The sequence below is a fragment of the Hippocampus bargibanti genome, linkage group LG08 (genome assembly GCF_051943395.1).
Source record: "Hippocampus bargibanti isolate YZ-2025 linkage group LG08, ASM5194339v1, whole genome shotgun sequence".
In the NCBI taxonomy this organism is placed as follows: domain Eukaryota; kingdom Metazoa; phylum Chordata; class Actinopteri; order Syngnathiformes; family Syngnathidae; genus Hippocampus; species Hippocampus bargibanti.
The window spans coordinates 5,518,475-5,662,363 of NC_142741.1; the positions used below are offsets into that span (position 1 = coordinate 5,518,475).

The following is a 143,889-nucleotide window of genomic DNA, read 5'->3' on the forward strand; positions in this document are numbered from 1 at the left end:
AACCTTTCGCACTCTGATAGTTAAGAAACAATTCTTCATTAATGTGATAACAAAATAATAATACATAAATAAATAAGCAACACTGAGTTTTCACAAAGTCGCCGTAAAATGTTTTGGCTAGCTAGCTAGCTAGCTTTTGTATCTGTTTGAATTACATCCGGGTTGAGTGAACACTGGCTCGTGTGGCTGCCGCTGCTCACCCGCAGAAAAACTTTTCCTGTGACTATAAAGTGACCTTGAGAGTTTTGAAAGAAATGAAATTTATTATTATTATTATTTATTATTATTATTATTATTATTTTATTATTATTATTGAATTAAATAAAACAAACGTCCAGACGTATGCAATGTAACGAAACAAGCAAGTAATACTGTACAAGGAGATGGGACAGTTCATCCTGCGTCCACTGGAGGGCAGCATAACTTCAGGTACATGTTTAAACTAAAAATAATGTCACCCTGCGAAGAATTTCGACGGAAATCCCAGAAGTGAACACTATGTTTGTATCTGTGTGTACACGAAAATCCCGGAAGTTAATATTTTGATTGTGTGCGTGTAGGTGTGTGCGTGTGTAGGTGTGTGCGTGTGTAGGTGTGTGAGTGTGTAGGTGTGTAAGTGTGTAGGTGGGTGTGTGTGTGCGTGTGTCTAGGTGTGTGTGTAGGTGTGTGTGTGTGTAAGTGTGTGCGTGTGTAGGTTGGCGTGTGTGTATAGGTAGGCGTGTGTGTGTGTGCGTGCGTGCGTGTGTGTGGAGTTGTGTGTGTAGGCTTAGGCTTTTGTGTGTGTGTGTGTAGGGGAAGGTTTTTGTGTGTGTATGTGTGTGTGTTGGTGTTTGTGCGTGTAGAGGTTTTTGTGTGTGTGTGTGTGTGTGTGCGCAATTGAGGTTGCGCGTGTCATTTTGGTGGGTGTGAAAAACAAGTGTGATTGTTAAAAATTGGACGTGTGTTTAAAAGTGGAGCAAACACGCCATTACTCCCCAGCTGGATCGGCATCCAGATGGGGGCCACATTTTCTCGTCACCATTTTGACGTTGGGCGGCAGATGAGCCCCCGACCCAGAAAGAAATCCCTTGTCGGTTCCAACATTCTTTCCATCCCTTGTGCAACGGTATCTAACAATGAGGCGCTTTTCAACATCGGTGAAACAAATTCCTGACATCAGGATGAAGTCCAACTATAATAATAATAATAATAATAATAATAATAATATCAGGATGGATTGATTGGATGTACCTTTATTCGCCTCGCAGTGGAGAAATTGACATTTCACAGCAGCAAAGTAATGAAAGAAAGAGGAAAGGAAAGAAAGAAGTAGAAAAACAAAATACAGGAGCTGCTGGAAAGGCAGCCACACTTACGTCGCTATGTTGAAGTCAAAAATACAAAAAAACTAAATAACAAATAATATGACAACACAAAGACACAGAGTCATTCATTCTTCAGCGCTTGCTGTACCCTGTTTGTGACATGAAGCAGTTCTAAATGATAATAATAATAATCATAATAATAATCATGATAATAATCATAATCATCATAATAATAATCACAGGATGGATGGATTATATGTACCTTTATTTGTCTCGCAGTGGAGAAATTGACATTTCACAGCAGCAAAGTAACGAAAGAAAGAGGAAAGGAAAGAAAGAAGTAGAAAAATAAAATAGAGGGGCTGCTGGAAAGGCAGCCACTCTTGTGGCGCCATCTTCAAGTCAAAAATGCAAAAAAAAAAACTAAATAAATAATATGACAGCACAAAGACACAGAGTCATTCATTCTTCAGCACATGCTGTACCCTGTTTGTGACATGAAGCAGTTCTAGATGATAATAATAATAATCATCATAATCATAATAATAATCACAGGATGGATGGATTAGATGTACCTTTATTCATCTCGCAGTGGATACATTGACATTTCACAGCAGCAAAGTGATGAAAAGAAGAGGAAAGGAAAGAAAGAAGTAGAAAAACAAAATAGAGGAGCTGCTGGAAAGGCAGCCACTCTTGCGGCGCCATCTTGAAGTCAAAAATACCAAAAAACTAAATAACAAATAATATGACAACACAAAGACTCGGAGTCATTCATTCTTCAGTGCTTGCTGTACCCTCTTTGTGACAAGAAGCAGTTCTAGATGAAAGAGAAGAGTATCAAAGCATCCTTTTCAGCAGTGTATCAGGGACGCCATGGTGGAATGTGCACATCTACTACCAGTGTAGACGCGAACAAGCGAACAAGCTAACAAGCTAACATGCGTCTTCAACTCCCGTTTGCTTTGTTCTTTTGCGGCCAGCAAGTCCTTACATGGACGCCTACAGTCACAGGATACGTTTTTCTGTGGGTGAGCCACGGCAGCCACACGCGCCCGCGTTCACTCAACCCGAACGTAACTCAAATATATAGAAAACTAAATACCCGGTCCTTCTTCAGATAGGATATCTAGCCGGATAGCTAGCCAGCTAGCTAGGCAGCTAATAGATACCTGATAGCTATCCAGCTACCCAGCAAGATAGCTAATAGATAGCGAGCTACCCAGCTAGATAGCTGGACAGCCAATAGATAGCCAGCTAGATAGCCAGCCATCCAGCTATATTTCTTAGCTAAATAGCTGGCTTTCTGTCTATTTCAGTTACTTCCGGGTTGAGTAAACGCTGGCGCGTGTGGCTGCCGCTGCTCACCCACAAAGAAAAACTTATCCTGAGACTGTAAAGTGACCTTGAGAATTTTGAAAGGCGCTTATAAATCAAATTTATTATTATTATTATTATTATCTAGCTAATAGATAACGAATAGAAAGCCAGCTAGATAGCTAGCTAGCCAACCAGAAAGATATACAGCTCGCCAGCTACATAGCTGTCTGCTTTGTGTTTTTTTTTTGTATTGAGCAATGTGGATTTGAACAACCTTTCCTGAAATAATTGTACGTTTTTGCTATTTGGCAGCTAGTCCTCAACTCCATTCCAGTTAGGGAGTTTAGGATTGATGCTAAGCCGCTCCCCCCCTACATCGCCCCGAGGCCTTACTCTCTCCTCCCTAGCCCCAAACGCAGGAAGTCTGCCCACGTGCAGAGGCGACTGGAATACGCCAGGGTTATTATCGCAACTGCAAACACCCCAACCAGTGACGCGGTGCGTTTACAGCACAGTTCCAAGACAAAATCAAGACCAAATCTGGCCCGCCACATCATTTTATTCGGTCCGCGAAAGCAAATCAGATTTCAAAAATTCCATGTTCATCTATCGAGCTAATAATAGTAATACATGTAATTTACAAGCACTCAAGGACACTTATAATAATAATAATAATAATAATAATAATAATAATAATAATAATAATAATAATAATAATAATAATAATAATAATAATAATAATATACATAATACAATAATACTAAAATAGCTGAATTAAACTAGACCATGACTGCTAAGAAGCTAGCGAGCTCGCTAGCGATCGTGCTAGCTAGCGAGCGAGCTAGCTCGCTCTCTTTCTATTCAGCGAGCTGGCTAATCCCTTACATCACAGGTGACAAAATCAAGGCACGCGGGCCAAATCTGGTCCTCACATCATTTTATTTGGCCCATGAAAGGTTATCAAACTTGGGAAATTCCATCCTCATCTATCAAGCTAGCAAGCTATCGAGTTAGCAAGCTATCAAGCCAGCAAACGATCAAGCTAGCTAGCGATCAAGCTAGCTAGCGATTGAGCTAGCAAGCGATCAAACTAGCAAGCGATCATGCTAGCAAGCGATCAATCTAGCAAGTGATAAGCTGGCTAGCATTCAAGCTAGCAAGCGATCGAGCTAGCAAGCGATTAAGCTAGCAAGCAATCAAGCTAGCTAGCGATCAAGCTAGCAAACAATTGAGCTAGCTGGCTAGTCATTGCGCTAGATAGCTAGCGATTGAGCTAGATAGCTAGCTGTCTACTTCCTAATATCACAGGTGTCAAAGTCGAGGCCCGGGGGCCAACTCTGGGCCGCGAAAATAAATCAAACCAAACATGTCAAGTGCCACAATGCTTGCTAAAGTCTGAAGCAAAATTTCAAATTGTCTCATGTAAACCACAATCACAATCATTATTCTAGTATTCAGATTTGAAAACTAGTTATTTATGTGTTTGTTGTGCGTTCCGTATGAAATCTGTGGAGGGAGTTAAACATTCTAATGGCTTCCCCAAATTCCTAACGGCTCCTGAGAGGAAGTCGTCACTACAATGTCGCCCGTGGCTAACAAAAATGACTTTGACACCTCTTGGTTTACATGAAAGGCACAGGCCGTGCAGACATTAGCGCAAATCTCCGACTTGGTCTGTAAGACGAGACGGCGTTATTACTAAAGCTTCAGGAGGCCTGCCTGGACTTTTTCTGCCTCCGTTAGCAGAAAAGGCTTCCAAGCTTGTGGTTAAAAGAGCTCGCATGACTTCTGCCTTCTCGACTTTGCCATTTTTGACTAATTGGGCCGGTGGGTTGCGCCCGAGTGTCTCGTTTCAGAAGCTGTTGGAGTGATTGGGAAAGGGGAGTTGGGGGGCTTGAATTTGAAAAGTCAAAGTACAGTGATACCTCGGTTTACAAACCCCTTGGCTGCCCCGCCCCCAGTCTTTGGTTAAAGCCAAGTGATTGGTCAAGAACGCAGCAAAAGGAGGTGGTTTAAACATTAAAGAGACAGGCAGACGACGTAGAGAGCGAGTGAGAAAATTGAGAGAAAACAATGAAATTTGGACTTTTTTCCACTTTGATAGTTCAAAGACTGTGTAGACTGTAAGGTTAAAATTCCCATTATTGATAAGCTAACTAAACTACACAAAATAAACCTTATTTTATGTATAATAAATGTGCTATGGTATTATAATTAAAGAAATAAACTGTGCTATATAATAAAGTCGCTATATTTACCTTTGTGATGGTCGCTCCACAATTAACCCGCAAGAGCCATCTATACACACGATGCAAAAACCTATCAACCCAGCTAAACAGAACACAATTGATGAGGAACAAGGTAAAATGATCACAGAGAAAGCACCCACAAGGGATCATTCCTCAAGATGGTGAAAGAAGGTTACATCCAGTGTTTAATGCTGATAAAACCGGCCACTCCGTTCCATCAAGCCATTAACGACCATCACAAAGGTAAATATTGCGACTTTATTATATAGCACAGTTTATTTCTTTAATTATAATACCATAGCACATCTATTATACATAAAATAAGGTTTATTTTGTGTAGTTTAGTTAGCTTAGAAAATTATGTTTTATGGGGACCTGGGAACGGATTATTCTACTTTTAATGGTTTCCTATGGGAAATATTTTTTGGGATACACACTTTTCGCCTTACACACTCTGTCTAACCAATTAAGTTCATAAGCCAAGGTATCACTGTATCAGAAAGCTCGATACAAAACGTTCTCGTTCTCGGACGGCTTCCGACACAAGGACGGTGTTCATGTGTTCCGCATCAAAACCTCCAACCAAGTCAAGATTTGAGCTGCGAGTGCTCAAACCCGCCATGTTGCCGTCCCAAAGCCACCCATCATCCTACCCCAGGGTGACGCCATGCCACCAGAGTCACTTTGTTTCTTCTATTCCCATGCCTCCCAAGTCTTCTGTCTGAAAAGTAAACAAGTCCATCTCGCCAAGGCAAGACTCCCGGCCCCTCCCGCTACCCCCCCCCCCTCAAAAGATAGCTGTCCGATGACTCATGTTCTGCGGCCACAGTGCGCCTCACATTTTCCACAAGGTGAAAATCATTTCCTCTCCGCCACGTAAAGCCAAACCGGCACGTGATTCTGCATTTGTCAAACCGTGAGACCATTATCGTACGGTTGGTCCCTGACTAGTTGTGCTACCTGCCCCAGTTCTTCTTGGTTCCTCCAAACCAGAAGCAAATCTGTTCCAATGTGGCTTGGAGTATCTTCGCAAGTCCGCGAACAATAACTGCAGTCTTACGACAGGATTTGCTTGATGGTTCGTCACCCGGCATTCCTATTTGTTGCCGTGAGTCTGAAGTATGCTGGGACTTGTTCGGTTTACGTTCTCTCTGTTCGAGACAAAGCTCCGAGCATTGGGAATGGGAAAGAGGCCAAGAAAACAGAGCTGCATGCAGATATCATTTTAGGGGAGTTGACTAAAATTAGTTTGAGAGCGGGAGAAGGCCTCGTGGCTCCTCTGAGCTGCGTTTCAAGGAAAACCGGACGCTAAGACTTTAACCCAGAGAAACTGACAGGAAGTGCATCGCCTTGAGCGACAATTAGATGAATTTAGTGCTTCCGGTGGACTGAGGGGATCTTCCCCCAGAGACCTGAACCAAAGTACACCGGAAGCAAAACACTTGCTCGCTGAACCAAGAACCGGAAGTCGCAGGTTAGAACTTGCTCGGAAGTGCGATCTCCCGGATGTGGAACACCAAGGTTCTATGGTCTGATGAGACAAACCTTGGACAATAGAATCACGAGGAAGTTCACTGCGTTGAGCCAGAAAAGGATTCTGCTGATGATGCCAAGCTCATCTGAAGATCATGCCTTAGGCACCAAGTGAATCTCTGGGCTACAAGCATGCCTCCTACCAGCTCAAGAGGGTACTGAAGGGACTCAGCGACCAAAAATTGTCAATGGAATCGGATCTGAAATCCGAATCCCATGTCTTTCGCGCAAATCCACGGCAATGCTCTTTGTTGAGCTTCCGACATTTTCCCTGATCGCTCCGAATGTAAACGTTCCCTCACTTGGTGTCAAAGCTTCGGCCCGCAAGTGGAAACATGTCGGATTGGCGTTGCGCATTCCAACTCAATGTTCGCACCCCCCCCCCCCCCAACGTGTGTTTTGTGACTGTCTCGATTTTTATGGGCCTCGGATGTCTTGTTGAGGGAAGATGGCGAATTCGAGTGAGATGACTAGACCAGATGAGCGAAAGGAACTTCCGAAATCCCATCCCTTGGCAGTCGGACTTGCGTGTAGTATGTAAATTGGAGGGAGGGGACCGCACCGGTGGAAAAGAGCGCACACACGGCAAAGAGTTCTCCAGGAGGAAGTCGCAGCTTACATGTCGGCGTGCCTTTGACCAGATTCGACACTCATTTGGTCTTGGCCGCTGGAATCGTGACTGTCCACCATAACCGGTTGTGAAACACAATCCAGGTAACTGACGGTGTGATCTGGCCCACAGATGCTTGAAGCAAACAGATAGTCAACAGAACCCCTAATCCTCACCCCTTTTGGTAGGATTTCAGTACTAGATTGGAGCAGAGCTTTTGCCAATCGCATTCAGTTTTAGGGGGTTCCAGTTCCTGATCTCTGGGGTGTCCTGAGGCTAACTCGGGCTCCCTGAGAGATTGATAATGACTTTTGTGCTGCCCCCCAGAGCATAAACGCGTCATTTGAGACCCAAACGACTGCCCGGAGGCTTGACGTCGGTCGCAAATGTTTTGCAAAAGAAGCTTTGGGCGCAATCACTGAAACTGGGTCACAGCCTTTCCTGCTGATTGCATCTTTTTTTTGGACGAAAACAGACATTGATTAAAGGCATACCGTCCCCAAGCCCCCATTTGGGGAATCCTGCACGGCTCCCTTTGGGTTTTCAACCAAAGTTCTGTTTCTGTCTGTCTTTCAACAGCATCTTTAGCATTTTCCGGTTCTCTCGGCTTCCTTCTTGCCCCATTTATCTTCTCAGAGGGTACACAGATTCGACACTGCTTTAGACAAGTTGAAGCTTATCCGAGTTACAGTCGTCTTGACAAGAGGTGAGGGGACACTGGACCAGGGTAGGGCGGAGGATCGAGGGGTGGAGTCAGTTGACTCCGTTACGTTATTTATGCGGAAATGCGACGTTGACCATGATGACGAAGACACTTGACACCAGGGTGAGGAGGGACACCGTCCCGTCTGTAGATTGGGATGCAGATTTGGTCCCCGGGCCTTGACTTTGACACCTCTGATGTAAGTTATTAGCCAGCTAGCTGAATAGAAAAAGAGCCAGCTAGGTAGCTCGCTGGCTAGGTAACTAGCTAGCTTGATACATGATGATTGAAATTTTTATTTGCTTTCAGGGCTGACTAAAATGATGTGGCGGGCCAGATTTGTCCCCCGGGCCTTGACTTTGATACCTGTGATGGATGGTATTAGCCAGATAGCTGAATAGAAAGAGAGCCAGGTAGCTTGCTAGGTAGCTCAATCGCTCGCTAGCTAGGTAGCTTGTTAGATGAACATTGAATTTCACAAGTTTGATTTGCTTTCACGGGCCGAATAAAATGATGTGGCGGGCCAGATCTTGCCCCCGGACCTTGACTTTGACACGGTGATGTTAGGGATTAGCCAGCTAGCTGATTAGAAAAAGAGCCAGCTCGGTAGCTCGCTAACTAGCTAACTAGCTTGAGAGTTTTGAAAGGCGCTTATAAATTAAATGTATTATTATTATTAGCTTGATAGATCAGCATTGAATTTCACAAGTTTGATTTGCTTTTGCGGGCCGAATAAAGTGATGTGGCAGGCCAGATTTGGCCCCCGGACCTTGATTTTGACACATTAAATTAAGGGATTAGCCAGCTCGCTCAATAGAAAGACAGCCAGGTAGCTCTCTAGCTAGCTTGATCGCTCACTAGCTAGCTCGATAGATGAGCATGGAGTATCACAAGTTTGATTTGCTTTCGCGGGCTGAATAAAATGATGTGGCGGGCCAGATTTGGCCCCCGGGCCTTGACTTGGACACCTGTTGATTTAAACCTTCGCAGTTACTAACACGCGTCCTTTGTGTCTTCCATATTTGATAGATGACATATTTTGTCATAAAATGGATTCCTCATTGATCAAAAGGGTCCAATTTGTGCCGAGAGAGGGTTGCGCGTGTTCATACAGGAAAATAAAAAAAGAGTCGCGAACATGGGTGTAGTTTTCGCAGGCGCTGTGAGAGGGATGGGAGAGGGCTGACAAAAAAAGGGGGGGGGGGGAGGAAAATGAGGCTGGCCAGCATTCTTCTCATTTAAAGCTGTAACTACACCCAAAAAAAAAGGGGAAGAAGAGAAACAGTCGGGCAGTCTGGGTTGGGTCTGCTTGCCGCTTACAAGGAGAAGCTCGTAGCTCGTTTCTATTCATGCAGTGATAACTTCAACTTTTTGCCTCCCTCACCCCCCAGTCTCATGTCTTTCTTGTAGACATGATGGACTTTGCGCATTTAAGGATTTTAATTTTTTTCCTGGTCGCTCAGGTTTTGCTTGTGACATGCCAGGATGATGGTAAGTGGACACCCCCACAACTCCGCAACCCCCCCTTTGCTCTTTTTTTAATGGCATGCTGCGTGACTGAAAAAAAAAGCTCTTTGAACCTGTTTCTGAATGGAACATCTCAATCGCAAGGGGTTTTTACCCCACCCCACCCCCGCCCGATTTACTCCCTATCATGTTGGACAGGAGAAACTGTCAAAAGTCCCACTTTGGTGCATGTGAGGAGATGCGGATGTCCATCTGTCAGTCATTTCCAGGGATGTCAATCTCAGGCATTGACAATGAATGCAAATAAATGTCAAGGTGTGTGTGGGGGGCACGTTAGCGCGTTTCGTGCAATCTTGTAGTCTTGCGCTAAGTTTTTGTACATCTGCAAAGATAATTTGGTTGTGCTACGGAGGGACTGGCTGCTATGTTAATTTAGGGCAGATGTGAAGGGGAGGGGGGGCAAGCCTGCCTGATGGACTCTCTGAGTCACGGGAAGGCCCGGGAGGATTCGGGGGTTGAGGGGGGAAAGGGGAAGGGGGTGGGGGGGTATCTGGTAAAGTCTTCAGCTGGTACATCTGAGTGGTCTTGTTTTAGTTGACCTCGACTTCCCCGATGTTTTTTTTCTGTCAGTGGGAGAATTTGATCCCCCTGACGTCAGCCCGTTGATGATGTCACCGCTCTGGTTTTTTGATGGCTTCTACTGTTCTGCTTTTCATTTAGCTGATGAGGTGATTTCAGCAAAGTTGTTGGATAGATAGAGCGCCACCTATTTGTGGATGTGGAATAATGAGATTGTGTCACCATTCAATTAACCCTCCGATTATGTTCACTGAAACACATTTTTTTTCTTGTTTTTCTTTGACGGAAAAGCTAAAAAAAATCTGTTTTCATATTTGTATGGCAGAGTGACGACTTTCTACCTTCATTGGGAAATAATAAGAAACACCAAAGTCTATTTGTGTTGAGACTTGACATTTTAGGGCACAGGTGTCCATGTCAAGGGCCTGGGGCCAAATCACTTAATTCAGCCCGCCAAAGCAAATCAAACTTGTAATATTCCATGCTCATCTATTAAGCTAGCTAGCGAGCAGACTAGCTCTCTTTCCATACTGTTAGCTGGCTAATCCCTTACTTCACAGGTGTCAAAGTCAAGGCCTGGGGCGCCGCCCAAATGTGTCCCACAACATCATTTTATTCGCCCCGCAAAAGCAAATAAAACTTGTGAAATTCCATGCTAATCTATCCAGCTAGCTAGCGAGCAAGCTATCTCTCTTTCTATTCAGTTAGCTGGCTAATCCTGTACTTCACAGGTATCAAAGTCAAGGCCCAGGGGGGCAAATGTGGCCCACAACATCATTTTAGTCCTCCCGTAAAAGCTAAGACTTGTGAAATTCCATATTGTCTATCGAGCTTGCGAGCTCGTGAGGTAGCTAGGCAACGAGCTAGCTAGCAATCGAGCTAACTAATGATCAAGCTAGCTAGTGAGCTTGATAGCTCGCTCTCTTTCTATTCAGTTTGCTGGCTAATAATACCTTACTTCAAAGGTGTTAAAGTCAAGCCACGGGGGGCCAAATGTGGCCCACAACATCATTATATTTGGCCCGCGAAAGCAAATGAAGTTCCATAATGCTTGCTAAAGTCCGAACCAAAATTTCAAATTGTCCCATCTCAATCAAAATAATAGTCATTATTTTTTATTTCAATTTTGAAAAGTAGTTATTCATTAATTTCTTGTGCGCTCTATATGTAATATGTGGAGGAGATGAAACATTCTAATGGCTTCCCCAAATTGATAACGACTCCCGAGAGGAAACCGAAAGTACAATGTGGCAAAAAAATGACTTGGACATTCTAGTTTTCGGGAATTGAAGATGGCCGACGTGATGTTCGCATCGTTTTTTTCCAACATTGGAGCACAAGAGCCTCTTGTCAAGGTCGCACAGAAATTTGCTTTGTAGCTTGGAAATCTCCCTCTTTGTTTTTTTGTCTCTCAAGGAAAAAGGAAAATATGTTTCATTCAAAGGATCCGCAGTCAAGGCTCTTCTCAATAGTGGACGCTTCTTCACAGAATGGTGATTCAAGTTGTTGCATCTCTGTACCAATCACTTTGGGAAAAAAAGTATGCAAAAAATACAAAAATTAACAAAATAAAAGTAAAGTTGTCTGGAGCGGAGTGGAATGGTTCTCTGGAAAGATTTGCGAAGGAGCTGGTGGTGGAATTTGAGGCCCAAATCGCATCTGCGAACGAGGCGCTGGATGAAAGTCAGATGTGTCCACACACGTGTGGATATTTGACTTGCACGTGAGCCATTTGTTATTGTTGTAGATTTTCTTTTTTTTCCCTCTTGCGGCCAGGCATGTGGAGAAGTGGCACGAAGCGCTGATGGAAATAAACCACTCTTTCTTTTTTTTTTTTTTTTTTTTTACAATTTCAAACATTTTCTAGGCATCAAAATTAAATTTGAGTTTAATTTGTACTTTATTGTAATTTAATTTTTATGTCTTTTATTTTTTATATTGTATTTTATATTTTATTTGACATTTAATTTGATATTTTATTTCATTTTATATTTCATTGTATATTGTATTTTATTTTATGTTATTTTGTTATGTTATGTTTTATGTTATTTTTATTGACTTTTTTATTGTATTGTATTTTATTTTCTATTTTTTTTTTATTTTATATATTTTTATGTTTTAATTTATATTTTATTTTCTATCTTATTTTATATTTTATTTATTTTATGTTATTTTATGTTATTTAATTGTATATTTTATGTTATATTATTTCATATTTTATATTTTATATTATTATTTTTTTTTTTCAATTTTTAATTCATTTTTTATTTTGTTTTATTTTATTTTTCATGGGAGTGGTCCTATCCCGTTTGAGTAGATATAAACATGCCCAAAACACAACTGGTCTTATATTGAGCTTTTTCTAGCATGATGCCTGTCCAATTCAGTTTTTGCCAGAGGCCACGTTGTAGTTCCGATTTCCTCTCGGGGGATGTTTTGAATTTGGGGAACTAATGGATGAATAACTACGTTTCAAATCTGAAGTGGAAAAAAGACTATAATTGTGGTTAAATGGGACAATTTAAAATTTTGGTTTACACTTTAGCATCATGTAAGTTTGATTTGCTTTCGCGACCCAAATAAAATCATCTGAAGGCCAGATTTGGCCCCCGAGCCTTGACTTTGACACCTGTGATGTAAGCGATTAGCCAGTTTTCTGAATACAAAGAGAGCTAGTTCACTAACTTGCTAGGTCAATCGATGAGCATGGAATTTATTTCGCAGGGCCATATAAAGTGACCTGGCGGGCCAGATTTGGACCCCGGGCCTTGACTTTGACACCAGCGAGCTAGGCGAAATGAAATATTTATCCGTTGTTGCTTGCTGACTGACACACACAACATGGCTGCATGTGGGGAGGCTCTCGTCTTGAAATTAGCAACTTTTCAGAGTTGTAGCGCAGGATGAGCGGAATAATTTTCACATCCGACAGGAAGGGAGCCGAATCGAAGACAATCAACCAGTCAATGACGTCAAATGTTGCTAAAGACGTGAGCTAACTACAGGTAACATCCGACTTAAGACCGGCTCGACTTCCGAACACCCGTACTTACGACCACGACCTCCAAACCCTATTTTTAAAATGTTAATTCTACACCTGGCACCGCAATGCGCTACGACAATTTTGTCCAGCCAGCGTCTCACTCTCGCACAGCAATCGACCGTGTGATGGTACCAGAGGGGAGGGAGCTGGCGCTGCTGTGGGAGTGGTCACGGCAAACTGTACTCTTAGCCAATCAAAGTGGCTTTTTTCATTTAGGTGCCTCCCCTCAAGACTGTGCCACCTATTTTAGAAAAAAAGACCCCCTCTTGACATATCTACGAACCGCCTACGGTTTACGTGATGTCCGCCCCCTTCTTAGATTCCGCCTCCCTGTAATCCGATCGAATTGACCCCAATTGCTTTTTCATTAGCGTGTCACAGCATCACCTGCTGTCTGAAAACAACTGCTTTTCCAAAGCGACCAACTGCGCATGAGCTGACGCGAACTTGCAGCTGGTTTCCAGTTGTTTTCGACACATCGACATGGCAAACAAACGGCCTTTTTTTTCATCGGCTGTCACGTCCAAGCTCAGAACTCAAAACGGTTTCCATTAGAACCACATGCTGCATTTTTCAGCCATGACTACATTTCATGCATCTCATCGGGGGTCTCGGTGCATCACGTTCAGGTCGGGGTCTTTCAAACGTTCTCCGTCTTAAAGACGCCACGTCGCTCGGCGATAGATCGAGGCGAGCGGCGGCCGTGATTAGCGCGACTTCATGGGAACCGCGAAGGAATGAAAAGGATTGCAGTCAGCAAATGGAGGCCCGGGGTAGTGGAGGAGGGATTGGGGGTTGGAGTAGGGGTACGGGATGGAGGGGGGCGGCGTTAGCGATGCTTTCCAGATGTTGTAACTCATCGCTTTGGCCCTGGTTGGAAAATATTGCGGAATGGGCCCCCAGTTGACGGGCTGATATGTAGAAGAATGACTCGAAATGGACAATTTTAGCGCATGGAGTCGGTGACTGGCTGACCAAGCAGAAGTTGAGCTAAAAACCTGTAGGATGTTGTTTCTTGGTCATCTTTTAATGTCTGTTGATCGTTTAGTTTGGTCTGAACTGGTACAGGTCAAAAATTCGGACACAAAATACACCATACAAATACCGCGTCATCGCTACTTTGGTCAAAACCATTTCCTAATGAGTACGCTTGCAAACGTTCCCATTTGTCGGGCTCATTTCCATCGAAGGCCGTTGAATCAATTGCTATAAGAACTTTCCGGCACAGTCCCAACCGAGCCTCGTCTCTCGAATGGATAAAACCTGCTCAGATGAGACGTGAGACGTCGGGATGCCGAACGCAAGTGTCGATCGTCTCAAAATCTCAAAAATCGTCACCGTCACCTCATCTCTGCGGAACTAACAAAACAAGCTAGTTGTGACAAATGTCTGTTGAGACAGCTGTCCGTGCTAGACCAGGTCAGGTCACAGACTTTGCCCTCTGCAGTTTTTCCTCCATAGGTCCTGTAATCCTACACTCCCTCCAGCGCACGTTCGCCCCCCCAAAGGGTCGATGATTCCAAATGCTGCTCTAATTGCTCCGAGCTTTCCATCTAATGTTCCACCTAGGGGACGTCTTCCTGGTGCTAATCACTTGCTGGAACAGTTGAGCGGTTTTGTGATGTCGTTGCAAAAGAATCCTGATCTGACAATCAGATCTAAAGGCCCCTTGAAGGTACTTGTGGCAAATCCAACGTCGGTCACTGAAGACGCCGCAAAATGGTGAACGGCGGCCGTAATTGCAGGTTGCGGCCAAAGTTAAATGCTAGGTTGTAGGGAGGCCGCTGCAGAGGCTGAACCAGAGCGTCGGGTCGGTGTGTCGGCGGTTGGTGTCCGGTCAGGGTTTGCAAGGCGACTCGTGTCTTTGCGGCTTCTAGGACAAACAATTGACATGAGTGAAGAGGTGTGCTATTGGAAAAGGGGTCGTTTATAGAACTGAATTGGAATTTTTTTGGGTCGGTGTTGCTGCTTGACAGAAATGGACCAGGTTTTTCAGTACAGTGATACCTCAGTTTTTACGAACCCCTTGGTTTACGAACTTTTCGGTTTACGAACGTTAAATTTATGAAGATTTTACATTGGCATATGAAATATTTTTCGGGATACACACGGAGCTGCCACAATGAGTGATGTGTCGTTCGCGAACGAGCCCGTCCTCCTCACAAGAATATGGCAGCCGGCATGTTTTGGTCCTCTATTCTCCGCCCCCAACGGTTAAAGCCACGTGATTGGTCAAGAACGCAGCAGTGAGGGGAGGTGGTTTAAACATTAAAGAGACAGGCAGACGACAGAGAGAGAGTGACAAAATGGATAGAAAACAGTGACATTTGGACTCGTTTCAACTTCGGTAACAAGGTTAAAATTCCCTTCAATTAGGCTCCACAAATAACCCGCACAAGCCATCTGTGCACTTGATGCAAAAAGCTATCAACCCAGCTAAACAAAACACAATTGATGAGGAACTCGGTAAAATTATTGCAGAGAAAGCACCTACAAGGGATCATTCCTCAAGATGGTGAAAGAAGAAGGCAACGTTCCTCATCAAGTGTTTAATGCTGATGAAACAGGCCACTCCATTCCATCAAGCCATCAATGACCATCACAAAGCTAAATAAAACGACTTTATTATACAGTACAGTATATTTCTTTAATTATAATACCATAGCACATTTGTTCTACATAAAATAGGGTATATTTTGTGTAGTTTTAAGGCTTAGAAAATTAAAAAGTAGAAAATTGTGTTTTATGGGGACCTGGGAACGGATTATTCTCATTTTAATGGTTTCCTATGGGAAATTAATTTTTGGGATTCACACTTTTCACCTGACACACTCTGTCTGGGAACCAATTAAGTTCGTAAGCCAAGGTATCACTGTAGTTTGTTTCTGAGAACCCATAAAACATGCGCCCTTCCCACGTTTCCCTTTCTGTCACCGTGCCGCCGTCAGATTGCACATGTTCCAGTGCGTCCAACCAACACGTGCAAAAGCCATTGGGGCCACGTTCAAACGGGAAGGATTTCCCCGTTTCCTGCCGACGTCTTCGCAGGACGACCGTCCCAAAAAGTAGACGGATTGAAAACATTCACCTCCAAGGGTTGCGCCAGTTGGAACACGAACGGCGTGCCGAAACCAGAATGTTCGCCATCATTGGTCACTTGTATTTTGTAAAAGGGATTTGGATATCTTGGAGGCTTTCGTAGTTAAATAGCTTCGGACTGTACTTGATTTCAGTTTGTGGCTTCGATGATTGGTCGCTTGGTCCGTTTGCTACTTGCTTATTTTTGTGGTCGATTACTCAGTGGCTGAACGGTTGGTTGTTAGTCAGATGGAACATGACGGTCAAAGTCGAACGAACGGCCCATTCGTGTCGTCGGTTGGAGATCTGGAAGCGAACTGCGCTTCCTGTTACTGTCTGACATTGGCTTGGGGAGCTCAACTGATGAAATTATTTTGAAGGTCACGCAACTCCTCAAATCCATTCCCGAGCTTCTCTTCTGGACCATCTTTGGTCACCTTTGTCAGAATTTACTCTGGTAGCTTCAGCCCTGATTATTCTTTGGCAGTACCTGATCGCCGACGTCCTTCGTACCCCCCGACGAGACCGTAGATAATGGCGATTTATCAGTCAATGGACCATACTCTGATTCTAGTTGCCGGTGCACGCTCGCTCACGTGTGGATGGCATGTTGTGTCAAGTATGGGTGTGTTTGCAAGAGAGGGGAGGGGTTTTCCTGTGAGTTCCTATGGATCACTAGAAACTAAAAACACTTGAACACCAAAAATCGCTTTGAAATGACAGGTGGAAGATTGCCTGCCCTGCTCGTTAGCAGTGAAATTAACGAGTGACGCAACCCGAAGAGAACCTTGGGACACCTGAGGCGTTTTTTTGACTCCCGAAAAACGGCCAGCAGAGGCTTGGCTTGGGATCTAGAGATAATTCCAAGTACTTTCGGTTTTTGTTTTAATTTCTTATAGTTCAGTTGTTGGACTCCAAGGAAATTTACGATGAATACCCGCAAAACGTCAAACCTGATCGAATTCTCGTTGAGCGTTTCCATTTCAGGGATGATCCCGCCGACTCGAGCCAAAGCATCCACTCGCTGTTTTCGTTCACGGAAACGGAATCCCTTGAAGCACGCCAGCTTTTGTTGATCGCCAGGCCGTGTTTAGGAGATCTTTCAAATTCAAGTCAAAGATGAGCCGCGGTAATTGTCTAAACATTGTCGGATCATCGGAGGCTTCAGATAAATATACTGAGCGAGACTTTCTAAGGAGATGGACTCTCATTTATTTAGGTCCCCGCTTTGCAGTTTTTGTGAATGTGTGTGAAGTATCGTCTAATGCTAATTGTTGCATTACGACGGTACGAATGAAGTGATCAAATACTTGTTAAAAAGCCAAATGGTAATCTCTCACTTCCTAACGACAGATCCTCACGGACAACATTCCTGGCCTTTTATATACGACGCGGCGCATAGTAGCACTAAATCCCAGTGACTGCATTTCTCAGAAACTGTAAGCATGACAAAATGGAGACTGAAAGAGTCAGGAAAAAAGGGAGCGGGGAAAGGGATTCTTAAAGCGAGGGGGGGTTTGAACATGTGAGTTGGAACACTGAATGTTCTGGAAGATTGATGGCGGTATAAACGAAAACCAAAATGTAGCAGTGAGGTCAGACGGAATGCGCAGGCCTCGGGGATCATCTTCCCTCCTCGTAAAAAAAGGACTCGGAATCCTGAAAGCTGACGCTAGCTAAACATGTCACCTGTCGGAGTTCCAAATTGGAAGCTGAAGGCCCTCCTGGATGAACCCGCGGTTCCAGGCGGAACCTGTTGGGCAGCTTCATCACAGGACGGACTTACAGCAAATTTTTGAAAGCAAATAACGACAACAATGATTGCTTTTGCCGCAAGAGGGATCCGTCTTGGAACTAAAAACGGGGAAGTCGGCCATTTCACTTTTTAGAATTTGTGTGAAAAGGTACAACAAAATTGCCATCAAATAGAGGATATGTCGAGAAAAACACTTTTTTTCTTCGCACGCACGTAATTGTCATTGACAATTCAATTGCTCAATTGCTGCTGTGGACTGCAAATTTCCCCATTGCGGGACGAATAAAGGTATTCTGATTCTGATTCTGACATGATTTGACTATTACACGTTCATGTTTTTATATCTACAAATGTTCATACTATATTATGCGTCGTCGTTGGCGGCCATTTTAGAAGAAGGATGCTGCGCCTTGAACTGCCAGGCAGGAGACCGAAAGGAAGACCTGAGAAGAGGTTTAGGGATGTTGTCAAAGAGGACATGAAGGTCGCTGGTGTGAGACTAGAGGATGCTCAAAACCGGCTTAGATGGAGGACACTGATTGGCTGTGGCGACCCCTCAATCGAAAAGCCCAGAGGTTGACGGCCATTTTATTGAAAACGGTTTCAACGAAGGACCATTGTAACGTCCAGATCCGTTATGATCCTCGAGGTATGTTGTCACGGGTACGACTTTCCTGGATCTTTAAACCGGGAGCCTTTGTTTGGGTAAAAAAAGGTCAGGGACACTCGGCGTCTCTTTGCTTTTAAGCCTCATCAACACACGGTAATGCGGCAAATCCCGAGCGCCTTATCAACCTCAACAGACGGCGGCTTTTCTTGCTTCAAATCAAAGCCGCGAGGTCAGCAAATGTCAGCAACCGGCTGACTTTACAAGATGCTTTTGACCCTTAGAGACTTCGCCCCGGGCTAAACGTCCTTTGAGGGAAGTCAGCCAGCCTTCGGCTGAAGGAATCTTTACCCGGCCAGAGGAAAGATTTATCTGTGACCCTGACACATCGGGTCTGCTAAGAGCAGGAAGGAGCAGCTGGTACAAAGCCACCCGGCAGCAGCTGTAAGTCATCGGAGTCACACTGTGAGTCCTGCGATTTTCCGTCGTGTTCGTCAGTGGAAACTTGGTCTCGCCGCACAGAAGAATCTGGACTGCGGTTGATGATGTTTCTGAAACATTTGGGGGTTTTCGAACTGATTTTGAAATATCCGAATCCGAATCATCTTTATTGGCGAAGTATGTAGAACATACAAGCGGTTTGTCTCCGGGAGAACATACAATATGATTGCAAAAGTGGAATCAATCGAAACTGGAACGTGAAGTACGCTCTCGGCAACCAACTGCGGCGCTTTGTAGACTCGATCTGCAACACCCATCCATATTTCGAGACGCTTTATCCTGATGCGGGTGGGTGGCATACCAAAGTCTATCTCTATCAGGCAGTCGGCGCAGTAAAACCTGGACGAAATCATGACGAAAGCGTTTGAGAAAATTGCTGCGTTCGGAATGGAGTCGGAAAGCGTAACAGCCGGAGAAAACCGGCACAGGCATGGTCAGAAAATGCTAAGCCCACACTACTGTTTTATTTTTCCCGAAATTCCCGATGACGTGCATCAGAAGTGGCGTCTCAACAGTCACAGGAAGTCGCGAGACGCCACGTCACACCAGTCGCCATGTTTGGAAAGGAAAATGGCTTCTCTGTCTGCGGAAAATCCGCCTAATGCCGACGACGCATGGGAAGGAGGATGGCTTTTGCTCTTTGTCATTAGCGAGCTGCGCTTCCATCGTTTACGGAAAAGTGAGACGGAGGAAGGGATGGGGGGGTAACGTCTCACCCCTCCATACTTGCGGTTGGGGTTTTTGAGACCCCCACCAAAAAGTGTGCAATTCTTCCATGAAAACTCAACGGCGATGGAATACCCGGAATGGCTCAGCATACAAAAGGAAACAAAAAAAATATATTTTTCCAACTGTGTGCTGAGACTTATAATCATGGATAAATAAATGAATATATGGATACATGAATGAATGAATGAATGAATGAATGAATGAATAGATACGTAATATAACTAAATAAATAGATAAAACGGATAGATAAATAAATGCATAAAGAAACAAATGAATGAATAACTAAACAAATAAATACATAAATAACTAAACAAAAAAATAAATACAGAAACAAATAAATGGATGAATGAATGAATGAATGAATGAATGAATGAATAGATAAATATATACTTAATATAGCAAAATAAATAGATACATAGATAAACAAAGAAAGAAAGTAGATGAATGAATGGCTGCATGGATGGATAAATAGACAAATGAATAAAGAAGCAAATACAGTGAGACCTCAACTTACAAACACCTTAACTTACAAACTTTTCGTCTTACAAACGTCAAATTTATGTAAATTAAACCTTATAATAAGCACTATTTTCATAATACACACCCACCACGGCTGGCGGAGTGATCTTCGGTGGAAGCACACGACCGGACAGCACCAACAGTCCTTATGGAAGGGGACTCTCCTTCCATAAGCCATCAACGACCAATAAAAAAGGTAAATAAAACTTTATTTTACAGCACAGTTTATTTCTTTAATTACAGTCCTCATGATATTCCCTTTGACCTTTGACCTCCAACGCCATTCCATCAAGCCATAAATGACCATCACAAATGTAAATAAAGTGACTTTATGATACAATGCAGTGTATTTCTTTCATTGCAATACAATAGCACATTTATTATACATAGAATAAGGTATGTTGTGTGTAGTTTTAAGGCTTATTTAGTTGAAAAGTATATTTTATGGAAACCAGGGAATGAATTATTCCCATTTTAATGGTTTCTTATGGGATTTTTTTTTTTTTGAGATACACACTTTTTGCCTCACACACTCTGTCTGGGAACCAATTAAGTTCGTAAGTTGAGGTCTCACTGTAAATACATGCTGTAAATACATAAATAGAAAATTAAAATTTATATATGAAATACCCATTCTCTGATGTCTACTTTTATATCATTCCAGCTCACGTTGTTATATACTTCTATAAATGCAACCTGGTCATCCAGGAAGGAGGGTTCTGATTCGGATTCTGAATCTTGGGGTTGGAGTCATGATGTCGTGAATAGTTATCATCTGCGGGCCCGTGAAGCGGCTTGGGACAGTTTGTGACGAAAGCAATTGACCTGACTTTGTTTTGTTTTTTCGCTGCTTTCCTTGGAAATGTCGTTCACGTGCGTGTTTGCGACCGCTTGTCGCTTTGTTTACACCAAGCGTACGTCGCCTCGTGTCGGAAATGTTGCATTTTGTCAATTGACAGGCCTGATGCGGCATATCGATGGGAATTTCTCACGCGGATTAAATCCTGAACGACCACAACAAACACGTTAAGTGGGATTGATTTAGCAAAGTTTATCTGGTTTTGGGGGATTAGAAAAATCCAAATAAAAAAAACAAATAAAAAACATTTGCATTCCTCAGGGAGCTTTTTCTTCTTTTTAATGTCAATACACGGCAAAGCCAAGTGGCCTGGATCATCATTTCTGGGAAACAACAACCATGCTCTCTGGGTCGTTTTGACCCCGTGATCCAAAAGTGTCTCTACAAATACACAAAATCCCAATCTCATCAACACTATGTCTTCTTATTATTTTCTCATTATTGACAATTCGACCGTTTCTCCCTCCCATCAGGTGGAAACCCTGTGTGTCATTCTTGACAGCACACTATCTTTCCACTCCAATATAAATAACTTAACCCGGTCTGCATACTTTCACCGACGCAATATCAATCGTCTTCGCCCGTCTCTCACTCCTCAAACCACTGCTATCCTCGTTAATAGTCTGGTCACCTCCCGGATTGACTATATTGCAATTCACTTCTTTTTGGTGTCCCTCAGAAACTTCTCCACAAACTTCAACTCATCCAGAATTCTTCAGCTCGGATCATCACCAGAACCTCATTCTTTCACCACATCACCCCAGTCCTCCAAGTGCTCCACTGGCTCCCGCTCAAATATAGAATCAACTTTAAAATTCTTCTTTATACATTTAAAGCTATCCATAACCTTGCTCCCCCATATCTATCTGACCTTCTTCAAATTTCTATTCCCTCTCGTTCCTTCAGATCCTCTTCCTCCCTCCTGCCTCCCTGGCCCCCTGCCCGTCTCAGCACGATGGGTGACAGAGCCTTCAGCTGCTCTGCCCCCAAACTTTGGAACTCACTTCCTCCCAACATTCGTAACATCGATTCTCTTCCCACCTTCAAGTCCCATCTCAAAACCCACCTATTTAAAATTGTATTTTCTGTGTAGCTATTCTCTCTTGTTTCTATTTATAATTGTATTTTATTTATTTTATTGTATTTGTGATTATATTTTATTTATTATAGTACCTATGCTTGTCCGTGACTGTAAAGTGTCCTTCAGAGCTTTGAAAGGCGCTTAAAATGTAATTTATTATTATTATTATTATTATTATTATTATTATTATTATTATTATTATTATGAATTATGATCGTCGGCCATTTTAAACGCCCAAATTGTCATCTATGCTGAAATGAGCCACGTGCTGGGCCAATGTGTGAGAGTAGCTTCTGTTACCATGGGGACGAGAGGCAAAGCGTCAACGGATGTCTTCCACATTCCCCAATGTCACTTCTGACTACATAAACTGAAAAAAAAATGTCCGAGCTCCATCTGGATTTTCAACCATTTGTACTCGAGCGCTTCAAAAAAAGCCAAGAAATAGCTTGTCTACGTCCTCCTGAAGGGAAAAATCATGTGGAAGCTTGTTCACAGATGAACAACCAGCAACACGCCTGCTTCTCTCTTGTGAGAAGCCCGTCAGAAAATGGATGGATGGAAGAATGGATGGAGGAAGTGATGGATGGATGGATGGCAGATGGATGGATGGGTGGTTGGATGGATGGATGGATGGATGGATGGATGAAGTGATGGATGAATGGAGTGATGGATGGATGGATGGATGGATGGATGGATGGATGGATGAAGTGATGGATGAATGGAGTGATGGATGGATGGATGGATGGATGGATGGATGGATGGAGTGATAGATGGGTGGATGAAGTGATTGTTGGATGGATGGAAGGAGTGATGGATGGGTGGATGGATGAATGGAATAATGATGAGTGGATGGATGCAAGGAGTGATAAATGATGGGTGGTTGGACAGATGGGTGGATGGATGGATGGATGGATGGATGGATGGACGAAGAGAAGGATGGATGGATGATGGGTGAATGGATGGATGGATGTAGTGATGGATGGAGTAATGGAGTGATGGATGGATGCTTTCTTTTGAGCATTCATTGTTTAATTCTCTCCATAGCTCTTTTTCTTCATTCATCAACAACAGTGAGTTTTTGCTGTCAGATTGCCTTTGATTTTGCACCCCGGGCCACTTCACGCACAGTAGACTCTGGAGGTCGGACCTGAACTACCTTCACTAAAGGCCCTGAGCCGCCCCCTGCAGTTTAGTTTTTCCATCATAAGTATGATAAAAAATGTCTATTTTTGATGACAACATTGATGTCAAATTTTGAATTTGCGGATGCCTCAGCCACTCTCTCGTGTGCTTCAATCAATCCGGTTTGGAGACGAAACTTTGGGGAGCAAATGATGTCATGTCTACCCACCGGAGACTTTGCCGAAACAAAGTATCACATTTTCCACAACCTTTTTTTCTGTCATGTTTGTGGCTTTGCAGACTGCAGCCAGGTTCAGTCTGGTTTATCGGAGCTGAGCACAAGTGGACAAATTTGTTGTTTAATTTGTTTGGTCTTTGATCGAAAACCAGAACAAATCGTCATCGCTATCATCAGCTGTGATCGGTTTGCAGTCGTAAAACATTTATGAGCAAACTTGCATTATTCCAGACTTGATAAATCAGAAGTCCTGACTTGAAGTCATGGGCAGAAACTCTTGAAGTGACTCTAACTTTGGTCTTGCATACAGTGATGACTCACCTTACGAACTTAATTGGTTCCCAGAAAGTGTGTGTATGGAGAAATGTTCATCTTCCAAACATTTATTTCCCATAAGAAACCATTCAAATGAGAATAATCCGTTCCTCGGTCTCCATAAAACATAATTTTCTACTAAATAAGCCTTAAAGGACAACCGACGTCACTTTTTTGTTTCTTAACTAACATCAGAAAAAACGTTTTATATCATCTAAAATACCCAAAACACACAGTATGATATTTTTATTCAAATGCAAAACACCAATAAAAATGACTTAAAGCGTCCAAAATCTGCAAAAAATTGAGCTGCAAACTGGGCATTTTCAGAATGTCCCGCCCCCAGTTTGTGACGTCACGCCAAGACGTCTTGCATTGCTTGAGAATCAAAATAATGGCTTCAGATTCGGAGAATATGCTTTCTTGTTACACCTCCAGTTATGAATGTAATTCAAATAGTTCTGAAGAGGAAAGCATACATGTTTGCATTCGATTAAAGAATTTATTCCATGCCATTTTGGGGCAACATTGGAGAGAAACGATCACTAGAAAAGAGGGACAAAATGGCGACCTCCTGTGGCCACCTCCGTTTCCACATGCTGATAAATTTCTTATATGGAGCTTGGATGCCCTCTTCTGGCCTCCTGGCGGCTTTTGAGTGCAACACGAGGTCCCCAGACCAAACAGGTACAGCAAAATACATTGACGTGATGGAAGGACCGCTACAATGCGTCTTTTTTTACGGTAAAGGGCGGTCCTTTAGTGATGTCACGTACGGACTCGTCACCAACTCAAAAACAAGACTTCCTGAATATTCAGCGCGAGTCTTAAAACGTAAAATATAGCTATATGCGGTGGAATCTTTTTAAAATACGCTCAGTGGAAGTCATTTGAAGCCATTTTACAAATTATGGACACAACTTGTCCGGAGACGTCGGTTGTCCTTTAAAACTATGCAAAATATACTGTATTTTATGTATAATAAATGCGCTATTGTATTGTAAGTCAAGGAATAAAATGTATTGCATAATAAAGTCGTTTGATTGACATTTGTGATGGTCATTTATGTAGTTGCCTCTTGATGATATACGAGTGAAGTTGCCGTGCTTTCTCTCCGATAATACCCTCACTCACAATGTCCCCTGCTAGCGACTTTTCATTAATCCAAATCAACTGAAGTTTTTCAACCACTTCTATTTCCTGAGACCGTTGCTTATACAACACAGAAACACCCTTAATAGCTTCCTTGTTCTTAAGGATGGTAGCATTGGTGGACTTAGCATACTGGTACTGGGACGCTAAGTCACACAAACGCACACCTCGTTGGTGTTTTTCGATGATCTACTTCTTCTGCATCGACCGCCATTTTCTTTTGTGTCCTCTTCGGCTTAACACTAGCCTGTAGTGCGCATAATAGCAAAAGTACTCCACGCGATAACAAACCATGTCCGCACTCAAAGGAAGGGGGTGACGAAAACTAGTCCGCCAGCCACTATGGCGCTGTTCGACCATGTGGTTTGGTGCTTCTCCGCCGAAAACTAGTCCGCCAGACACCGTGGCACCCAGTGGTTTGGTTTGTCCGCCGAAAACTAGTTCGTCAGCCAAGACTATATGCTCGGGAATGTAATGTTCGTGAGGCGAAAAGTTCGTGAGCTATAGCGTTCGTAAGCTGAGGTATCACTGTCCTCCGTTGTGAAGTCAAAATGAGACACAAGTTGACACAAGAGGCAAATACTTTGCGGTGGATTAATTTCCCGTGTAAACTGGAAGTAATGCACCAAAACACCCCGACTCTCTCCGCTACCGACTGATAACCAATGACTTTCCTCCACTTTTTTAGGAGGCGATGGCAGCTGCAAGGCAGACGGCCAAGTGTACCCCAACAGGGACATCTGGAAGCCCTCACCGTGCCGACTGTGCGTGTGCGACAACGGTCAGGTTCTCTGCGACAACATCCAGTGTGAAGAACTGAGCAACTGCGAGAAGGTGGTGGTCCCCGAGGGGGAGTGCTGCCCCATTTGTCAGAGCGAAACCTCCACCGGAGGCGGAGGCGGAGGTGGCGGCGGCGGCGGAGGTTCTTACGGTGAGTGTTTCTATCAACAATCCCCCAAGAAGCCAGAAGAAAACACCAAAAATTGTCTTGTCTACTGGGGACATGGCCATTGGTGTGAACGAAATGTGTTAACTGCAAAATGATGAAAAATCGATGAAAAGGTTTCTTCAGCCGTCGTCTGGACTTCTTTGAAGGTGTTGGACGTTTCGCTCCTCAATCCGAAAAGCTTCGCCAGCTAACTAAAATTGTGCTGGTAGCTCTGGTTATATATGTATATATATATATATATATATATATATATATATATATATATATATATATATATATATATATATATATATATATATATATATATCTAATGGAAAGAGACAAAGGTTTGTTTAGTCTGATTATGTTATATAACTGGCCCTGATTGCCCCATTCGCTCTGGTATCAGATACCATCTGCTCACCCGAACCTTAGATCAGGGACCTATCAGAGCAGAGGTCTGGCACTGCTATCTCTGGATATTAGGGATCTATAGAAGGTGAGAGCTACCAGCACAATTTTAGGTCACTGTTATCTGGTATCTGATACCAGAGCGAATGAGACAACCAGGGTCAGTCGTAGAACATAGTAAGACAAAACAAACCTCCACCTCTGTCCATTAGGGATATATACTGTATAGGTCCAGAGCTACCAGCACAATTTTAGTTCACTGGTATCTACTATCTGATACCAGAGCGAATGGGGCAATCAGGGCCAGTCGTAGAACATTTTAAGACACAACAAACCTCCACCTCTGTCCATTAGAGATATATACTGTATACTTTCCAAGCTACCAGCACAATTTTAGTTCACTGGTGTCTGGTATCTGATTCCAGAGCGAATGGGGCAATCAGGGCCAGTCAAAGTACATAATCAGACAAAACAAACCTCCACTTCTTTCCATTAGTGATATATACTTGTATTACGTTCATCCTGTCTACTTGATATCTAATTTAAAACAGATTCTTTTCTTACAGACAGTGTATTTTAGGTGTTCAGTTACCTGACGTGTTTCGGCGTATACTTCCGCCTTCGTCAGAGTGTCACGGATGTTGTTGTGACGCGCCTTTTTCAGGTAGGTCAGACTCTCAGTAACACCAGCTGAAAAAGTATACACCGAAACATGTCAGGTAATTGAACACCTAAAATACACTGTTTGTAAGAAAAGAATCTGTTTTAAATTAGGGATATATACTGTATAGAGCTACCAGCACAAGTACAGATGATGGCTGGAGAAACCTTTTCATCGATTACTTAACGTGCGAATTTGTCATTTTGCTGCAGATTTTACCCAGATTATGCAAATTAACATGCATGATTTTTTTCTGGGAGCCACCTAAACTGATGTGTTGCGCCGATCTTTCACCTTGTTTCTTTCTTTGTAGGTGGCGGCAGAATTTACCGGGTAGGTGACCGCCTTGAAACAAGCATAGCACAATTTTAATTTGCTAGATGTGTCTCATCCACTTGTCTGTGACTGCAGGGCCAGAAGGGAGAGCCCGGCGAAGTCCCGATTGTGAGTACGGTTTTTGCTTCAGAACTCCTGAAAGCGGAAACACAATAACGAAATCCATAATCTAACTGCCTGTGTCTACAGGTGACCGGCATTCGAGGCCGTCCTGGACCCATGGTGAGCATCTCGATGACCCCTCGACAGATTGCGTTTATACACACAATACGCATCATCATCATCATCTGGTCTTTGATGTTGATGTTTTATAGGGACCTCCTGGTTCCCCAGGTGGAAGAGGACCCAGAGGGAACAAAGGAAGGCCCGTAAGTTGCACCCACTTCATTTCATCCCTCATCTACTGACATCTAGCGACTGACAATCAATCATAGGCCAGCGTATCAGAGCGATCAATAGCGATTAAGATGTGTAAAACAGGGACTGGTCAAGTTCCCATCCATTGACGTATGGTTGACGCCGCTTATCCGTTAAGGTTTGGACCCCATTTCAGATCACAGTCCTCTTTATTGGCCAAGTTGTTCGTCCATCGCCATTGGCGACTTTGTCCTGAAAACTCCGAGTAATGTTGCCTGTGGGCCAGGTGTTGGGGATGAGGGGCATGGGGGTGTTGCACCCTGGACCGGTCATTGGAAAGCACAGACCCTTTGTACACCAAATGACTCCATTCCATAAAAAGAGTGGAGCGCCTGGTCAAGAGGGCCAGTTCTGTCTTGGGCTGCTCTGATTTTGATTTCAAACTGTAAACATTGTCTTTCATTCGCTCCCAGGGACAGCGAGGCTCCCCGGGTTATGATGGAGAGCCAGGAATTCCGGGTCAACCCGGTGAACCTGGACCCCCGGGACACCCAACCCATCCAGGAGTAAGTGATGATGCCGCCAATGAGCTGTAGTCTCCTCTTGTTCTTGGCAACCTCAAACATGTTGCTCCCTTCAATCACAGGGTCTTGGGGCGCAGATGGCCGGAGTGTTGGAAGGGAAAAACGCACCTCAAAGCATGCTAAGCGGCACCAGGGTAAGGTGTCGGCTTGTTTTGAAAATGTCAACTATCTCCCCCGAAACCGAAGGATCGCTTTCACACTCTCTTTCGTGAAGTTCAGATTATTGTACTGTTGGTTCTAGGGTGAATCTGGAGCAAGAGGACCACCTGGGCCCATCGGTTCCCCTGTAAGTCCAATAAATGGTTCCAATTGTTTTGAATGCATCCTGGTCACGTAGTTTAGCTATTCTAAGGGTCTCAAACACAACACACCTAAAACTCATGGCCATGCCTTGGAAGTTTTCAAAGTTAAAAGATGAGAACCACGAGCTGGCAACAAGTATGGTAAAGACCGAGGTTTGGAAAACCAGAATGAAAACCAGAAGTTTAGCCACTTTATTCTCAAATTCCAAGTTTCGCATTTTCGGCGGTGAACCAAACATTGAGCCTCATGTGGTCTCGTAGACATAAAGACAATGGTAACCTGTGACAAAGTCACTTGACATGATGAGCATCGTCCGGGATTTCCTGTGAAAAATGAGACGCCTGCGCCTGTACATTGGTTGCTTGCGGCTTTTGTGAAACTTTGTTTGTCTTGCTCCTAAAAGGGTCAGTCTGGACCACAAGGACCTCCCGGAGACGTGGGCGATCCAGGGCATATGGTACAACGCCGTCTGCATTTTGTATGAGCGGCTATGAAGTAGTCCAAATGTTTAAAACAACATTGTTCATTTTAAGGGTCCGTCTGGGCAAAGAGGACCTGAAGGCCCCATAGGGAAACCAGGAGAAGACGTATGTGAACCATGGGCCGAGGCTGTCCAATATCTCACTGCAAAGTGCAGCCGGTAACTATTGAACATGATGTCCTCATATAGGGTGAAGCGGGCAAGCCAGGAAATACTGGAGAAGTTGGATTCCCAGGTTCCCAAGTAAGATCATTTGTCTGATGGCGTGGTGTTGTTGAAGGATCCTTTCTAACTGCAACGAATTTGCTATTTAAGGGAGCAAGAGGGTTTCCTGGTACGCCGGGACCTCCTGGGCTGAAAGGACACAGGGTGAGCACTTGATTCAATACAAAGTAAACATTTTGCCATTGATGTGCTTCTGCAGGTTTCTCAAGTAAGACAATGCATCACCTTTTGTATTTAGGGACATGGAGGACCTCTGGGACAAAAAGGAGAACACGGAGCCGTTGGATCCAAGGTAAAATGAGGCTGGTGGTGGTCTGGGTTTGAAATGGAAAGCCTAAACTGTCATTTCCAGTTTTTAAAGTGTCACTTCCAGTTCTAATACTACAACAACATTTGGTTCTCTCTTCCCCAGGGCGCCACAGGCCCACCAGGTCAAATGGGAGGACCAGGTCCAATGGTCAGTATTTTCTCAAAATTGTTTGATATACTCTTGACACTCTGGAGAGACAAATAATTTCACTTTGACACAGTTTGCTAATGCTAATTGCTAATACCGTCCTCAAATGTGAAATTTACGAAAGAGAATACCTTGACAGATGGTCTATGAATCTTCACATTCATCCAGGTCACTGTGTTCTCGCGTCAAATCTGTCAGTGAATCGATCACGGTTGGACAACTCCGGTTGTCTGGTCTTGGGAGACAAGCGCAACGGTCCAGTTACACTTGATAAAATTTTCGGAGAACTTCAAGCAATTGATATTTCTAGCTCGAATAAAAACTGTACAGTGATACTGCAGCTTACAAACTTAATTGGTTCCCAGAAAGTGTGTGTGTAAGGCGAAAAGTTCGTCTTCCAAACAAGTACGTATGTCCAATAAGAAACCATTCAAATGAGAATAATCCATTCCCAGGTCCCCATAAAACATAATTTTCTACGAAATAAGCCTTAAAACTACACAAAATATACCTTATTTTAGGTATAATAAATGTGATATTGTATTGTAATTAAAGAAATAAACTATACTAAATAATAAAGCCGTTTTATTTACCTTTGTGATGGTGGTTGTCAACGGATGACGAACTTCCAGGTTGCCTCTTGATATCTGAGTGAAGTTGCCGTGCTTTCTCGGCGATAATACCCTCAATCACAGTTTTACTTGCTGGTTGCCTTTCATTAATCCAAATCAACGGACATTTTTCAACTTCTTCTATTGCCTGAGACAGTTTCTTAGACGAAAAAGAAACACCCTTAGCCACACGTAGCAATGGTCGACTTAGCATACTGGTAGTGGGACGCTAAGTAACACAAACGCACACCTCGTTCGTGTTTCTCTATGATGTCCTTCTTCTGCTCGACCGCCATTTTCTTTTGTGTCTTCTTCGGCTTAACACTAGCCTATGGTGGGGTCTTTTTCGGTCCCATAATAGCAAAAGTATCCTCGATAACAAATCACGTCCTTACTCAAAGAAGGGGGTGATGAATACTAGTCCGTCAGCCTGTCCGACCATGTGGTTTGGTGTTCTTCCCTCGAAAACTAGTTTGTCAGCCAAGACTATATGCTCGCGAATTTAATGTTCGTGAGGCAGAAAGTTCGTGAGCTAAAGCGTTCGTAAGATGAGGTATCACTGTACTTCTGTTGACATGAATCAGTGAATGCACCGATCATATGAGTTGGTGATGACTCCTGCACATATTTTGAGCAATTAATTTTCCCCGCCCAATTTGAAAGTGTGCGTACAATTTGAATAACATGATCACCAAACGCATGATGTGTTTACAGGGACCTGCCGGGATGCCTGGGGAAAGGGGCCGATCTGGGCCTGGAGGTGCAGCGGTATGTCACAAATCATTCCTGGGAAACGTCAGAGCACTCTGCCTCACTGACTGTGAGGCCAAAAGCATTTGATTATTCTAAGAGGTTTTGTTTGTACTGTTGTTCTTTGTTCTTAGGGTAAACGTGGTCTACCCGGTAACATTGGAAAGCCAGGTGCAATTGTAAGGCACTAGTTACCTGTTTGAATATACATATCACTAAGATGAACATTTGAGAATATAGTGAGGAAGCTTGTAACAAAGACAAGATTTTTATTGGTTTCAGGGTCCCTTGGGTCTCAGTGGCCCTCCTGGATATCCGGGAACACCAGGAATGAAGGTGAGTATTGCTCAAATGTCTCTCAAATAACATACTTGAGGTGCATTTTTTTTGTTTCAAAAAACAACACATATTCCATCTGTGCTTGGGTATCATAGGGACAACAAGGACCCACAGGTGTTCGGGGTCCGGAGGGTCCTCAGGGGCAAAGAGGCGAAACTGGTCATCTAGGGAGACCTGGCCCAGTTGGCCTAAGGGTAATATTTTCTGTCGTGGTAAACACTTGCATGGACAATACCGTTATGTCATCATTTTCTCCATTCAAAGGGACCCACGGGTACAGACGGTGGCCTCGGAGCCAAAGGACCAGTGGTATGTTAAATAATACAGTTGACATAAAAAGTGGCAATACACTTGGCTTATAAGGTTGAATGACAACAGGGAAACCTTGGCCCACAAGGCCCGGGTGGGCATCTTGGACCCGCCGGACCTCCAGGACCTCAGGGAAGCACTGGCCAGCCTGGTATCAAAGGGCAACTGGTAACTTGGTTCCATCAGTTTGGATTTTGTCAGTTCAGCTGTTCTTGCCAGTCCCAGCTGATGATTCATATTAATTATTTATTTATTTATGAAAGGGGGAGGTTGGTGTCCCGGGATTCAAGGGAGAAGCAGGACCCAAAGGAGAAGTTGTAAGATGAAAACATTATGAGCATTGTTTTGACGAGAAATTTTCTGTCATTCATTTCTTCTCATGTCACATTCTAAGGGTCCCCCAGGATCCCAGGGAGTGATTGGACCTCAGGGTGAAGAAGGAAAGCGGGGACCACGAGGAGACCCTGGAACTGTTGGCCCACTCGGTGCCGTTGGTGAGAGAGTGAGTCACCGTTCCACCTCACGCAAAAAAATGACATTTCAAATTCTGTATGTAGAGGATTAACCCTGATGGGCTGGTCAGCTTCCTGTTTGTTTTACATAAGTCATCCATCACTGATTATTTGACTCATTGGAGGAGGGAAATATCTGAAACCTCGAATCCATTTGAGGAGCAAAAGTCATGTGAGTTTTGCTATGTTTACAGGGATCACCAGGAAACCGAGGATTCCCCGGTGCTGATGGTCTGCCTGGACCAAAGGTAGAGTTAGGTAGAGCAATCGGATGCTTTACTCAGACAGTTGGATAAGAGTCTCTGCGGTGTATTTTCCAAGTATAAGTTCCCATCCAAATTGTGTTCATCCCTCAAGGGTTCTCAAGGAGATCGTGGAATATCAGGGCCATCAGGACCAAAAGGTTCACTGGGTGACCCGGGACGTACAGGAGAACCTGGTCTACCAGGTGCAAGGGTAACACTGACATGTTTGGCATTTAACTCTTGAACATTCCAATTTCTACGAGCCCATGTACTGCGGTCTCAAATCCGTCTCTCGCTAACGTTTGAATCTGTTCTCCAAAGGGTCTTACTGGTACTCCTGGAGTGCAGGGGGCTGAGGGAAAGCCAGGGCCACTGGTATGTCAAAGTCCTTTACCCATTTTGACATAAAATATGTGAATAGGCTGAAGCCAATGTTTGACTTTGCGTGTCGTTCAGGGTGCGCCCGGTGAAGATGGTCGCCCAGGCCCCGGAGGCTCCATTGGCAACCGGGGGCCTGCAGGAACAATGGGAATACCTGGCCCCAAGGGATTTAATGTAAGTTCCATTTTGTAACGACCCGCTCGCCACCCACACGTTGGTGTTTAATTCCAAATGTATCTTGCAATAAAAAGGGTGATCCAGGAAAGACAGGGGAACAAGGTTCTGCAGGAGTACCTGGTCAAAGGGTGAGTAACCGGGAATGATTGGGTCACACTTTGCTGGAAACCAGATTCAGTCATCAATTAAGATTTTTGCAGGACTGATATGATCTGCCTTTTTGTACGCTAGGGACCTCCTGGAAAAGATGGAGAGGTTGGGCCTGCTGGCCCACCTGGCCCACCCGTAAGAGCCATCAACTTTAATATGCACAAATATTTGATTTCTCCATTGACATTACTGACTAAACTCAATCAACAGGGCGTTGCAGGTGACAGAGGAGAACAGGGACCTCCAGGTGTTAATGGTTTCCAGGTGTGTCATTGCATAGGGCCAAATACCACATCTATCTACAGAAGACATCATGATTCTGAATAGATATTGGGGTCTTCAATTTTGATTCATCTATTGTTTTATCAGGGTTTACCAGGAAATCAAGGTCCTCCTGGAGAATCCGGGAAACCGGGTGACCTTGTGAGTATAATATCAGTTAGAAACTAATGTACCCCCTTTCGTTATCTTATTAGTAGTTCTGACAATAAAATGTGTTTAGCTTTGTTGAGCGAGCATGTGGTGTTTTTCTTTCAGGGCATCCCTGGAGAGCTCGGTGCAGTTGGACAAATTGGACCTCGGGTGAGTGGAGTGCACTTTTCCGAATGATGTCGATCTTGACTATGAATATTAGAGCTTATTGGATTTCGTCCGCAGGGTGAGCGTGGAATTCCAGGGGAAAGAGGTGAACTGGGTCCAAACGGTCTGCAGGGACCCAAAGGAATCCCTGGAGCTCCTGGACCAGATGGGCCGAAGGTAACATACATTATTAGAATGGTCCAAAAGCAATGTCACGTTGCTGAAAGGGGGATTCGTCAAGTTAGTCGGGCCGAAAACATCCTTTTCACAGTAATCGGGTTTCCCATCGCCATTTTCGTAAATGGGGAGAATTGTACGAACAGTTTTAGAACGTACATTTGAGCAAGAGTCATTGGGATTGGATATGGCCCTCCCTTAAACTTAAACCCACACATTTGTCCCTGAAGGGTAGTCCTGGTCCTCCTGGTGCCCTTGGTGATGTGGGCCCTCCAGGTCTTCAGGGGATGCCAGGAGAAAGGGGCATCTCTGGTCCATCTGGACCAAAAGGTGACAGGGTAAGATTTTTAATTTTAATTAATTTGTTTGTTTGTCCTTTTCCAATGTGATTTATCGCATGAGATTGAAACAAGCAATCCATTTTGTGAGTGTAGAATGAAACATTGTGACTCCCTACCTTGTGGTGTCTTTTGCGCAGGGATCCATTGGCGAGAAAGGATCAGAAGGTACACCTGGAAATGACGGCGCAAGGGTAAGTAGTTGGCCCACGCAACACTGATTCACTCCTTTATCACTTTACAAGTAGTTTTGCGACAATCAATTTGGTTGAATCATAGTTTAAATTGGCAGACGGAATAATTTTGTGGACTTCAGAGTTCATTTTTCTGCTTCTTTAAATGGATCCCTTGCAAGTCCATCCCTAAGAAACCATGCAAGCACAAGGCATGATCTTATAACCACTTAGCTTCACCACCAAATAATTAAACCTAAAGGTCTGTGTGATTTCCGTGTTTCCAGGGTGCACCTGGACCTGTTGGCCCATTAGGACCCGCGGGACCCAGTGGTGAAAAGGTAAGTTTTTTTTTGCAACCTCAAGACTGCTTTTACAAGAACAACGTATCAAGAGTAATCAAGAGTATGTGACATATTTCAGGGAGAACCAGGACCGAAAGGACCCTCTGGACCTCCAGGTTCAAGAGGAGTACATGTGAGTATATAAGACCGGTTGAATTGAAATGTCCCGGATTGTCCTCGTTATTGTGGACAATCGTGACTGACTATTTGATCATCCTCTGCAGGGAGCAAGAGGTGACCCTGGTCCCATAGGTTCCGTTGGTTTTGCTGGACCACCTGTAAGTCCTCATCAATAACACAGGGACATAACCACATGAAAAATCTTTGAAAACTTTGCAGTGTTTTCAAATATTTGTGGCACATTTTCTATTATTCCATTGCAGGGCCCTGATGGCCAACCTGGAGTAAAAGGAGAGACCGGAGAACCTGGCCAGAAAGGAGATGCCGGATCCCCTGGACCTCAAGGCTTAGCTGGAGCTCACGGTCCTCATGTATGTTGTAATAAGGAATAGTTTGCAGATAAAATGTCTTACAAAAGTGCTTCTTAATGTCAATTAAAGCATTTCTGGAGACGGGAAAACTTATGTTATTTTTCCTTGTAGGGGCCTATTGGTGTTGCTGGACTCAAAGGCGGAAGAGGAACACAGGGTGCACCGGTATGGGAATGTCATAAGTACAGACATTTTTTTATGATATGACTATTGAGAGATCCATCAAGCCATCGGTGAGCAATTTATTGATGAGTTAACACTGGGGCCGCTCAGAGTGCAGAAGTGCATAGTTTGATTCAGACTCCAGCTTTCTTGTGTGTAGTTTGCATGTTGTCACTGTACCTGCGTGTGTTTTCTCCAAGCACTCCGGTTTCCTCCAGCATTCCAATAGCATGCGTGGCTAGCTAACGGCTCTTAGAAAATAAATGTTTTGTTGACAGGGGCCCACCGGTTTCCCTGGATCTGCGGGAAGAGTTGGTCCACCAGGTCCAACTGTAAGTATCATCATCAATTTTCCATATTTTAAGACGGCTCGTCTTTAGCCGTCTGAAGGGACAGCCATTTTCCACTTTCCCTGTGTCAGCTGGCAAAATGCCCGTCTCCTGATATGGACTTGCATCCAACTTTTTGTTTTAATTGTGGACGTTAAATTGACATTGATTTAAGAGATAGAGAGTCCCACTCTGACGATGCAATCTTGAAAATGTTCTCCTTCATGACTGAAATTGTTTCACTCAGGGTCCAATTGGTGAACCTGGACCACTAGGGGCCCCTGGAAAAGAGGGTCCTCCTGGTCTTCGCGGTGACCACGGAGCAAATGGAAGACAGGGAGAACGAGGGCCACCCGGACCTCCAGGAAGCCCAGGAGACAAGGGAGATTCTGGAGAGGACGGCCCAACGGTTGTAGTGACTCTGTTGTTGATAAATTGCTTCTGATTGATTTCCACAGAGATGGACAAATTAGCTTCAAGGGTTTTCTTTTAAATATTTATGCCATCCAGGATTTGAGCAAAGGTTGGAGTTCCACAGTATTAAATATCGGTTTTGTCGACTTTGGTTTAGGGCCCTGATGGTCCTCCGGGCCCAGCAGGAACTACAGGCCAGAGAGGAATTGTTGGACTTCCAGGTCTGCGAGGTGAACGTGGAATGCCAGGTCTCCCAGGGCCGGCGGTCAGTATCCTCTTAAGTTTCAGCTCTTCCATGCATTGACCTTACACATCGAACGGGTCCACCGTATTCCACCCTTTTGTAAGCCCCTTATTTGCTCTTAGGGACCACCAGGAAAACAAGGATCTCCTGGATCAACTGGAGACAAAGGGCCCCCGGGACCAGTCGGGGTTCCAGGTGCCAATGGACCACGTGGTGATCCCGGTCCTGACGTTAGTCCTTTTTAAATCTGCGTCTGTTCTTATTCGTCCCTTTAACGCAGAGCGTCTTTCTAGTGCATGAATGCATGTGGTTGTTTCACAGGGCCCTGCCGGCTCTGATGGTCCGCCAGGGAAAGAAGGTGTTCTTGGACAACGGGTAAGGATGGAGTGTCTACAAGGCTATAAATGTGGCACAACACCAATTTTCGATACCATTCTAGGGAGATCGAGGGGATCACGGTCCAGAGGGTTTGGCTGGTCCTCAGGGACTTCCTGGGCCCCCGGGTCCTGTTGGTGTCGCCGGAGAAGCTGGGAAACGAGGACATGCTGTAAGCTGGCCTTTCATATATTCAGTTTGCAGTGCCTGTCGGTTATAATTTTTTCTTTTCCTGATGGAATGTGCGATAGAAATGTGTTTAATGTTATGGGCCTGACAACATTTTCATCAAAATGATGACTTTCTGAGGACATGTTTGAGCCTGAAGAAACTTAACTCCACACGCTTAAAGAGCTCAGCGACTAAATATGGCAGTGGAAGCGTTCGTTGGCAGACACATTCTATCCCTTAGGGGCTTTTTCTTTCTTTTGCAGGGCTCCAGAGGACCGGTTGGTCCACCTGGATCAGCTGGAAAGAGAGGACTAGTGGTAAGTTCTTCCCTGACGTTGAATAGGCGTTGGACGACACCTCTGAGGATCCCTACCGTTGCAGATTTCAAGCAGCCATAACTATTTGCCCTTTTATTACAGGGACCCCAAGGACCACGGGGAGATAAGGGTGATTTGGGTGACCATGGAGAGAGAGGGCAGAAGGGTCATCGAGGATTTACTGGTTTGCAGGGTCTTCCTGGACCTCCTGTAAGTCACAGCTCCTTGCAGTCCTCAGACTCAATCTGTTGATTAACCGTTTTACCAAATGTTTGAAGTCAACTGATTACACACATTTGGATTGTGTTCATTTGAGCTCTGTATCTAGAAGAAAAAAAATCAAGGCCAGAAAACATCATGCTTTCCCAATTTCAGGGTACGACAGGTGAACAGGGAGCTTCTGGAATCATTGGACCAAACGGTGCACGGGTAAATGTCACACTTTTTCTTAAATTCTTTGCAAGCGTTATGCTGTTGTCTTAATCTGTGTTTGATATAAGCATTCTTGAATAATATTTCAGGGGCCACCTGGCCCAATCGGGCCCTCTGGCAAAGAAGGATACATTGGACAGCCTGGACCTATGGGACCCCCTGGAACACGTGGAATCTCAGGAGAAATTGGACCAGAGGTATTGTCTGATTTGAAAGTCAAAAAAGGAGTTTGCCTCGGTAACATTTGGTTCTGGGACCGACTTGTATAATCAGGAACTCAAGACATTCAATAACTGAACATCTTTTGGACAGATGTTTTCGAGGGCGAGGGGTGTATCTTATACTTATTCAAAAACTAGAAAAAAAAGAAATAGAAATACCATGAGGCTCTCTTGATACCCAGGGTCCACCAGGAGAACCCGGACCACCAGGCCTTCCTGGACCACCGGGACCTCCCGTGGCAGCTATGGACGATCTGTTTGGAGGCCCTCACGATTATGAAGATGCCCCCCCTCCTCCGCCAGAGTTCAGTGAGGACGAGGCTCTACCCAACACCAACTCCTCCACACTTGCACCGGTGGACCCTGGCGTGCAGGCTACCCTGAAAGCACTCAGCAGCCAGATTGAGAGCATGAAAAGCCCAGACGGCAGCCGCAAGCACCCCGCCAGGACCTGCGATGACCTCAAGAGATGCTACCCTGACAAAAAGAGCGGTGAGTTGGACTGACGACAAAGTGAAATGAAGTTGGAGAACCAGAACCAACTCTCTTATGGCTCTCCACAGCTTAAGGGGTCAAATATGCACAGCGTTAAAATATTTTTAAAATGAGGTAGTGCCTATCTGGATTCTTTTGTTGGCTTCAAAACAATTCCGTCAAAATTCAAGAAGCAGTGACATGCGCAAAGACTGCCGGGATAAACTCCGGCACTTTCCGCGACCCTTGTGAGGAGAACATTCTTGAAATCCCACTGACCGCATGTCACCGTTGGTGTCCCTCGGCGATGCAGGAGAATTCTGGGTGGACCCCAACCAAGGAAGTGCCGAGGATGCCATCAAAGTCTACTGCAACCTGGAGACCGGGGAGACTTGCATCTCCGCCAACCCGGCCAGTCTACCTCGCAAAAACTGGTGGAGTTCTTCCAAGAACAAGCCTGTGTGGTTTGGAGCTGATATCAACAGAGGAACACAAGTGAGTGCTTACGTTTTCAAGGTAGCATATCTTGGATCGCCTTTGTCAAAGTTTCCCAAGGAATTTGTGTTGTGGACAAGAGTCCATTTTGACGGGGAGGCCCTGTATCTTCATTTCCTTAAGCCTTCAGTTAAAGGACAACCGACACATTTTTTTGTTTCCTAACTGACATCAGAAAAATCTTTTATAGCATCTAAAATACCCAAACTACGCAGACTGATATTTGATACACAAAATACACAGACTGAAGTGTCCCAAAACTGCCACAAATGAGCTTGAAACTAGGGAGAGTCAGAAAGTCCCGCCCACTTGTTCGTCACGTCAGGAAACTCCTTCACAAACTGCCTTGCTCCAGAATCAAAACAATGGCTTCAGAGAGTTCAGATTCGGAGAAGATGCTTTCTTGTTACTCACCCAGTTATGAATATGGTTCAAAATAGTTCTGAAGAGGAAAGCATAAATGTTTGCAATCGATTAAAGAAGTCTTTCCGTAACAATTCGAGCCGTCTACAAGCTATGAAACTGGTGAAGATCTGGACTCCGATGTAGCGCCCAGAAAATGCACAAGATGGCACACAAGCTGCGTTTCATGCAGTATATAAAACCATATATCAGAGCCGTAAAGCCGCCCATGATTGGTTAAAATCCGTGGTAGAAGACAGAGGGATGGGCTTTACGCACACACACAAAGGAGACCGTCACACGAACATCAGATGTTGAGATGAGCGAGAGCTCGTCTCTCGACAGCACTCCAGAGTAAAAAATGACACTATGGAAAGTGGATGTTTGTCCGATCGGTTTGCTCCACTAATATTGCTCTCTTTCACCAGGCGAGCTCACAGTTAGCATGCAGTGTGACTAAATGAGTAAACATACATCAAACATCCGCGATCCAAGCGCCGAATCGCTAACTCTGATTAGCTTCCTCGTTCGCCTCCGCTGGTGCTCGACTGCTCTGCTCCGTTGGAAATGGCTGTTTGTCGTGTCGTGTGTGTCGATTTCTCAGTGTGTCGATTTCTCAGTCAGGGGCGTTCCTGACGTGACATCACGACAGGAATCGTCACCAACTCGAAAACAAGACTTCCTGAATATTCAGCGCGAGTCTTCAAACGTCAAATAGCTATATGCGGTGGAATCTTTGTAAAATGCGCTCAGAATCAGAATCAGAATCAGAATCATCTTTATTGCCAAGTATGTAGAACACACAAGGAATTTGTTTCCGATAGAACACGCTGCACTAGTATCGTCGTCAAAAAAAAAAAACTGCTAAGTGGCACTATAGTAGAAGTCATTTTACAAATTATGGACGCAACTTGTCCGCAGGTGTCGCTTGTCCTTTAAAAGGCCCTGAAGGCCCGCATCAAATTCTTTCTTCTGTGACGAATGTTTCCAGTTCACCTACGGCAACAAAGACCAGGCGGCAAACGCCCTGAGAGTCCAGATGACCTTCATTCGCCTGTTGTCCAAAGAAGCGTCTCAGTCCATCACCTACCACTGCAAGAACACTGTAGGCTACAAGGACCAGAAAGCGGGCAACCTGAAGAAGGCCGTCATCCTCAAAGCCTCTAACGACCTGGAGCTCAAGGCCGAGGGAAACAACCGCTTCAGATACACCGTGGTGGAGGACTCCTGCACTGTAAGTGGTCCTCGTCGGATTAAAATTCTAGTCTCTCATTTTTATGTGTGGTGTATTCGTGTTACAGTTATACCTTGGCTTACGAACTTAATTGATTCCCAGACAGAGTGTCTAAGGCGAAAAGTGTGTATCCCAAAAACTAATTTCCCATAGGAAACCATTAAAATGAGAATAATCCGTTCCCATAATTTTCTACTTTCTAATTTTCTAAACCTTAAAACTACACAAAATATACCTTATTTTATGTATAATAAATGTGTTATGGTATTATAATTAAAGACATAAACTGTACTGTATAATTAAGTTGTTTTATTTACCTTTGTGATGGTCGTTGATGGCTTGATGGAATGGTGTGGCCGGTTTCATCAGCATTAAACACTTGATGAGTAACGTAACCTTCTTCTTTCACCATCTTGAGGAATGATCCCTTGTAGGTGCTTCCTCTGTGATAATTTTATCTAGTTCCTCATCAATTGTGTTTTGTTTAGCTGGGTTGATAGCTTTTTGCATCAAGTGTGCAGATGGTTTGTGCGGGTTGTTTGTGGAGCCTGATTGATGGGACATTTTAACCTTGCAGTCTACACTCTGCCTTTGAACTATCAAAGTTGAAACTCTCTCACTGTCGTCTGCCTGTCTCTTTAATGTTTAAACCACTCCCCCTCACTGCTGCGTTCTTGACCAATCGCGGGGCTTTAACCAAAGACTGGGGGCGGGGAATAGAGGACAAAAACAGTCAGCTGCCATTTTATTGTTAGAAGAACGGGCTCGTTCGCGAACGACACATCACTCATTGAGGCAGCTTCGTGTACGAAAAAAGCTTGTATGCCAAGGTAAAATGTTCATAAATGTAACGTTCGTAAAGTGAAAAGTTCGTAAGCCAAGGGGTTCGTGAACCGAGGTATCACTGTACTTCAAAACACAAAACTGGAGTACCCATGGAGTAGATCTGTGACTCTTTTTCTTATGTTTTTACAGCAAGCAAACGGCAACTGGGGCAAGACAGTGTTTGAGTACAGGACACAGAAAACTGCGCGACTTCCCATTGTGGATCTCGCCCCTGTGGACATTGGCGGCCCCAATCAAGAGTTTGGCATCGATATCGGGCCGGTGTGCTTCTTATAAAACCACCAAAGAATGAAATCCAAAAGGTCAGAGGGCAAACGCACATCCCGAGACTTTTTGAACTGACAGCTGACCGTGATCAGCCTCCTTGTACAGAATCGGTACTGAGGACTTTTCTGGCCCTGTGGCGAAATATTTATTGTGCCTTTCAACTCACACCCCAGCCAAACATTTCCAAGTGACACGTCAACCATTTGAAATTGGACTTGATTTAAAACGCCAGTCATTTTTTGTTTGGTTTTGTTTGTTTTTACGATCTCTGTCTCGACTTTCTGCCTCGCTGAGGTCCGTTTTTCCTCCACTAAAACGTAAAAATCAAAATAAAGATTTACCCATTTTAAATGTTTACCTTGTTTTTCACAACATGCATCTAAGATCTGTAGTTGCCGGGTTTCCTCAAAATACTAGCTAACGTCTCACAAGTTAGCCTGTTTTGAAGGGGCGGTCCAGGATCGTGGTTTATCGAACGTCTCGTTTCTCCTCCAGTTTGATTTTCGACCAAACATTTTGGGTTTTTTATGCCTCGGTTTACGGTTTAATTGGTTGTGGACCAAACTGAGCGCACCTGAATGCACCGATGGACTTCCCGACGCTTCCTTTTACGCCACTTCCTGGTTTTGCATCTCATTGTGAGCGATGCATTAGCAGACATTGATGACATTGATTATAATGGGAAATACGTCTGTGTAAGCTCTCAGTCGTACAGGAGTGGTCCATCGATGGAAAGGTTTTGTCAGCCGTCATCTGTACTTCTTTGAAGGTGTCGGACGTTTCGCTTCTTATCCAAGATGTTTCGTCAGTGAACTAAAGTCTTTTGCTGGTAGTTTCGGCCCTATAGATGTCCCGACACGTCCCATTTTTATCCCCCAATACCTAAAAACAATGAGATCTGCCCTCGTCGTGGACGAAACGTTTAGCTACCTCGTCATCGAGACCGACATCCACGAGGCGCCGTGTACCAGGTTCTTTCTTTCACATGTCGGTGCTGTTTTTGCTAACGTCGTAGCGTGACGCTAACTTCCTCAAACTCTTGCAACTCAGGCAATCCTGAATGGGAGAGATGATGAAAATGATGTCGGTGCTATGTCATGTTTTTCTTTGTCTGTTTACACCTCATATTTTTGGTTTTGCAATATCGAAACGGTAAAAGGTAGCACAGATTATTCTTTTTTTTTAAATGCATGTCAGTTCTCCCCTTTCAGTATCCTGGGTTCATATATTACCTTGAAATCATTTATTTTCTTTTGTTTTGTTTGTTTTTTATAGACAGAGGTGGCTGTTTGCTTTTGTATCTCCTGCTATTGCAACAAATTAAACCAAACGCTTGTTCATCCCGCCCCGAAGCTCTCGTCATGTTAATTTAGGAAGAGAAAGTTGGTCGCGGAAATGTTTCCTTTTGTTGGATTGCACATCCAATTGACAAACGATGTTGGTAAGCCATTTGTATTGCGCACAATAGTTTGACTTTTTTTGTAACTCGAGCTGCTGAAATTGCCCTGAAAGTCATTCCATTGTCATCATCTGGTGCTCATTCCCATATATATATATATATAGACAGGTGACATCCAATTTACGACCAGTTCGACTTACGACCACCCGTACTTACGACCACTACCTCGAGACCCTATTTTTAAAGTTTGAATTTTACGCCTGGCACCGCAACGCGCTAGCAGGCCGGCAACGCGTACGACAATTTTGGCCAGCCAGCATCTCACTCTCGCACAGTAATCGATTGTGTGATGGCACTAGAGGGGGGGGGTGGGAGTTTGCGAGTCATTTAGCCTCTGAGTCTCTATTCAACATTTTGAATGGGTTTCAACTTACGACCATTTTGACTTACGACCGTTTGGTCGGAACGGAACTCGGTCGTAAGTCGGATGTTACCTGCATATCAGAATCAGAATCATCTTTATTATATATATATATATATATATATTTATTAAAGTTTATTTGATTTTTTTTTAACATGGTCAGGCTTGACTGCCTGATGGATCCTAAAGGCAGTGAAGGCGAAAGGAGGACCAAACCCCCAAAACCCCACACTGGATGCATTTTGAATTTTCATCCTTTGAAATAAACAGTGCGACTCATTCACTCTCCCTGTTGTTGTTTGGGCGAGCAAAAAAAAGGACCACAATTACCACCACTCGACTCCCCTCCGCTTCCTTTTACGTAACTTCCTCTTGTAGCATTCCATGTTAAGCAGGCGTGTTTGTATCGTTCAATCAATTCAATAGCAAATTTCCCAATTGTGGGACTATTAAAGGCTTTCTGATTGCGATCATGATTAAAAAATAAAAAAACAGACATTGATTACATTTAGCTATCCAGCTACCTATCGTATCTATTTGCTATCTATTAGCTAGCTAGCTGCCAAGCTTTTACCTATATAACTATCGAGCAATTTAGCTAACTATATACTCTATTCGCTATCAAATGGCTAGCTAGCTAGCTTTCTATGAATTTGAGTTACTTCCGGGTTGGGTGAACGCTGGCGCGTGCAGCTGCCCACCCACAGAGAAACTTTCTGTGACTGTAAAGTGACCTTGAGAGTTTTGAAAGGCGCTTATAAATGAAATGTATTATTATTATTATTATTATTATTATTATTTTTTTTTTTTTATTAAAATACAGTTGCGTATTAGGTCCAAGTGTTCTTAAAAAAACAAAACAGGCATAATTTTTGTCATGAAAAAGTATATTTAATCTCCCTTTTTTTGCCACTGTGACATGATGCACAGTTAGAATGCACTTAAATATAGGAAAATAATGACTGTGTTAAATAACGATTCAAAATGTATTGCACAAAAAAAAAAAAACCTACAGATTGTACCGGAATAAATGTTTGAAAATAAACAGTTGTAAATACAGTGATACAACGGTTTCAACTTTGATAGTACAAAGGCAGAGTGTTGACTGCAAGGTTAAAATATCCCATCAATCAGGCTCCACAAATAACCCGCGCAAGCCATCTGTACACCTGATGCAAAAAGCTATCAACCCAGCTAAACAGAAGGTGAGGAACTAGGTACAATTATCACAGAGAAAGCACCTACAAGGGATCATTCGTCAAGATGGTGAAAAAAGAAGGCTACGTTCCTCATCAAGTGTTTAAGGCTGATGAAACCGGCCACTCCATTCCATCAAGCATCAACGACGATCACAAAGGTAAATAAAATGACTTTATTATATAGTACAGTTTATTTCTTTAATTATAATACCATAGCACATTTATTATAAATAAAATACTGTATATTTTGTGTATTTTTAAGGCTTAGAAAATTAGAAAGTAGAACATTATGTTTTATGGGTACCTGGGAACGGATTATTCTCATTTTAATGGTTTCCTATGGGAAATTAATTTTTGGGATACACACTTTTCTCCTTACACACTCTGTCTTGGAACCAATTAAGTTCGTAAGCCAAGGTATTACTGCAATCAAATGCAAAATTATTGTTAAGAAACGTTGAATGCAACTGACATATACAAATCTCGTCAACACGTTAAAAAATAACATCAAATAAAAAAAAATAAATGTGATACAATTTGACATAAGAGGAATGTTTTTACAGTAACATTTAATTTATAACAAGCAGAACAAAGAGCTTAAAAGTTAAAAATAATGGTCATTTGAATGCGTATTGATTGATATGACAGCAAGTCCCTCCTCTCCCGTCCTAACAGTGCCTCGAGGTGCAAAGAAAGACAATGTTACACAGCAACAAACAAAATAGCACATTTCTGCGGAATTGGAATGAAGAAAAAAAAAGAAAAGATGTGCGACATTGCTGCATTTTAGCAATATGTGTACTTTGATGAAAGTGACTTTACAATACACATTTTTCATTGGCCCCCTTTCATTTGATAAACGCAATTAAAATGACACTCCATTTCAAAAGTCGGCGTACCGTGTGACATCATGACCCCTACACTACCCCCCCCCCCCCCACGAGCTGTACAGAAGCAAATGACGGCAAAATGATCACTTCCAGTTCCTAGAAAAATGTATTTCCCTTGCCGCAAATGCTTCCAATGTGAAATTTGGGACTTTAACAAAACAATCTAAATGCAAATGCGGATAGAAATGTCAAAATGGTGGGGCTCGGGGGCAGTTGAATTTGGAGTGGATTCTGGCCCCCCAAAAAATCGTACAAACGAGTTCAAATAAGAAGATGACTTCCGGGGTCATCAGCATCGGCCATCGAGTGGATCCGGAGGGAAGATGGCGCCCTCTAACGTCAGTCCCATTTTGAACCCCTCCTGGAATCATAAGTAATAAATATAAATAAATGCTCATGATTATGTGTCGCTGGATGGAAAGAATGTTTGCGCTCATGCAAATGGAATACTGTACTGTAAAATTAAAATGACTGACGAATAAATACATAAATAAACAAAATAAAAATAAATATATAAACATGTCAACTATACGACAACTATACATGCATTCAAATCGAAAATCAAAATCGAAAAAAATTGAAGCAAGCAAGTGAAAAAGGAAATCAATGCCTTTCATATGTTTATTTTTCAGAAATTGCATCGTAAACTTGATTATTATTATAAATGGATCAATCTGACGACAACAACACTGCCCCCTTTTGGTTTTGAGTTAATGGTGCACCCATACTGTCGGGGACCCGGATGTAATATTGGATTGGATTTGCCTTTATTAGTCTCGCAGTGGATAAATTTACATTTCACAGCAGCAAAGTGATGAAAGGAATGAAAGTAGAAAAACAAAATACAGGTGATGTTCCGGTTTTGAGGGGGCATTACTGTCTGAGTTTCCACGAAGGGGAACACCGTAAAAGATCGGGATAGACTAGTGATGGGAATTCCTGCTTTTTTAGAGAGCCGTTTTTTTTGGCTCAGCTCACCAAAAAAAGAACCTGCTCATCGGCTCCCAAATGGCTCCCAAATGACATAATTTACTATTCAAATTAAGGTAAAATGATGCGTAAAATGAATTACTAATGTAAAAAACATACAATATCCTCAGTTTTTCTTTTTATTGTTGCTTAAATTAATTTACTATAAAAATATACAATACAGTATATCATTTTTAAAATTGACGTGACTTTATTCATATTTCTTTGTGTGCGCGCGCACGTCTGTGTGTCTTCTACCACGGATATTACCAATCACGTGCGACTTTAACACAAGTGGTTGTGGAATCGGCACCCTATTAAGAGCCGGCTCCAGTCGTTCACTTCAACGAGACTGCTTTAAAAGCCGATTAGTTCGCGAACGACACATCACTAGTCTAGAGCAGTGATTTTCAACTAGAGATCAACTATCCAATGCCCCTTTTTCAAATTTAAACTTTTACAAACATTTATTAATCATTTTCTGCCAATATTTTGTCATTGTCCGGTGTCCGTGTTGAAAAGCCTGGGAGTGCAATTTAATATTCGTCCGTGTGGCAACACGTCACAATTGCCATGTCCCTGCTCGCGGAATAATTCCAATGTAAAAAAACGTGCCTGGGTTCAAAAAAAGGTCTAGAGTCCTGTCCCAACAAGTTACTTCACAACCTGTAACATGTGTTACAAAGCGAAGATATTCAGCACACAATACAAGTTATTGTATTGTTATTATTATTATTTATAGGGTGGGAAATCCGGCCGGTAGGTAAAGGCTCAATAGCACCGGTGGTGGTCATTGATCACCTGGGAAAGGTGGGCCGGAGGACAAGCGGTAGTGTTTGAGAGAAGAAATGTTTGTTCGACACAAGTTTCTAACTAACTTCGTACACTCCTCGTTTGACCGAACGAAGTTGAAAATGGCGTTTGGTCACTTCGGACTAGCGTTATATAAGATGGACTCATCGATCGATCGATTAGATGGGTGAAGACCGCGCGGCCATTTGGAAGTGGCTTTTGGCCAAGAGACTGGAGAGCGTCGTGAGGTGAGTACACGACTCCACGGGGGTTGACCAGTGACATTTGCGCCTTAAACAAGCCTGATTTACGCAAGAGACCCAAACCCTTCTGTACCGAGGGGGTAATTGTGCCAAAAGTGCTGAATATTGTTTTTGTTTGATTGGGTATGTCCGCACTGTATTGTAGTGGTGTGTCGTTCGCGAACGAAACGTGTCTTAGAGCCGGATCTCTGAAGTGAACGAAGAGAGCCGGTTCCTAACAAGGAGCCGACTTTTTTTGTCCTGTATTCCCCGCCCCCAGTATTTGGTTAAAGCCGCACGTGATTGGTCGATATCCGGGGTAGAGGAGGGAGGGGAGAATTACAGACACATGCAGCAGTGAGGAAAATGGGGGAGGGGGACGTTAAGGTAGACAGGTGGACTAATGTTATCACATTATGCTGTTATTATTATTCAATTATTATATTTTTTTACTAGTTGGTATGATAGCATTATTAATATGAAAAGCAAATTAGTGACAGCTGGTCATCAGCCCAGAGTAACCACAAATCGGCTTCTAATAGGGAGCAGACCCCTCCTTTTCGATTGGAGCCGCTTTTGATTGGTCAAAATCCGTGGTAGAAGACAGAGCTGAGGGTTTTACACACACGCACGTGCGCGCACACACATACACATGCATGAACAATGCAGTGAGGAGACACAACCGAGCACCTTTTTACATTAGTAAGGAGTTTTACAGATAATTTTATATTCTTTTTGTCTAAATTAATTTAAGCACCAAGAAATGAGGAGCCATTTGGGAGCCAAAAAAACTGGCTTTTTATAATGATAATGATAATGATGATGCCGATAATGATGCCGATAATGATGCCGATAATGATGCCGATAATAATAATAATAATAATAATAATAATAATAATAGTAATATGTTTCATTTATAAGCACCTTTCAAAACTCTAAAGGACACTACAGTGAGCTGAGCCAAAAGAGCCGGAAAAGAGATGCCCATTTCAAGGTAAGATCAGAAGCATTGACATCAAATGGTGAGTAGTTTTACTTTATTTGAATCTTATTGTGCCGAAGACTATTTTATATTCAAGTTAGTGGTGTGAGTGTGTGTTACTGAGTGAATGCTGGCACGTCTGCCTGCCACTGCTCACCCGCAGAAAAACCTATCCTGTAAAGCAGGGGTGTCAAAGTCATGTTTTTGCCGCGAGCCTCATTGTAGTTATGGTTTCCTCTCGAGGACTGTTATGAATTTGGGGAAGCCATTATAATGTTTAATCCCCTCCACATATTACATATAGAGCGCACAACAAATTCATGAATAACTCGTTTTCAAAGCTGAAGTCAAGAATAATGACTGATATTGTGGTTTACATCCAAAAATATTAAATTTTGGTTATGATTTTAGCAAGCATCATGGAATTTCACGTTTGATTTGCTTTTGCGGGCCGAAAGAAATGGTGTGGTGGGCCGGATTTGACCCTCAGGCCTTGAATATGACACCTGTGCTGTAAAATGTCCTTGAGAGTTTTATTATTTTATCTTTTTTTCCTTGAGAGTTTTGAAAGCCTCTTACAAATAAAATGTATGATGGCTCACCTGCACAAAAACTTAACTTGGGACTGCAAAGTACCCTTGGGAGTTTTGAAAGGTTTTAAAGTATGGATGGATATTATTAATTCCCATCACTAATGTATTGTAAATATCGTAGTACTGCGTGATTCCACTAGGGGGTGCAATTGCCTTACGACTGCCTGTTAAATAGTTAAATAAAGCAGACGTCGCTCCTGGTTATTTTTCAGCGTACAGTGATACCTTGGCTTACGAACTTAATTGGTTCCCAGAAAAAAATGTGTAAGGCGAAAAGTGTGTATCCCAAAATGAATTTCCCATAGGAAACCATTAAAATGAGGATAATCAGTTCCCAGGTACCCATAATCCAGTGACTGTACAGTGACCTTGAGAGTTTTGAAAGGCGCTTACAAATGAAATGTATTATTATTATTATTATCATTATTATATAAAACAGAATTTTCTACTTTCTAATTTTCTAGGCCTTAAAACTACACAAAATATATCTTATTTTATGTATAATAAATGTGCTATGGTATTATAATTAAAGAAATAAACTGTACTGTATAATACATTTGTTTTATTTACCTTTGTGATGGTCGGTGATGGATTGATGAAATGGAGTGGCCGGTTTTATCAGCATTAAACACTTGATGAGGAATGTAGCCTTCTTCTTTCACCATCTTGAAGTATGATGCCTTGTAGGTGCTGTCTGCAATAATTTTACCTAGTTTCTCATCAATTGTGTTCTGTTTAGCTGGGTTGATATCATTTTGCATCAATCACATAATCACAATCGCATCACAACCCCTCACTGCTGCGTTCTTGACCAATCACGTGACTTTCCCCGAAGGCTTGGGGCGGGGAATGGAGGACCAAAAAATATGTTGGCAGCCATTTTCTCCATTTTGGAGAATGGCTTCACTCTCTTTCTTTGTCTGTAAACCCCCGCCCCCCTCACTGCTGCGTTCTTGACCAATCACGTGGCTTTAACCGCCGACTGTGGGTGGGAAATAGGGGACCAAAACAAGCTGGCTGCCATTTTCTTGTTCGGAGAACGGGCTTGTTTGCGAATGACACATCACTCATTGTGGCAGCTCCGTGTGTATCCCAAAAAATAGTTTGTATGCCAAGGTAAAATGTTCACAAATTTAACGTTCGTAAACCTAAAAGTTTGTAAGCCAAGGAATTCGTTAACCGAGGTATAACTGTACTTATTTCCCGTCACGTACATACATCTCCTATACTTTAAGATGATTTCCCAGGGAGTAGAGTCGAAGCAGGTTCAATTCTAGATTTAGACGCCTCAGAACAGGCGTTGCACAAGGCCAACCAATGATTTTATAATATTAAATCAAGTACCAAAAAAAGAACACAGATGACGCGAAGGCAAAGAGAGAAGGGTACAAACCATTTTTGACACTGCAAGCAGAGAAGACAAAGACAAATGTTGAAACGTTGTAAAAACGGTTAAATACGAAAATACGAAAAATTCTGAGGAAAGGCTGCCTTGCTGGGGGGAAAAAAAAGATAAATGTCGCCATCTTGTGGAAATTGTCAGAATGAAAGCAAAAGAGGGCGCTTTTTCGTGCTTGGAGGCTGCTTGTTTTGGGCCTGTCAGTCATGAAATTAGATTTCAGGCTTGCTGATAGCGAATCGCCGAAGTTAAGCTAGCAAAAGAGGGCTTATTTATATATTTCCAGCTGATAAGTCACATATTGGGGACATAAACACGAGTGAAAATGTTATTGAGCTTCGGGAGTGAGTAACTGGAGTTCAATATGAATGATTCAGATGCGAAAGAAATCTCAACCGACGACAATTTTGGCATCTCCTCCTCAAATCCATTTTTTTTAGCTCAGCACAATCCTATGACCTCAAATCCTGTTCTGAAAGGCATGACACACTCTCACTGGATTCTCATTTCAACAAAGAAAAGAAACCTGTGTCAAGATTGGCGCTTACCTGCATTTCATCCAGTTTGGATTGAATATCCGGAGGGAAGTCAGCAGACCCACAGGTGAAGGGATCAAACGGTTCCGCCCCAAACAGGTCTTTCCCTTCAAGACAACACAGCTACTTACTTGACACACGTCGAGAGGACGTCGAGAGTGCGTCGAGAGTGCGTCGAGAGTGCGTCGAGAGTGCGTCGAGAGTGCGTCGAGAGTGCGTCGAGAGTACGTCGAGAGTACGTCGAGAGTACGCCGAGAGTACGCAGAGAGTACGCCGTGACTAAAAAATAAAGCATTTAGGTTACCTATGTTTGGCGGCAGTGCGGTTGGAGGTAGCGGGCAGCCGTTGCTAGCTTGCGTGGGCGCTAGCACGGTCCCTGGGAAGAAGGGGACCATGTCGAAAACGTCTGTCGACTGCGCTTGGGCCGAGACACTCCCCGTCTATGGAAATTGGCGGAGAAAAGCATCAACGGAGATCCCGATCCAAGGCGGAGACGGCAAAAGTACGAGAACAGCGAGGAAGGCTTTACGCAAGGTCGCGCAACGCAGCATCCCTCAGGCGCTTTAGGAAGAAGGAAAGTGCATTTGGCAGGCGGTGGGGTTAGTAGGCCGGCAGATAGGTTGGACTCCGGCGAGCTCATAGGCGTGAGGGTGACAGAGGAGATCTCCAGAGAGGAGTTGACGTCGTGACGCCAGAAGAGAGAAGAAGGTCTCCGCAGCATGTTAGCTTCGTTGAGATAAAACAACTGGGAGACAAGACGAAAGACGGTTGGGTGAGTCGGGGGATGCAGGACTCATGTGAGCTTTGCTTTCTTCAACCGGAGTCCAGTGGGGGAGATTTGTCATTACCGGGGGCCCGTGTGCCATCATCTGCTGCTGTTCGAGATCTTGGAGCTGCTGCTTTAACTCTGAATTTTCCGTTTCCAGGTCTTGAATCTGCATGGAAAACGCAAAATACATCAAGAGGCGGGAAATCGGGGGTGGGGGGGGGGGGGGTATAGTCTAAGTTTAATGTTATCATTTTCTCCTGCATTTTCATAGTATACTTCAAACGATGTGGCTGGAAAACCGTTTCAGACCAAAAAGAGATCCGGGTTCGTCACGAACAATTTGGTTCGTGAAGAATTTTTCAGAAAGTGCTATTTTCCATTTATGAACAATCTGGGCATCTTGAGCACCAAGCAAGCTACAGCTATGCCAACGGTGGATTCTTACGCTTGACAAACCAATTAATCTGTAGAGGAGTTAAAAAAGAACGACAACCTTCATCTATCCACAGATGACGGCTGAGCCGCCTGACAAGCTAACGCGCTAGCTGAGTCGCCACGCAGGGTCGGCTTGCGTGTCAAAGTCAATCAAGCTCATTCGAAACGGCAAAGGATCCGAAAGAACGGCGACGCAAGACACACTCTCTTCTGCAGACTTCCAATCTGCTTCCTGGTGTCCACGTCTTTGCCCCCCGACTCCAGGAACTTCTTGTAGGCCAAGTCGAACGCCTGGCCGATGGTGAGCGTGATCTCCTCGGCCTGCAATGCCGCACAGCGATATTCAACGTGATGTCACCGTCGACCAAAAGCGACAGACGGGCAATCGGAGTCCGTTCGGCAACTTACACACTTTTCGCTGTCGAACACGAAGCACAGGTGTTTGTTGGATTCTGAGTCCTTGCAGATAAAAGTGAAGATCCGTTTGTCGGTTTTGTCATCTGCGCAGAAGGAGATTCTGTGCAACTGGCAGTTGTGCTGCACGTCCTAGAAAAAAAACAGAAAGTTAAGCGTTAGGGGTCAGTCGGCAAAGGGTGACCAAGTCTCTTGATCAAGAACTACTTTTGAGGAATTAGAATTTCGTCAACCTCAACCGATGCCAAAGGGTCTTCAGGCAAAGCCTTAACACCGAAACGGGACGAAAAGTCAATGACCAACCAATTCAAAGTCCAGGTTGAAGCACTTACTTTTGTCTTGGGATCGAGAATCTTCACACCGTATATGGAGATCTGCAACTCGACTTTTGGTGTTTTCTGTCCCTCTGACTTCTTGATGTGCCTCTGAAACTTCAAAAAGCAGAATGACCAGCGTTAGCGCATCGGCTACAACTAACGACGGTGGAAATTGGCTAGTCAAATTGGTTGCCGTGGCCCTCCGGACCGCCGGTTCAGACCTTCCTTCCCGTTAGACCCTCATGACCGTGTCCTTTAAATGATGTTCACTGCGGAACTGGTCTCGGCAGTGATTGCAGAAGGCATCTTTTGTCCCAAGCAAGCTACGGCTAGGCTAGCGGTCGATTCTTCACGACCATCCGGATGAAAGCAAGCTGTTGGATCGGTGGCCAGGTCACTGTACTTTTTAAAATCACTCTGGGATTCAAGTTGAAGATGTGGAAACCGTTTGACGGTCGAGAAATAATGGCTTTAATCCAGCCAGCGACTGACGGGCTAATATTTATCACAGCGAAGCTTCTGGTCCAAGTTTGTAATCGTGATCTTAGCATTCACCACAGATACTTGTCTTCTGGACAAAGAGACTCTGGAATCGAGCTTTTACCTTGAGCTTTCTCACGGCATCCTTGACAACCTCCGTTCCTTTCGGGGCCTCCACTTCAGTGTTACCAAGAAACTGGAAGACAACACACGTCGCGTTAACCTTGACTTTGACACCTGCGGACTCAGAGATGGATTTAAACCGGCTACCTCATAAACCCTCATCGGGAACATGTTCCCGCAAAGACGTTTCTTCCACGGAAACCCGGCACGATGCACAAATCAAGATAAGAAACGTCATGAATGGGGATAAGGAAGCTATGACAAATGTTTCGGACGCACCGTCTGACAAATGCCCAGAATAGAAAAGCAGAAGGGGGTGGTTGTCAGTGGCTGAGGCCAGTTCAGGGGACAGGGCCGGCAAAACTTCAACTCGTCCAGAATTCTTCAGCCCTGTCCTCCAAGAGCTCCACTCACTGGCTCCCGGTCAAATATAGAATCAACTTTAAAACTTTTCTTTATACATTTAAAGCTATCCATAACCTTGCCCCCCCATACCTATCTGACCTTCAAATTTCTATTCCCTCTCGTCCCCTCAGATCCTCTTTCTCCCTCCACCTCTGTGTGCCCCCCCACCCGTCTCAGCACGATGGGGGACAACTTTCAGCTACCCAAACTCTGGAACTCACTTCCTCCCAACATTCGTAACATCAATTCTCTTCCCACCTTCAAATCCCATCTCAAAACCCACCTATTTAAAATTGCATTTTCTGTGTAGCTCTCTCTCTTGTTTCTATTTATTATTGTATTATTTTTTTATTGTATTCTATTTGTAATTGTATTTTATTTATTATAGTATCAATGCTTGTCTGTGACTGTAAAGTGTCCTTGACAGCTTTGAAAGGCGCTTGAAATAAAATGTATTATTATTATTGTCATTAAAACCCAAATGAGAGGCTCATCCGTCACTGACTCATCCAAGGGCAGCTAAAAAATCACATCGTCACGGCCAACGGTTCGGAATCGCCCGCGATTAGCGCACCAATGAGGCAGAAATGATTTAACGATCCATTTCAAATGTCTCTGTGGCCTTGCCGCTCCTTAATTGAGAGCTTTTTAGGATCTGGTCCCTTTTTACAACCATCGGCAGTTGAAGCAGGAGCAACGTTTTGCCATTTCGTCGACACGAGCGAGTCATTCGGTCACGGATTGTCCCGATCCACAGATTTTATGACGCGTGACCAAAATAAAACGGGAGGACATTCATGACAGCATATTTTTCAGTGACATTGACAACGCCCACAAGAATAGGCTAAAAATACGACCCAAAACATTTTTTGTCTCAAAGCAAGACGAGTCAGCGTGAGATGTACCTTAGCGTTGTAGGCGATATAATGCTTGGCCAGAGCTTCGGGTGTGTGCATCCATGATTTGTCTGAACACAAAAAACACATTCCGAGTTGACATGAGCATCCGTTTTTCTGACGTCGGAGCACAATGGCCATCTGAAACATTTGTCCTCGGCTATCCAAGTTGGCAAAATCTAAATGAACAGCCTCCTATATGACTTTTCCAACGAAAACCTGGTGCTGGTTGAGATGCTATCTTCTAGAGCACAGGTGTCAAACTCAAGGCCTGGGGTCCAAATTTGGTCTGCAGCATCATTTTATTTGGCCTGGGAAAGCAAATCAAACGTGTGAAATTCCATGCTCATCTATCGAGCTTGCTAGTGAACTAGCTAATGGGCAATGTCGCTAGTGAGCTTGCTAGCGAGCAAGGTAGCTAGTGTGCTAGCTAGCGAGCAAGCTAGCTAGTGAGCTCGCTGGAGAGCAAGGTAGATAGCTAGCTAGCGAGCAAGGTAGCTGGTGAGCTAGCTAGTGAGCAAGTTAGCTAGTGAGCTAGTTAGCGAGCAAGGTAGCTAGTGAGCTAGTTAGCGAGCAAGGTAGCTAGTGAGCTAGCTATGAGCAAGGTAGCTAGTGAGCAAGGTAGCTAGTGAGCAAGCTAGTGAGCAAGGTAGCTAGTGAGCTAGCTAGCGAGCATGGTAGCTAGTGACCAAGGTGTGAAATTCCATGCTCATCTATCGAGCTAGCTAGCAAGCAAGATAACTAGTGAGCAAGATAGCTAGGGAGCGATCTCGTGAGCAAGGTAGCTAGGGAGCGAGCTCGTGAGCAAGGTAGCTAGGGAGCAAGCTAGCGATCAATGTAGCTAAGGAGCAAGCTATCGAGCAAGGTAGCTAGGGAGAGAGCTAGCGAGCCAGGTGACTAGTGAGCTAGCTAGTGAGTTAGCGAGCCAGGGAGAGAGTGTGCTAGCTAGCGAGCAAGGTAGCACGCTCACTCCCCAGCTAGCTCTCTTTCTATTCAGCTAGCTGTCCAATCCTTTATATTTACAGGTGTCAAAGTCAAGGCCCGGGGCCAAATCTGGCCTGCCCCATCATTTTATTCAGCCCGTGAAAGCAAATCAAGCATGTCAACTGCCGTGATGCTAGCTAAAATCCCAACCAAAATTTCTAATTGTCCCATTTACACCACAATAACACTGATTATTTTATTCAGGAAACGACAATGTTGGCCCGCCGCAAAAATGGACTTTGACACCCCTGTTCTAGATCCATCCCAGTCCAAGTCTTTGAATACCCCGATGATACTTTGGCCTTTCTTTCGACACCTCTTCTCCCTGTTGCGGCATACCGAAAAACAGGGTATACGATTCACCCTTTGCATGAGTGAGCAGCCAAAAAGGTCACAGTGGGACTCCATTTGTTTTTCCTCGTTGACTTCTATCTTGGGTACAGGCCAAGTGGCTTGTAGCAATCAGGAGAAGAGGGCAGCAAGGGACCCACTCGGGAGATATCATGCGTCAGCGTCATTGTCTCCGCTCGCCAAACAATATCGCCGAGAGGTGGTCGCGTCTGATTTGTCTTTGACGTTATTCCGAGTTTAGCTTTTCAGATTCTTTGTTTACCCCAAATTGTCCTCGGCTCTCCCTTTGAGGGTGGTTTGGGGCGGGGGTCACCTTGGCGGGCCACGCCCACTCACCTTTTTTCCTGTTGAAGGCACGATTCATGGTGAAAAATGTGCGCCGAGGTTCCTTTCCGGATGGATTGCGATGTTACACCTAAGCAGAAGGAGAACACGTCAAGTTCAAATTGACCAAAATAGGTAAACCGTTTGTCAGCTTTCCCTTCAAACAAGAATGTGGCTCCGCCCCCCACCGTGATAACGTGCCGTTGGGGCTGACGGCAAAAACGATGAATAATAATGAATCACTTTCATTCTCCTAAGGGGACTGACAGCACCCCCCCCCCCAAAAAAAAAAAAAAAAGATCATAAGAATTCAATTCAAGTGAGTCAAACATTTGCAATCAAGCTCGAAGCCAAAAAGTGTGATTGGCAAAAAAAAAAAAAAATCCGGTGCGCTTTAACCTGTTGCAATTAACTCATTCACTGCCGTTTATGAATGTATTCAGGAATATAAAAAAAATTATGACATAGTATTTGTTCGGGTTTCGTTTTTTCTTGTTTGGGTGCTGAGAAAGCGCTGGTCAAACCTCTGGCAATGTTTTTGTCGCTAACTACCTTGCTCGCTAGCTAGCTACCTTGCTCACCAGCTAGTGAGCTAGCTACCTTGCACACCAGCTAGTGAGCTAGCTACCTTGCTCGGATTTGTTCAGGTTTTGTTTTTTTTCTTGTTTGGGTGCCGATAAAGTGCTGATCAGACCTCTGGCAACGTTTTTGTCACAAGCTACCTTGTTCGCTAGCTAGCTCACTAGCTGTCTTGCTCGCTAGCTAGCTCACTAGCTATCTTGCTCGCTAGCTAGCTCACGAGCTACCTTGCTTGTATTTGTTCAGGTTTTGTTTTTTTCTTGCTTGGGTGCCGATAAAGCGCTGGTCAGACCTCTGGCAATGTTTTTTTCACTGGCTACCTTGTGAAGGATTATTTCAAATTGTCAAAGTAAAAAAAAGTCAGTCAGCTTTATTGCCAAATATGCTATTATAATAATAATTTAATAATAACACTAATTTAATAATACAATAATAATAATAATAATAATAATAATAATTTGTTTAGTTAAGCCTCTGCCATGGTATTTTGCTTTTCTCAATGACATGTCATGACAATAATGTCATGATGTGTGTCTTCCGCCATATTTACTTCGACTGTATAACCTTCTGATACGCAGAGTGAAGCAAGTTGATTCTTGGAGCCATCTGTTAACCTTGATACACTGCTTACTGGAGACTTTGTGTGTCTCGCCATAGCCTTGATACCGCCCTTCTGATGAAATAAATATGTTGTGTGTCCATGATGTGGACACACTCGTGATCATGCAGCCATTGTCTGTAAACCATGTGTGTTTGGAATATTCTACAAATAAACCCTTCGAAGGTACTGTTCATCGACTCCAGCTTTTTTTTGGATTAACAAAATACTCATCATCTGATATTAACGAACACGCGGAGGAGAGAAGGCCGCTCTCCTCCAACACTTGCTAGCTAGCTCACTAGCTACCTTACTCGCTAGCTAGCTCACTAGCTACCTTGCTCACTGGCTACCTTGCTCACTAGCTACCTTGCTCGCTAGCTAGCTCACTAGCTACCTTGCTCGTATTTGTTCAGGTTTTTTTTTTTTTTTTTTTTTAGCTTGGGTGCCGATAAAGCGCTGGCCATGGCCTCTGGCAATGTTTTTATTTTCCACCAGGTGGCGGCATTTCCCTTTTTTCCGTGTTAGCGCTTTGTTCAAGCTTCAGCTGTTCTTAAAGCGCTATATAAACCAATACAGTAAAGTCTCGTTATATCGATATTCAAGGGAGTCTGAAAAAATATCGATATAACCGGGACTATCGATATATCCGACCCTGTTTGCATGTAATTTTCTCCGTGCGTGCATAGAAATAGTATCGATATAACCGGGACTATCGATATATCCGATATCGATATAACGAGACTTTACTGTATTATGATAACACTTTCTGGGAACCAATTAAGTTCGTAAGGTGAGGTATCACTGTAGTTCTGAAGGCTTGGTTTGATTCGGATATAGCACTACTGAAGGCCTAGCTGTCAAATGCACGGCTCGCCACTTGTTTCTATGCGGCATCTGGCGGCAGTCAATGAGTTTAAATGACCAATAAAAGCTCCCGAAGAGTCCGAACAAGCGGAAACATCGTGAGGTTGTGACATCATTCCAAGAGAGGAGAGAGAGGGAAATAAAATTCAACAAAGGTTCTTTTTGTTTTCGGTCCTCACTGACGGAACACGACCGGCTCTGGACAAGAACACAGACTCTCGAGCGGGGAGGGGGGTGGGGTAGGTCTTTGGACTCTTCTAAACGGTGTCCAACACAGCACCTGACCCGACGGAGACTCGGATGGTCGCCGATGATGGCAAAAAAAAGCTCGCAAACGACAAACAAGCTGTAAGCAACTTACGTGCCTGCAAAACGTGGAGGAGCGGACGAGCGCACAGGAAGTGAAGCTAATGCTTTTCAGCTGTTGGCCAGATGCCGACACAGCAAGCGCAGGCGGGCGAGGAGTCTAACGGACTTTGCAAACTCAACAAGAAAACGTTTGGCCAGAAACGCGATACTTATTTGACGTTCCGCTTGCTCCGCCCACTTGCGGCTCACAATTTTTGGGGAGTTCCGCAAAAAAAAAGACAGAGCGAAAGAACCTTTTTGCTCCAGACTTGAGCTATAAAAGCCAACGTGCCAAAGGTATCTGGCTATTTATTAGCTATCCTTTAGCTAGCTGGCTAGCTATTGGCTGTCTAGCTGACTGGCTGTAAGCTGGCTAGCTGACTGGCTGTAAACTGGCTAGCTGTTGGCTATCTGCCTATCTATTAGCTATTTATTTGCTATCCATTAGCGAGCTAGCTAGCTAGTAACTGTCTAGTTGACTGGCTTTAAGCTGGCTAGCTGTTGGCTATCTGGCTATCTATTAGTTTTTTATTTGCTATCCATTAGCGAGCTATCTAACAAGTAACTGTCTAGCTGACTGGCTGTAAGCTGGCTAGCTATTGGCTATCTGGCTATCTATTAGCTATTTATTTGCAATCCATTAGCTAGCTAGCTTTCTATCTATTTGCGTTACTTTGGGGGTTGAGTGAACGCTGGCGCATGTGGCTGCCGCTCCTCACCCACAGAAAAACTTTATCCTGTGACTGTAAAGTGACCTTGAGAGTTTTGAAAGGCGCTTAGAAATGAAATGTATTATTATTATTATTATTATTATTATTATTACCGTCATTGTCATCATTACTATTATTACTATTATTACTATTACTATTACTCTTACTATTGTTATTGTTGTTATTATTATTACTTAGATATCACTTAGGAATTCGGAAAACTCTTTTTTTTTCTGATGAAAGAATAGAGTTTAATTTTTTGTATGGTGTAATACATTTTTATGTGGTCCTAAAACTGAATATTCTGTGGGTCGTGGAATTCGAGTGACAATGACAAAAACCCTGGCACTGGAGTGGACACATTTTTGCACGTCTGGCAGTGAAGGAGTTAAAAAAAAGTCTCAGAACTTGCCCCATCCCCCTCTAAATGTCATTCGATGAACTTTATTTTGGGGAGGAACCGAAAAGACAACAAAAGTGGCTTTTGGGAACACTGAGTGTCCAAGAGAACATAAAACAAATGAGGTGTGCCTTTTAACAGTGCGGTCAGGAAGTTGCCCGGCGGCCTGGCCAAATGGGCAATCAGAGAAAGAAGGCACAGCTGCAGAGAAAAAGAGGAAACCAAACTCAGCAAAGTGCGAACGGACCAGACCGCCGCACACCCGCAGCTTAGCCGCAGCCAAATGCTTCCTCGTGCGGAAATCAATGGCCAGCGTGCCAACAAAAACACACCGACGCCCAAAACCCAAATCCCCGCCCGAGAACTGCGTTGCAAAGTACTTACATCCGCACGTGTCCGTACTATGGCCTTTGTGGGGTGGGGGGTGGGGCAAATCAAACTTGTGAAATTCTATGCTCATCTATCAAGCTAGCTCGGTAGCGAGCGAGCTAGCTATCTCTCTTTCTATTCAGATAGCTGGCTAATTCCTTACATCACTGGTGTCAAAGTCAAGGCCTGGGGACCAAATCTGGCCCCTCCAATTCCTTTTATTCAACCCGCCAGAGCAAGTCAAGCTTGTGAAATTCCACGCTCATCTAGCTTGCTCTCTTTCTATTCAGCTATTTGGCTAATTCCTTACATCACTGGTGTCAAAGTCAAGGCCTGGGGGCCAAATCTGGCCTGCCACATTAATTTGTTCGGCCCGCAAAAGCAAATCAAACTTGTAAAATTCCATGCTCATCTATCTGGCTCACTTGCTAGCGAGCTAACTAGCTCTCTTTCTATTTAGCTATCTGGCTAATCCCTTACATCACTGATCACATCATTTATTCGTCCCGCAGTGTCAAAGTCAAGGCCCGGGGGCCTAATTTGCCCCGTACATAATTTTATTCGGCGCGCCAAAGCAAATCAAACTTGTGAAATTTCATGCTCATCTATCAAGATAGCTTGCTCTCTTTCTATTCAGCTAGGTGGATAATCCCTTAAACCACATGTGTCAAAGTCAAGGCCTGTGGGCCAAATTTGGCCCGCCACATCATTATATTCGGTCCGTGAATGCAAATCAAACATGTGAAATTCCATGCTCATCTATCGATCTAGATAGCTAGCTCTCTTTCTATTCAGCTAGCTGGCTAATCCCTTACATAACATATGTCAAAGTCAAGGCCCGGGGGGGGGGGCTTTTATTCGGCCCGCCGTAGCAAATCAAGCGTGTCAAATTCCACGAAGCAAAATTTCCAATTGTGTTAACCACAAAAACTGTCATCATTCTTGACTTCAAATTTGAAGCCTAATTTTTTCATTGACTCATTGACTGCCAGACGATGTGCAAATTTGTGTCCATTCCAGTGCCAGTGTTTTTGTCATTTTCACTCAAATTGCCCAATTCAAACCCCCATCGTACCTCATCATTTTGTCAGACAATCTGGACTAAGACTGCAAATTCTACTTTACTTTGACTTGTTTCCGTGTTTTTATTTTCACCAAATCCTTCCTTGACATAAATTGGACAGTAGTTGGGGTAAATTAGTGCATCCGGAAAGTATTCACAGTGCTTTGCTTTTCCGAGGGCTTTATAAAAAACATTGTTCCAAAATGGAAATGAATCAATTCTCAGTTTTAACCCCTGGTACTTTCTACTATCTCTGTGACTCCTTTATTTCCTGTATATGATATTTGTCCGTGTTAAGCGCATTGTAACAGCTTCAACTGGTATTAAAGCGCCATATCAAGTGAAAATCTGCTTTCTTGTCAAATATGCTAATATGCATGACATATAGCACAGATGAAATTACTGTCCTCTCGGAACCAGCGTGCAAGGCACTTATAATGACTTTGATAAACATAATAAACATGAAAATACCAATTTGCCAGGAGATAGCGGAGCCGCTGCGTGTTCACGCGCCGCCATCTTGGGAAAAAAAACAAAATAACAAATAATATGACAACACAAAGACACAGAGAGACATTCATTCTTCAGCACTTTATGTACCCTCTTTGTGACATGAAGCAGTTCTAGATACGTATGTAATATACAGTAAAGTCTCGTTATATCGATATCGGTTATATCGATAGTACCGCTTATTACGATACTATTTCTATAACCGCAAGGAGAAAATTACATGCGCGCAGGGTCGGATATATCGATAGTCTGGTTATATCGATATTTTTTCGGACTCCCGAGAATATCGATATAACGAGAATTTACTGTATATGCGTTTTCGTGTTTATTATGTTTGTTAGTCATTCTAAGTGCCTTGCACGCTGGGTCCGAGAGGACAGTAATTTCATCTGTGCTGTATGTCATGCATATTAGCATATTTGACAATAAAGCTGACTTTGACTTGACTTTGACTTTCTATTGTATTGTATTGTATTGTGATTAAAATTAATCAATGAAATTAAGTCATTCACTGCCAGATGATGAGCAAAAAATGTGTCCACTCCATTGCCAGGGTTTTTGTCATTGTTACTCAAATTCCGGGACCCACAGAATATTGAGTTTTAGGACTACATAAACAGCGTTAGAAACCGTAGCCTCTCTTCTTTCATCAGAAAAAAAATAGTTCATTCCTAAGTTATATGGGTGGAGTTATCTTAGCTTGAAAAGGGGGCAGCTGTACAAAATACAAGACATGTTGATTTGTATAGCGCTTTAATAACAGCTAAAATTGTAACAAAGCGCTAACATGGACAAAAGGCAAATGCTGCCCACTCGTGGAAGTGAAAAACCAGGGTCGGAGGTCGGACCAGCGCTTTATCGGCACCCAAGCATGAAGAAAAAAAACACAAAACCCGAACAAATGGCGCCTCACGTCACATTTTTCGATTCCCGAATAAATTCCAGAATGGCAGCGAATAAGTTCAGGCTGATAAAAAACGGGGTCGAGGAAAGACGGCTGAGGAGTCTTTCGTATTCAGACTTTCGACTACTCAGCAAACATGAAAGAAAAAATGAATAGGTTTGACCAACAGGGGCGGAGCTAAGGAGGGTGAGGGGTTGCAAGGCAGCGTGAAGTCCATCCTCCGCCATGAATAAATGATGAGATGAAATTATTCAGTAGCCAAAGTTTTCCAACGTTATTCAACTGGACCAATCTGCTTTTTTTGTAGTAGATAATTAAACATGTCGAGCAAAAAAAAATATCAAATGAACGCGGAAGGGCAACAGGACTTGCCATTCCCACGCTTGCGCAACCCTCCACGCGAGGAAGGGGCCTTTTTGTGCCACTTTTTGCATTTAGATTTTTATTTCTTGCCTTTTTTAATTCATCTGTTTTTCAAGTCATGTCTCTTAACAACGTGAACCGGGGGGTGGGGGGGGGATGTCAAAAGATGGTGTCATCAGAGGTCGGACAAACACAACGCGGCGTTTCACGGCAACGCTCTCTCTCGCAAGGGCAATCGCGTCCAAAATAAATGAACCCTTAAAGTCGCAGCCGGATTGTTTTTTTTTTTCTCCATTGCCTGCGGAACCGCACCATGGCGTGTTTTGCCATACGATGGCGTTGGGTCTTGATTGCAACTAGATTTGCAGTCACACACGTTCGATTACAAATGAAAATTGGGAATCCATCTTTGTATCCCTTTCAATCCTCCTCACTATGAATGAATGCACATAAAATGGACATTATAACAAATAATAAACAAAGTCAATCACAAATCAATTCAAACGGCATGAACAAAGCGATTAGGAATAATTTTGAATAAGTCTGTGCGTCCTCTCAGTTGTACAGGAATGGTCCATTGAGGAAAAGGTTTCTTTAGCCGTCATCTGGACTTCTTGGAAGGTTTCGGACGCTTCGCTGTTCATCCGAAAAGCTTCGTCAGCGAACCAAAGTTGTGCTGGTAAAGGACATACGTAACGGTGCCAGACCTCTGCACAGATAATTCCCTGCTCTAAGGTTGGGGGGGAGCAGTGGACTACTCCCTGAAACCAATCTGTTTACCTCTTCCTTTCTTCTCATCTCATCTCATCTCATCTCATCTCATTTCCGTACCGCTTATTCCTCATTAGGGTCGCGGGGGTTGCTGGAGCCTATCTCAGCTGTCTTCGGGCACGAGGCGGGGGACACCCTGAATTGGTTGCCAGCCAATCGCCGGCTTCCTTTCTTCTGTTTACCTCTAATTTCCTATCTCTTGCTCTGATTGCCCCTTAACCCTGGTATTAGAATCGAGCTAAAGTTGTGGTGGCCCTACACACACACACACACACACACACACACACACACACACACACACACACACACACACACATATATATATATATATCCCTAAAATCGAAAATTTCCCCATTGTAGGACTATTAAAGGCTTTCTGATTTTGATTATAAAACCAGAGCGAATGAGGCAATCAGAGCAAGGTAGTAAGAGATTCGAGGTAAACAGAACAAAAAAAGAGGTAATCAGATTGACTACAGGGAAGTGGTCCACTGCTCCCTCCCAACCTTATGTTAGCAAATAAAAGAGATCTTATCCGTCCTTATATATTCCCAGAGTTACCAGCACAACTTTAGTTCACTGACGAAGCTCTTCGGACGAGCTAGCGAAACGTCCGACACCTTCAAAGAAGTACACATGACGGCTGAAGTTACATTTTCCTCGTTTTGAATAATGGTCGCCGGATGGAGTCCCTCAGGGATCATATTCGGGGCCCCTCCATGTTTGAGATGTTCCCTCACCGAATCATTTTGAATAATGGTCGCCGGATGGAGTCCCTCAGGGATCATATTCATGTTTGAGATGTTCCCTCGTGGAATTGTTTTGAATAAGGGTCGCTGGATGGAGTCCTTCATGGATGCTATCCGGGGCCCCTCCATGTTTGAGATGTACCTTCGCCATTTTAACGCGTCAGATTCAAATCAGAATGGTGATCGGTCTTTTCAAGAGCTTGTTGATGAGACGATTATTTCAATTTATCGAGATACGCTGTGACGCGTCAACTGTAAGGAGAAGAAGAAAATTGCTGCCACTGAACGAGTCCAAAGGCTTCAGTGGTTGCACTTCAACTTTTTCCAATTTGTTCCCCCGTCAGCGGCTAAGTAAGTCAAGCTGTCTTGGGGAGGTTGACATAACATCAGAATTTACACACGCAATCAATCGCCTCCGTTTCACAAGCAATAAAAACGCCATTTCAATCATGGTGACACAGTCGTTTGTCTCCATGACATCCCCCTCCCAACCCCCGTTTATGGCTCAAATCGACACGGAGCTTTTGCATGCAAATCCAAAAAAGATATTTCATCATCTCTGGTGGGTGCAAAGAGGAAATGAAATGACAAAGCGACGACAGGCTCTGTTTTGCAAGCTTGTTTGAGATTACAAGATCATTTCGTGTGGGAAAATATTCATCCATCTGTCCGTCCGCGTCGTTTCCCAGAAGACCCACCGTACAATCTTTACACCTAGCTACATCTAGCTAGTGATTGAACGAGCTAGCTAGCTAATCCCTTACATCACAGGTGTCAAACTTAAGGACCAGGGGCCAAATCTGGTCCACCACATCATTTTATTCGGCCCACTTAACCAAATCAAACTTGTGAAATTCCATGCTCATCTATCAAGCTAGCTAGCTAGCGATCGAGCTAGCTATCTTTCTATTCAGCTCACTGGCTAATCCCTTACATCACAGGTGTCAAAGTCAAGGCCTTGGGGCCAAATCTGGCCCGCCACATCATTTGATTCGGCCCACTTAAGGAAATAAAACGTGAAATTCCATGCTCATTTATCGAGCTAGCTAGCTAGTGATCAAGCTAGCTAGTGATCAAGCTAGCTATCTTTCTATTCAGCTCACTGGCTAATCCCTTACATCACATGTGTCAAAGTCAAGGCCCGTCACATCATTTTATTCGGCCCGCTTAAGCAAATCAATCACAGTCAATTGCCATGATGCTAGCTGAAGTTTGAGCCAAAACTTCAAATTGACTTAGACTCTCTTTTTTCATCAGAAATTAAGAGTTAATTCCTAAATTATATTGGTCTGGAAGTATATGCGCTTGGAATGGGGGCAGATGTACAACGTACAATGCATACATTGATATAGCGCTTTAACAACAGCTGAAGCTGTAACAAAGCTGTAACAAAGGCAAATGCTGCCCCCTCATGGAATGGAAAAAAAAAACATTGTCAGAGGTCTGAGCAGCGCTTTATCGGCACCCAAGCATGAAAAAAACCCTACCAAAATCCCAACAAATGCGGGAATGATGCTCCACGTCACACTTTTCAATTCCTGAATCAATTCGGGAATGGCAGCGAATGAGTTAATTGATCACTGCCGTTGTCTGAAACAGCTTTGGGGTTATGGCAGCCATCGGTCGGTGCCCGACGAACCGATCAAAAAAGCGATTTGTCGGCATGTATAGAGTCCATAGTGTCCAAAATGTCGATGTCGGAGCATTTCTTGATGACGCCTCACCTTCCCGAAGGGCCCTCCGGAGAGCCGCATCCCCTCCGTCGGAGACAAGCAGAAAACACTATGGCAGATGATTTACGGTTTGCACTGCAGCAGACAATAAAACGCACACAAGAGTCGTTTTGTGCAAACTTCTCTGGATCGTGATTATCGATCCCGCCCACATCACGTCAATATCGCAACTAGTTATATTTCAACTGACGTGACAGTTGAGCGCACGCAGCGTGGCCATTGTTTTCATGACAAGGCCGTCCTTTATGCCAGCCCCCGTTTGACAAAAGGATCTTCTGAGTGGAAAGAATGAAGCCCCCGTTGTACTCCCCCCCCCCCCACGCTCCCCGCCCATTCTTCCCTAGGCAACCATCGAGTGGTGAGAGCGATGTCTGCCCAGCTTGGCTGACCTATGCTTGAATTGGCCTCAAAGGGGATGTGCGGACATCACAGTACAGTGTGATACCTCAGTTTACGAACTTAATTGGTTCCCAGAAAGTGTGTGTGTAAGACGAAAAGTTCGTCTGCCAAACATTTGTTTCCCATAAGAAACCTTTAAGATGAGAATAATCCGTTCCCCGGTCCTCATAAAACATAATTTACTATAAAATAAGTCTTAAAACTACACAAAATATACCTTATAAATGAAATTTGTTGTTGTTGTTATTATTATTATTATTATTATTATTATTATTATTATTATTACTGTTATTATTACTACAGTATAATAGTCATTTTATTTACCTTTGTGTTGTCACTGGATGGTAGCAATGGGCGGCTTAACACTAGCCTGTGGTGGGGTATTTTTCGGTCCCATAATAGCAAAAGTACAGTGATACCTCGGCTTAGACCAGGGGTGGGCAAACTTTTTGACTCGCGGGCCGCATTGGGTTCTAAAATTTGACAGAGGGGCCGGGCCAGGAGCATTTGGAGGGAGTGTTTGGGCCGGAAATACTCCGAACAAGTTATGTCCATAATTTATAAAATCACTTCAAATGACTTCGACTGAGCGTATTTGACAAAGATTCCACAGCATATAGCTATAGTTTACTTTTTAAGACTTGCGCTGAATATATGAAGTCTTGTTTTCGAGTTGATGACGATCCCCATGTGACGTCACGTTTGGACCGCCCCTGACCGAGAAAGCGACATACAATGCATTTTGGGTACTTTGTTTGGTCTGAAAACTTCGTGTTAATCCGTGTTGATCCGTGTTGATGGCGAAATTAGAAGGAAAACACATAAATAACGCCATGGTGAATCGTTGTGTGTTGCACCAAGACAACTACAGTAAAGTCTCGTTATATCGATATCGGATATATCGATAGTCCCGGTTATATCGATACTATTTCTATGCACGCACGGAGAAAATTACATGCAAACAGGGTCGGATATATCGATAGTCCCGGTTATATCGATATTTTTTCGGACTCCCTTGAATATCGATATAACGAGACTTTACTGTATTTGATATTCGCTGACACAAATTCCCAGCTGACAAATCAGCCCATTTCCAACGGCGCTTGGGCGCCATCTTCTGCTTTTTCTGGGTGCTACATTGCTTTCATTGACGGCTCGAATTGATATGGGAGGACTCCTAGAATCAATTGCAAACATTTATGCTTTCCTCTTCAGAAGAACAAGAACAAGAAAACATCTTCTCCGAATCTGAAGCCATTGTTTTGATTCTCGAGCAAGGCAAGACGTCTTGGCGTGACGTCACGAACAGAGGGGTGGAACCTTCTGAAACTGACCATTTCCGGATTCATTTTGAAGTCATTTTTATTGGTGTTTTTCATTTAACTAAAAATATCAGCCTGCCTGTTTTGGGTATTATAGATGCTATAAAACGTTTTTCTGATGTCAGTGGGAAACAAAAACAAAAAATGGTGCCGGTTGTCCTTTAAATGTAGTATGTACAAACCTCATAGCACAGTAAGAACACTACAACCCAATTTATTAACTGTCTTTCAAATGTGAAAAATATCCCTGATCAGTTAATAAATTTGTCTCAAGGAATATGCAAGATATGGCATTTACAGACTATTTCAATTTTATTACTTGGAGGAGGAAATGGAAATAGATTAAAATAACATATGCACTGTGATTTATCAAGATTGCGTCTGTTATTAATGAGTTTCAATTGAAGGTGCAAAGTTAAGAAATCAACATTTATTGAAAAATGGAATCACTTTCAACATTCAAAACATATTACACAACGAAAGATTCAAGCTCAATAATACCGACTTGTGTTAAAATCATAGATGGTTTGTCCTGACCGCGCGCTCAACAAACTCCTCACTGACGCTCTCGCCTTCACGCGCAAACCATACACGTGTACCGTCGCCGAGCACACAAACATAGACTACCTGCAGTTGAAATTTGCATACTCGGCTCGGCAGCCAATCAGAAGCCTGCTTCTTTCTTCCGGACTTTCGCAAGCGTTACAAAGTCGTGCAATTGCATGTCATTTTCCAAAATAGATGCACAGAACCTCAAACTAGAAGAAAGATTCAAAAGAAGCTAACAACATATGTGACGCTACAAAACGTAAATTTACATTAAACCGTGACTGTAAAGTGTACGTGAGACTTATGAAAGGGGCTTAGTGGCTCGTAGGAATCAATGCAAACGTTGCATTGTGCACCACCGTGAGAATCGACTACTGTAGCAAAATTTACAGCCATGCGCATTTGCCGTAAATTAAGCAAGGTAGCATTTGTAGTTGGTGCACTCTTGATTAAAAAAAGAAACTTTATATTTTGTGACAATGTTTCTTAATAGAATTGGTCTCATTTTGCTTCAAGTTGGGAAAAATGGGGCAGGCAACTTTTCAGTTATCTGCCCTGTTGTTCGCTAGCTTTTTGTCATGAGTTTTAGACACTGTTTGTACTATAATTTGGGCAAGTTCGGCGGGCCGGATTGAAAAGCCTAACGGGCCGTAGCTAACAAACTTTTCACCTTACGAACGTTAAATTCGCGAGAATATAATCTTGGCATACGAACTAGTTTTCGGGAAACACACGGAGCGCCACAATGAGTGATGTGTCGATTGCGAACGAGCCGGGTCTTGGATCTCCTAATAAGGAGCTGGAAATGGTCGCCAACTTTTTTTGTCCTCTACCTTATTGGTCAAGATCCGTGGTGGAGGAGGGAGCATCTGTGCTGCATGTCATGCATATTAGCATATTTGACAATAAAGATGACTTTGACTTTTGACACACGCAGCAGTGAGCGAGGGGTGTGGGAGGGGTTAGAGAACAGAAACACAAACACAGGAAAGGGAGATGACAGAGCTTGAAACAAAAAAACAAAAGTGAAAAAAAAAGTGAAATTGTGAGAATATGGATAGAAAACACAGTGAAATTTGGACTCATTTCAATTTGATTGATCGTTCAAAGGCAGAGTGTCGACTGCACCAGCGCATCGACACCCACAAACGGACAATTAGGCAAATGGGGAGAAAAATTCATGATCTTGCCTCGGGGCGTAGAACTTTGACGTCAACCACGATTAGACTTGAAGCAATCAGCCCGCTTTTAATCTTGACATTTTTATTTTCCGCCAGTAACAAGATGCAAACTCGTAGCGGATTAAAAGTGCTTTCATGTCGCCGTCGCGACACACCGCGCCGGCGTCGGTTGGCTGACATCAAACCGCCTCAGACCAGATGCCGTTGCGACGAAAAGCTTCGAGCGACAGTGACGAAACGATAAATGCCGCATCCTTTTCACCTATGTCATCAGTCACCCCGCGATGGCTGACGGGAAACGTTGAACGGCGAATTTATTATGCTCGCACCTCTATCAGCAGGCTGAGGCTGCATTCAAAACTGCTTTGTTTAGAATCCCCCAAAATGCAAGTGGGGCAATGGGTTCTGGTTCATCATAATTCAAAATACGTTTGCTAAAAAAAAAAGCAACGGTTAGCAACATCTTGCTTTGTTGCATCCCGCGCTGGGACCAGAATCAAACTGGAGCAAAATGTCATAAAAAGCCTACTAGAACAGCTAGTATTGATTTCATGTTAATCGGAGTTTACTTTTAAAGTCATTTTTTGCTGCGGGCCAGATTGCAGTTACGGTTTCCACTCTGGGAGCCGGATTTGGCCCCTGGACCTTGACTTTGACACCTGTGATGGAAGGGATTAGCTAGCTAGCTTGTTCGATCGCTAGCTCGATAAACGAGCATAGAATTTCACATGCTTGATTTGCTTTTTCCAGCCGAATAAAATGATGTGGCGGGCCAGATTTGGCCCCCGGGCCTTGACATTAACACCTGTGATGTAAGAGATTGTTCAATCGCTAGCTAGCTATTTAGCTAGCGCGATAGATGAGTATGGAATATCACGAGTTCGATTTGCTTTTGCAGGCCAAATACAATGATGTGGCGGGCCAGATTTGTCCCCCGGGCCTTGACTTTGACAACAGTGATATAAGGGATTAGCTAGCTAGCTTGTTAAATCGCTAGCTAGCTATTTAGCTAGCTCGATAGATGAGTATGGAATTCCACAAGTTCGATTTTCTTTTGCGGGCTGAATAAAATTATTTTGGCGGGTCAGATTTGTTAAAAAGCGAGCTGGCTAGCTCGTTCGAGCTAGCTAGCTAGCAAGCTCGATAGATGAGGTAGGAATTTCACATGCTTAACTTGCTTTTGCGGTTCAAATAAAATGATTTTGGCGGGCCAGATTTGTCCCCCGGGCCTTGACTTTGACACTTGTTATGTAAGGGTTTTGCTATCTAGCTTGCTCTTTCAATTGCTAGCTTGCTAGCTAGTAAGCTCAATAGATGAGCTGGGAATTTCACATGCTTAATATGCTTTTGCGGGTCAAATAAAATTATGTGGTGGGCCAGATTTTGCCCCTGGGCCTTGACTTTGACATCTTGTTTTAAATGATACAGTACTTCACGTTGGTTTTCAGCAGCGAAAACTGAACGTTTGGTCCAATGGCGACATTAAAATCATGACACACAAACGGTTTCAAATCTCACGTTGTACAATGCTTTCCATCAAGCAAATTATTAGCGCGCTAGTTTCCAAACTGGAAAAAAACTAGCATGACAATCCTTGTGCTCTTTTGAGCCATCGGTGTCAATGTTTTTTTTTTTTTTATCTTGATCTGTCCTGTGATTGGCTGGCGGACAATCGAGGGTTTGATTCTAGCTCACCCTCAGAGCCTTTCACATGCGGGGGAATTGATGGAATGTATAAGAAGGGTCAAAACGGCACGCCGCACTCGCATGCATAGCTGCCGGGGGAGGGGAAGGCGTTTAGGGGGTGGGGGGTGGACAAGACAAGATCCGCTTTGCAAGTTGGACAAAAACACAAAAAAAACGGTCCCCGTTCAACCGCTTGACAACAAGACGCACTCAAACCACAAAAGACGCAACGACAGACAAAAACTAACCCCCCCCCCCAAATCAGCTGTTGTCTACCTCCGCTGGACTTGCGCAAGAAAACTTTGACCCCTGGCCCCCCTCCAGGTTCCGTCAGCGCTGAAGCCGCTCCAAAACAACCGTGTTCAAGGGGTTGGGGGGCAACTTTAGAAGTGACAGAGGCTCGTCTGACTGGTTACTCACTGCGATGGAGAATCCCGGCGTTCAAAACCTCTGCGGTCCAGTCCGGTCCGGTCCGGTCCGGTGTCTGCCGCCCCCGCTGGCCGGGCAGGCACATCCAACCAACGGTGTCCCTCGTCCTCCCCCCACTCTGTCACTCTCCTCCTCTTTCTCCTCCCGCTGCTCTTTTTCTTCTCCTCCCTCTCGCCACGGCGTTCACGGCTCGTGACGTCACTTAGCCTCCAACGGCGAAGCCATTCTAAGAATGCAGGCGGGGGTGTTGGGGGGGGGGCGTCCAACAGGATATGGACCTGCTGCTTCGGGTCACCGATCTTGATCTGTTTGGTTGCAACCATCTTGAAAATCGCTTGCTGGTCATGTGACTTTCCATGCCTGGGTTTGCGATTGCTTGTTTTTCAGCTCACGGGACGCTGATGTATCACTGTATGACGTGGAGCGCCATTCCGAAATTGGTTCGGTTTTATTTTTTCATGCTTGGGTGCCGATAAAACGCTAGCCATGGCCTCTGGCAATGTTTTTTTTTTCTTTTCCACAAGGGGGGAGCATTTCCCTTTTGTCCATGTTTGCGCTTTGTTACAGCTTCAGCTGATGTTAAAGCACCGATATGTATGTATTGTATTTTTTACATCCACCACCATTTCAAGCACTGGCGGCCAAAGGTGTCCATTCCTGTGCCAGGGTTTTTGTCATTTTCACTGCAAAACCCATAAAATATTGAGTTTTTGGACTACATAAACATTCAATGCAGCATAAAAAAACCTTGTTAAAATGTCTTTAATTACAATACATTAGCACATTTATTATACACAGAATAAGGTATATTTTGTGTAGTTTTAAAGGACAACCGACATCACTGCTTTGTTTCCTGACATCAAAAAAACGTTTTATAGCATCTAAAATACCCAAAACACACAGGCTGATATTTTTAGTCAAATGCAAAACACAGATAAAAATGACTTAGTGTCCAAAATCTGCAAAAAAATTGAGCTGCGAATTGGGCATTTTCAGAAAGTCCCGCCCCCAGTTCGTGACGTCAGGCCAACACGTCTTGCCTTGCTTAAGAATCAAAACAATGCCTTCAGACCTTCAGACTCGGAGAAGATGCTTTCTTGTTACACATCCAGTTATGAATATGATTCAAATAGTTCGGAAGAGGAAAGTATACATTTTTGCAATCGATTAAAGGTCTTTCGGGTCATTTTGAGGGATCAAGACTGATGTGTAGTGTAACAGAAAATGCACAAAATGGCGCCAGAGCTCCGTAGGTTTATTTTTCAGCTTGGAATTTTTGTCAACGAATATCAAAGAGTTGTCTCTGTGTAACATACAACGATTCACCATTGCGTTATTTATGTGTTTTCCTTCTAATTTCGCCATCAACACGAAGTTTTTAGACCAAACAAAGTACCATAAAATGCATTGAGGTGATGCAAGATATGTCCTTTCTCAGTCAGGGGCGTTCCATCAGTGACGTAGGGTGAGGAGTCGTCACCAACTCAAAAACAAGACTTCCGGAATATTCAGCGCGAGTCTTAAAACGTAAAATATAGCTATATGCGCTGGAATCGTTGTAAAATACGCTCAGTAGAAGTCATTTGAAGCGATTTTACAAATTATGGACACAACTTGTCCGGAGACGTCGGTTGTCCTTTCAGGTTTATTTAAATTATGTTTTATGGGGACCTGAGAACGGATTATTCTCATTTTAATGGTTTCTTATGGGAAATAAATGTTTGGCAGATGAACTTTTCGCCTTACACACACTTTCTGGGAACCAATTAAGTTTGTGAGCTGAGGTATCACTGTATTCTCTGGATTCTGGAATTTGAGTGACAATGACAAAAACCCTGGAAGGATTATTGCACATCGTCTGGCAGTCAATGGGTTAAACTGCAAGCCGACATAAAAATAGCGGCCATGTTAAATTCACACTTTGGCCTCTGTTTGGCTTCCAGCTCGGCAAGGACCAAAATATGCTTCGCATTATCAAGTGCCAGATTTTTTCCCCCTGCCCCCCCACCAGCGGATTGTCTCATTAGGGGTAATCAGCGTAACGGACTTAATCAGAAATAAATTTGTGCTCAAGCATGAAGGCAGAAAAGGAACGGAGGAGGAACTGGGGGGGGGGGGGGGGCTAAAAGGAAACAGTGCGTCTTTTTCAGAATCACAATCATCTTTATTGGACAAGTATGCAGTACACACAAGGAATTTGCACTAGTATCTTCATAAAAAAATGACATGACAATGAATTAAGGAAGGAATTCAGAAACAACTGTGAAAAATGTGCAAAGTAGTAAACAAGTGCTAAAGTGATCGGTTGTTGAATAAAATCCGCTAATAGTGGTACAGTTGGTGCGGAAAATCAGCAAACCATTTTAAAATGACTGGTCGCCATCATTTGCGAATATGAAGAACGCACAAGGAATTTGTCTCCGGCTGCACTAGTATCTTTATTTTTTTTTTAAAGGACACGACAATGAATTAAGGAATTCAGAAACAACTGTGAAAAATGTGCAAAGTAATAAACAAGTGCTAAAGTGACCGGTGGTTGAATAAAATCCGCTAATAGTGGTACAATTGGTGCAGAAAATCAGCAAACCATTTTAAAATGACTGGTCACCATCATTTGCGAATATGAAGAACGCACAAGGAATTTGTCTCCGGCTGCACTAGTATCTTTATTTTATTTTTTTTAAAGAACACGACAATGAATTAAGGAATTCAGAAACAACTGTGAAAAATGTGCAAAGTAATAAACAAGTGCGAAAGTGACCGGTGGTTGAATAAAATCCGCTAATAGTGGTACAATTGGTGCAGAAAATCAGCAAACCATTTTAAAATGACTGGTCACCATCATTTGCGAATATGAAGAACGCACAAGGAATTTGTCTCCGGCTGCACTAGTATCTTTCTTTTTTTTTTTAAAGGACACGACAATGAATTAAGGAATTCAGAAACAACTGTGAAAAATGTGCAAAGTAGTAAACAAGTGCTAAAGTGATCGGTTGTTGAATAAAATCCGCTAATAGTGGTACAATTGGTGCGGAAAATCAGCAAACCATTTTAAAATGACTGGTCGCCATCATTTGCGAATATAAAGAACGCACAAGGAATTTGTCTCCGGCTGCACTAGTATCTTTATTTTTTTTTTTAAAGGACACGACAATGAATTAAGGAATTCAGAAACAACTGTGAAAAATGTGCAAAGTAATAAACAAGTGCTAAAGTGACCGGTGGTTGAATAAAATCCGCTAATAGTGGTACAATTGTTGCGGAAAATCAGCAAACCATTTTAAAATGACTGGTCGCCATCATTTGCGAATATGTAGAACGCACAAGGAATTTGTCTCCGGCTGCACTAGTATCTTTATTTTTTTTTAAAGGACACGACAATGAATTAAGGAATTCAGAAACAACTGTGAAAAATGTGCAAAGTAATAAACAAGTGCTAAAGTGACCGGTGGTTGAATAAAATCTGCTAATAGTGGTACAGTTGGTGCGGAAAATCAGCAAAACATTTTAAAATGACCGGTCGCCGTCATGTGCGTAATTGCCACGAAACAGTTCGATTTGGGTGAATTGAGAGTAAACGGTGAGAAGCAAGAAGCTGTTTTAAGTGTCTGCTGGATTAGGTGCGTGAAGGCCTGCCTGAAGGAAGTCGCCAGAAAAGGTGGTGGGCAGGGTGCGGAGGGTCCAGTAGGATATTCCTTGTCTTGGTTGTGGCAAGGTGTACGTCCTGCAGAGTGGGTAGGGCGATACCAACGATTTTTTTTCCCGCCGTCCGAACTGTCAAAGTCGTATTGGATCGGTAGCGCCTGCCTGCAGGGAAGTTGCTGGAAAAGGTGGTGGACAGGGTGCGAAGGGTCCAGTCGGATATTCAGTGAACCATGGCTTGGTTATTGCACTGTGCAAATCCTGGAGACGGGTAGGGTTGCGCCCATGATTTTTTTTTTCCCGCCGTCCGAGCTGTCCCTTAAAGTCGTATTGGATCAGTAGCGCCTGCTTGAAGGGAAGTCGCTGGAAAAGGTGGTGGCCAGGGTGCGGAGGGTCCAGTAGGATTTTCCATGCCCTTGATTTTTTGTTTTTCCCGCCGTCCGAACTGTCCGTTAAAGTCGTATTGGATCGGGAGCGCCTACCTGAAGCGAAGTCACTGGAAAAGGTGGTGGGCAGGGTGCAGAGGGTTCATTCGGATTTTCCATGCCCTTGATTATTTTTTTTACGCCGTCCGAACTGTGCGTAAATATCATATTTTGTGCATTTTTGTGATAGCCCCCAAACCAAACCGCTCATATGAATTTTCTCCTGTTCAGATCACAAATTAAAATTTCGATCAGGTTTGAAAATTACTTTCCCAGCTGCGCCTAATGAAATGGAAATGACTTGAGGGCGCGTTCTGCATTGTTAAGCGAGTAACCGTGTTTATGCTCAGTGAAGGAAAAATGTGGGAATAGTCCAGTGCCTCGCAAAAGGAATTATAAAAAAAAAATACCTTGCCAGAAAATCCTGAGCAAAGGTTTGCAGTCAAGCATGAAATAGTGGTGCAGTCTTCTCAAACCAATCTCAGGATGAAAAAAAATTGCTATCGCTAGCACACATTTGAAAGTTGTCCCATGTAGCTACAGTACATGTTGGGAATCATCTGAATTTTTATTGTTTCGGGATGAACCGCTGCCTTTGGACATTCCCACTCCCTCTGATGGTGCGCTGTGATATTTTCCAGATCCTAACTCGCTTCTTCCTCCCTCGCCTTTTGCTCAACGTTGCAGTCGTGCAGATGTTGAGCTACGAAAGCACAAGTATCAAAGTCAAGGCCCGGGGGCCAAATCTGGCCCCCCATGTCATTTTATTCGGCCCATGAAAGCAAATCAAACTTGTGGAGTTCCATGCTCATCTATTGAGCTAGCTAGCTAGTGATCGAGCTAGCATTCGAACTAGCTAGTAATCGAGCTAGCTAGCAATCGAGCTACCTAGCGATCGTGCTAGCAAGCTCTTGTTCTATTCAATTCGCTGGCAAATTCCTCACATCAAACAAACAACAAAGTTAAGGCCCCTGGGCCAAATCTGGCCCACCACATTCTTTTATTTGGCCCGCGAAAGCAAATCAAACTCCAAAATCAAATTCCATGCTCATCTATTGATCTAGCTAGCAATCGGGCTAGCTAGGGATAGACCTAGCTAGTGATTGCGCATGCTAGCAATCGAGCTAGCTAGCAATCGAGCTAGCTAACAATCACGTTAGCTAGCAATCAAACTAGCGATGATCGAGCTAGCTAGCAATTGAGCTAGCTAGTTATCAGGCTTGCTAGCGATTGAGCTGGTGTCAAAGTTCCATGATGCTAGCTAAAATCCGAAGCAAAATTTCAAATTGCGCCACAATACCTGTGACATAAATGTGACATGATATTGAGCCGCAACAGGTCTCACAAGCTAGCTAGTTATCAAGCTTGCTAGCGATTGAGCTGGTGTCAAAGTTCCATGATGCTAGCTAAAATCCGAAGCAAAATTTCAAATTGCGCCACAATACCTGTGACATAAATGTGACATGATATTGAGCCGCAACAGGTCTCACAAGCTAGCTAGTTATCAAGCTTGCTAGCGATTGAGCTGGTGTCAAAGTTCCATGATGCTAGCTAAAATCCGAAGCAAAATTTCAAATTGCGCCACAATACCTGTGACGTAAATGTGACATGATATTGAGCCGCAACAGGTCTCACAACGATACGCCGGAAAATACGGTCATATCCAAGTTAGTCATCGTTAGTCATCTTTTTAGCCATGAATTACGGCATGTGGTACGATAGGGATTTCATTTCGCAAGCTATTGTTTGGCTTTAAAAAAAAATGAACATGTGAGAAAAGAAAAATCATTGGGGGAAAAAATACTTTGGGACACACAAAGTCACGTGCGATATAATAATAATAATAATAATAATAATAATAATAATACTGCTAATGCTAATGCTAATAATACTACTAATGCTACTACTAATGCTACTACTAATACTAATACTAATACTACTACTGCTAATACGACTGCTAATATAATATATTGCTACTACTACTGCTTCTACTACTACTACTAATAATAATAATAACAATACATTTCATTTCTAAGCGCCTTTCAAAACTCTCAAGGTCACTTTACAGTCACAGGATAAGTTTTTTCCTGCGGATGAGCAGCGGCAGGCAGCCACACGCGCCAGCGTTCACTCAACGTTTTATTGCTAGCGCCTTTCAAAGCTCTCAAGGACACTTTACATTCACAGACAAGCATAGATACAAATAAATAAAATACAAAAATTAATAGAATACAATAAATAACACAATTATAAATAGAAACAAGAGAGAGCTACACAGAAAATGCAATTTTAAATAGGTGGGGTTTGAAGCTAGTGAATAGATAGCTATCTGCTGATATTTTGCTTTTGTTGTAATTGGAAATGACAATCAACTTTTTTTTTAAATAAGCTTTAAGCGACTTTGAACGCGTCACATGATGACATCACACGCCGGACAGGAAATGACCCTGCACTTGTTCCACTTATCATCCGCCCACAGCGCCTGACGACTTCCCAACTCGCGTCAACTCGCGTCAAGTCAAACAACCCCCCCACCCCCTTCTTTACCCCCCCTCCATCCCATCCCGCTTCCAAACTTCCAAACCCTCGCCGCGGATCAGACTGCCCGCCGTTGGCCAGCCGGAGGCATGTTTCCGCGCGACAACCGCCACCGCCGCCGTGAGCTTTTGTGCGCCTTTGGGCTGTTCTGCGTCTTCCTTTTGGGGTGCCGCAGCGCAGCCGCCACGCAAGGTAAGTAAAAACCAAGCACGGCGAGACCCGACTTGTCAATGCGCGACTTGGAGAACCCGCGTTGACGGCCGCTCATGGTTCCAAAGTTCGCCTTCCGCGCATTCGAGAGATTTAATCACGGGGGGGTCCAAATTGTTGCATTCGGTGGTCGTGGACAATAACATGGAAGCGTGTCGCTAAATTGGCAGCCAGGCCTCATTTCAGATTTGACAGGAATTGCTCGGCCGTTTGCTGCGTAACATATCCGAAAATCGTCCGGAATGCCGATCGCTGATGGAAAAGCATCTTTTTTTTCAGATTGTCCTCTTTTAGTTATGAATATGATTCAAATGGTTCTGAAGAGGAAAGCATAAATGTTTGGAATCGATTAAAGAAGTCCTTCCGGATCATTTTGAGGCGTCTTAACTCCAATGTAGCGTCCCCGAAAATGCACAAGATGGCGCCTAAGCTCCGTTGATTTGTCTGCTAGGAATTTGTGTCAACTAGTATCAAATAGTAGTCTTGGTGCAACGCACAATGATTCACCATCGCGTTATTTATGTGTTTTCCTTCTAATTTCGCCATCAACACGAAGTTTTCAGACCAAAATGCATTGTGTGTCGCTCTCTCTGTCAGTTGCGTTCCAGACGTGACGTCACGTCAGGCATCGTCATCAACTCGAAAACAAGTCTATTGAATAAATGAATTGAATGAATATTCACCGCGAGTCTTAAAACGTAAAATATACCCATATGCTGTGGAATCTTTGTAAAATACGCTCAGTAGAAGTCATTTGAAGTGATTTTACAAATTATGGACACAACTTGTTCGGAGGCGTCGGTTGTCCTTTAAAGGACAACCAATGAAGTTTACTGGTTCTCAAAGAGCAGTAACTTGTCTAAACTGGTCCGGGACACACAAAAGAGGTTGCGGGGGCCGCTCAAGTCTTCACAACTATTTTTATTTATTGATTTTTTTTTTTTTTTGGGCAAACCTAGAACATCTCTTGGCTCAACATTTTATTCGACCTGTTTGAACACGGCGGATGAAATTTGACTTGCGGCCAAATCAAGGCCGCCGTGCCCAAAACATAACATACAATAAAGTCTCGTTATATCGATATCGGATATATCGATAGTCCCGGTTATATCGATACTATTTCTATGCACGCACGGAGAAAATTACATGCAAACAGGGTCGGATATATCGATAGTCCCGGTTATATCGATATTTTTTCGGACTCCCTTCAATATCGATATAACGAGACTTTACTGTATAAACATAACATATGAATAACTTAACCCAGTCTGCGTACTTTCACCTACGCAATATCAATCGTCTTCGTCCGTCTCTCACTCCTTACACCACTGCTATCCTCGTTCATAGTCTTGTCATCTCCGGGATTGGCTATTACAGTTCACTTCTTTTTGGTGTCCATCAGAAACTTCTCCACAAACTTCAACTAGTCCAGAATACTTCAGCCCGGGTCATCACCAGAACCTCATCCTTTCACCACATCACCCCCGTCCTCCAAGAGCTCCACTGGCTCCCGATCAAATATAGAATGTTGGGGTAATTCGCTATACAAAACGATCAAAATAAACCCATTATGGAATCAACTTTAAAAAAAAAAATCTTTATACATTTAAAGGACAACCGACGTCACTTTTTTGTTTTTTAACTGACATCAGAAAAACGTTTTATAGCATCTAAAATACCTAAAACACGCAGTATGATACTTTTAGTCAAATGCAAAACACCAATAAAAATGACTTAAAGTGTCCAAAATCTGCAAAAAATTGAGCTGCGAATTGGGCATTTTCAGAAAGTCCCGCCCCCCCGTTCGTGACGTCACGCCAAGACGTCTAGCATTGCTAGTGAATCAAAACAATTGCTTCAGATTTGGAGAATATGCTTTCTTGTTACACATCCAGTTATGAATATAATTCAATAGTTCTGAAGAGGAAAGCATACATGTTTGCAATCGATTAAAGAATTTATTTGTGCCATTTTGAGACAACATTGGGGGGAAATCTCTCACCAAAAAAGAGGCACAAAATGGCGACCTCCTGTGGCCACCTCCGTTTCCCCAGGCTGATAAATTCCTTATATGGCGCTTGGACGCCCTCTTCTGGCCTTCTGGCGGCTTTTGGGTGCAACACAAGGTCCCCAGACCAAACAGGTACAGCAAAATACATTGACGTGATGGAAGGACCGCTAAAATGCGTCTTTTTTTACGGTCAGGGGCGGTTCTTTAGTGACGTCACGTACGGACTTGTCACCAACTCAAAAACAAGACTTCCTGAATATTCAGCGCGAGTCTTAAAACGTAAAATATAGCTATATGCGGTGGAATCATTGTAAAATACGCTCAGTAGAAGTCATTTGAAGCCATTTTACAAATTATGGACACAACTTGTCCGGAGACGTCGGTTGTCCTTTAAGATGTAATGTATTATTATTATTATTATTATTAAAATGTTTATATTTTTATGACACCCCAAAAAAATCATCCTGGAGCTAAATTCTCTTGCTAAAATTTCGCGCACGCTGCACTGGTAAAACTAGCAAGCATTTCCTTGCCAAAGTCATGTAACAAATGCAAACCCGTGTGGGGGCGCGGGGGGCGTTGTTGCGTCCGCTGAGCTAGAGAGACGGCAAGTGAGCAAAAAGGAAACGCTTTAGGGCCGGCGACCAATTTTGTCGAGGCTAAATATTCACAGAGATGCAAAATGTGAAGCGTTTTGGGTTTCGGCCTTTCTTCCCGAATCGCCCCCCCCCCCCCAGGCGTGTGTCACGCTCGCCGGGTACGGAGGTCAAAGTCTCAGTTTGCTGTCCTAAGTTGCCCTGCCTTTGTCAAATATTTTGCTTTCTTGTCAGTGTTTTTCCTCCTTCTTCCTCTGTTAGCTAGCTAGCTATCTAGTTATGTAGCTAGCTCTCTCTCTCATGATCTGATAGCTAGCTTACTGACTATCTAATTATTTAGCGAACTCTCTCTCCCTCTCTTTCTGTGTGTGTTAGCTAGCTAGCTTCATTTAGCTAACTTCATTTAGCTAACTCTCTCTCTAGATCTGATCGCTAGCTTACTGGTTAGCTATCTCGTTATTTAGCTAATTCTCTCTCTCTCTCTCTCTCTCTCTCTCTCTGTGTGTGTGTATGTTAGCTAGCTAGCTATCTAGTTATGTAGCTAACTCTCGCTCTACATCTGATAGCTAGCTTACTGGCTGGCTATCTAGTTATTTAGCTAATTATCTCCCTGTGTGTGTGTTAGCTAGCTAGCTTTCTAGTTATGTAGCTAACTCCCTCTCTCTAGATCTGATAGCTAGCTTACTGGCTAGCTATCTAGTTATTTAGCTAATTCTATGTGCGCGTGTGTGTGTGTGTGTGTGTGTGTGTGTGTGTGTGTGTGTGTGTGTGTGTTAGCTAGCTAGCTACCTAGTTATGTAGCTAACACTCTCTATATCTGATCGCTAGCTTACTGGCTATCTATTTAATTATTTGGCTAATTCTCTCTCTGTGTGTGTGTGTTAGCTAGCTAGCTATCTAGTTATGTAGCTAACTCTCCCTACACCTGATAGCTGGTTTACTGGTGAGCTATCTAGTTGTTTAGATAATTCCCTAGCTCTCTCCTGCTGTGTTAGCTAGCTAGCCCTCTAGTTATTTAGCTAACTCTATCTGTTAGCTAGCTAGTCATTTTGCTACCTCTCTCTGTCTTTCTATCTACATGTTAGCTATCTATCTATCTAGTTATGTAGCTACATCTATAGATCTGATAGCTAGCTTACTGGCTAGCTATCTAGTCATTTAGCTAATTCTCTGTTAGCTATCTATCTAGTTATTTAGCTAACTCTCTATCAGTTAACTAGCTATCTAGTTATTTAGCCACCTCTCTCTCTATCTCTCTATCTGTTATCTATCTGTTAGCTATCTAGTTATTTATATTAATAATTTTAGATTTTATTTATAAGCACATTTCCAAACTCTCAACAGCACTTAACATGATATGTATTTCTGTGGGTATTTAGCTAACTCTCTCTCTCTCTCTCTCTCTCTCTCTCTCTCTCTCTCTCTCTCTCTCTCTCTCTCTCTCTCTCTCTCTCTCTCTCTCTCTCTCTCTCTCTCTGTGTGTTAGCTAGCTAGCCTTACTCCCTCTCCATCTGTAAGCTCTCTAGCTATCATGGTATTGACCTAACTCTCTCTCTCTCTCTCTCTCTCTCTCTCTCTCTCTCTCTCTCTCTCTCTCTCTCTCTCTCTCTCTCTCTCTCTCTCTGTGTGTGTGTTAGCTAGCTAGCCTTACTCCCTCTCCATCTGTAAGCTCTCTAGCTATCATGGTATTGACCTAACTCTCTCTCTCTCTCTCTCTCTCTCTCTCTTAACTAGCTAGCTAGTTATTTAGCGACCTCTTTCTCTATATGTTAGCTAGCTATGTAGTTATTCAGCTAACTCTCTCTCTTAGCTAATTATTTAGCTACCTCTTTCTGTTAACTAGCGAGCTAGTTATTTAATTACATCTTGCTCTCTCTCTCTCTCTCTCTCTCTCTCTCTCTCTGTCATTTAGCTAGCTAGCTAGCTATCTAGTTATTTAGCTAACTTTCTCTCTCTCTTAGCTAGCTAGCTAGTTATTTAGCTACATCTTTCTCTATCTGTTAGCTAGCTAGCTAGTTATTTAATTACCTCTTTCTCTGTCTCTCTCTCTCTATCTTTTAGCTAGCTAGCTAGCCATCTCGTTATTTACCGAACTCTCTCTCACTGTTAGCCAGCTAGCAATTTCCATATTTAAGTAATTCTCTCTCTGTTAGTTAGCTAGCTATCTAGTTATTTAGCTCACTCTCTGTCTCTCTTATTACGTTTCTTCAAAAACATTCACCGCCGAAAACGATTCCGCCTTTGTCCCGAAGGGAAGCGCTCACAGGAAGCGCTAAACGTCATCAAAAACTCAACTGGTGAATGATAACAGTTTGTCTCGGCTTCTCTGGAAGTGGGCAAACAATTTTAAATCTTGTGACTTGACGTCTCGGATGTGTCGTCGGTGTTTGTTGTCAAAGTAGCTGCGCGCGCGGTTGGAATAAAACACACGTATACGCCTGGTGATGTGGGTGTGGTGGGTTCTCGTTGCCGTTTTCTCGTCAAGATGGCGTTGGCTGGTGAGAACGGCGCTCGCTTGCGCAACGCCATGACACACCGCTGCCAAGGGAGAGGCCCTTGTTTACCTTCTCCAACACGAACAAGATAAGACTCTTCCGTGATGTTCCAGAATCAAAACAAAGTATTAAAAATATGAGCCCACACCAATTCATTTTCTGGACTCGGCTCTGCGCCATCTTTGCTTGCTCGCCGCTCGCCTCCACGTCAAGGCGCTAATTAAAAATGAATCCTCGGCGCGTGGCTTTTCGATAATTAAGCAGATTTGCCCGCGGGCGGCGCCCAAGACCCTTCTGAGGTGGCCGCGTGTTAGCAAAACGCAATCCGATATCTCTTTTATTAATATTCAATCTATTGTTTTGTTTTTCCAGAGGCGGAAGCTCAACCGGAGCTTTTCATCTTCAACGAGCTTTGTGCCCTGAAGGAGGATCCGGGGCCTTGCAGGGCCTTGCGGGACAAGTACTTCTTCAATGTGGACGCGGGCCGCTGCCAGCGCTTTCAATACGGCGGCTGCGGAGGAAACACCAACAACTTTGAAACGCTGGAGGCCTGCAGGGAGACCTGCGTCGTGTCAGGTCGGTGCTGCCCGGCCGAACGCCATTCGTGTTTTATCGGCTTTTTGCGGGCCGTGCGAAGGGTCCTGGCGGGCTGGATTTGGCCCCCGAGCCTCGGGTTTGACACCTCATTAATTGTCCTTTCACCACAAAGAGGAAAAAACTACCGTATTTTCTGGTTTATAGTGTTGGGCGCATCCCCCCAATGAATGATGAATTTCTCTTATTAGGCTAATTCTCTCTCTCTCTCTGTGTTAGCTAGCTAGCTATCAAGTTATTTAGCTAACTGTCTCTCTCCCTCTCTCTCGCTCTCTCTCTTTTAGCTAGCTAGCTAGTTATGTAGCTACATCTTTTTCTATCTCCCTCTCTCTCTCTTTCTCCCTTTCTATCTCTCTCTCTTAGCTAGCTATCTAGTTATTTAACTTCTCTTATCTGTTAGCTAGTTATTTATAATAATACATTTTATTTATAAGCGCCTTTCAAAACTTTCAAGTTCACTTTACAGTCACAGGATACGTTTTTCTTTGGGGGAGCAGCGGCAGCCACACGCGCCAGCGTTCACTCAACCCGGAAGTAACTCCAATAGATAGAACGCTAGCTAGCTAGCTAATAGATGGCTGATAGATAGTCAGCTAACTAGACCACTGATAGCTAATAGATTTAGGTACCTCTTTCTCTGCCTTTCTCTCTATCTCTTAGCTAGCCACCTATCTAGTTATTTAGCTAACTCTCTCCCGATCTCTCTCTTAGCTAGCTAGCTAGTTATTTAACTACTCTCTCTCTCTCTCTCTCTCTCTCTCTCTCTCTCTCTTAGCTAGTTAGCTAGTTATTTAGCTACCTCTTTCTCTGTCTTTCTATCTGTTGACCTTTTCGTGTGGGGCAGTGGGGGTGAACGTGGGAATGCAATGCTATCGCTGCGGGGACAGAAAATTGGCTCACTGTGCCTGGTTGGTCAGTGACTGCAAAGTGGGTCAAGCAGGGGGATGGTGGAAAGGGGAGGATGGTTGAGGGGGTACTGTATTTTCTGGATTATAGGGTGCACCTATTAAGATGCTTCTTGTTTACTCATCCAGTTATGAATATGATTCAAATAGTTCTGAAGAGGAAAGCATACATCTTTGCAATCGATTAAACAAGTCTTTCCGTCTCATTTTGAGGCGACTGGCCTCCAATGTAGCGGCAAGAAAATGCACAAAATGGCGCCCAAGCTCCATTGAAAATGGGCTGATTTGTCTGCTGGGAATTTGTGTCAGCGAATATCAAATGCAGTAAAGTCTCGTTATATCGATATCGGATATATCGATAGTCCCGGTTATATCGATACTATTTCTATGCACGCACGGAGAAAATTACATGCAAAGAGGGTCGGATATATCGATAGTCCCGGTTATATCGATATTTTTTCGGACTCCCTTGAATATCGATATAACGAGACTTTACTGTACGTAGTAGTCTTGGTGCAACACACAACGATTCACCATCGCGTTATTTATGTTTTTTCCTTCAAATTTTGCCATCAACACGGATCAACACGAAGTTTTCACACCAAACAAAGTACCCAAAATGCATTGTGTGTCGCTTTCTCGGTCAGGGGCGTTCCAGTCACGTCAGGCATCGTCATCAACTGGAAAGCAAGACTTCCTGAATATTCAGCGCGAATCTTAAAACGTAAAATATAGCTATATGCCGTGGAATCTTTGTACAATACGCTCAGTAGAAGTCCTTTTAAGTGATTTTACAAATTATGGACAAAACTTGTCCGTAAGCGTCGGTTGTCCTTTAAGGCATATGAAGCTACAACAGATCTGGCAACAAATGTCGGCAACCACCGACCATCCAGGTTCCTTCCAGGTTCCTTCCATTTCTAATCTGCTTATTTTTATTGTCTTTGCAGAGGATAAAAACCCGTGCCATTTACCCGAAGCGGAAGGTCCCTGCCGGGGCCTGGTGACGCGTTACTTCTTTGATAGCGGCAGTCAGCAGTGCAAGCGCTTCTATTACGGCGGCTGCTTTGGCAACGCCAACAATTTCAGGAGCATGGCCCAGTGCCGGGCCAGGTGTCACCATTCAGGTGACTTACGTTGCGTGACATGAGCCGAAGACCAACTTGCTAACCTGCTCTTGTGGTCTTTCATGCTTTGGGCTGATTTAGAGAGCTTCCAAGTGGAGCCCGGTGAGGGAGAAATTGCCGCTGTGCCAACAACCGTCTTGAAAGGTAAGACTTCGTCCGTCCTCGCGGCAAACCGTCATTCAGGTGGACATTCAATCCTCTGAGGATCTGCGTTCGTTGATGCTAATTCATCACACTTTCATGTTGGAATTGACATTTTGAGAGTAGAAAAAAAAAATACACACACACACGCGCGTGCACACACAGCGATACACAAACACACATATATGTATTTTTTTCATATTATATTATTATATTATTATTATATCTAGATTTCTTTATTTTATTTAAAATTGCATTTTCTGTGGCGTATCTATCTCTTGTTTCTATTTATAATCATATTTTATTTATTGTATTCTATTTATAATTGTATATAATCCTTGAGAGCTTTGAAAGGCGCTTGAAATCAAATGTATTATTATTATTTATATTCATTTATATAGATTTAGACTTCGACTTCGACTAGATATAGATATAGATAAATAGAGACAGAGACAGAGATATATAGATATAGACATACAGACATTGAGACACGGAGACATAGAAATATGGAGATACAGTAAAGTCTCGTTATATCGATATCGGATATATCGATAGTCCCGGTTATATCGATACTATTTCTATGCACGCACAGAGAAAATTACATGCAAACAGGGTCGGATATATCGATAGTCCCGGTTATATCGATATTTTTTCGGACTCCCTTGAATATCGATATAACGAGACTTTACTGTATAGAGATATAGATATATAGATAAAATTACTTTATTTCTGTATTTTTATGTGTATTTTTTTATCTCTATGTATTTTTTAGATCTATATATCTTATATATATAGATGGATTAAATATGCGTTCATATATATATATATATATATATATATATATATATATATATATATATATATATATATATATATATATATATATATATATATATATATATATATATAAACTAGAGAGCATATATATATATATATATATATATATATATATAAACTAGAGAGCATATATATATATATATATATATATATATATATATATATATATATATATATATATATATATATATATGAACGCATATTTAATCTATATATATAAGATATATAGATATAAATGGAAACTATATATTATATTTTTCATTTATAGTTTTTCATATTTATATTTTTACATTTGATGATTAGTTATTTATTTATAATAATAATAATAATAATAATAATAATAATAATAATAATACATTTCATTTGTAAGCACCTTTCAAAACTCTCAAGGACACTTTACAGTCACAGGATATTTTTTCTGCGGGTGAGCAGCGGCAGCTACACACGCCAGCGTTCACTGAACCCGGAAGTAACATAAAGTAATACATTTTATTTATTAGCGCCTTTCAATGTATTTATTTATAGATCAATAACTTTGTTGTCTTCATTGAAAAGCATTACCCCCCCCCCCACCCTCCATATTGTCTCGCCCTTGTGTGTGTTTCTCAGGCCAGCCAACCGTCAACGTGGCTGCGGCGCAAACAAACGACACGAATGGGCACCATTCCCAAGGTAAACGCGTATAATTTTTGGTTTTCTAACCACATTGACAAGCCAAAGCAAACATAGAAGCTGCGCATGTAAAAAATTTGAGATTTTTTTTTAAATTAATTGCTCATTTTGTCTGTCCTCATCATCCCAATGCCAATGAATATGTCGTCATCGTCAACTGATGTCAAACACTCCCCTCTTGCGGTAGTTTTGACAACTACATGCACAAATTGAAGCCATTTGCAATCCTTATAATAATAATAATAATAATAATTATAATAATAATAATAACAATAATAAATGTAATTTCTAATCGCCTTTCAAAACTCTCAAGGTCACTTAAGTTTTTCTTTTGGTGAGCAGCGGCAGCCACACGCACCAGCGTTCACACAACCCGGAAGTAACTCAAATAGATAGAAAGCTAGCTAGCTAGCCAATAGATAGCTAATAACTAGCCAGATAGATAGCTAGCCAGCCAGACAGATAGCTATATAGTTAATGTCTCTTTTTTATTGTTATAAGTCAAAAATCATGACACACACACACACACACACACACACACACACACACACACACACACACACACACACACACACACACACACACACACACACACACATTATTATAAACGATGTTTCTTCATGATGCGTTCATTTTCAGATGAAAAGTACAGCACATTTGATCTTTTCTTTTCATAAATAATAATAATAATAATAATAATAATAATAATAATAATAATAATAATCCATTTCATTTATAAGCGCTTTTCAAAACTCTCAAGGTCACTTTAAAGTCACAGGATAAGTTTTTCTGTGGGTGAGCAGCGGCAACCACACGCTCCAGCGTTCACTCAAACCGGAAGGAAATCAAATAGATAGAAAGCTAGCTAGCTATTGTATTGTCAATAAATAGCTAAGAGATAGCCAGATAGCCGACAGCTAACAGCCAGCTAGACAGCTGATAGCTAGCTAGCTAATGGATAGCTAATAATACGAACATCACAAAGGGTGATGTTTCGTCCCGTGATTGATCTCGGGTGAAATTTGACCAAATGGGCGTGGCGCTGATTTCCAGATGCAAAGCTTCCAGATGCGTGCTCGGGTCCCGCGGAGAGAGGAACGTGCGACGCTAGCGTGCGCAGGTTTGCTTACCATCCCGAGACCAAGCGGTGTCACGAGTTCCTGTACAGCGGCTGCGGAGGCAACAGCAACAACTTCAAGCACCGGAGACAGTGTATCAGGAAGTGCGTTAAAAGTCAAAGAGGTACGTTTGTTTTTGTTTTCAATTTTGCTTATTAGTTAGCTAGGCCTTTGCCGCCATCTTTTGGTTTCCATTGATGATTCAAGCTAGCTAGCTAGTTATTTAGCTAACACTCTCTTAGCTAGCTAGTTATTTAGCCACCTCTTTCTCTATCTGTTAGCTAGCTAGATAGCTATCTAGTTATTTAGCTAACTATCTCTCTCTTGGCTAGCTAGCTAGTTATTTAGCTACCTCTTTCTCTATCTGTTAGCTAGCTAGTTATTTAATTAGCTCATTCTCTGTCTCTCTATCTTTTTCACAACTCCGCAAGAGTTCAGGTTAGCATCACGCTAAACTGCTAGCGACATTTATGTCAGTACATTTCTATTTCCTTTGGCTGCCATTTTTAAATTAATCATTTGTCTGTTTTTATTTTAATGCTTTGTTTTAGTTCAGTGTTTTTAGTCTGAGTCTTAGCGAGCTGGTGACGCCATTGTTAAACTGCAAAAAAATTGGAAAGAGGCACTAGACAGTTTTATTTGGGTTACTGTTTAGAGAGATTTGGTGCGCATGAATCGGTAGCACCTGCCTGAGTCGCTGGAAAAGGTGGTGGGCAGGGTGCGGAGGGTCCAGTCGGATTTTCCGCCGCCTTGTTTTGAATATCAAAATGGCACAGGATTGATTGTGCAGTAATAGAAAATTGAAAATGTTTGTTTATTTTAGGTATGAATAAATTCTTTGACTTGAATTCAAGTTGTTGATATATTAGAAAAATATATTTTGGTCAAATACAGTGATGCCTCTGCATACGAACGCTTCAGCTCACGAACGTTTCGCCTCAAGAACATTAAATTGATGAGCATATAGTCTCGGCTGAAGAACTAGTTATTGGCCAACGAACCAAACCACACGGCACCACGGTGGCTGGCGGATTAGTTTTCCACACCCCCTTTCTTTGAGTGCAGATGTGGTTTGTTATCGAGTGGAGTACTTTTTCTATTATAGGACCAAAAAAGACCCCACCACATGCTAGTGTTAAGCCAAAAATGACACAAAACAAAATTACGGTCGAGCAGAAGAAGGAGATCATCAACGAGGTGTGCGTTTGTGTGACTTAGCGTCCCAGTATCATTACGCTAAGTCGACCATTGCTACCATCCTTAAAACAAGGAAGCTATTAAGGGTGTTTCTGTGTTCTCTAAGCCACGGTCTAAGGCAATTGAATAGGTTGAAACACTTCTGTTGATTTGGATTATTGAATAGCAGCTAGCAGGGGACAGTATGAGTGAGAGTAGACGACCATCACAAAGGTCAATAAAACGACTTGATTATACACTACAGTTTATTTCTTTCATTACAATACAATAGCACATTTATGATACATAAAATAACGTATATTTTGTGTAGTTTTAATCAGAATCAAAATCAGAAAAACCATTATTCGTTCCACAATGGGGAAATTTGTAGTCCACAGCAGCAATTTGAAAGGGGACAGAAAAACAAGAATAATAAAATAAAAATGTCAACTATATACTGTAAATGTGCAAAACCGTTTCATAAAAAAAACTGTACATAGTGCAAGTATCAAGAAAGGCATATTGATATATGTAGCTGTATTGCATCAGCCCATATTTACAGTACAAGTATCCAGTTTGTTTTTTTTCACATGTGATTATTGTGAATTGCGAAGCTGAAACGAGCGGCGGTATCTCTCATTCTGGCAGCGTGGGTGTAACAGTCTCTGGCTGAAGGAGCTACCCAGTGCTGTCAGGGTGTGCAGGAGGAGGTGGTAGGGGCTGTCCATCATAGCTTTTAGTTTAGCTAGCGTCCGTCTGTTGCCCACCTCCTCCAGAGAGTCCAGCGAGCAGCCCAGAACAGAACTGGCCCTCTTGACCAGGCGCTCCAGTCTTTTCCTGTCCCGGGTGGTGATGCTGCCTGACCAGCAGACAATTCCAATTCCATTTAAAGGACAACCGACGTCACTTTTTTGTTTCCGAACTGACATCAGAAAAACATTTTATAGCATCTAAAATACCCAAAACACAGTATGATATTTTTAGTCAAAAGCAAAACACCAATAAAAATGACTTAAAGTGTCTAAAAAGTGCTTCAATTTGAAACCGGAAGTGGCCAGTTTCAGAAGGTCCCGCCCCCATGTTCGCGGTATCACAAGAGACGTCTTGCCTTGCTCGAGAATCAAAACAATGGCTTCAGATTCGGAGAATATGCTTTCTTGTTACTCATCCAGTTATGAATATGATTCAAATCGTTCTGAAGAAGAAAGCATACATGTTTGCAATCGATTAAAGAATTTATTCCGTGTCATTTTGAGGCATCAGGGGTGGGAAATGTCGCACCCAAAAAAGGCAGAAAATGGCGACAAAGCCGTATAAGGAATTAATCAGCCCGTTTCCACAGGCTGATTAATTCCTTACATGGAGCTTTGTCGCCCTCTTCTGCCTCGTTTTGGTCCTACATGACGTTTTCAGACCAAAGTACAGCAAAATGCATTGACGTGATGGAAGGACTGCTTCAATGTGTCCTTTTTTCGGTCAGGGGCGTTCCTTCAGTGACGTAGGGTGAGGAGTCATCACCAACTCAAAAACAAGACTTCCGGAATATTCAGCGTGAGTCTTAAAACGTAAAATATAGCTATATGCTGTGGAATCTTTGTAAAATACGCTCAGTAGAAGTCATTTGAAGCCATTTTACAAATTATGGACACAACTTGTCCGGAGACGTCGGTTGTCCTTTAAGTTTAGTGTTTGTAGTTTTAGTCTTAGGATGAAAGAAGTTGAAATAAAGTCCCAGATGCATCCCTGTATACAAATAATTCAGAAAAATATTGCTATGTGCGTGTGTGTTCCGCAGATCGTGGCCTGAAGATGATTCGAATTCGGAAGAAAAACCTCCCCAGCATTGTCCGCGGTTCCATCTGAAGACGTCGGCCACATTTGCACTTGGGGGAGAGTCGGCTGTATTTATCCATCTGCATTTATTGTGCTGTCGTCTTCTAATAGTAATAATAATAGCAATAATTCATTTCATTTTTAAGCTCCTTTCAAAACTCCCAACGTCACATCACAGTCAAGTTTTTCTGTGGGTGAGCAGCGGCAGCAACACGCGCCAGTGTTCACTCAACTCGAAATAATTCAAATCGAATGCGAGATAGCTAATAGTGAGCTCATAACTAGCTATCTAGCCAGCTTGATAGCTAATAGATAGCTAGCTACCAGTCTTATTTCGGAAAAAACAAAACAAATCATAATATTGCCAGTATGATTTAAATGAACAAATCTCATAGATTCACGTTGACTTGGGAATCTTTTTTTTCTCATTTGATAGATTAAATAATCATCGAATGTTACCTTTGTGCTGCAAGTTTTTTTTACCCCAAATTGATCTGAATTAATATAATCCGCGCTGTTTAATCATGAAAAAATTATAAAAATGATTGTATAAAATGTTTTTTTTTATTTCTAAAATTTCAATTTGATGCACAATTTAAGAGATGAACTGATCAAAAATGGTGAATTTCTTAAAACGCACACCAGGGGGAAGTGTTGTCCAAGGTTAACATTGTGGCGTCGTGTTCGATTGGGAAAGGTTCACCAGAGACTCCCTTTCGTCATCCACTTTTTTATGGAAATTTAAAGGCCAACCGACACATTTTTTTGGTTTCCTAACTGACATCAGAAAAACGTTTTATAGCATCTAATATACCCAAAACGCGCAAATGCAAAACACCAATAAAAATGACTTAGTGTCCCAAAACTACTTCAAAATGACTTCGGAAATGGCGAGTTTCAGAAGGTCCCGCCTCCTTGTTCTTGACGTCACGCCAGGACGTCTTGCCTTGCTCGAGAATCAAAACAATGGCTTCAGATTCGGAGATGTTTTCTTGTTACTCATACAGTTATGAATATGATTCAAATAGTTCTGAAGAGGAAAGCATAAATGTTTGCAAACGATTAAATAAGTCCTCCCATATCAATTCAAGCCGTCAGGACTCCAATGTAGCGTGACAGAAAATGCACAAGATGGCGCCCAAGCTCCGTTGAAAATGGGCTGATTTGTCTACTGGGAATTTGTGTCAACTAGTATCAAATAGTAGTCTTGGTGCAACACACAACGATTCACCATCGCATTATTTATGTGTTTTCCTTCTAATTTCGCCATCAACACGAAATTTTCAGACCAAACAAAGTACCCAAAATGCATTGTGTGTCGCTTTCTCAGTCAGGGGCGTTCCAGACGTCACGTCAGACATCGCCATCAACCCGAAAACAAGACTTCCTGAATATTCAGCGCGAGTCTTAAAACGTAAAATAGAGCTATATGCTGTGGAATCTTTGTAAAATACGCTCAGTAGAAGTCATTTGAAGTGATTTTACAAAGTATGATGTTGGTTGTCCTTTAATCAATCGAATTGATCTTTTCCGCCCCCTTTTTCATGTATCAAAAATCTAAGTCAAAGTGGTGTACAGTTAATACACATCGAATGATCGTCAAATTTGGAGCAGTTGCTCTCCCCAAAGATGCTGTCGCCATTTTAGCCAAGTAGCATTTGATATAATAATAATACATTGCATTTATAACCTGCTTACAATTCGGATCCAACTGTTTTTAAAAAGTCGGTTTGTAGGCACACTGTGGATCCCAAAAATGTTTATAAACACAGACAGCACTTCATTGCATCATCTGTTGATTATTTCTGTCTTGCTAGCTTGCCATCTATTGCTTTATAGCTACCTCTGTGGCTAGCTAGCAATAATAATAATAATAATACATTTCATTTATAAGCGCCTTTCAAAATTCTCAAGGTAGCATAAGTTAGATGGCTAGCTAGCTAGATAGCTAATAAATAGCTAGATAGCCAGCTCGCTAGCTAATAATAATAATACACTGTAAATTTGATTTCTAAGAGCCTTTATTATGGCTAGCTAGCAATAATAATAATAATAATACATTTCATTTATAAGCGCCTTTCAAAATTCTCAAGGTAGCATAAGTTAGATGGCTAGCTAGCTAGATAGCTAATAAATAGCTAGATAGCCAGCTCGCTAGCTAATAATAATAATACACTGTAAATTTGATTTCTAAGAGCCTTTCAAAACTCTCAAATTCACTTTACAGTCACAGGATGAGTTTTTCTGTGGGTGAGTAGCGGCAGTCACACGCGCCGGCGTTGACTCAACCTTAAAAGTAACTCAAATATATGTAAAGCATGCTAGTTAGCTAGTAGATAGCTAATAAATAACCAGCTCTCTATCCAGCCAGCCAGCTAAATAGCCAAATAACGAGCTAGCTAGCCAGATAGCCAGCCCTATTTGTATCTCGCCCTCTCTTTCGAGAATATAACCAACTGTTGGCAAAAAAAATAAAGATATCAGTTTGTAATCACGCCGAGGAGCACAAAAAGATGTAAATGAACATAGACAGCACTTCATTGCATGATCTGTTTATTATCTCTGTCTTGCTAGCTTGCGATGTATTGCTTTAGATACATATGTGGCTAGCTAGCAATCTATTTCTATCTCGCCCACTCTTTTGAAAATATAACCAACTGTTGGCAAAGTATAAAAATAAATTGATTTGTCGGAAAGCTAAGGAGCCACAAAAATGTAAATGAACATCGACAGCACGTCATTTAAATATCTATTTATTATCTCGGTCTTGCTAGCTTCCGCTCCATTGCTTTAGCTACCTCTGTGGCTAGCTAGCAATCTATCTGGATCTGTCTTTCGAAAATATACTCCACAATTTTCCTTCACAGAAAAAAAAGGCTTGCGCGCATTATTTATGAATGAGCACAACCGTCGCAGCGGCGCGCGTTCACGCCGGGAGTACGCCTCGCGCGCGTGACGTCACAGGAAGCGGTGGGCCGAGTCCCGACGCCAACCTGACAGCGGCGGCGGCGACTGGGCCAGTCAGTTTTCTTCCACTTTTACGGTGGTCAGCGCGGGCACGGTGCCGCATTTTCTCTCTTGGCACTCAAAACGCGGTTTTACCCCCCTTCGATTCCCCACTTTGGACGGAACGTTCCCCCGGTAAGTCCAACGCGGCGGCGTGCGCGCGCACGCGATGTTATGCAGCGACGTCTCCTGTGATGCCGAGTGGAATGAATGCGCGCGCGGGGTTGCCGTTTGCTTCGCCGTGCGTGTCGGTGCGTGGACGCCACCGCCCGCTTTTGAGCCATCAACAAACAGCACGCCAACGCTCATGACAGGCAGGCTTCCCTTGAGCCAGGCATTTCGTCTTTTTTTCGTGATGGTGAGTCGTGACATGCGCATTGGGTGGTTGGCCCAGGAATGGCCTCACCGTACGGCGCTTGCTTGCCTCTCAGTGGGTTCTTTTGCTCGGATTTGGGGTCTTACCGGAAGATGAAAGTGGTGAAATTGGGATGGAGAGCATCTATTGATCTATTGTCTGACATCATGTTGGCTTGTTTTGAGTACCTCCGCTGTTACTCGAGTAAAAAGTACGACCGAGTGAAGTCAATTTATAGTTCCAGTTTTCCTCTCACGTGGCCGTTATGAATTTGGGGGAGCCATTAGAGCAGGGGTGTCAAAGTCATTTTTTGCCGCGGGCCACATTGTAGTTATGGTTTCCTCTCGAGGGCCGTTATGAATTTGGGGAACCCATTAGAATGTTTAAATCCCTTCAAATATTACATATAGAGCACACAACAAATCAATGAATAACTCGTTTTCAAATCTGAAGTCAAGAATAATGACTTTTATTGTGGTTGACATTGTGGTTGACATCCAAAAAAATATATATATATATATGACCAATCACTATCTATCTATCTATCTATCTATCTATCTATCTATCTATCTATCTATCTATCTATCTATCTATCTATCTATCTATCTATCTATCTATCTATCTATCTATCTTTTTCTATCTCTCTATTTTGCAAGCTAGCTAGCTGGCTAGCCGATGAGGACCAAGTAAATTTCAAGTCACCTATATCTATCTATCTATCTATCTATCTATCTATCTATCTATCTATCTATCTATCTATCTATCTATCTATCTATCTATCTATCTATCTATCTATCTATCTATCTATCTATCTTTCTATCTATCTATCTTTCTATCTTTCTATCTAGCGAGCTATTTTCTTTAGCAGATTGTGCCATATCTGTATTGGCATTTGTCGATTTTAGTTTTTGTTAGTACATGTTTTTTGTACTTTATGTTGCAAACAATGAAAATATTCCATGAAAATCTGAAAACAGATATATTTTTAAAAATTATGATCAAGACTTTACATTAGCGTGGTTTACCTTCGGGTTAAAAATGACATCATCAGAATCAGAATCAGAATCAGAATCATCTTTATTGCCAAGTATGTAGAACACATAAGGAATTTGTTTCCGGTAGAACACGCTGCACTAGTATCGTCGTCAAAAAAAAACAACTGCTAAGTGGCACTGAGAAAAGGATGTCATTACTGACGAAAACAAGAGCGCAAATGCAGCCCGAATAGCGTCCCCGGAACATCGAGCGACACTCGCAATGTGACTGCAGTAACAAGCGTTTGAAACCCAAAGGCAGAGAGTGACGAGCTCTCGGCGAGCTTTGATGTCAGACGCCGGTCACGCTTTGCTCACTTGGCTGCGCCGTTACATAAGCTGCACGTTTGCGACTTGGCGGCCCGGAACGCACGTGCGAAAGCCCACGCAAAGCTTGCCTGATGACGGTTGTGGGGGCCTCTGCTGTATCTGTGCTCGGTATTTCGTCCTGTTGCGATGCGGATCATTGTCAGATCGATTTCCTGCTGAGAATAAAAAAAACAAAAAAATACTGTCTCGAGGAAATCAAGACCAAGATGGCGCCAAATTTCTTGAACTTAAAGGAAATTTCTTGCATAGCCACTTGCTAGCTAGCGATCTATCGCTTTAGCTAGCTCTGTGGCTAGCTAGCGATCTACTTTTCGAAAATATAACCAACTGCGACCAACATTTGGATTATTGTGACGCACTTTGGAGTCAGACAATCATCCACGGAGGGTCTCCAGTTGGTCCAAAATACTGCTGCTAGCCTTCTTAACTGCTACCCGTAAGAGGGAGCATACAAACCTGAGTCTCTGGGGAGATATTATTGTGACACACTTGACTTTGGAGTCAGACAAGCCTCCACGGAGGGTCTCCAGTTAGTCCAAAATACTGCCGCTAGCCTCCTAACTGCTACCCGTAAGAGGGAGCATACACACCTGACTCTCTGGTGAGAGATTATTGTGACGCACTTGACTCTGGAGTCAGACAATCCTCCACAAAAGGTCTCCAATTGGTCCAAAATACTGCTGCTGTCCTCCTAACTGCTACCCGGCAGAGGGAGCATACTAGCCTGACTCTCTGGAGCGAGAGATTCCATTTCTCTAACTTTTTGAGGTCAATATTTTCCGCAATGAGGGGCCGTGTTTTCCTACGCCGGTTAATTTGGGCGCACTAGGTGCTTAGCGGCCAAACAGGGTCCGGGGGGTGAATGGTGGGGGTCTTTGTACGCACAGTGGAAAGGGGGCCGTGAACTCTCTCAGAGTGTTCCGTGTTTGTGAGAGCTAAACAAAGCAGCTGGCCTGACACGGGTTTCCTGATTTACAGTGTGGGAGGGGTCACCTGGCAGAGGGAGCACACAGAAAAATATGGAGCCCCCTCCCCCCCACCATCACCCCCCTCCTTCTCCCCAATGCATCTGTCCTGTGAAGGGAAACTTTGCTGTGTTGCTTGGTGGCGTTGACTTTGTACGACAAGCTCATGTGTGACTGAACAGACCCCCCTCCCCCCCACACACACACACACACACTTGCCCCCCCCCCCCCCCTTCATCTATATTGGGACGGATTCCATCGCACCGGGTGGCTGGAGTGAAATTGTGACCTTTTTTTATTTCTTTCCCTTGTCCCCATAAAATGATTTAGCATATTAGCATGCGCCTTACTGAGCGACGTTTATAATAATAATAATAATAATAATAATAATAATAATAATAATAATAATACATTTCATTTCTAAGCCCCTTTCAAAACTCTCAAGATCACTTTACAGTCACAGGTTATTTTTTTCTGTGGGTGAGCAGCGGCAGTCACACGCGCCAGCATTCACTCAACCTGAACGCAAAATATAAAATGGTCATATCTGACTGTGTTTACAATAAATGTACATATTATCACAATACAAAAAAACAAGAGAGGGAGTATATTAAAACTTCGTTGCATAGAAGAATGGTATTTAATCGGTATTCAATTTAAAAAAAAAAAGCAGAAAAACGTCCATTTAGCGTCAAAGCTAGCTAGTTAGCTCGCTGCATAGGATAATAGTAATAATTTAATTTCTAAGCACCTTATAAGACTCTCAAGGACACTTTACAGTCACAGGCTTTTTTTGGTGTGGGTGAGAAGCCTGGAAGTAACACAGCAGCAAAGTCATGAAAGGAAGAGGAAAGGAAAGAAAGAAATAGAAAAACAAAATACAGGAGCTATTGGAAAGACCACCACTCTTGCGGCGCCATCTTGAAGTCAAAAAAACAAAAAAACTAAATCTGCCCAAATATGATAGCACAAAGACACGGAGTCATTCAGTCTTCAGCACTCGCTGTACCCTCTTTGTGACATGAAGCAGTTCTAGATAATAATAATAATAATAATAATAATAATAATAATAATAATAATAATAACAATAATATGATGGGTGGATTGGATGTACCTTTATTTGTCTCAGAGTGGATAAAATTGACATTTCACAGCAGCAAAGTAATGAAAGGAAGAGGAAAGGAAAGAAAGAAGTAGAAAAACAAAATTCAGGAGCTGCTGTAAAGGCGCCATCTTGAAATTAAAAAAAAAACTAAATAACAAATATATGACAACACAAAGACACATTCTTCAGCACTGGCTGCACTCTCTTTGTGACATGAAGCAGTTCTAGATGAAAGAGGAGAGAATCAAAGCGTCCTTTTCACCAGTGGATCAGGGACGTCATGGTGAAATGTGCACGTTTCGCAAGCACCCTACCCAACCGGTAGCGTCAATCCCGAACTTCGATGACCATCACTCCCATTGTGCTCCACAGCAGGTGGTGGGAGTTATGACCCCCCCTAATAAATAAATAAATAAATAAATAAAAATAAACTAATATAAAATCATAAAATAATAGTCCCACAATGGGGAAATTTGCATATTTACGACGTACATGAAAAATCTGTGCTATGCTACGTTGGCTAGCATATGCTTACAGTGCATTGAGCAAAGGCGGAAGGGTATGTCCACTTTTGACGATCTGAAAGACAAATTGAGCTGGCTACCTAGCTAGCTATCTATTTGCTATCTAGCTATCTATTAGCGATATAGCTATCTAACTGGCTAGCTAACTATCTATTAGCTATGTTCTTGAGAGTTTTGAAAGGCGCTTATAAATACAATGAATTATTATTATTATTAGTAGTAGTAGTATCATATGCTATCTATTAGCTGGCTAGCTTTCTATCTATTTGAGTTACTTCCAGGTTGAGTGAACTCTGGTGCATGTGGCTGCCGCTGCTCACCCACAGAAAAACTTATCCTGTGATTGTAAAGTGACCTTGAGATTTTTGAAAGGCGCTTAGAAATGAAAAATATTATTATTATTATTATTATTATTATTATTATTATTATTATTATTATTGTGATGAAGTGAGGAGTTCCCAAATAATAACCAACTAGATATTCCCAAAAAATACCTAGGTTTTCAGTTATTAGGGAAACAGATCTTTTTCTTTTTGATGATTTAACATTCCGTGGGGAAGGGAGGAGGTGATGACGATGATGATGATGATGGTTGTTTTGGCTTCCAGGAAATTTTCGGAGCACGAAGACAAACGGCCGATAATGAAGTCGAAAAGGGGCGGGGGGTCTGCGGATATGAAGTGGGGCGTCCCTCTTTTTGGACTACATTCCATAAGAATGTGGAAAAGGTCCATGTGGAATGGGAGGGTCTCAAACAGGGAGGGGGGGCAGGGAGGGGAGCCTGCATCAAAGATCTGCATCGAAAGCCACGGTCGCACAATGCTAAGTGCTAACAACTTGCAGGGATGCAGATTGTTCGGACCACTGTAGGTACAAGCTGACTCGTCCCCTCCCCACCCCTCTTTTCATTTTTATTAACTTTATTTCCATACTTATTTACTCAGTTTGTTTTGTTTAGTTTAGGCTTTTTGTAGGAGTGACACTTGATAAGATGTTTAGAGTGTTATTTTGACCCTACAGCACAGGTGTCAAAGTCAAGGGGTGTGGGGGCAAATCTGGTCTGTCACATCATTTTATTCAGCCCGTAAAAGCAAATGAAACTTGTGAAATTGCATGCTCATTTATCAGCTAGCTAGCCATCAACCTAGCTAGCTAGCCCTTGACCTAGTGAGCTAGCTAGCTAGCCATTGATGTAGCTAGATAGCCATTGCGCTAGCTAGCTAGCTAACCATCGAGCTAGGTAGCTAACCATCGAGCTATCTGGCTAGCTAGCCATCGAGCTAGCTAGCTAGCCATCGAGCTAGCTAGCTAGCCATCGAGATAGCTAGCTCGCCATCAAGCTATCTAGCTAGCGAGCCATCAAGGTAGCTAGCAAGCACTCGAGCTAACTAGCCATCGACCTAGCTAGCTAGCTAGCAATGGAGCTAGCTAACGAACCATCGAGCTAGTTAAAGAGCCATCGAGCTGGCTAGAAATTGCACTAGCTAGCGAACCATCGAGCTAGCTAACAACCCATCGAGCTAGTGAGCAATCAAGCTAACTAGCCATCAATCTAGCTAGCCATTGACCTAGCTAGCAAGCCATCGAGCGAGCTAGCAAGCGAACCATCGAGCTAGCACGCGTAACATCGAGCTAGCTACCGATCGAGCTAGCTAGTGATCTAGCTATCTAGCAATCGAGCTAGCTAGCTCTCTTTCTGTTCAGCAAGCTGCTAATCCCTTACACCACAGATGTCCAAGTAAAGGCCCGGGGGCCAAATCTGGCCCGCCACATCATTTTATTCGGCCTGCAAAAGCATATCAAGCATGTTAGGTGCCATGATGCTTGCTAAATTCCGAACCAAAATGTCAAATTGTCGTATGTAAACCACAATAGCAGTCGCTATTCTTGAGTTCAGATATGGAAAGTAGTTATTCATCAATTTGTTGTGTGCGCAGTTTCATCATATGTTGAGGTGATGAAACATTCTAATGGCTTCCCAAAATTGATCACGCTTTAAAAACCACTTGAAACCATTTTGTACTGGAATGGCTTTGCAGGTGCGGTGCACGATGGGGCCATGTTTATTTTGATCCCATTTGTGTCCATTTTGCGCAGGCGGGAGGCCCCTGGAACAGGATCCCTTGGCTATGATAAAACCTCAGACCTCTTAAGCCCCCATAAAAGAAGTACCCCCGATGCGTAAGACGGAAGTACGACGTCACTCTCGCGTCTGCGTGGGAATTCTTTTTGTTTTCCCAAAACCGTTCGGACGTCGCAATGTCTTTTATGGTCGCTTGCTTCGGGCGTACGAGAAGGACAATCACATGCTGATCCCGGGAGGGGTGACGTTGTCCACTGGCTATATTTGGCACGGAAACGCTCGCAGGGAGGAGGCTCCTTTCCAAGCCGATCTTTCCTCTCGGCTTTTCCGGCGCGGCGGCTGCCATTTGCGCTTGTTTACTTGTTGACCCTTCCCCTCATGTCAGAAAAGCTAGCTCGATTGCTCGCAAGCTCGATCGCTAGCTAGCTCGATTGTGAGCTATCTCGATCGCTAGATAGCTCGATAGCTCAATTGCTGGTTAGCTCGATTGATAGCTAGCTAGATCGCTATTTAGCTCGATCACTGGCTAGCTCGATTTTCATTGAGCTTGCTAGCAATGGAGCTTGCTAGTTCTCTTTCTCGTCAGCTACATCACAGGTGTCAAAGTCAATGCCTATGGGCATGTCAAATGCCGTGATTCTTGCTAGCGTCCCAACCAAAATGTCAAATTTGGAACCGCCCACAAAACACGTTAACGGAATTCCTGCAACCGAAGGACGTTTGACAACGTGGCCTCCGTCGCCTTCCGCTGACGTCAGCCCCTCCATCACGACGAGGCACTTGTGCGTTAAACAACGCCCACCGTTAGCGGCGCTTTGTGTTTGGCTTAACTTGACCCCCCAAAAGATCAATTTTCCAGTACGAGTGCAGTTCTGGTGCGTGGGATTGGCCTTTGTTTGGAATCAAGGACACTCAACTATTATTTGGATTCAATCCCTCCGTTCTGTTTGTGGTTCTTGGCGCTCATCTCGTCTCTCGAGCCAGGTTTTGATGGACGTTTACTTGACCCAAGTGAATTACGTTCGTTGGGGTGGGCTGCCTTCATTGTGGAAACCAGGTTGATGAACAATCTTTTGATCGTCCGTCGATCGTCCGTCGATCGTCCGTGGATCGCCTGTTGATCACCCGTCGATCACTCGTCGATCGCCTATGGATCGCCCGCCGATCACCTGTCGATGGCCCACCAATCGCCCATCGATGGTCCACCGATCACCCATCGATGGTTGGCCGATCGCCCATCAATGATCCACCGATCGCCCATCCATCGCCCACCGATTGCACATCAATGATCCACCGATCGCCCATCCATCGCCCACCGATTGCCCATCGATGGTCCACTGATTGCCCATCAATGGTCCAACGATCGCCCATCGATGGTCCTCCGATCGCCCATCGATCGTCCACCGATCGCGTTGGATGATCTGCTGCAGTTTGCACAAATGGCACTTTTCTTCTGGGAAGGGTTCACAAGTCCAATATTTGGCAAGTCTTGCTTAGACACTGTCCGGTATCGTCACTGCTCGAAACTCTGAACAGTGTCAGGCAATCGCTGGAGTTAACTGAGCTTGAAAGGGGGGCAACTGCACAAAATACAATACATACATATTGGTTTATGTAATGCTTTAACAACAGCTGAAGCTGTAACAAAGCGCTAACATGGACAAAAAGAGAAATGCTGCCCCCGTGTGGACAAGAAAAAAACATGGACAGAGATCTGACCAATGCTTTCTCGGCATCCACGCATGAAAACCGGAACAAGTTTGTGAATGGCAGCGAATGAGTTAAGGGGTCTGAAAAATGTATGGATGGAAAATGGATGGTATTTATCTGGTGAGGACCGCTGAAACCCAAAGGACAGTCCACAAATGGCTCGCAGGCCGTAGTTTGGACACATTCAACAATATTTGCCTTCATTCCAATCTTCTCTTTCCAGCCCGGCGGTTGTTGAACCATCAAACATGGCCGACAGGAAGGAGGCCAGCGTGGGGAACAAGGGACTCGTGGCCCTGATGCTCATGTGCGCCCTCGTCACGGTAAGGCTGCCCGCCGAAAACCATGCCTATGCTAATTTGCTCAACGAAAGCAGATTGGAACTCTGGACCAGGTACGGCGCCAGATCCAGAGTTTCAATTCGGCACTTCTGTCTCCTCGCAGGTCCACGTGACGGCAAGTCTGGAGGTCAACGAAAGTCAACCGCAGCAGCAAGACGAGGAACAGCAGCATCCCACCAACGTGTACCACGACATAGGCCACACCAGGAACAAGATCGTCACTGCGCAGTTTGAGTGCTACCAAAAGATCATGAAGGACGACCCGTCCCAACAACAAGGTTGCCCAGTTTTCCGAGACCGGGTGCGCAGGAAGCCCAACCTGGACTTGGTTTTTGTGGTCTTACTTGGTCTTTTGGATTTTCAGAGCCCACCTGTAACCGTACCTGGGACGGATGGTTGTGTTGGGATGACACCAAGGCCGGCGTTACTTCGGAGCAACACTGCCCGGACTACTTCCAGGATTTCGATCCTTCCGGTTCGTCATTTTCTCATGGAGACCGAGTGTCAGAGATGTTCGATCGGACACTGTGGACAAAGACTCGAACCCAGAAAGATTGTATTTACTGCCGGCAGGAGACGCAGTCATTCATGACAGACGCCTCAATTCTGCAGCACTCTGTCAAGCTATTTATTGAGAGTATATGCAAATTAAAGTCATACATTAGTAAAACATAGTTTTCTTGATTAGAATACCACGCCCCTGGGCGTTCTAAACGCGGACAGCTGTAAGCAATAAAACATTGTCTCTTCCATGAACTGATAAATTGGTTACCTGGCTAATGATGGCTGAAAATGGCTCTTCCTGTGAAGGAGTTTCAAGTCGGAAATTGCTTCGGTGATAAAGGAGTTTCCCAAGTCCTAAATTCTGTCCAGATCTCCTAGATGAAGATGACAGTTTAACTTGCTGTGTCTGTTGACCTCAGATTGACCCCAGGCTGTCTGTGCTTCAATTGTGTATTCAAGTCACACATGTTGACTAAGCATATAACAGCATGGAACTTTTAAATATGATAACTTCTTATTCTGTCTAATCTCTATCACCGAAGGGGGGATGGATGGACCGACGAACCGATGGACGGATGTCAATATTTTCCTGTTCCTGTGTGCAGAGATGGTGACCAAGATTTGCACCGACAGCGGCCAGTGGTTCCTGCACCCGGAGAGCAATCGCACCTGGACCAATTACACGCGTTGCAATGAACACACCAGCGAAGGCAGAGTGGTAAGGAAGTCCGGTCGATGGGGAACGGGGGTCTAGTGCTATGGTCCACAATCTTCTAGGTCCAGGGTCACTGATTTAAATATTTTCAACGAGTGGTCATGGTTGATTGATTGATTGATTTTTGGCTTTGGTTGGTTGGTTGATTCCAAAATGATTTGATTGATTGATCTGTTGTTTTTTGGCTTTGTTTGGTTTGTTGGTTGATTCCAAAATGGTTTGATTGATTGATCGTTTTTTTTGGCTTTGGTTGGTTTGTTTGTTTATTCCAAAATGGTTTAATTGATTGACCGACTGATTGACTGATTGATTGATTAACCGGTTGATTGATTGATTGATTGATTTTTTTTTTCTTTGGTTGGTTAATTCCAAAACGATTTGATTGATTGTTTGGTTGGGTTTTTGGCTCTGGTTGGTAGTTTTTTTTTTTTTTTTGCTTTGGTTGGTTGATTGGTTTATTCCAAAATGATTTGGTTGGTTGGTTGGTTTTTTGGCTTTGGTTGGTTGGTTGGTTGGTTGATTCCAAAATGATTTCATTGATTGGTTGGTTGGTTGATTCCAAAATTATTTGATTGGTTGGTTGGTTGGTTGGTTGGTTGGTTGGTTGGTTGATTCCAAAATGATTTGATTGATTGATTGATTGTTTGGTTGGGTTTTTGGCTCTGGTTGGTAGTTTTTTTTTTTTTTTTTGCTTTGGTTGGTTGATTGGTTTATTCCAAAATGATTTGGTTGGTTGGTTGGTTGGTTTTTTGGCTTTGGTTGGTTGGTTGGTTGGTTGATTCCAAAATGATTTCATTGATTGGTTGGTTGGTTGATTCCAAAATTATTTGATTGGTTGGTTGGTTGGTTGGTTGGTTGATTCCAAAATGATTTGATTGATTGATTGATTGTTTGGTTGGGTTTTTGGCTCTGGTTGGTTGTTTTTTTTGCTTTGGTTGGTTGATTGGTTTATTCCAAAATGATTTGGTTGGTTGGTTGGTTGGTTGTTTTTTTTGGCTTTGGTTGGTTGGTTGGTTGATTCCAAAATGATTTCATTGATTGGTTGGTTGGTTGATTCCAAAATTATTTGATTGGTTGGTTGGTTGGTTGGTTGGTTGGTTGATTCCAAAATGATTTGATTGATTGGTTGGTTGGTTGGTTGGTTGGTTGGTTGATTCCAAAATGATTTGATTGATTGATTGATTGATTGATTGTTTGGTTGGGTTTTTGGCTCTGGTTGGTTGTTTTTTTTGGCTTTGGTTGGTTGATTGGTTTATTCCAAAATGATTTGGTTGGTTGGTTTGTTGGTTGTTTTTTTGGCATTGGTTGGTTGGTTGGTTGGTTGGTTGATTCCAAAATGATTTCATTGATTGGTTGGTTGGTTGATTCCAAAATTATTTGATTGGTTGGTTGGTTGATTCCAAAATGATTTGATTGATTGGTTGGTTGGTTGGTTGGTTGATTCCAAAATTATTTGATTGGTTGGTTGGTTGGTTGGTTGATTCCAAAATGATTTGATTGGTTGGTTGGTTGTTTTTTTTGGCCTTGGTTTGTTGGTTGGTTGGTTGATTGATACTAAAATTATTTGATTGGTTAGTTGGTTGGTTGGTTTTTGGCGTTGGTTGGTTGTTTTTTTTGACTTTGGTTGGTTGGTTCCAAAATTATTTGATTGATTGATTGATTGATTGATTGATTGATTGATTGATTGATTGATTGATTGATTGATTGATTGATTGATTGATTGATTGATTGATTGATTTTTTTTCTTTGGTTGGTTAATTCCAAAACGATTTCATTGATTGTTTGGTTGGGTTTTTGGCTTTGGTTGGTTGATTGGTTCATTCCAAAATTATTTGGTTGGTTGGTTGGTTGGTTTTTTTGGCTTTGGTTGGTTGCTTGGTTGATTCCAAAATGATTTCATTGATTGGTTGGTTGGTTGATTGGTTGGTTGGTTGATTTCAAAATTATTTTATTGGTTGGTTGGTTCCAAAATTATTTGATTGATTGGTTGGTTGGTTGTTTTTTGGCTTTGGTTGGTCGCTTGGTTGATTCCAAAATGATTTGATTGATATGTTGGTGTGTTGCTTGGTTGATTCCAAAATGATTTGATTGATTGGTTGGTTGGTTGGGTGATTCCAAAATGATTTGTTTGGTTGGTTGGTTGTTTTTTTGGCCTTGGTTTGTTGGTTGGTTGGTTGATTGATACCAAAATTATTTGATTGGTTGGTTGGTTTTTGGCGTTGGTTGGTTGTTTTTTTGACTTTTATTGGTTGGTTGATTCCAAAATTATTTGATTGATTGATTTTTTTTTTGCTTTGGTTGGTTCAATTTCACCGAAATACGGTGAGTGTAACATTTTTTTGTGTCCCTTGTTCCCCCTTAGACGGCGATGAATCTTTTCTACTTGGCTCTCATCGGACACGGCCTCTCCCTGACGTCCCTCTTTGTCTCCCTCGGAATCTTTTTCCACTTCAAGTGCGTCGTGGTTGCTTCTGAACGTCTCATGAAAACCAATTCTTCTAATGTATTTTTTTTTTTTTTTTTTTTTTCGGGGTGCTTCCCCCCCCCCCCTCCCCGCAGGAGTTTAAGCTGCCAGAGGATCACCCTCCACAAAAACCTCTTCTTCTCTTTCGTCCTTAACTCCGTCATCACCATCATTTGGTTGACGGCCGTGGCCAACAACCAGGAACTGGTGCAGAGCAATCCGGTCAGTCCAACTCACCGTTGTCTTCAAACAGTATTTTGCCCCACAGCTGCGATCTCGTAGGCTCCATATTTCAAAATGGCCGATTGCGCAATGCTGATGCGAATGAAAACACCATTTTTGGGGGGGGATTGGGGGGTGACTTTTTCATGTGATATTTCTGCCCGACATCCTATGTACAGTGATACCTCAGCTTACAAACTTAATTGGTTCCCAGAAAGTGTGTGTAAGGTGAAAAGTTTGTCTTCCAAACATTACTTTCCCATAAGAAACCATTAAAATGAGAATAATCAATTCCCAGGTCCCCTTAAAACATAATTTTCTACGAAATAAGTGTTAAAACTACACAAAATATACCTTATTTTATGTATAATAAATGTGCTATTGTATTGTAATGAAAGAAATAAACTGTACTGTATAATAAAGTCGTTTTATTGACCTTTGTGATGATCGTTGTCAATGCATGACAAACTTCCAGGTTGCCTCTTGATGATATCCGAGTGAAGTTGCTGTGCTTTTTCTGCGATAATACCCTCACTCACTTTTCATTAATCCAAATCAGTAGGTTTTTCTTCGGCTGAACAGTAGCCTGTGGTGGGGTCTTTTTCTGTCCCATAATACCAAACGTACGCCACTCGATAACAAACCACATCCGCACTCAAAGAAAGGGGGTGACAAAAACTAGTCCGCCAACCACCGTGGCGCTCCATGTTGTTTGGTTCGTCTGCTGGAAACTATTTCATATGCCAAGATTATATGCTCGCGAATTTAATGTTCGTAAGATGAAAGGTTCGTGAGTTAAAGTGTTCGTAATATAAGGTACCACCGTATGAATCAATGTATCACTCCCCCCTCCCCGTCATGGCGCCCCCTGTGCGGCTGCCTCTACAGCAGCTTCTAAGCCTTTTTAAATCCCTTTTCAGTCTCCTATTTTATTTACAGTGATACCTCGGTTTACAAACCCTTTGGCTTACGAACATTTCGGTTTACGAACGTTACATTTATGAAAATTTTACCTTGGCATACGAACTTTACCTTGGCATACAAACTTTTTATGTACATGGAGCTGCCTCAATGAGTGATGTGTTGTTCGCGAACGAGCAGGTTCTAACAACAAAATGGCAGCTGACTGTTTTTGTCCTCTATTCCCCGCCCCCAGTCTTCGGTTGAAGCCACGTGATTGGTCAGGAACGCAGCAGTGTGGGTGTGTGGGTGTAGGGGGGGGGGTTAAACATTAAAGAAACAGGCAGACGACAGTGAGAGAGTTTTAATTTTGATAGTTCAAAGGTCGAGTGTAGACTGCAAGGTTAAAATATCCCAGCAATCAAGCTCCACAAACAACCCGCACAAGCCATCTGTACACTTGATGCAAAAAGCTATCAACCCAGCTAAACAGAACACAATTGATGAGGAACTAGATAAAATTATCGCAACGAAAGAATCTACAAGGGATCATTCCTCAAGATGGTGAAAGAGGAAGGCTACGTTCCTCATCAAGTGTTTAATGCTGATGAAACCGGCTACTCCATTCCATCAATTTCTTTAATAATACCATAGCACATTTATTATACATAAAATAAGGTATATTTTGTGTAGTTTTAAGGCTTATTATATTAGAAAGTAGAAAATTATGTTTTATGGGGACCTGGGAACGGTTTATTCTCATTTTAATAGTTTCCTATGGGAAATTAATTTTTGGGATACACACTTTTTACCTTACACACTCTTGTCTGGGAACCAATTAAGTTCGTAAGCAGTATCACTGTATTTATTTTATTATTTTATTTCTATTATGCATAGAATATTTAGTTTTTATCTTTTCACCTTCCCCACTTTCAATTTTGCTGCTATAGATTGCAAACTTCCCCATTGAGGGACTATTAAAGACTTTCTGATTCTGATGTATTGTATTGTATGGGATTGTTTTGCGCAAAAGCGTCACATAGATAGTAAGTTTGACATTTTTTTTCCTTTTTCTGGACGTCAGACAAGCTGCAAAGTGTCACTGTTTATTCATCTCTACCTGTTTGGTTGCAACTACTTCTGGATGCTGTGCGAGGGCATTTATCTGCACACGCTAATCGTGGTGGCCGTGTTTGCCGAGAAGCAGCACCTCATGTGGTATTATCTGCTGGGGTGGGGTATGTCACCTTTTTAAACGCTTTTTACCTCTTCGCAGCCGTTGCAACCCACTCTGAATGTGTTTTTTCGTTTTTTTTTTGCAGGTTTCCCTCTTATTCCCACTTCCATCCATGCCATTGCCAGGAGTTACTACTACAACGACAAGTAAGGGGAAGGGGCTTTTGTTTCATGCAGATGGTGGCTCATGTGTCCATAATACATTTTCCCATGAGTTTGCTTATTTATTTATTTTTTTAGTATTTTTTAGGGATCCCAAATGGTCATTAAAAAGAAAAACAAATGATTTTTAGTTATGTTATTTTATTTTATTTTTACTTTTTTTAGGGATCCCAAAGGGTGATTAAAAAGATAAACAGACCATTTTTAGCTAGTTTATTTTTTATTGTTTAGGGATCCCAAATGGCCATTGATAAGATAAAGAGACGATTTTTATTTATGTTATTTTATTTTATTTTTACATTTTTTTAAGGATCCCAAAGGGTAATTGAAAAAAAAACAGTCAATTTTTAGCTAGTTTATTTTTTTTATTATTTAGGGATCCAAAATGGCCATTGATAAGATAAACAGATAATTATTTTATTTTATTTTATTTTATTTGTGACATTTTTTTTAGGAATCCCAAATGGTAATTAAAAAGAAAAACAGTCAATTTCTAGCTAGTTTATTTTAGTTTTTTTTTATTATTATTTAGGGATCCAAAATGGCCATTGATAAGATAAACAGACCATTTTTAGTTATTTTATTTTATTTTTACTTTTTTTAGGGATCCCAAAGGGTGATTAAAAAGATAAACAGACCATTTTTAGCTCGTTTATTTTTTATTGTTTAGGGATCCCAAATGACCATTCATAAGATAAACAGAAGATTTTTTAGTTATTTTATTTTATTTTATTTGTAACATTTTTAGGGATCCAAAGGGTAATTGAAAAGAAAAACGTTCCATTTTAGCTAGTTTATTTTTTAATTATTTAGGGATCCAAAATGGCCATTGATAAGATAAACAGATAATTATTTTATTTTATTTTATTTTATTTTATTTTATTTTATTTTATTTTATTTGTGACATTTTTTTAGGAATCCCAAATGGTAATTAAAAAGAAAAACAGTCAATTTCTAGCTAGTTTATTTTAGTTTTTTTATTATTATTTAGGGATCCCAAATGGACATTGATAAGATAAACAGACCATTTTTAGTTATTTTATTTTATTTTTACTTTTTTTTGTGCCCCCAAAGGGTAATTAAAAAGAAAAACAGAACATTTTTAGCTAGTTTATTTTAGTTTATTTTTTATTATTTAGGGATCCCAAATGGCCATTGATAAGATAAACAGACAATTTTTAGTTATGTTATTTTATTTTATTTTTACATTTTTTAGGGATCCCAAATGGTAATTAAAAAGAAAAAAACATTGATTTTTAGCTAGTTTATTTTAGTTTATTTTTTTATTACTTAGGGATCCCAAATGGACATTGATAAAACAAACAGATGATTTTTAGTTATTTTATTTTATTTTATTTGTGACATTTTTTAGGAATTCCAAATGGTAATTGAAAAGAAAAACAGATGAATTTTAGCTAATTTATTTTATTTTATTTTTTATTTTCATGCACCCAAAATCACCATTGAAAAGAAAAACAGACGATTTTCAGTTAGTTTATTGTATGTTTTTTTTTTTTTCGGGATCCCAATTGGCCATTGATAAAATAAAGAGACGATTTTGAGATAGTTTATATTATTTAATTATGTATTTTTTAAGGGTGTCAAATGGCCATTGAATGTTTATTTATGTATTTATTCATTGATTGTTTTTTTATTTATATGTTTATCTATTTATTTGTTTATTTATTTATTTTTGGAATCCCTAGTGACCTTTGATAAGAAAAGCATTTGTTCCCCTTTTTTCAGCCTTGGGCCTCTTGTCTATTTTTATAACAGCGATTTTAGTAGAGAAAAAAAACACTTTTGCTTCAGTGTTTTTCCTTCTCAGCGTCTGACAAAGTGATATTTGCCGCCGCCGACACGCTCTACGGCACAGGTGTCAAAGTCAAGGCCCGCGGGCCAAATCCGGCCCACCACATCATTTTTTTTCGGCCCGCGAAAGCAAGTCAAACTTGTTAAATTCCATGATGATTGCTAAAATCTGAGCCAAAATGTCATATTTTTGGATGTCAACCAAAATAAAAGTCATTATTCTTGACTTCAGATTTGAAAACGAGTTATTCATTAATTTTCTGTGTGCTCTATATGTAATATTTGAAGGGATTTAAACATTCTAATGGGTTCCCCAAATTCATAACGGCCCTCGAGAGGAAACCATAACTACAATGTGGCCCGCGGCAAAAAATGACTTTGACACCCCTGCTCAACGGGTTCATTGGATTGGATGTACCTTTATTCGTCTCACAGTGAAGACATTCACATTTCACAGCAGCAAAGTGATGAAAGGAAGAGGAAAGGAAAGAAAGAAGCAGAAAAAACAAATTACAGGAGCTGTTGGAAAGGCAGCCACTCTCGCGGCATCTTGAAGTCAAAAACACAAAATCAAAAATACCAAATAACATGACAACACAAAGACACAGAGAGCTATTCATTCCTCAGCACATGCTGTATACCCTCTTTGTGACATGAAGCGCTATCTGAATTGTGAATGACGCCCGCCCCCCCACCTTTTTTCCCCCTTGTTATCTGTCTCCCGCACGTTAGCTGTTGGATCAGCTCTAAAACATCCCTCCTGTACATCATCCACGGCCCCATCTGCGCTGCTCTTCTGGTAAGGACGGTCTTTCGTCATTTCGGCCTTTTGTCCTTTTATTGTCTCCGTCGGTTTATATTGATCAGAATCAGAATCAGAATCAGAATACCTTTATTCGCCACATAGACAGTTAACTAACTAGCTAGATAGCCATATCGCTGATTAATAGCCAGCTACATAGCTAGCTAGCTAGACAGATAGCAAATAGATAGCAAATGGATAAATAGTCAGCTACATAGCTAGCTAGCTAGGCATATAGCAAATAGATAGCAAATGGATAAATAGCCATCAACATAGATAGCTAGCCAGATAGCAAATAGATAGCAAATGGATAAATAGCCAGCTACATAGCTAGCTAGCTAGACAGATAGCAAATAGATAGCAAATCAATAAATAGCCAGCCACCTCACAGATTGAATCTTATTAGAATACATTCCACTCAGTTTAGTAAGTCATAAAATAATTCATAAAATAATTAATTACCAACTAATTAATTAACAAAGTCATTGAAATAATTCATAATTAACCAAATAATAAATCAATATAATTATACTTAATTAATTATAATAATTACTAACCCACTAAACAATTAACATTAATTTAACAAGAATTCCTAATAAACCAACTAATTAACCGATTGAGCAATTGAATTATAATTAATTAAATAATGACTAACTAATAATAATAATAAATAATATATATATATATATATACATATATATATATATTTCATTAATAAGCGCCTTTCAAGACTCTCACTAACTAGTTAACCAAGTGATTAAAATAATTCATAATTAACCAAATAATTAATAAATTCAATTATAATCAATTTATTAGTGGATTAATTTGATTGAATACATTATTGCAAGTAATCAATAAAAAAATGAATTAATTAGGTTATAATTAATTACTCAGTTAAATAACTAATTGTTTAATTCAATAATAAACTAATTAAATATATATATTTTTTTTATATTACTTTATTTTCATAGAGCCGGCAAGAAGAAGGCCGGAAAGAACGTCCCTGCAACTAGCTAGCTATGTAGCTGGCTATTTATCCATTTGCTATCTGTCTAGCTCGCTAGCTATGTAGCTGGCTATTTATTGATTTGCTATCGATTTGCTATCTGTCTAGCTAGCTAGCTATGTAGCTGGCTATTTATCCATTTGCTATCTATTTGCTATCTGGCTAGCTATCTATGTTGATGGCTATTTATCAATTTGCTATCTATTTGCTATATGTCTAGCTAGCTAGCTATGTAGCTGACTATTTATCCATTTGCTATCTATTTGCTATCTGTCTAGCTAGCTAGCTATGTAGCTGGCTATTTATCCATTTGCTATCTATTTGCTATCTGGCTAGCTATCTATGTTGATGGCTATTTATCCATTTGCTATCTATTTGCTATATGTCTAGCTAGCTAGCTATGTAGCTGACTATTTATCCATTTGCTATCTATTTGCTATCTGTCTAGCTAGCTAGCTATGTAGCTGGCTATTAATCAGTGATATGGCTATCTAGCTAGTTAGTTAACTGTCTATGTGGCTATCTATTAGCTATCTGTTAGCTAGCTAGTTAGCTAACTGTCTATGTGGCTATCTATTAGCTATCTAGCTAGCTAGCGTTCAATCTATTTGAGTTACTTCCGGTGACGCATGTGGCTGCCCCTGTTCACCCGTAGAAAAAACGATTTTGTGACTGTAAAGTGGCCTTGAGAGTTTTGAAAGTCGCTTAGAAATGAAATGGATTATTATTATTATCACAAGAGCGCATGGAAACTGGGGTGTTTTATGGATTTTACGGCTGTTATTTTAACCCCGCCCCTTTCAGGTCAATTTATTCTTTCTGCTGAACATCGTGAGAGTTCTCATCACCAAGCTGAAGGTGACCCACCAAGCCGAGTCCAGCCTGTACATGAAGGCCGTAAGAGCCACCCTCATCCTGGTGCCGCTTTTGGGCATCCAGTACGTCTTGCTTCCCTACAAGCCCGACGGACGCGTCTCCTCCGAGATCTATGACTACGTCATGCACATCCTCATGCACTACCAGGTGGGGGCGCTCACTCCAGTCTTCAAACGTCTTTATTGCCGCTCGTGGGCCAAATCAAATGACATTTTTGGGCCAGATCTTATGACATTTTTTTGGGGCCAGATGATCTGACACTTGTGGGCCCGCTCTTATGACATTTGTGGGCCAGAGCAAGCCAACGGGCCCAGAGTTGGGCACCCACATCGTAGAACCTCTTTGTTTTTGAAAGTCTGGCTATGGATTACCAGCGGACTTTCGGATAAAAGTACCAGTACGAGCACATCCTTTGTTTCTGTCATGGACGGCAGGAAGGAAGGTAGAAATGACGCCAGCCTAGAAGCGTTGAAACACCTCCAAGCTACAGGCTCCGGGTTCCGGCCCCCCCCACTCGTTATCTGATCACCCCGAGCGTTTCCAGGACGGCCGGTCGGGGCAGTTGCAGGAAGCGCCTTGTTTGCAAGACGCTTAATGGCCCAAACAAAGTGGCGAGCGGAGGGCGTCCGGAGACTTTGGATTGTTATTGCGTGTTTATGCTAGCGCTCCTCTGATGGCCCTTTTCCGTTTGTTTGCATTCCAGGGTCTGCTGGTGGCCACCATCTTCTGCTTTTTCAACGGAGAAGTAAGAGTTCACTTCTTGTCTTGTATCTGTTGTATCTTGTATATTGAGAATCAGACTCGTTTTTACCGATTAGCACTCTGCCGGACGACTGTCGGTTTCGCTAACAGCTAAATAGAATGTCGGAAGAGCTGCCGTTTTCAAAGTCATGAAACTGGTTGCTCGTTAGCACCTTGAAGCAGTCATTTCTTACATCTCGGCTTGATGCCTGTCATGCACTTGACTTTGAAGTCAGTCAATCCTCCATGAAGCGTCTACAGCTGGTCCAGCATGCTGCTACTCGCTTCTTGACTGGTACTCGTAAGAGGGAGCATATATCTCTGTCTCTGGCATCCCTTGACTGGCTCCCTATACATTTTAGGGTTCATGATCCTATTATTTGTTCTCAAATCTGAGCGAGCTACACACATTTCCAGTGCCTGAGGTCTGCTGACCAGACATTATTAGATGTGCCAAAAACTAAACGGAGGCTCAGAGGGGATGGAGACTTTTCTGTGTCTGGTCCCACTATGTGGAATGACCTGCCAGTCAACATTCGGCAAGCCCCCTCCCTATCGATTTGTAAAACCCGCCTCTTTAAAACTCACTCTTTGGCATTTGACTCAGCATGACTCGGTCTCGATCAGTGGTTCTTAACCTGGGTTCAATCAAACCCTATGGGTTCGGTGAGTCGGTCTCAGGGGTTCGGTGGATCCTCCACCGCAGAGGTCCACCCCGCAGTTAGTGGGCACAGTCATTGAAAGAAGGGTTTGATGAATGAGCATATGAAACTGGTGGGGTTCATTACCTCCAACAAGATTACGAACCACTGGTCTAGATCTTAGTGTTACTCCAAGGTGCTTTCTATTTCCAGAGAAATACACTTAAGTTGAGTCTGAATCCTAATCAGATCTCGGCGATACCGAGCGTCGTAGAGCCAACTGATTCCTTCCCGCCTCTGTCCTGCCAAGGTCCAAGCGGTTTTACGCAGGCACTGGAACCAGTACAGCCTGCAGTTCAGCAGCAGCGTGGGAAACCACTCGGACGCCCTTCGCTCGGCCTCCTACACAGCTTCTTCGGTCATCGAGGTGCAAGGCTGCTACAGCATCGACGGCCAATCGGAACTGATGAACGGCAAAGGATGCCACGACGCCGACGCCTCCATCCTCAGGTCCGAAAACACCTTCGCCTGACCGCCGCGTCTCAAAAATGGACGAGACCGTGTCCGAAGATGGTGGGGGGACACCCCCCGGCCCTTGACATATACTACACACCACTCACCGACGCATTTACGTTTTGTCATTTCAAAAAAGCCTTGGCTGACACCACAGGGGTCGCGGGGAATGTTTTGGACTGGATGGTGCCAAACCTTGGCCCGCCTCAAGTGCGAATTTCATCCACTACTTCCGACAAATGACTCTACTGGTGTTATCTGGGGTCCTTGGAGAGTTTTTAAAAACCCCAAATGACCTTCTTGACATCAGTTTCACCAATCGATGTGAAATTAGCTGGGCGTGTCCATCCTAACCGGATGCATGCGAAAGACTCCAGAACCCGTGCAGGAAGTCGGCCATTTTGCTACGCAAAATTTATCGGCTCCGACAAACTCAGATGGGGGGGGGATTGCTCAGATGGGCCCGCATTCGACAGATGTGCGACGCCATGTTGGAGACAAGATTTGTTGCCTGCGGCGGACATTTCGCGACGTGAGCTCAACTTGAGATTTAACGGCATGGAAAATGAAGCATATCGCACGCAACTCCCAAAAATGATCAAAAATACAAATAAATACAAATCCCCTAATGAGATAGGACCAAATTTTGTGAGCATTTCTTTGGCTGGTTTTTGGACTCCTTTACATGGCGCTGTTGGATAAAGGGAAAGTTAAGCGATCTTGCCATGTCAAAAATGACAAAAAGCAGTTCATGGAGCTTCCTTTTCCCCAGTGCGAATCGGTCCAAAAAAACAGCTTCGTTGACCCATCCGCCAAAGTCAAGAGAAAGTCGGAACGACTTTCTCTTGACTTTGGCGCGACTCGGCCATTTTGAGCCTTCTTTATGTTTCGCACGTTGCCGAGAGAAACGGTTAGCGGCTTATCGGGACGGAACGGTGACGCCAAAATGCGTCAATATTTGCCATTTAGCTCTTCTTTTGTTTTGACAGGTCATAATCGATTTGTATGATATCATCACCATAAATATATATTGTCATGTTAATTTATCCGGGGTTTATTCTTGTTGCTACAAATAGCGTTAGCATATTTATTTGTGCTGTCGATAAGCTTCGTCGTTGGTGACAGGATACGCCGTACTTTTGTCAACATGGACCCATACCAAGTGGACAGATTTCGTTACGATACTTTGAAGGCTTGTCAACCAATGGTCACACGTAAAAACAGAGATTGCCTTTGGGCCAGATTTAGCTGAATCGTTAGCTAGCTGGATCGCTAGCTGGTTGGATCGAGCTCGATCGTTCCCTAGGTCACTTTATCACGAGCTATCTTAATTGCTAGCTAGCTAGCTAGATGAACATGTAATTTCACAAGCTTTCGCGGGTCGAATAAAATGATGTGGCGGGCCAGATTTGGTCCCTTGGCCTTTACTTGTGTACCTGTGATGTAAGGGATTAGCCAACTAGCTGATTCGAAAACAGAGCTAGCAAGCTCAATCGCTAGCTAGCTCGATTGCTAATTAGCTCAATTGCTAGCTAGCTAGCTCCATTGCAAGCTAGCTTGATCGTTAGCTAGCTTCATCGCTAGCTAGCTCCATTGCTAGCTAACTTGATCATTAGCTAACTTGATCATTAGCTAGCTCGATCGCTATCTTGCTCGATCTCTAGCTTGCTCGATGGCTAGCTAGCTCGATTGCTAGTAAGCTTGATTGCTAGCTAACTCGATCGCTAGCCAGCGTGTACGCTTGCTAAGTCATTCGATCACTAGCTAGCTTAATTGATCACTGGCTAGCTTAATCACCAGTGAGCTTGATTTACTGTATTAGTGTATTGGACTTGAAGCGGGGAAGCCATTTTGCTGTTTGAATGTAACTGTCGGCGAATTCTGTGACGTGACAAAAAATGGTAAAAATGTACATTTGCATACAAGGTCTGTTTTTTGTTGTTTATTTTAATTACGATTCCACTGAAGTGTAAATAGCACAGGACAGCACAGGACTTGTTTATTGTTGCGAGCACTATTAGCGATGAAGCTATCGTCTTGCTTTTGCTTGAGTCGATTGTGACAGAATCTCACGTGCCGCCATTTTCTTACACAGACCCAATAAAAGGTCAAATCCAAGACTCAATTCTGGTTACCTTTCTTGTCCGTGTTGTTGTTGGGGGTGGGGTGGGGTATCTTTCTTTTCCCCAATTACCAAAGTGATTCACATTAAATTTTCAATCTCCGAACTCTGCTCATGGTTGTCGGCGGTACAACAACAGTACCAAAGTTCAGCGCTTGACGTTGTCCACATAGCTGGATAAGGCTCACGGGGGACATCTTGGGCCGTCCAGTGTCCAGGGGTGGGGGATTGGGGGGGTCATCAGTTCACACACCTCCATCGGAGCCTCCCGCCACCGCCGAGTCTCAATGTGGAATTTCCTCTGGGCCTTATCTCGCTCTTAAGCAATGTGGCTAGGAGGGAAGAGGCCCTAGGAGTCATGGGGGAAGGGGTGGGGGGGGGGGAACGGGGGGGGGGGGGGGGTGGTTGGGTGGAACGGTGGGGGGGCAATGAAGATGTTTCCTGTTGTTCTTTGGGAAAAGAAACGTCCGTGTGGCTTTCTCTCCCACGTCCATGAAAGAAGTTGTGGAAAATAATAATAATACATTTAATTTCTAAGTGCCTTTCAAAACTCTCAAGCCCCAAAACCACAAGTACATTCAGTACGGACAATTTAGGGGCAGGGGGGGGGGGGGTTACGGGGTTGGGGGGGGAGGGTCAAGGGCTCCCATCGTATGAATCTTTCAAACTGCAACTGCGAGCGAAAATTGTTTTTTTTCCAAGGCCAAGATAGCGAACGGCATCAAGTCTAAACTCTATAGAGTACAGTGATACCTCGTTTTACGAACCCCTTGACTTGCGAACGTTACATTTATGAAACTTTTACCTACTTTTACCATACGAACTTTACCTTGGCAAACGAACTTTTTTCATACACGGAGCTGCCTCAATGAGTGATGTGTCGTTCGCATACGGGCCCGTTCTTCTAACAACAAAATGGCAGCCGACTGTTTTTGTCCTCTACTCCCCGCCCCCAGTCTTCGGTTAAAGCCACGTGATTGATCAAGAACGCAGCAGTGACGGGGAGGAGTTAAACATTAAAGAGACAGGCAGACGACAGTGAAAGAGTTTCAACTTTGATAGTTCAAAGGCAGAGTGTAGACTGCAAGGTTAAAATATCCCATCAATCAGGCTCCACAAACAACCCGCACAAGCAATCTGTACACTTGATGCAAAAAGCGATCAACCCAGCTAAACAGAACACAATTGATGAGGAACTAGATAAAATTATCACGGATAAAGCGCCTACAAGGGATCATTCCTCAAGATGGTGAAAGAAGAAGGTTACGTACCTCATCAAGTGTTTAATGCTGAGGAAACCGGCTACTCCATTCCATCCAACCATCAACGACCATCACAAAGGTAAATAAAATGTCTTTATTATCCAATACGGTTTATTTCTTTAGTTATAATACCATCAGAAAGTAGAAAATTATGTTTTATGGGGACCTGGGAACGGATTATTCTCATTTTAATGGTTTCCTATGGGAAATTATGTTTTGGGATACAACTGTCTGAGAACCAATTAAGTTCGTAAGCCAAGGTATCACTGTATTTCTTTGGTGGAGGTGGGGGGGGTCTGTCGCAACATTTAGACCCCAAATCGATTTTCTTCTGGGAAATTGAAATGGATCTTGATGCTGTAAGACGCCTGGGCGATTTGCGCAAAGCCGGCCACCAAAGTCTGGCACGCAAAGCTTTTCGGGTCGGGGGGGCCTCCCGGGGGAGCCCGAGGGGGGATCACAACATGGACAGGTGCAGATATTTGAGAGTCGCGCTGACGGTGAATGCGTCAAAGTGGACGATGTCACACGAGAGCTGCAGACAGCTATCCGCGAGTGGGGGGGGGGGGTTGCACTGCCGGGGGGCGAGGGGGGCTTTCATGACAAATGTTTCGTAATCCTGTGTGTGCTGAGACCCGGACCACACACACACACAAAGTTGTTTTAGCACAAAAAATTGCATTTAGTAAGTTGATAAAAAAAGACCATGTCTAGTAAGGCGTTTTAAGCGCGAAAAAATACAACCATGGATAGCAAGGCGTTTTTGACCTAATAAAAATGATCATGTATACTAAGGCGTTTTTTGCCGAAAAAAATGACCATGTATAGTAAGGCGTTTTGACTAAAAACACGACCATGTATAGTAAGGCGTTTTTAGCTGAAAAAAACGACCATGTATAGTAAGGCGTTTTTAGCCGAAAAAAACGACCATGTATAGTAAGGCGTTTTTAGCCGAAAAAAACGACCATGTATAGTACGGCGTTTTTGACCAAAATAACGACCATGTATAGTAAGGCGTTTTTAGCTGAAAAAAAAACGACCATGTATAGTAAGGCGTTTTTGACCAAAAAAACGACCATGTATAGTAAGGCGTTTTTAGCTGAAAAAAACGACCATGTATAGTAAGGCGTTTTTAGCTGAAAAAAACGACCATGTATAGTAAGGCGTTTTTGACCAAAAAAAACGACCATGTATAGTAAGGCGTTTTTGACCAAAAAAACGACCATGTATAGTAAGGCGTTTTTAGCTGAAAAAAACGACCATGTATAGTAAGGCGTTTTTGACCAAAAAAACCACCATGTATAGTAAGGCGTTTTTGACCCAAAAACCGACCATGTATAGTAAGGCGTTTTGACCAAAAAAATCACCATGTATAGTAAGGCGTTTTTGACCAAAAAAACGACCATGTATAGTAAGGCGTTTTTAGCTGAAAAAAAAAAACGACCATGTATAGTAAGGCGTTTTTAGCAGGAAAAAAACGACCATGTATAGTAAGGCGTTTTTGACCAAAAAAACCAGCATGTATAGTAAGGCGTTTTTGACCCAAAAACCGACCATGTATAGTAAGGCGTTTTGACCAAAAAAACCACCATGTATAGTAAGGCGTTTTTGACCAAAAAAACGACCATGTATAGTAAGGCGTTTTTAGCTGAAAAAAAAAACGACCATGTATAGTAAGGCGTTTTTACCTGAAAAAAACGACCATGTATAGTAAGGCGATTTTAGCTGAAAAAACCAATCATGTATAGTAAGGCGTTTTTAGCTGAAAAAAATGACCATGTATAGTAAAGCATTTTTGGCACACAAAAAAACCAGCATGTATAGTAAGGCGTTTTTGACCCAAAAACCGACCATGTATAGTAAGGCGTTTTGACCAAAAAAACCACCATGTATAGTAAGGCGTTTTTGACCAAAAAAACCACCATGTATAGTAAGGCGTTTTTGACCAAAAAAACGACCATGTATAGTAAGGCGTTTTTACCTGAAAAAAACGACCATGTATAGTAAGGCGATTTTAGCTGAAAAAACCAATCATGTATAGTAAGGCGTTTTTAGCTGAAAAAAACGACTATTTATAGTAAGGCATTTTTGGCCAAAAAAAACGACCATGTATAGTAAGACATTTTTGGCCGAAATAAATGACCATGTATAGTCCGGCATTTTTGGCTGAAAAAAAACAACTATTTATAGTAAGGCATTTTTGGCCGAAAAAAACGACCATGTATAGTAAGGCATTTTTGGCAAAAAAAAACGACCATGTATAGTAAGGCGTTTTTATCTGAAAAAAACGACCATGTATAGTAAGGCGTTTTTAGCTGAAAAAAAACGACCATGTATAGTAAGGCGTTTTTAGCTGAAAAAAACGACCATGTATAGTAAGGCGTTTTTAGCTGAAAAAAACGACCATGTATAGTAAGCCGTTTTTCGCTGAAAAAACGACCATGTATAGTAAGGCGTTTTTAGCCGAAAAAAACGACCATGTATAGTAAGGCGTTTTTGACCAAAAAAACGACCATGTCTAGTAAGGCGTTTTAAGCCAAAAAAAACGACCATGTATAGTAAGGCGTTCTTAACTGAAAAAATGACCATGTATAGTAAGGCGTTTTTGACCATGTATAGTAAGGCGTTTTTGACCAAAAAAACGACCATGTATAGTAAGGCGTTTTTGATAAAAAAAAACGACCATGTGTAGTAAGGCGTTTTTGACCAAAAAAACGACCATGTATATATAGTAAGGCGTTCTTAGCTGAAAAAAACGACCATGTATAGTGTCACGTTTTTGCGAGGTGGTGATGGCGGGTTCGGATCCCAAAAAGCAGGCAGGAGAGAGCAGGTTGTTGTTTGACAAATTGTATTAAAATAAAGTCAGCAGGAACAAAATGTAAAACATCAAAATGATCTGAATGGAAAAAATACAAAGTAGCAACAGAAAACCAAGTGTAAAAGTCCGCCAAGGTTAAACAAACACGTACACAATGCATGCTGCAACCAAGCAGCAAACAAACAATGAATCGGCACCGGATGATCGTGCCAGGTGTCTTTTTAAATGTTATTGATTATAACGACCAGCACCTGCGAGGCTGCCGGCAGGGCTGACGTCGCTACCCGCTGGTCGCCAATTTGATCGGGACGACCAGCACCTGTGCAGGTGCAGGCGGGGCCGACAGCGCCCCCCGTTGGTCGCCAACCAGATCATGACATATAGTAAGCCGTTTTTTACCAAAAAAACGACCATGTATAGTAAGTCGTTTTTAGCCGAAAAAAAACGACCATGTATAGTAAGGCGTTTTTAGCCGAAAAAAACGAACATGTATAGTAAGGCGTTTTTGACCAAAAAAAACCACCATGGGCGTTTTTAGCTGAAAAAAACGACCATGTATAGTAAGGCGTTTTTGACCCAAAAAAACGACCATGTATAGTAAGGCGTTTTTAGCTGAAAAAAAATGACCATGTATAGTAAGGCGTTTTTAGCTAAAAAAAACGACCATGTATAGTAAGGCGTTTTGACCAAAAAAATCACCATGTATAGTAAGGTCAAAAACGCCTTACTACACATGGTCGTTTTTTTTAATCAAAAACGCCTTACTATACATGGTCGTTTTTTTGGTCAAAAACGCCTTACTATACATGGTCGTTTTTTTCAGCTAAAAACGCCTTACTATACATGGTCATTTTTTTTCAGCTAAAAACGCCTTACTATACATGGTCGTTTTTTTGGGTCAAAAACGCCTTACTATACATGGTCGTTTTTTTCAGCTAAAAACGCCTTACTATACATGGTCGTTTTTTTCAGCTAAAAACGCCTTACTATACGTGGTCATTTTTTTTCAGCTAAAAACGCCTTACTATACATGGTCGTTTTTCTGGTCAAAAACGCCTTACTATACATGGTCATTTTTTTCGGCCAAAAATGTCTTACTATACATGGTCATTATTTTTTTATTTTTTGCCAAAAATGCCTTACTATACATGGTCGTTTTTTTCGGCCAAAAATGCCTTACTATAAATAGTTGTTTTTTTCAGCCAAAAATGCCGGACTATACATGGTCATTTATTTCGGCCAAAAATGTCTTACTATACATGGTCGTTTTTTTTGGCCAAAAATGTATAGTAAGGTGTTTTTGACCAAAAAAACGACCATGTGTAGTAAGGCGTTTTTGACCAAAAAAACGACCATGTATGGTAAGGCGTTTTTAGCTGAAAAAAACGACCATGTATAGTAGGGCGTTTTTAGCTGAAAAAAACGACCATGTATAGTAAGGCGTTTTTAGCTGGAAAAAAACGACCATGTATAGTAAGGCGTTTTTAGCTGAAAAAAACGACCATGTATAGTAAGGCGTTTTTCGCTGAAAAAAACGACCATGTATAGTAAGGCGTTTTTAGCCGAAAAAAACGACCATGTATAGTAAGGCGTTTTTGACCAAAAAAACGACCACGTCTAGTAAGGCGTTTTTAGCCGAAAAAAACGACCATGTATAGTAAGGCGTTTTTATCTGAAAAAAACGACCATGTATAGTAAGGCGTTTTTAGCTGAAAAAAAACGACCATGTATAGTAAGGCGTTTTTAGCTGAAAAAAACGACCATGTATAGTAAGGCGTTTTTAGCTGAAAAAAACGACCATGTATAGTAAGCCGTTTTTCGCTGAAAAAACGACCATGTATAGTAAGGCGTTTTTAGCCGAAAAAAACGACCATGTATAGTAAGGCGTTTTTGACCAAAAAAACGACCATGTCTAGTAAGGCGTTTTAAGCCAAAAAAAACGACCATGTATAGTAAGGCGTTCTTAACTGAAAAAATGACCATGTATAGTAAGGCGTTTTTGACCATGTATAGTAAGGCGTTTTTAGCTGAAAAAAACGAGTATAGTAAGGCGTTTTTGACCAAAAAAACGACCATGTATAGTAAGGCGTTTTTAGCTGAAAAAAACGACCATGTATAGTAAGGCGTTTTTAGCTGAAAAAAACGACCATGTATAGTAAGGCGTTTTTAGCTGAAAAAAATGACCATGTATAGTAAGGCGTTTTTGACCAAAAAAACGACCATGTATAGTAAGGCGTTTTTAGCTGAAAAAAAAAACGACCATGTATAGTAAGGCGTTTTTGACCAAAAAAACGACCATGTATAGTAAGGCGTTTTTAGCTGAAAAAAACGACCATGTATGGTAAGGCGTTTTTAGCTGAAAAAAACGACCATGTATAGTAAGGCGTTTTTGACCAAAAAAACGACCATGTATAGTAAGGCGTTTTTAGCTGAAAAAAACGACCATGTATAGTAAGGCGTTTTTGACCAAAAAAACGACCATGTATAGTAAGGCGTTTTTGACCAAAAAAAACACCATGTATAGTTAGGCGTTTTTGACCAAAAAAAACGACCATGTATAGTAAGGCGTTTTTATCTGAAAAAAACAACCATGTATAGTAAGGCGTTTTTAGCTGAAAAAAACGACCATGTATAGTAAGGCGTTTTTAGCCGAAAAAAAACGACCATGTATAGTAAGGCGTTTTTAGCTGAAAAAAACGACCATGTATAGTAAGGCGTTTTTGACCAAAAAAAACGACCATGTCTAGTAAGGCGTTTTTAGCTGAAAAAAACGACCATGTATAGTAAGGCGTTTTTAGCTGAAAAAAACGACCATGTATAGTAAGGCGTTTTTCGCTGAAAAAAACGACCATGTATAGTAAGGCGTTTTTAGCCGAAAAAAACGACCATGTATAGTAAGGCGTTTTTGACCAAAAAAACGACCACGTCTAGTAAGGCGTTTTTAGCCGAAAAAAAACGACCATGTATAGTAAGGCGTTTTTATCTGAAAAAAACGACCATGTATAGTAAGGCGTTTTTAGCTGAAAAAAACGACCATGTATAGTAAGGCGTTTTTAGCTGAAAAAAACGACCATGCATAGTAAGGCGTTTTTAGCTGAAAAAAACGACCATGTATAGTAAGCCGTTTTTCGCTGAAAAAAACGACCATGTATAGTAAGGCGTTTTTAGCCGAAAAAAACGACCATGTATAGTAAGGCGTTTTTGACCAAAAAAACGACCATGTCTAGTAAGGCGTTTTTAGCCAAAAAAAACGACCATGTATAGTAAGGCATTCTTAACTGAAAAAATGACCATGTATAGTAAGGCGTTTTTGACCATGTATAGTAAGGCGTTTTTAGCTGAAAAAAACGAGTATAGTAAGGCGTTTTTGACCAAAAAAACGACCATGTATAGTAAGGCGTTTTTAGCTGAAAAAAACGACCATGTATAGTAAGGCGTTTTTAGCTGAAAAAAACGACCATGTATAGTAAGGCGTTTTTAGCTGAAAAAAATGACCATGTATAGTAAGGCGTTTTTGACCAAAAAAACGACCATGTATAGTAAGGCGTTTTTAGCTGAAAAAAAAAACGACCATGTATAGTAAGGCGTTTTTGACCAAAAAAACGACCATGTATAGTAAGGCGTTTTTAGCTGAAAAAAACGACCATGTATGGTAAGGCGTTTTTAGCTGAAAAAAACGACCATGTATAGTAAGGCGTTTTTGACCAAAAAAACGACCATGTATAGTAAGGCGTTTTTAGCTGAAAAAAACGACCATGTATAGTAAGGCGTTTTTGACCAAAAAAACGACCATGTATAGTAAGGCGTTTTTGACCAAAAAAAACACCATGTATAGTTAGGCGTTTTTGACCAAAAAAAACGACCATGTATAGTAAGGCGTTTTTATCTGAAAAAAACAACCATGTATAGTAAGGCGTTTTTAGCTGAAAAAAACGACCATGTATAGTAAGGCGTTTTTAGCCGAAAAAAAACGACCATGTATAGTAAGGCGTTTTTAGCTGAAAAAAACGACCATGTATAGTAAGGCGTTTTTGACCAAAAAAAACGACCATGTCTAGTAAGGCGTTTTTAGCTGAAAAAAACGACCATGTATAGTAAGGCGTTTTTAGCTGAAAAAAACGACCATGTATAGTAAGGCGTTTTTCGCTGAAAAAAACGACCATGTATAGTAAGGCGTTTTTAGCCGAAAAAAACGACCATGTATAGTAAGGCGTTTTTGACCAAAAAAACGACCACGTCTAGTAAGGCGTTTTTAGCCGAAAAAAAACGACCATGTATAGTAAGGCGTTTTTATCTGAAAAAAACGACCATGTATAGTAAGGCGTTTTTAGCTGAAAAAAACGACCATGTATAGTAAGGCGTTTTTAGCTGAAAAAAACGACCATGCATAGTAAGGCGTTTTTAGCTGAAAAAAACGACCATGTATAGTAAGCCGTTTTTCGCTGAAAAAAACGACCATGTATAGTAAGGCGTTTTTAGCCGAAAAAAACGACCATGTATAGTAAGGCGTTTTTGACCAAAAAAACGACCATGTCTAGTAAGGCGTTTTTAGCCAAAAAAAACGACCATGTATAGTAAGGCATTCTTAACTGAAAAAATGACCATGTATAGTAAGGCGTTTTTGACCATGTATAGTAAGGCGTTTTTAGCTGAAAAAAAACGAGTATAGTAAGGCGTTTTTGACCAAAAAAACGACCATGTATAGTAAGGCGTTTTTAGCTGAAAAAAACGACCATGTATAGTAAGGCGTTTTTAGCTGAAAAAAACGACCATGTATAGTAAGGCGTTTTTAGCTGAAAAAAATGACCATGTATAGTAAGGCGTTTTTGACCAAAAAAACGACCATGTATAGTAAGGCGTTTTTAGCTGAAAAAAAAACGACCATGTATAGTAAGGCGTTTTTGACCAAAAAAACGACCATGTATAGTAAGGCGTTTTTAGCTGAAAAAAACGACCATGTATAGTAAGGCGTTTTTAGCTGAAAAAAACGACCATGTATAGTAAGGCGTTTTTGACCAAAAAAAACGACCATGTATAGTAAGGCGTTTTTGACCAAAAAAACCACCATGTATAGTAAGGCGTTTTTAGCCGAAAAAAAACGACCATGTATAGTAAGGCGTTTTTAGCTGAAAAAAAAAACGACCATGTATAGTAAGGCGTTTTTGACCAAAAAAACGACCATGTATAGTAAGGCGTTTTTAGCTGAAAAAAACGACCATGTATGGTAAGGCGTTTTTAGCTGAAAAAAACGACCATGTATAGTAAGGCGTTTTTGACCAAAAAAACGACCATGTATAGTAAGGCGTTTTTACCTGAAAAAAACGACCATGTATAGTAAGGCGTTTTTGACCAAAAAAACGACCATGTATAGTAAGGCGTTTTTGACCAAAAAAACCACCATGTATAGTTAGGCGTTTTTGACCAAAAAAAACGACCATGTATAGTAAGGCGTTTTTATCTGAAAAAAACAACCATGTATAGTAAGGCGTTTTTAGCTGAAAAAAACGACCATGTATAGTAAGGCGTTTTTAGCCGAAAAAAAACGACCATGTATAGTAAGGCGTTTTTAGCTGAAAAAAACGACCATGTATAGTAAGGCGTTTTTGACCAAAAAAAACGACCATGTCTAGTAAGGCGTTTTTAGCTGAAAAAAACGACCATGTATAGTAAGGCGTTTTTAGCTGAAAAAAACGACCATGTATAGTAAGGCGTTTTTCGCTGAAAAAAACGACCATGTATGTAAGGCGTTTTTAGCCGAAAAAAACGACCATGTATAGTAAGGCGTTTTTGACCAAAAAAACGACCACGTCTAGTAAGGCGTTTTTAGCCGAAAAAAAACGACCATGTATAGTAAGGCGTTTTTATCTGAAAAAAACGACCATGTATAGTAAGGCGTTTTTAGCTGAAAAAAACGACCATGTATAGTAAGGCGTTTTTAGCTGAAAAAAACGACCATGCATAGTAAGGCGTTTTTAGCTGAAAAAAACGACCATGTATAGTAAGCCGTTTTTCGCTGAAAAAAACGACCATGTATAGTAAGGCGTTTTTAGCCGAAAAAAACGACCACGTATAGTAAGGCGTTTTTAGCTGAAAAAAAATGACCATGTATAGTAAGGCGTTTTTAGCTGAAAAAAACGACCATGTATAGTAAGGCGTTTTTGACCAAAAAAACGACCATGTGTAGTAAGGCGTTTTTGACCAAAAAAACGACCATGTATAGTAAGGCGTTTTTGACCAAAAAAACCACCATGTATAGTTAGGCGTTTTTGACCAAAAAAAACGACCATGTATAGTAAGGCGTTTTTATCTGAAAAAAACAACCATGTATAGTAAGGCGTTTTTAGCTGAAAAAAACGACCATGTATAGTAAGGCGTTTTTAGCCGAAAAAAAAAACGACCATGTATAGTAAGGCGTTTTTAGCTGAAAAAAACGACCATGTATAGTAAGGCGTTTTTGACCAAAAAAAACGACCATGTCTAGTAAGGCGTTTTTAGCTGAAAAAAACGACCATGTATAGTAAGGCGTTTTTAGCTGAAAAAAATGACCATGTATAGTAAGGCGTTTTTGACCAAAAAAACGACCATGTATAGTAAGGCGTTTTTAGCTGAAAAAAACGACCATGTATAGTAAGGCGTTTTTCGCTGAAAAAAACGACCATGTATGTAAGGCGTTTTTAGCCGAAAAAAACGACCATGTATAGTAAGGCGTTTTTGACCAAAAAAACGACCACGTCTAGTAAGGCGTTTTTAGCCGAAAAAAAACGACCATGTATAGTAAGGCGTTTTTATCTGAAAAAAACGACCATGTATAGTAAGGCGTTTTTAGCTGAAAAAAACGACCATGTATAGTAAGGCGTTTTTAGCTGAAAAAAACGACCATGCATAGTAAGGCGTTTTTAGCTGAAAAAAACGACCATGTATAGTAAGCCGTTTTTCGCTGAAAAAAACGACCATGTATAGTAAGGCGTTTTTAGCCGAAAAAAACGACCATGTATAGTAAGGCGTTTTTAACCAAAAAAACGACCATGTCTAGTAAGGCGTTTTTAGCCAAAAAAAACGACCATGTATAGTAAGGCATTCTTAACTGAAAAAATGACCATGTATAGTAAGGCGTTTTTGACCATGTATAGTAAGGCGTTTTTAGCTGAAAAAAACGAGTATAGTAAGGCGTTTTTGACCAAAAAAACGACCATGTATAGTAAGGCGTTTTTAGCTGAAAAAAACGACCATGTATAGTAAGGCGTTTTTAGCTGAAAAAAACGACCATGTATAGTAAGGCGTTTTTAGCTGAAAAAAATGACCATGTATAGTAAGGCGTTTTTGACCAAAAAAACGACCATGTATAGTAAGGCGTTTTTAGCTGAAAAAAAAACGACCATGTATAGTAAGGCGTTTTTGACCAAAAAAACGACCATGTATAGTAAGGCGTTTTTAGCTGAAAAAAACGACCATGTATAGTAAGGCGTTTTTAGCTGAAAAAAACGACCATGTATAGTAAGGCGTTTTTGACCAAAAAAACGACCATGTATAGTAAGGCGTTTTTAGCTGAAAAAAAACGACCATGTATAGTAAGGCGTTTTTGACCAAAAAAAACGACCATGTATAGTAAGGCGTTTTTGACCAAAAAAACCACCATGTATAGTAAGGCGTTTTTAGCCGAAAAAAAACGACCATGTATAGTAAGGCGTTTTTAGCTGAAAAAAAACGACCATGGCGTTTTTGACCAAAAAAAACGACCATGTATAGTAAGGCGTTTTTGACCAAAAAAACCACCATGTATAGTAAGGCGTTTTTAGCCGAAAAAAAACGACCATGTATAGTAAGGCGTTTTTAGCTGAAAAAAACGACCATGTATAGTAAGGCGTTTTTGACCAAAAAAAAACGACCATGTATAGTAAGGCGTTTTTAGCAGGAAAAAAATGACCATGTATAGTAAGGCGTTTTTAGCTGAAAAAAAACGACCATGTATAGCAAGGCGTTTTTGACCAAAAAAACGACCATGTATAGTAAGGCGTTTTTGACCAAAAAAACGATCATGTGTAGTAAGGCGTTTTTGACCAAAAAAACGACCATGTATAGTAAGGCGTTTTTAGCTGAAAAAAACGACCATGTATAGTAAGGCGTTTTTAGCTGAAAAAAACGACCATGTATAGTAAGGCGTTTTTCGCTGAAAAAAACGACCATGTATAGTAAGGCGTTTTTAGCCGAAAAAAAAAACGACCATGTCTAGTAAGGCCTTTTTAGCTGAAAAAAACGACCATGTATAGTAAGGCGTTTTTAGCTGAAAAAAATGACCATGTATAGTAAGGCGTTTTTGACCAAAAAAACGACCATGTATAGTAAGGCGTTTTTAGCTGAAAAAAAATGACCATGTATAGTAAGGCGTTTTTGACCAAAAAAACGACCATGTATAGTAAGGCGTTTTTAGCTGAAAAAAAATGACCATGTATAGTAAGGCGTTTTTGACCAAAAAAACGACCATGTGTAGTAAGGCATTTTTGACTGAAAAACGACCATGTATAGTAAGGCTTCTTTTGCTGAAAAAAACACGACCATGTATAGTAAGGTGTTTTTAACGTGAAATAAATGACCATGTATAGTAAGGCTTTTTTAGCCGGAAAAAAAAAAACAACCATGTGTAGTGAAGCGTTTTTGCCTGAAAAAAATGACCATGTATAGTAAGGCTTTTTTTAACTGAAAAAAACCACCCATGTTTCGTATGGCGTTTTTGGCCCGAAAAAACACAACCATTGTATTGTAGTTTGTCAGTCTATTAAATGGCGTTGTAGCTCATTGGTTGGGCACATGATTTTCATGTATGAGATCGCAGGTTCAATCCCTGCCAGCTGCACTTTTGAAAATGTCCCTGTTGTGGGACTATTAAAGACTTTTTTTGTCTAATTGAAAAACAAAGATGTTTAGTAAGATGATATTGGCCCGAAAAGAAAGAGCATATATAGTAAGGCCTTTTTGCCCGAAAAAACAGCCATGTAGAGGAAGGCCTTTTTAGTCTGAAATTAAAGACCATGTATAGTAAGACGTTTTTAGCCTGAAAAAAACGATGATGTATAGGAAGGCGTTTTTAGTGTGAAAAGAAATAACCATGTATAGTAAGGCGTTTTTGTCCGAAAAAAAAAGACTGTGTATAGTATGGATTTTTTTGCTGAAAAAAAAACAACTCTGTATAGTAAGGCGTTTTTAGCCCGAAATAAAATGATAGTAAGGCGTTTTTGACTGAAAAAAATGACCATGTATAGTAAGGCGTTTTTCGTGTAAAAAAAAACCACCATGTAACATAAGGCGTTATTGACCGAAAAAATGACCATGTAATAGTAAGGCTTTTTTTTGCAAAAAAAAAAACAACCATGTATAGTAGGGCGTTTTTAGCATGAAAAAAATGACCACGTATAGTTAGGCGTTTTGGCCTGAAAAAAACGACCATGCATAGTAAGCCGTTTTTGGCCGAAAAAAATGACCATGTATAGTCAGGCATTTTTAGCTGAAAAAACGACCATGTATAGTAAGGCATTTTTGGCACAAAAAAAACCCCACCATGTATAGTAGGGCATTTTTACCCGAAAAAATGACCATATATAGTAAGGCATTTTTAGCTGAAAAAAACAATCATGTATAGTAAGGCATTTTTAGCTGAAAAAAAGCGACCATGTATAGCAAGACATTTTTGGCAAAAAAAAAAAAAAAAACGATCATGTATAGTAGGGCATTTTTGGCCGAAAAAAACGACTATTTATAGGAAGGCATTTTTGGCCAAAAAAAACGACCATGTATAGTAAGACATTTTTGGCCGAAAAAAATGACCATGTATAGTCAGGCATTTTTAGCCCAAAAAAACGACCATGTATAGTAGGGCATTCTTGGCCGAAAAAAAAAACGACCATGTATAGTAAGGCATTTTTAGCTGAAAAAAAAGTCATGTATCGTAAGGCATTTTTGGCAAAAAAAAAACAAAAAAACGACCATGTATAGTAAGACATTTTTGGCCGAAAAAAATGACCATGTATAGTCAGGCATTTTTGGCCGAAAAAGACGACTATTTATAGTAAGGCATTTTGGGCCGAAAAAAACGACCATGTATAGTAAGGCATTTTTGGCAAAAAAAAAAAAAAAAACGACCATATATAGTAAGACATTTTTGGCCGAAAAAAATGACCATGTATAGTCAGGCATTTTCGGCGGAAAAAAACGACCATGTATAGTAAGGCATTTTTGGCACAAAAAAACCCCACCATGTATAGTAGGGCATTTTTGGCCGAAAAAAACGACTATTTATAGGAAGGCATTTTTGGCCGAAAAAAATGATCATGTATAGTCAGGCATTTTTAGCCCAAAAAAACGACCATGTATAGTAGGGCATTCTTGGCCGAAAAAAAACGACCATGTATAGCAAGGCATTTTTAGCTGAAAAAAAAGTCATGTATCGTAAGGCATTTTTGGCAAAAAAAAAAACAAAAAAACGACCATGTATAGTAGGGCATTTTTGGCCGAAAAAAACAACTTATTATAGTAAGGCATTTTTGGCCCAAAAAAACGACCATGTATAGTAGGGCATTTTTGGCCCAAAAAAACGACCATGTTTAGTAAGGCATTTTTAGCTGAAAAAAAGCGACCATGTATAGCAAGACATTTTTGGAAAAAAAAAAAAAAAAAAAACGATCATGTATAGTAGGGCATTTTTGGCCGAAAAAAAACGACTATTTATAGGAAGGCATTTTTGGCCAAAAAAAACGACCATGTATAGTAAGACATTTTTGGCCGAAAAAAATGACCATATATAGTAAGGCATTTTTAGCTGAAAAAAACAATCATGTATAGTAAGGCATTTTTAGCTGAAAAAAAGCGACCATGTATAGCAAGACATTTTTGGCAAAAAAAAAAAAAAAAACGATCATGTATAGTAGGGCATTTTTGGCCGAAAAAAACGACTATTTATAGGAAGGCATTTTTGGCCAAAAAAAACGACCATGTATAGTAAGACATTTTTGGCCGAAAAAAATGACCATGTATAGTCAGGCATTTTTAGCCCAAAAAAACGACCATGTATAGTAGGGCATTCTTGGCCGAAAAAAAAAACGACCATGTATAGTAAGGCATTTTTAGCTGAAAAAAAAGTCATGTATCGTAAGGCATTTTTGGCAAAAAAAAAAACAAAAAAACGACCATGTATAGTAAGACATTTTTGGCCGAAAAAAATGACCATGTATAGTCAGGCATTTTTGGCCGAAAAAGACGACTATTTATAGTAAGGCATTTTGGGCCGAAAAAAACGACCATGTATAGTAAGGCATTTTTGGCAAAAAAGAAAAAAAAAACGACCATATATAGTAAGACATTTTTGGCCGAAAAAAATGACCATGTATAGTCAGGCATTTTCGGCGGAAAAAAACGACCATGTATAGTAAGGCATTTTTGGCACAAAAAAACCCCACCATGTATAGTAGGGCATTTTTGGCCGAAAAAAACGACTATTTATAGGAAGGCATTTTTGGCCGAAAAAAATGATCATGTATAGTCAGGCATTTTTAGCCCAAAAAAACGACCATGTATAGTAGGGCATTCTTGGCCGAAAAAAAACGACCATGTATAGCAAGGCATTTTTAGCTGAAAAAAAAGTCATGTATCGTAAGGCATTTTTGGCAAAAAAAAAAACAAAAAAACGACCATGTATAGTAGGGCATTTTTGGCCGAAAAAAACAACTTATTATAGTAAGGCATTTTTGGCCCAAAAAAACGACCATGTATAGTAGGGCATTTTTGGCCCAAAAAAACGACCATGTTTAGTAAGGCATTTTTAGCTGAAAAAAAGCGACCATGTATAGCAAGACATTTTTGGAAAAAAAAAAAAACGATCATGTATACTAGGGCATTTTTTGCCGACAAAAATGACCATGTATAGTCAGGCATTTTTGGCCCAAAAAAAACCACCATGTATAGTGAGACATTTTTGGCCGAAAAAAATGACCATGTATAGTCAGGCATTTTTGGCCGAAAAAAACGACTATTTATAGTAAGGCATTTTTGGCCGAAAAAAACGACCATGTATAGTAAGGCATTTTTGGCAAAAAAAGAAAAAAAACGACCATGTATAGTAAGACATTTTTGGCCGAAAAAAATGACCATGTATAGTCAGGCATTTTTGGCCGAAAAAAGAAAAAAAACGACCATGTATAGTAAGACATTTTTGGCCGAAAAAAATGACCATGTATAGTCAGGCATTTTTGGCCGAAAAAAAAAGCTATTTATAGTAAGGCATTTTTGGCCGAAAAAAACGACCATGTATAGTAAGGCATTTTTAGCCGAAAAAGATGACCATATATAGTCAGGCATTTTTACCCGAAAAAAACGACCATGTATAGTAAGGCATTTTTAGCTGAAAAAAATGACCATGTGTAGTAAGCTATTTTTGGCCAAAAGAAACGACCATGTATAGTAGGGCATTTTTTTCCGAAAAAAAAGGCCATGTATATATAGTAAGACATTTTTGGCCGAAAAAAATGACCATGTATAGTCAGGCATTTTTATCCGAAAAAAACGACCATGTGTAGTAAGCCATTTTTGGCCCAAAAAACCCCACCACCAAAAAACGACTATTTATAGTAAGGCATTTTTGCCCCAAAAAACGACCATGTCTCGTAAGGCATTTTCAGCCCGAAAAAAACGACCATGTATAGTAAGGCGTTTTTGACCAAAAAAAACCGACCATGTATAGTAAGGCGTTTTTAGCTGAAAAAAATGACCATGTATAGTAAGGCGTTTTTAGCTGAAAAAAACGACCATGTATAGTAAGGCGTTTTTAGCTGAAAAAAACGACCATGTATAGTAAGGCGTTTTTAGCCGAAAAACACCGACCATGTATAGTAAGGCGTTTTTAGCTGAAAAAAACGACCATGTATAGTAAGGCGTTTTTGACCAAAAAAAAAACGACCATGTATAGTAAGGCGTTTTTAGCTGAAAAAAACGACCATGTATAGTCAGGCATTTTTAGCCCAAAAAAACGACCATGTATAGTAGGGCATTCTTGGCCGAAAAAAAAACGACCATGTATAGTAAGGCATTTTTAGCTGAAAAAAAAGTCATGTATCGTAAGGCATTTTTGGCCGAAAAAGACGACTATTTATAGTAAGGCATTTTGGGCCGAAAAAAACGACCATGTATAGTAAGGCATTTTTGGCAAAAAAGAAAAAAAAAAACGACCATATATAGTAAGACATTTTTGGCCGAAAAAAATGACCATGTATAGTCAGGCATTTTCGGCGGAAAAAAACGACCATGTATAGTAAGGCATTTTTGGCACAAAAAAACCCCACCATGTATAGTAGGGCATTTTTGGCCGAAAAAAAACGACTATTTATAGGAAGGCATTTTTGGCCGAAAAAAATGATCATGTATAGTCAGGCATTTTTAGCCCAAAAAAAACGACCATGTATAGTAGGGCATTCTAGGCCGAAAAAAAACGACCATGTATAGCAAGGCATTTTTAGCTGAAAAAAAAGTCATGTATCGTAAGGCATTTTTGGCAAAAAAAAAACAAAAAAACGACCATGTATAGTAGGGCATTTTTGGCCGAAAAAAACAACTTATTATAGTAAGGCATTTTTGGCCCAAAAAAACGACCATGTATAGTAGGGCATTTTTGGCCCAAAAAAACGACCATGTTTAGTAAGGCATTTTTAGCTGAAAAAAAGCGACCATGTATAGCAAGACATTTTTGGAAAAAAAAAAAACGATCATGTATACTAGGGCATTTTTTGCCGACAAAAATGACCATGTATAGTCAGGCATTTTTGGCCCAAAAAAAACCACCATGTATAGTAAGACATTTTTGGCCGAAAAAAATGACCATGTATAGTCAGGCATTTTTGGCCGAAAAAAACGACTATTTATAGTAAGGCATTTTTGGCCGAAAAAAACGACCATGTATAGTAAGGCATTTTTGGCAAAAAAAGAAAAAAAACGACCATGTATAGTAAGACATTTTTGGCCGAAAAAAATGACCATGTATAGTCAGGCATTTTTGGCCGAAAAAAAAAAGCTCTTTATAGTAAGGCATTTTTGGCCGAAAAAAACGACCATGTATAGTAAGGCATTTTTGGCCCAAAAAAACGACCATGTTTAGTAAGGCATTTTTAGCTGAAAAAAAGCGACCATGTATAGCAAGACATTTTTGGAAAAAAAAAAAAAACGATCATGTATACTAGGGCATTTTTTGCCGACAAAAATGACCATGTATAGTCAGGCATTTTTGGCCCAAAAAAAACCACCATGTATAGTAAGACATTTTTGGCCGAAAAAAATGACCATGTATAGTCAGGCATTTTTGGCCGAAAAAAACGACTATTTATAGTAAGGCATTTTTGGCCGAAAAAAACGACCATGTATAGTAAGGCATTTTTGGCAAAAAAAGAAAAAAAACGACCATGTATAGTAAGACATTTTTGGCCGAAAAAAATGACCATGTATAGTCAGGCATTTTTGGCCGAAAAAAGAAAAAAAACGACCATGTATAGTAAGACATTTTTGGCCGAAAAAAATGACCATGTATAGTCAGGCATTTTTGGCCGAAAAAAAAAGCTATTTATAGTAAGGCATTTTTGGCCGAAAAAAACGACCATGTATAGTAAGGCATTTTTAGCCGAAAAAGATGACCATATATAGTCAGGCATTTTTACCCGAAAAAAACGACCATGTATAGTAAGGCATTTTTAGCTGAAAAAAATGACCATGTGTAGTAAGCTATTTTTGGCCAAAAGAAACGACCATGTATAGTAGGGCATTTTTTTCCGAAAAAAAAGGCCATGTATATATAGTAAGACATTTTTGGCCGAAAAAAATGACCATGTATAGTCAGGCATTTTTATCCGAAAAAAACGACCATGTGTAGTAAGCCATTTTTGGCCCAAAAAACCCCACCACCAAAAAACGACTATTTATAGTAAGGCATTTTTGCCCCAAAAAACGACCATGTCTCGTAAGGCATTTTCAGCCCGAAAAAAACGACCATGTATAGTAAGGCGTTTTTGACCAAAAAAAACCGACCATGTATAGTAAGGCGTTTTTAGCTGAAAAAAATGACCATGTATAGTAAGGCGTTTTTAGCTGAAAAATACGACCATGTATAGTAAGGCGTTTTTAGCTGAAAAAAACGACCATGTATAGTAAGGCGTTTTTAGCCGAAAAACACCGACCATGTATAGTAAGGCGTTTTTAGCTGAAAAAAACGACCATGTATAGTAAGGCGTTTTTGACCAAAAAAAAACGACCATGTATAGTAAGGCGTTTTTAGCTGAAAAAAACGACCATGTATAGTCAGGCATTTTTAGCCCAAAAAAACGACCATGTATAGTAGGGCATTCTTGGCCGAAAAAAAAAAAACGACCATGTATAGTAAGGCATTTTTAGCTGAAAAAAAAGTCATGTATCGTAAGGCATTTTTGGCAAAAAAAAAACCAAAAAAAACGACCATGTATAGTAAGACATTTTTGGCCGAAAAAAATGACCATGTATAGTCAGGCATTTTTGGCCGAAAAAGACGACTATTTATAGTAAGGCATTTTGGGCCGAAAAAAACGACCATGTATAGTAAGGCATTTTTGGCAAAAAAGAAAAAAAAAACGACCATATATAGTAAGACATTTTTGGCCGAAAAAAATGACCATGTATAGTCAGGCATTTTCGGCGGAAAAAAACGACCATGTATAGTAAGGCATTTTTGGCACAAAAAAACCCCACCATGTATAGTAGGGCATTTTTGGCCGAAAAAAAACGACTATTTATAGGAAGGCATTTTTGGCCGAAAAAAATGATCATGTATAGTCAGGCATTTTTAGCCCAAAAAAACGACCATGTATAGTAGGGCATTCTAGGCCGAAAAAAAACGACCATGTATAGCAAGGCATTTTTAGCTGAAAAAAAAGTCATGTATCGTAAGGCATTTTTGGCAAAAAAAAAACAAAAAAACGACCATGTATAGTAGGGCATTTTTGGCCGAAAAAAAAAACTTATTATAGTAAGGCATTTTTGGCCCAAAAAAACGACCATGTATAGTAGGGCATTTTTGGCCCAAAAAAACGACCATGTTTAGTAAGGCATTTTTAGCTGAAAAAAAGCGACCATGTATAGCAAGACATTTTTGGAAAAAAAAAAACGATCATGTATACTAGGGCATTTTTTGCCGACAAAAATGACCATGTATAGTCAGGCATTTTTGGCCCAAAAAAAACCACCATGTATAGTAAGACATTTTTGGCCGAAAAAAATGACCATGTATAGTCAGGCATTTTTGGCCGAAAAAAACGACTATTTATAGTAAGGCATTTTTGGCCGAAAAAAACGACCATGTATAGTAAGGCATTTTTGGCAAAAAAAGAAAAAAAACGACCATGTATAGTAAGACATTTTTGGCCGAAAAAAATGACCATGTATAGTCAGGCATTTTTGGCCGAAAAAAGAAAAAAAATGACCATGTATAGTAAGACATTTTTGGCCGAAAAAAATGACCATGTATAGTCAGGCATTTTTGACCGAAAAAAAAAACACTATTTATAGTAAGGCATTTTTGGCCGAAAAAAACGACCATGTATAGTAAGACATTTTTGGCCAAAAAAGATGACCATATATAGTCAGGCATTTTTACCCGAAAAAAACAACCATGTATAGTAAGGCATTTTTAGCTGAAAAAAATGACCATGTGTAGTAAGCTATTTTTGGCCAAAAGAAACGACCATGTATAGTAGGGCATTTTTTTCCGAAAAAAAAAGGCCATGTATAGTAAGACATTTTTGGCCAAAAAAAATGACCATGTATAGTCAGGCATTTTTATCCGAAAAAAAACGACCATGTGTAGTAAGCCATTTTTGGCCCAAAAAACCCCACCATGTATAGTAGGGCATTTTTGGCCGAAAAAAACGACTATTTATAGTAAGGCATTTTTGCCCCAAAAAAACGACCATGTCTCGTAAGGCATTTTCAGCCCGAAAAAAACTACCATGTATAGTAAGGCGTTTTTGACCAAAAAAAACCGACCATGTATAGTAAGGCGTTTTTAGCTGAAAAAAATGACCATGTATAGTAAGGCGTTTTTAGCTGAAAAAAACGACCATGTATAGTAAGGCGTTTTTAGCTGAAAAAAACGACCATGTATAGTAAGGCGTTTTTAGCCGAAAAACACCGACCATGTATAGTAAGGCGTTTTTAGCTGAAAAAAACGACCATGTATAGTCAGGCATTTTTGGCCGAAAAAAATGACAATGTATAGTCAGGCATTTTTATCCGAAAAAAACGACCATGTGTAGTAAGCCATTTTTGGCCCAAAAAAAAACACCATGTATAGTAAGGCGTTTTGGGCGAAAAAAAAACAACCATGTAGAGTAAGGCAGTTTTGCCCAAAAAAAACGACCATGTCTCGTAAGGCATTTTCAGCCCGGAAAAAACGACCATGTATAGTAAGGCATTTTCATCGCAAAAAAAAGCTACCATGTACAGTAAGAAAAAAAAAAAAAACCACTGTAAGGCGTTGTTAGTGTGAAAAAAAATGACCTTGTATAATAAGCCGTTTTTATCTGAAAAAAAAAAAAAAAAACAACCATGTATAGTAAGGCATTTTTAGCTGAAAAAAAACGACCATGTGTAGTAAGCCATTTTTGGCCAAAAAAGATGACCATGTATAGTCAGGCATTTTTACCCGAAAAAAACGACCATGTATAGTCCGGCATTTTTGGCAAAAAAAAAAAAAAAAAATGACCATGTATAGTAAGACATTTTTGGCCGAAAAAAATGACCATGTATAGTAAGACATTTTTGGCAAAAAAATAAAATAATGACCATGTATAGTAAGACATTTTTGGCCGAAAAAAATGACCATGGATAGTCAGGCATTTTTGGCCCAAAAAAAAGCGACCATGTATAGTAAGGCGTTTTTGACTGAAAAACGACCATGTATTGTCAGACGTTTTTTTGCTTAAAAGAAACGACCATGTATAGTAAGCCGTTTTTTGGCCCAAAAAACGACCATGTATAATAAGGCGTTTTTAGCCGAAAGAAACAACCATGTACAATAAGGCGTTTTTGGCCAGAAAAAACATGACCCTGTATAGTAAGGCATTTTTAGCCAAAAAAAAAAACACCATGTATAGTAAGGCGTTTTTGGCGAAAAAAAAACGACCATGTAGATGAAGGCATTTTTGCCCAAAAAAAAACGATCATGTCTCGTGAGGCATTTTCAGCCCGAAAAAAACGACCATGTATAGTAAGGCATTTTCATCGCAAAAAAAGCTACCATGTACAGTAAGGCGTTTTTAAAAAAACGACTGTAAGGCGTTGTTAGTGTGAAAAAAAACGACCTTGTGTAGTAAGGCGTTTTTATCTGAAAAAAAACCAACCATGTACAGTAAGGCGTTTTTAGCCTAAAAAAAACCACCATGTATAGTAAGGCGTTTTTGGCCCGGAAAAAAAAACACCATATATAGTAAGGCGTTTTGAGAAAAAAAAAAAAAAAAAACCATCATGTATAGTAAGGCGTTTTTAGCTGACAAAAACAACTGTGTATAATAAGGCATTTTGCGCTGAAAAAAACAACCATGTATAGTAAGGCGTTTTTGGCCCGAAAAAAAAATTACCATGTATAGTAAGGTATTTTTATCTGAAAAAAAACAACCATGTATAAAAAACAACCATGTATAATAAAGCGTTTTTAGCCCCCCCCCCCCAAAAAAAAAAAAAAAAAAAAAACAACAACCATAGTGAGGCGTTTTTAGCCAAAAAAACAAACAAGGCATTTTTAGCCTGAAAAAAACGGCCGTGTATAGTAAGGCATTTTAGCGCAACAAAAAAACTACCCTGTACAGTAAGGCGCTTTTGACCGAAACAACAATGTATATATAGTAAGGCATTTTTATCTGAAAAAAAAAACATGTATAGTAAGGTGCTTTTAGCCGGAAAAAACAACCATGTATAGTAATGTGTTTTTATCGGAAAAAAACGACCATGTATAGTAAGGCGTTTTTAGCCCGAAAAAAAACCCCCAAAACACCATGTATAGTTCTTCGCCGAAAAAACACATAGGTCATTGTCGCTATAATTGGGGAAAACGTCTGTGTGTCTCGTCTCGCCTAATGACTAAGAGGCTCCGCCGCTGGCTAGTCGAGCGTCTTCCTGCAATTGTCCCGGAGATTTTCAACATTTGTCCAAACCTAACTCAAATCACTCCGTCATCCAAGGCGCACTGCCTTTGAAAGAAAAACACCAGCAAAGTCAACGGTCACCCGCCTTCCAAACATTCCATTTGCAGGCAGAGCTCCAACCTTCCGAGTCCGGAGTCACGCGTCCGAGTGATATGCTCGGAAATTCCAAGACATTCTCGATGAAGGCTTTCAGAAACCCTTTGGATTAAACCGGGGGAATTGACTTGGACACGTGTCATGTAAGGGATTAGCCAGCTAGCTGAATAGAAAGCGAGCTAGCTAGCTAGGTCAATCGCATGCTGGCCAAGTATTGTTTTGGTGATGAAGTGCTGCCTCCGTCAAAGAAAATGCAGTGATATACCACGGTTTACGAACCCCTTGGCTTACGAACTTTTCGGTTTACGAACGTTAAATTTATGAAAATTTTACCTTGGCGTACGAACTATTTTTCGGGATAGACACAGAGCTGCCGCAATGAGTGATGTGTCTTTCGCGAACCTGCTCGTTCTCCTGACAAGAAAATGGCAGTCGGCTTGTTTTGGTCCTCTTTCCCCCGCTCCCAGTCGTCGGTTAAAGCCACGTGATTGGTCAAGAATGCAGCAGTGAGCTGGGGGGGGAGGTGTTTACAGACAGAGAGAGTGAAGCCATTCTCCAAAAAAGAAAATGGCTGCCGACATTTTTTGTCCTCTATTTCCTGCCCCCAGTCTTTGGTTAAAGCCACGTGATTGGTCAAGAACGCAGCAGTGAGGGTAGGTGGTTTGAACATTAAAGAGACAGGCAGACGACAGAGCGGGAGTGACAAAAGGGATAGAAAACAATGAAATTTGGACTTGTTTCAACTTTGATAGTTCAAAGGCAGAGTGTAGACTGCAAGGTTAAAATATCCCATCAATCAGGCTCCACAAATAGCCCGCATACGCCATCTGTACACCTGATGCAAAAAGCTATCAACCCAACTAAACAGAAGACAATTGATGAGTAACTAGGTAAAATGATCACAGAGAAAGCACCTATAAGGGATCATTGCTCAAGATGGTGAAAGAAGAAGGTTACGTTCCTCATCAAGTGTTTAATGCTGATGAAACCGGCCACTCCATTCCATCAAACAATCAACGACCATCACAAAGGTAAATAAAACGACTTGATTATGCAAATTTCCCCATTGTGGGACAAATAAAGGTTTTCTGATTCTGATATTACACAGTACAGTTTATTTCTTTAATTATAATACCATAGCACATTTATTATACATAAATAATGTGTATTTTGTGTAGTTTTAAGGCTTAGAAAATTAAAAAGTAGAAAATTATGTTTTATGGGGACCTGGGAATGGATTATTCTCATTTTAATGGATTCCTATGGGAAATTAATTTTTGGGATACACACTTTTCGCCTTACACACTGTGTCTGGGAACAAATTAAGTTCGTAAGCTCAGGTATCACTGTACTACTAATAATAATAATACTAGTAATAAATACAGTACTACTGCTACTACTACTACTACTACTACTACTACTAATAATAATAATAATAATAATAATAATAATAATAATAATGAATAAATAAATAAACTAGTCTCCTACTACTACTACTACTACTACTTGTACTACTACTAATAATTGTCATACTACTACTAATACTACTACTACGACTACTACCGCTACCACTACCACTACTACTACTAATAATAACAATAAAAATAATAATAGTAATAATAATAGTATTATTTATAATAATAGTAATAATAATAAATATAATAATAATAAATTATGTTTTATGGGGATCTGGGAACGGATTATTCTCATTTTAATGGTTTCCTATGGGAAATTAATTTTTGAGATACACACATTTTGCCTTACACACTCTATCTGGGAACCAATTAAGTTCATAAGCCAAGGTATCACTATATGGTCTTTCGGTGCTAAATTGTTGACCCTATGAAATTCCCCTCCACAAAGAAGGTTTGGAAACATCCGCTATCCATCGAGCGGAAGAGGGTCGGCGCTCTAAAAATAGGGAGCGGACTCGGAAGCTCAAGCTGTTTTGACCTGCGCGCTTGCAAAGGTGTTCGGCGCGGATGAGTCATGGCAACGGTGAGTCACGTGACCTCGGCGCCCACTTCAAGTGACAGTCAACACGCCGCAAAACAACAATTTGGAGTGAGGATATAAAAAGCGGCAGCCCACGTATGTGTTCAGTT

General features: G+C 41.6%; 4 protein-coding genes across 10 annotated transcripts; 3 read left to right on the forward strand and 1 right to left on the reverse strand.

Moving 5' to 3' along the window:
- The first annotated feature begins 8,977 nt into the window (after window positions 1–8,977).
- On the forward strand, window positions 8,978–42,810 carry col5a2a (collagen, type V, alpha 2a). The gene is made up of 54 exons (XM_089002411.1): window positions 8,978–9,210; window positions 25,457–25,699; window positions 27,082–27,101; window positions 27,180–27,212; window positions 27,294–27,326; window positions 27,419–27,472; window positions 27,935–28,027; window positions 28,108–28,179; window positions 28,287–28,331; window positions 28,752–28,805; window positions 28,882–28,935; window positions 29,019–29,072; window positions 29,145–29,198; window positions 29,293–29,346; window positions 29,467–29,511; window positions 30,837–30,890; window positions 31,007–31,051; window positions 31,155–31,208; window positions 31,307–31,405; window positions 31,476–31,520; window positions 31,590–31,688; window positions 31,784–31,837; window positions 31,915–32,022; window positions 32,227–32,280; window positions 32,390–32,488; window positions 32,599–32,652; window positions 32,734–32,832; window positions 32,910–32,963; window positions 33,067–33,120; window positions 33,196–33,249; window positions 33,355–33,408; window positions 33,523–33,567; window positions 33,643–33,741; window positions 33,972–34,079; window positions 34,220–34,273; window positions 34,540–34,593; window positions 34,676–34,729; window positions 34,821–34,874; window positions 34,980–35,087; window positions 35,199–35,252; window positions 35,528–35,581; window positions 35,826–35,987; window positions 36,150–36,257; window positions 36,359–36,466; window positions 36,558–36,611; window positions 36,676–36,783; window positions 37,046–37,099; window positions 37,202–37,309; window positions 37,475–37,528; window positions 37,621–37,728; window positions 37,935–38,244; window positions 38,540–38,721; window positions 40,115–40,357; window positions 41,333–42,810. Exons 1-54 carry the CDS (start codon window positions 9,132–9,134, stop codon window positions 41,477–41,479), a joined length of 4,497 nt encoding a protein of 1,498 aa, XP_088858537.1. The 5' UTR covers window positions 8,978–9,131; the 3' UTR covers window positions 41,480–42,810.
- A 1,349-nt stretch (window positions 42,811–44,159) lies between these two features.
- gulp1a (GULP PTB domain containing engulfment adaptor 1a) lies at window positions 44,160–72,063 on the reverse strand. 5 transcript variants are annotated; one of them, XM_089002417.1, is made up of 13 exons: window positions 71,912–72,063; window positions 56,403–56,481; window positions 54,741–54,802; window positions 53,432–53,503; window positions 52,843–52,941; window positions 52,505–52,642; window positions 52,301–52,417; window positions 51,741–51,827; window positions 51,422–51,637; window positions 51,197–51,332; window positions 50,905–50,999; window positions 50,351–50,361; window positions 44,160–45,740 (listed from the first exon to the last, which is right to left on the reverse strand). In XM_089002417.1, the coding sequence occupies exons 2-13, from the start codon at window positions 56,428–56,430 to the stop codon at window positions 45,719–45,721; spliced, it is 1,083 nt and encodes a 360-aa protein (XP_088858543.1). In that variant the 5' UTR covers window positions 56,431–56,481; window positions 71,912–72,063; the 3' UTR covers window positions 44,160–45,718. The 5 variants fall into 5 exon arrangements, with proteins under 5 accessions (XP_088858543.1, XP_088858540.1, XP_088858542.1 ...); XM_089002414.1 differs by lacking the exon at window positions 50,351–50,361; XM_089002416.1 differs by lacking the exons at window positions 50,351–50,361; window positions 71,912–72,063 and adding an exon at window positions 58,800–59,349.
- Window positions 72,064–78,513: 6,450 nt separating this feature from the next.
- On the forward strand, window positions 78,514–94,028 carry tfpia (tissue factor pathway inhibitor a). 2 transcript variants are annotated; one of them, XR_016115745.1, is made up of 8 exons: window positions 78,514–78,717; window positions 84,210–84,413; window positions 86,287–86,463; window positions 86,545–86,607; window positions 88,051–88,113; window positions 89,167–89,355; window positions 91,888–91,958; window positions 92,203–94,028. XR_016115745.1 is itself a non-coding variant. In XM_089002419.1 (7 exons), the coding sequence occupies exons 1-7, from the start codon at window positions 78,615–78,617 to the stop codon at window positions 92,268–92,270; spliced, it is 867 nt and encodes a 288-aa protein (XP_088858545.1). In that variant the 5' UTR covers window positions 78,516–78,614; the 3' UTR covers window positions 92,271–94,028. The 2 variants fall into 2 exon arrangements, 1 of the variants encoding a protein (XP_088858545.1); XM_089002419.1 differs by lacking the exon at window positions 91,888–91,958 and having other exon boundaries at window positions 78,516–78,717.
- A 1,217-nt stretch (window positions 94,029–95,245) lies between these two features.
- calcrla (calcitonin receptor like receptor a) lies at window positions 95,246–116,452 on the forward strand. Of its 2 annotated transcripts, none has more exons than XM_089002412.1 (13): window positions 95,246–95,381; window positions 103,576–103,675; window positions 103,797–103,971; window positions 104,058–104,168; window positions 104,803–104,915; window positions 107,275–107,366; window positions 107,472–107,598; window positions 109,583–109,736; window positions 109,821–109,881; window positions 112,441–112,507; window positions 114,321–114,539; window positions 115,096–115,137; window positions 116,085–116,452. In XM_089002412.1, the coding sequence occupies exons 2-13, from the start codon at window positions 103,601–103,603 to the stop codon at window positions 116,304–116,306; spliced, it is 1,458 nt and encodes a 485-aa protein (XP_088858538.1). In that variant the 5' UTR covers window positions 95,246–95,381; window positions 103,576–103,600; the 3' UTR covers window positions 116,307–116,452. The 2 variants fall into 2 exon arrangements, with proteins under 2 accessions (XP_088858538.1, XP_088858539.1); XM_089002413.1 differs by lacking the exon at window positions 95,246–95,381 and adding an exon at window positions 95,448–95,604.
- Window positions 116,453–143,889: the final 27,437 nt, after the last annotated feature.

Excerpts from the sequence above, each read along its gene's own strand:
- col5a2a (XM_089002411.1), top strand. The coding sequence starts at position 9,132 with ATGATGGACTTTGCGCATTTAAGGATTTTAATTTTTTTCCTGGTCGCT. Across the intron at positions 36,467-36,557 it reads GTGGTGATCCCGGTCCTGAC|GGCCCTGCCGGCTCTGATGG; the intron begins GTTAGTCCTTTT and ends GTTGTTTCACAG. Across the intron at positions 37,729-37,934 it reads CAGGAGAAATTGGACCAGAG|GGTCCACCAGGAGAACCCGG; the intron begins GTATTGTCTGAT and ends CTTGATACCCAG.
- tfpia (XM_089002419.1), top strand. The coding sequence starts at position 78,615 with ATGTTTCCGCGCGACAACCGCCACCGCCGCCGTGAGCTTTTGTGCGCC. Across the intron at positions 88,114-89,166 it reads GAATGGGCACCATTCCCAAG|ATGCAAAGCTTCCAGATGCG; the intron begins GTAAACGCGTAT and ends GCTGATTTCCAG. Across the intron at positions 89,356-92,202 it reads GTGCGTTAAAAGTCAAAGAG|ATCGTGGCCTGAAGATGATT; the intron begins GTACGTTTGTTT and ends TGTGTTCCGCAG.
- calcrla (XM_089002412.1), top strand. The coding sequence starts at position 103,601 with ATGGCCGACAGGAAGGAGGCCAGCGTGGGGAACAAGGGACTCGTGGCC. Across the intron at positions 109,737-109,820 it reads GTATTATCTGCTGGGGTGGG|GTTTCCCTCTTATTCCCACT; the intron begins GTATGTCACCTT and ends TTTTTTTTGCAG. Across the intron at positions 115,138-116,084 it reads TCTGCTTTTTCAACGGAGAA|GTCCAAGCGGTTTTACGCAG; the intron begins GTAAGAGTTCAC and ends TGTCCTGCCAAG.
- gulp1a (XM_089002414.1), bottom strand. The coding sequence starts at position 56,430 with ATGAATCGTGCCTTCAACAGGAAAAAAG. Across the intron at positions 51,638-51,740 it reads TGATGGCACACGGGCCCCCG|TTGTTTTATCTCAACGAAGC; the intron begins GTAATGACAAAT and ends CTTGTCTCCCAG. Across the intron at positions 51,000-51,196 it reads CGCACTGCCGCCAAACATAG|GGAAAGACCTGTTTGGGGCG; the intron begins GTAACCTAAATG and ends GTTGTCTTGAAG.